We start from the raw sequence: 144,179 nt of genomic DNA, 5'->3' as shown, positions 1-144,179 counted from the left end.
AATTCACATGTCCTTCTAACACATGCCACTCCAGTTAATGTACAAATCCCAAATCCCTCAATGCAAAATGCACTGACCTCCTCGCTAAAGTATCTAATGGCATGAAGCCTGGTTTGCACTTATCTGCTGTCTCTCGCTCCAGAGCAGGAATAATTACAGGGCAGCACTTCTGAGCTAAGAGGCAGAAATATTTCTGGCACTGGAAAACAAGATTTTCCTCACGTCTCATAGAAATCTTATCCTGGTTTGTGTTGGAAGGGACCCTAAAGCTCCTCCAGCTCCAACCCCTGCCACGGGCAGGGACCCCTTCCACTGGAGCAGCTTGCTCCAAGCCCCTGTGTCCAACCTGGCCTTGAACACTGCCAGGGATGGGGCAGCCACAGCTTCTCTGGGCACCCTGTGCCAGCACCTCAGCACCCTCACAGGGAAGAGCTGCTGCCAAAGAGCTCAGCTCAATCTCCCCTCTGGCAGGTTAAAGCCATTCCCCTTGGCCTGTCCCTACACAAGTCTCGTGCTGACTGTTCACATGTTGGGCTGTGTTACAAGGCAGCACATCTCCCTGTGTCCTGCAGGGCAAAGCTCCTTGAGCATCCTCTGAAACCTCTGACAGTCCCACAGCATCCCTTGGAATCTTGCTGCTGAATAAATCTAAAGCTAAATAGACCTTCCTCATCCCTCTGCTTATGGCACTAGCAGCAACCTTTCTGCCAGGGAAGGGCCAGGGTGATGGCAGCTAGGGCTCTATAGAAAGGGCCCGGTACACCTCAGTGTGCACCATTGCTGGTGACCAGCCTTATACTGGAAGGAAAGGCAAGAGCATCCATCTTACTTGTTTTCTTTCCCCACCATTTTTCTGATAGTTCCCTGGAAAAGGGAACATATTCCTGGAAAGTGCCTGGAGAGAACAACTCACAAACTGTTCTTTTGTTCTCTGGCAGCATCACATGAAGCCTGAGTAATACTTGTCCTGTTTCCATCTTAAGGGCAAGAACATGCTGGGTGTTTTCAACAGGAGGCAAACTGCAGCATTATGGCTTTTGTCAGTGGCAGTTTCCATGGTGTTCATGTTCTCTCAGTCTCAGAGTTAGCACAATTTTATTATCTCCAAAGTCACTGCTTAAGTTGGCCACCTTATTAATAAATTAAACCCTGTTAGTTTTGGGGTTTTCTAAACAATTGAATCAGGAGGATTCTGCTTTGATAGGAGACGTTTAACTGCAAGAGCTGGGTTTATCATGTGCTTATAGAAAGTGTGATCAGCTGAAATGCCTTGTCTGGAGAGTTAAGGTCCTCTCTGCCCTGTACAGCCAGAGTCCAGCTTCCTGATGGGAAAAGATGCCTTGGATGGCCCCATTCAGAATGAGCTCTAGTTAGCCTGGCTATTGTTTGAAAGAGCTATTACAAATGCATGCTTATGTATTGGAGCAACAGGATAGCAAAGAGTAAATGGGATGAGGGCTGCCTCCAGCCCATCTGCATTTTGGAGGATTCAATTGCTCCAGTCAGCTTCCTAGAGGTTAAGCCATGGAGCCAGAACAATGTGAAGGATCCGCAGGGATTGAGGTTGCTGCTTTCTTTCTAATGACTTTCCTGGCACTGAACTCTGCTTCCTTCCCGTCAGAGCCCACAGGCTGCTCCTGTAGCCTCCTGCACTAAGAGATCCTTGCTTTAGAGGGCACTTACTGCAGGATGCAACCCCACAGTCACCAGGCCACTGAAACACATCAGCATTTGCTTGTGCAGAGACAGAAGGGTCAAGCCTGTGGTGCAAATCTCCTTGTCTGGGGTTTTGGGAGGGAGATTCTGCTCTGAGACTGCTTGCCAAGCCCAAATGTCCTGCAGTCATGATACTGCCTCAGAAAGCACGAGATGTAGGAAGTCATAGAGCTGGGGTTATTATTATTGTGGTTTTTCTTCTAGGATGTAATTCTTCAGAGAGCACATATTCAGGGTTTAGTCTGAGCTCTTCAGGGAAGCACAGAAGACACTGAGATAGATCCCCTTGTAATCGCCTGCCTCCAGGAGCTGCAGCTCCACTGAGTACTGAGCATCAGAAGAGCTGGCAAATCATGGAGGTTCAGGACTGGCTTGTGCATCTGTGGTGGGGGATACGTTCACTGCTGTGACAAGGAAGCAATGCTGGTGTTGTGCAAGGATATTCTGTGTGGCTCCCAGTGCACGCTTTCAAAAGCAGCAGCAGAAACCTGTGGCAGAAATAGAGAGAACAGGGACCCAAGGGGTCCGTTTGGGCACCTCTGGGGCTTTGGGTACTCAGGGCAAATGGAGCAGGGAGGGAGCTGGGCTGTGAGCTTGGATTGAGGAGCCAAAAGTCAGCCCAAGTGACATCTCTAAAGCCAGCCTGAATTTGCAAAGAGCCAATGTCTATGAAACCTCTACGATGCCTCATTATGGAAAATGATTCCCTTTTGAATCTAGGCTGAAGTAGTCTGGCTCTGTGATGGGATGCTGCTGGGTAGCAATGGCTGTGCCTGTGTTCCTGCTTGGTTTCTGCAATGCTGAGATGAAAATGAGTCTGTTTCTTGGCCTGGGACTAAACAGAACAAGTGATTTAATTCCTGTTCTGGCCTCAGCAGTTCCCCTGTGGATTCATTAACATATTTGCCTTTTCAGTGTTTATAACCTTGTGCTGAGGACAGCAGACTTTGCCATGGGCCTGCCTTTGTCCTCTTCTATTGCTGCAAGCGCTGCCAGTCCTGGACATGGCACAAAACATAGTTTTTTCTGCAAGAGATTAAATGTGTCTCTTTTATATTGGTAGATGCCACCAACCAACTGGCCTATAAATAGAACTTTAATGCCTAAAAAAGGTGATAATCACCTTTATACTTGCTTAATAGCATTTTTTTAAAGCGAATTACCAAGGTCATATATTTCCTTCTTCGCCTACAGTAATGGGTTCTCCCTGCTGTATTTTATTACCTATTGTAAATTCATTCAAGCAGTATGTTTGCTTTCAGCGAGGTGCCTTCAGTTACTTTTTCTGTGCGGGATAAATTGAGATACATTCCGCCTGTGCCTGCCTTCTTGCTAATGGCATCTATCTTTGCCCCTGAAAAGTTGCAGCTGGAGTTGAACAGGGCTTGAGAAATGATAACATCAGAGGGCAGCAAGTTACAGATCACCAGCGCGCAGTCAGGCGGCGAGCAGAGGGCTCAGCGAAGCAGCCAGGGCTTTAATAGGGAAGTGGAAAACATTGAGAAATGTGAGGCACTCTCTCATGTTTCCACTGATAAAGTAATAAGTACGTTACAAGAAAATGACCTTAGTTATTTACCATGCCGTCGGAAGGTTATAGAGCAGCATATCCCCCCAGGCACCACAGTTTGTCACTGGTTACCACTTTTGCCCTTGGATGTCTATGGATTTATTGCTAGAGCTATAGAAATGTGAATTATGGGGAGGGGGGAGACTTCAAATCAAAGAGATCTCCAGCCCTTTGCTGACAATTCCAAGGCTTAACAAATCTATCTGTTGTGGAGCTCCTGTGAAAGCAGCTTGATTGCAGGCGCTGGTTTCACAGCCATGGGAGTAAGATCATAGAATCCCAGCCTGGTTTGTGTTGGAAGGAACCTCCAAGCTCCTCCAGCTCCAGCCCCTGCCATGGGCAGGGACCCCTTCCACTGGAGCAGCTTGCTCCAAGCCCCTGTGTCCAACCTGGCCTTGAACACTGCCAGGGATGGGGCAGCCACAGCTTCTCTGGGCAACCAGGACATGACTCAAGGCTGGTTGCACTGGGCAGTGGCTCTGGGGAGACCTGCCCCTGGTGATACAATCCCTGTCTTTGCATACCTTGCAGGAAACCCTACCTGGTGCCCCTAGGTAACGCACTTTTATGGGTCCATCAAGCCCTTGGGTTGTGCTTCCAACTTCAGAAACCCCAGAAGCAGTCCACAGTGGGGTCCTGCGGCTGTGTTGGGATGGATGTTGGCAGATAGCCCATCACACCCACCCTCACTGCAAAGCAGTGTCTGCTGTGGCTCATGGGAGCAGCAGCTCAAATACAGAGCTCATATGGGTAGAAAAGTAGTAATTATTCAGGCCCCCAGCTATGGGGCTGCCTGTGGCCCTGGGACAGGTCATTGGCACTCGATACCCCAGCCAGTGCTCCTGCAGCAGTGCAGAGCATCAGCACCAAAACTGTTCTCTCCTGCTCACTGTCGTTGTTCTCTCCTCACCAGCATGGTGGTTTATTTAAATGTGTTTAAATATGCCCTGCTCTTTTTGGGTTTGATTACTGGGGGTTTTAAATAGACAAGGGGGTGATTTTCTCATTCCAAGGGAGAAATGTCACCTTTTAGTTCACGGTTTGCTCTCAGTGCCAGGTTACCAAACACAGGTAACGAACTGTGCAGTCTTTTAGCAAGGGCAACGGAAGCCTGGCAGGGCTGCTGCTCCCAGGGAGGCAAACCTCTCTTGTTGGAACAAATGCATGAGGCAAGGGAAGGGAAACCTTCCGGAAGCTTCCGCACCTCTTATGGCACAGTGGTTCAGAACATCCCCTTGGGGATACCTGTGGGCATGGCTGCAATTCCCATTCAAACCTGACTCCTCCCGAGGCCAAGCAGTGTGTTAAAGCAGACGGCGTTCCCAGCTCCCTCCATGAGGGCTCACAATCCATTTTGCTTTGCAAATCTCTCTTTCTTCTTTACAGTGCTGATGGAAGGGCAGGTCTGCATGCTAGAGGGGACCAGAGCACTTGTGGAAGGAGATGCCTGGGCTCTGCTGGGCTGTCCCTGTTGGATAACCATGCTAAAACCTTGTGGGTTTATTCTGTCCACACATGCTGCTGAAGAGCGAAGAGCATTTCCTTGGGAGGTTTTAGCATTCTGTGAGTAAAATCAATTGATTTTTAGATCATGGGCTGAGATTTGAAAGCCAGTTGGGATAGATTTTTGTTTAACTTCCCTATTTAAATAGCTCATGCTGTTTGAATACTTATACTTGCCTTTTTATCAGCTCGCTAATGTTAGTGACTTTTATGTCTGTATCTCATGCCATAAGCAGCTGGCATGTAGGGCTATCAGGAAGCGTTAGCCAACATCTGGTGTAGAAAGAGTCGACGTGAGGGGTTCCCAACCCAAGCAGGGCACAAAGACCTCAGCTCATCAGGAGCCACTGGGACATTTTGCCATTCTTGCCAGCCCTTCCCACTGCTGATCCCTCTTGCATTCGGTGTCTTTTGGGCTTTCAAGAGCACCAGGGTCACTGCTGTGCTGTTGTTATCTTGCAGTAACCCTACTACTGCTGCAGCAGCTGAGCTGGGAAGGGCAAAGTCACCTCTGATACTTGCAAAGCCAATTAGGTCTCGGTGAGCACTAAACTCACATTTCTCCAAGCCATTTTGTTTTATTGATCAGACACATTTTTGTTTCCAGATTGCTCCCTCTTGGGAACCATCCAGGTTTCCTAGTGCGAAGGACTGTGTAAAATGTAATGATTCAGCACTCCCAGTGTGGCCATCTGTGGATTTTGTTAACCTTGCAAGCTACATTTGAGATGCAAGACAGGGCTTGAAGAGCACCACCATATGTATCCGATGCTCTTCTGAAAGAGGTCTCCAATTTGCATTTCCCTCTTGTCCTCTTTAAAATCAAAACGCATCCTTCACCTCCCTCTTGGTTAAATCCTAGGGTTATTCCTGGAGGGGAGATTTCCAGCATGTCCCAGAGTTCAGCAGCCCAGACAGTGCCTGGACTCGCTCTCCTCCCCAGGATCTCTATCGGCTGGTCCCCAGGGACAATGGGTCTCAGCTCACTGAGGAGGCATTTGGGATGAGAAGCTGGAGCTCATCCTCGCGCACAGAAAGCACAGCACAGCTATGTGCTGTCACTGCTGCTTTACCAGCCCTGTGAGTGCTGGCTCCAAGCACACACAGACATTGCTTGGAGACTCCAGCATGAGCAAAACAACTTTGCTGGCAATTTAATGCCTTTTTGCCCAGGAAAGATATATTCTTTTTGCCTCAACCGAATGAGACGCTTAAGATCCCAAGGAAGGAAATACAGTGATTCTAGATCAATAGAGAGAAATATACGGTAAATGCTTTAGTATGTTCTGCAATAAAAAGAACCCTCATGCCTTATAAATCCAGGCGCTTAGCTTATCATGTGCATGCAGTCAGCCCTCCAGTATCCACAAGCGGCTCAGCCCGGAGCTGAGCAGGGCTGAAGCTGCATTTGTATGTGTTTCTTTCACTTGGTGAGATATGTTGGACAGAGAATGACTCTGAGAAGAGCCACTGTCATTGCCCTGGACCTGGGTATAGCGTGGGATGCGGGGCAGAGAAAGCTGCACTGGCTCTGTGTGGATCTGGCTTATGCTTAAAACCAGTTCAGCCATTCTCATTACACTAGGTAACACATTAATCCCTCTTACGCTGCTGATGACACACAGGTTGCCTGCATATAGGGAGCAGCAACAAAGACACAGGGGTGCAGAGTGATGGTTGGAGCATCTTCGTGTGAGGGATCTACATAAATATCTGCAGAGGCGAGAGGACTGAGCTATCTGCAGTTATTCTCTTAACCAAGCTGTGCTTCGAGGCTTGCAGGTTTTCCTTGCTGTTTAGCCAAATAATGCTACAGTCCAGTGAAATCTGGCTGATGGAAACCCATGCTGTCACACAGGGACAGGGCCAGGCACAGGGAGGAAAAGCGATCAGACTACACCACTTCCCTGCACACATAGGCTGGCTGTGAGCATCTCTGGGTGTACGAGGTGAGAATGGTGGCCTGCAAAGTGAAACAAGTGCCTTGCGTTTGGTGTGAGATGTATTTGAGATACTATGTCTTGTAAATCACAGATCCATGGGGACTGGATGTTTAGTTGAGTGGGAAATGGTGAATTACTTCACTTTCCAAGTGCTTTATTCACAGGCCAAGGAGGAGCTGATCCACACAGATTCCTGAGTTCACTTGCCTGATGCTCCCATTCCTCCTTCCAGCAGTTTTTAGTTTCTTTTGAGAAACAACGCTTCCAGGTAAGGCAGCAGATAACAGAACATGAATCAGGGGAGGCTTTCTGCTGAATCCATCACATTGCCATGTTTCCAGTTCACCTCCTTGCCTCAGATTCCCTTTGTTCCCACTCCATCCTCCCACCACACTCCCTGTTTGTTCTTTTTCCTCTTGACTGCCCACTTTCACACTCGTTTTGACTTCCAGTCTTTTAATGCTATATCTGTTCCTTATATTTACTGGAGTTTGACATTCTGTTCCTTGAGTCACCACTGAGGACGGAGTTTGAAGTAGATCAAAACACCCAAACTGGTTCTTCCAGCTCCCTAAAACTGGTTTGAATTGGTGCCGTTTTCCCTTAACAAACCTTTGTGGATCCTTTCCTCCACACACTCCCCCAAAAGACGATGAAGTAAACACATGTATTTATTGCACATGGTGGTTGTATGTGGGAAGGGAGGGGACCCACAACTGCGCTCTTATTCCCTCTGTGTTGGTGCTGAGCTAACACACCACACCGAGCCTGAACCGTGCCCTTCCCCAGAAGGCTGCTCTAATCCTTTTTCTTTTTTCCCCATTGATGTAACTTTCTAACAGGGAGGAAATCCAGTGGTAGCAAACCCAGTACCCATCCGCAGTTACAGCCTTCCTCGGGAAACGCTGCACGGCAGCAGCACTGAACCCTCAGCACATCTCCGGTCAAAGCATACTTCTCCACACCTTTTCTTCCATCACAGACCTATAGAACCCCAGCCTGGTTTGGGTTGAAGGGACCTCAAAGCTGCTCCAGCTCCAACCCCTGCCATGGGCAGGGACACCTTCCACTAGAGCAGCTTACTCCAAGCCCCTGTGTCCAACGTGGCCTTGAACACTGCCAGGGATGGGGCAGCCACAGCTTCGTGATTTATTGGACTTGTTTTCTCTAATACAGCAGGAATAATGTTGGTGCTTAGGGGAATGCACGCTCCCAAACCAGCTGAATTCTCCATGCAGCTTCACTTTAGCAGTTAATCACCTTCAGAAATAGTTTTTAAGCCTCTATATTCTCCTAAGAACATCAGTCTTTGAATAACTTTGTGCTGCGGTGGTGTGAGATTAGATTAGCAAGGATTTCTGTTGTGGTGTCATCGTAATTTTCATTAGCACAGTGAATGATGACAGCTTGTTCTCTGCTCCAGTTGATGTGATTACTCCTCTGAAACCCTGGCACATCTCACTAGCACCTGACATCTGCGAGAGAAAGGTGGGAGCCAAAGCAAGTTGCTGCATGATGCACATTGCTGGGCTTATTTTCTCCAGCAGCTGCTGCAGTCAAGGGTAACGGTCAGCAGAGCTAATGCGATTCCTGCAATGATAAAACAAATGGCTTTTGTGTCTAGTGATGGAAAAATACCATCAAACGCTCTGCTGTGCTGAATTAGCAGCACACCCCTATTTACATTAAAGGTAATGTGGCAGAAGCAGGTGGCTGAGCTGCAGAATTCAAAGGAACAGCAAGCGTGCACCAAGCGTGCACATGTACATCGAACTGAAGGCTGTATCAGAACAGAAACCATTGCTGTAGCTTGTTAAATGGGAGAGCCTTCTACCAGCAGGGATGATGTCCTGTTCCGCAGCATTCAGCCTCTCGGCAGTGTGTTCCTGCGCAGACATAGATATCCCAACAGTCGTCACTGGGGATGAGTCTGCTCGCAGGGATCCCGGTCCCTGCGGGGTCAGCACGCCCCACGCACTGCCAGCGCTCCGAGGGGCCGACAGGAAAACCTGATCTGCGCTTCCTCCGTTAAGCTTCTGTTTCCAGCCCTGACAATTATGCTGGGTGACATCGGGCAGCCAGGCTCCATAAAGCAGTGTAGACAAGGCTGCCAGATCAAAGCCGTGGCAGAATGATCTGCCCTGACACTGAGGACACCACTGCTTGGGTGAGAATGAGCCCTGACGCAGCCAGGGACGTGTACGAAGGCCCCCAACACAAGAGGGACGTGGAGCTGCTGGAGCGAGGCCAGAGGAGGCCATGGGGATGCTGCGAGGGCTGGAGCAGCTCTGCTCTGGAGCCAGGCTGAGAGAGCTGGGCTGGGGCAGCCTGGAGAAGAGAAGGCTCCTGAAGGGGAGACCTGAGAGCAGCTCCAGTGCCTGAAGGGGCTGCAGGAAAGCTGGGACAAGAGGGGCTTGGGACAAGGGATGGAGGGACAGGCCAAGGGGAATGGCATTAACCTGCCCGAGGGGAGACTGAGATGAGCTCTTAGGCAGAAACTCTTCCCTGTGAGGGTGCTGAGGCGCTGGCACAGGGTGCCCAGAGCATCAACAGTCTTCTGCTTCCAATAGCTGCTGTGATGGTTACCCAGCAGAGGAGGCAGGGAATAGCATTATCCAGCTAATTCTGGTACAGACAGCTCTGGGCTCAGCTAAGAGCAGACAGCTTTTTGGATTCTCTATCCTTGAGTTACCAAGAAATCTCCTATAAATGGTGGGCAAAGGGCAACAGGAGAAGCTGGGCAGCTTTACCGTGTTACAGGGAAAGTCTGTGTCCAAATGCAGAGTCTAAGGGAAACAGGAAGAATGTAGATGTTATCAAGGAGCTTGGCAACAGAAGCCTATTAGCACCTCACGGAGCCAATACAACACCTGACAAAGTGTAGGAGAGGAGATAAACTGGAAAGGAAGCCTTGTTAGTACACTGCCAAAACCCAGGGTAATGGAAAAAGCCTCGTACGTGGAGCCACATGCGATGAATGTGGCAAGAGAAATCATTAAATGCAAGCCTGCAGACAAGAGGAGACAAGAAAAGATGCGCACAGTGTGAAAGGAGCAGGGGGCTGACAGCACCCCAGCGAGCCAGCAGAAACAAGCTGTGTCCACTGCATTGCCTTCAGGTGCAGACCCGGCCCCAGAGCTGAGGAGGAGCCGCAGGGGGGTCCCTGCAGGGAGTCTGGGTGACTTACCTGGGAATGGGTGACCTCCACACCCCATAATGCAGCTCTATCACAGCCGTCCTATGCCAAAGCCCATTGTAAAGCAGAGAGAGCAGCTCAGAATTGCAGGCGGCTGCAGGGAGCAAAGGCAGACGTGAATTCACAGAGAAACCAAAGGGAAAAGAACCTCAGAAACCACATTTTTTAAGACATTTGTTTTTTTAACCTAATACACCAGTCACCTTAAATCCTTGAGTGCCACAGCTCCAAACATCCCCTCCTCCTTCCGCCAGCTTCATGTGCCGAGCATGACATCCCATGGTATGGAGCATCCCTTAGGTCAGTGCTGGCTGTGCCCCCTCCAACTCCTGGTGCACCCCAGCCGAGTGAGGAGCAGAAAAGGCCTTGGCTCTGTGTAAGTGCTGCTCAGCAATCACTGTTACAGGGATGTGAGTGTAACATCCACACTGCAGCCATAACATCCCTGTACCATCTACACTGCTCCCAGCACAAACCCAGAGCACAGCCCCATACCAGATCCTGTGAAGAAAATGAGCTCTACCCCAGCCAAAACCACCCGTGGCTGGGGTAGGTCTCTGAAAACAAGTTTTGTTGGGGCTTGCAATGCAAAGGACTCTTCCCACAAGGTTATTTAATGCAAGTCCCATGACAACTCTTAACACTGCAAGCTGCTGGCCTGGTTTCTGATAAGAAATGCTCGGGTTTATTTGCAGGCTACCATTAAAGAGAAGCTTTGCATCACATTAGTGAACTAATATTGCTGAGAAGGATGTGACCAGAATAGCTATTTATGGCCATAAATGATTTATACGGAGCCCACCTCCACCCGTCCCCTGTGCTGCCTCGGCTTCATGAATGTTTAAGGTAATGTCTGCTCTCATCACTCGTTCAAGACCAAACACAAGCACACGGCAGCATGTGATGGGCAGTTGCTGTTCAACACACAGCACAGCAGCAAGCAGCGAAGGGATGCAGAACAGGTCTGTATGTGAAAAGGTGATGCCTTCGAGGCTGCTCTGGGGTTGTGGGTTGTGTCACTCTCACCCACAAGCCTTTGCTTGGAAAGTGAATGCAGTATTGGAGCCCTGTTGCTGCCTTTCCTCATTCCGGTACAGGAATGCTTGCTGGGGCAGGTCAGTGCTGGTGGTGCCATCAAACATAAAGGGAACCTGTTTGGCTCAGCCTCTGGTGGGAGATTCACTGCCCCAGAGGGTGAGTGCAAGGGCTGAGCCTTTCAAACCCCAGGGGCTGCATCGGGGTTTGTCCCAGAGCATATATATTTGCTATATATATAATACATGTATTTGTGCATATAATATATATTATATATATATAAATAATACACTTATATAGAAGCAAATCCATTTCCCATACATAAAGCAAATTCTGCACAGCTGTGTGTCTGTGTTCTTCTCATTGCAACCTCTTGGGCGTACTCCTGGCCCATGGTGGGGCTGTCAAAACCACAGTAACCCGTCCCCGGAGCCCGCAGGGTTTGTGCTGTACGGCTGCTGGGAGCCGCACGCGGCGCAGGAGGGACGGGGGCTCTGGGGTTATTAATAGCACCTGCCTTTTGCCGTGCAGCTCCCTGGCAGAGCACCGCCCATGCAAAAGCAGTCTCCATCGTGCACAGCCTGGGTGACGCACTGGGAATAATGCAGCCTGCGAAATCAGAACCGGCTCGAGGCGACGGGGCCGTCACAGGGCGCTGTGTCCTGCCACAGCCTCCCTCCCTCCCTCCCTCTGCCTGCCTTACCCAGCCATCTCCATGGCCCTGCTCCCTCCTTGGCCATGGGGATTCAGGCAGAGCTGCATGGAAATGGCTCTGGGCTAAGTTTCCAGCTCACCTTCCCCGTGCCAGTGAAAGGGAGGGGGATGAGGAGCTTCAGGAGAGGCTGAGCAAGGCATGCTGAGATTTCGGGGCCTCTCCCCATCGCTCAGCAGTGCCTGGGCAGCAGCAGCAAAGCTGGGCACTGCAGAGCCCTGGCTGTGCTCCAGCTCAGCCCCTCCTGGCACCCTGTGCCATGCAGCAAGGGAGAGCTGGTGCCAAAGCAAATGCATTAGCACAGTGCTCTGGCAGCTTGTTCTCTCCATTGCAACTGAGATGTTTGAAAAATATCCCCGGTTTTGTTCACCAGAACGTTGGGAACCTGGGGGAGCATCTCATGGGGAATAATGACAGGCTAAATGTTCCTTCCATTACAGCTGCATCAGTGTGATTACAGAAGGTGGTCACAGTGCAAGGGGAATTTTCTGTCCTCTCTCAGTTCTCCATGACTGGAGACATTAATCCACAAACAAATCCATCCCTCCTTCCAAAAATCTTACATCTTTCACTCTCCTTCCCTGCTGCAGCCTGCGAGCCCTCAGCTTGCCTCCAATGACTTTTAAAACATCATCAGATGGTAGCCAGGGAGTGTTAATACGCAGGGATGTGTCCTCTGTGCATAGGTTTCCCAACACAGGGGCTGCCTTCCTCACTACATACACACCAACTACATACTGAAATCCTTGCCTGTAAGATGGTGCCATGGTATTGTCAAGGCAGAGCAGCTGTTGAGCACTGCTCTGTGCAGTCGTGCACTGTGCTTCACGTCCCTAAAGCAGCTGGAAATGGGCAGAGGGCCTTCCCCTTTCAGAGAAGGGAGAAAAAGAGCCTTTAAGTGTGAAGGAAAGAAAGACGAGGAGTGGCCAAGGGCAAACGGTGCCCAGGGAAATAATCACCCAAACTTAGGAGACAAGAACCTTGCAGGAAACAGAAAACTGAGCTTGGATAATTTTCCAACTGCTGAAATAGAGCAAGTTCCACACCTGGACCTGGTGTCATTAAATTGAAGGTTTGAGTCACATTGACATCTCACTGCCTAAGCCCAGCCCTCTCTACCCAGAGCAGGAAGCCTGTCCCTTTGCAGTGCTATCCCACTGCAGACATTCCCATCAAGTATCTCCAAGTTGCCCACACAGGATTTACTGCTGCCCTTTTGAATCCAACTCTGATTTCTGAAGCCACAGTACCTCATGCCCTGAAACCCTGGAGGTAAAGCAAGCATCATCTGCCTGCACAGAACTAACACATCTTGGAAATGCGGCTGCTCCAGCTCTTCAGTCCCACTGAGATGATGGCCTGGAAATGATGCCCTGTGGCAGTGCTGGGCAATGAGGAACAGACCCAGAGCACCAGGCTGCAACAGGGCAGTTGGCTGTTAAATGGTGCAGCACGTAATTGTCTCCATCATTTCTGACAGCTCATAAAGTTTGTGGCCAGGAGGCCAAAAACTCAAACCCAATACACAGAGTTAGTCACCCTCAGTCCATATTTAGGTACCTACCTACATTGCCCACTTTCCAGCTGGGACAGACTGGATTTTAGTTGCAAGGAACTGAGATTAAGCTTAGCAGGATGCCCACACATTTCAGCATCCCACACACTTATACCCATGATTGTTACAACACAGGGACTGGTCTGTAATTAGTACAGGCATTGCCAGAGCTGTCTTTGTATTACTTATGAGTCATGCTGCTAAAATACTCTTTGTTCATTATTCAAGTCCTTTTCATTCCAGTGCCAGCCATTACCACGTTGCAGGCTGTGCAGGACTCCGCCAGGCTTGTCAAAGCCAAGTGCTTTCTGATAGAGATCATCATATTTAATCTGACAAAGAGTTAGTTTACAAGAGGGGGAGATCAAAAAGGTTCATCTCTGCACAAAAGAAGAAAGAACTTACGCAGCTCAAAGGAAGGGGTTTTCTCCTTGTTGCTTCTCCAAGCACACACCCACAGTTAGGAGAACCCCTTTCAAACACGGCTTAAATTGTTCTATTGGTTAATTCAATATTTGCATTTCAATACCTTTCTAGTTAACTCGTGAGGAAAGAGGCTCATGAAAGCCTCAAATTGAACATGACACTGTAAATCTTTAATATAACATATGGATATGCTGATTTCAGCAGGAAGAGAGTTAATTCTCTTCCTCGCAGCTGTACAGTGCTGTGTTTTGGGTTCAGTCTGAGAATAAAGCTGGTAACACACTGATGTTTTGGTTGTTGCTCAGTAGCACTTACCCTAACGAAGGACTGGTCAGTCTCCTGGTTTTATTCCTCTCTCTCTGTTCCTGTTCTTCTCTTCTTCTCCTTCTCTTCTCCCTTTCTTATTCTCCTCCTCCTTTTCGTCTTCTTCATAATAGTAACAACAACAACAAGAAGTTATTGAACTGCTGTTATCTCAACCCATGGCTTTTACCTTTACCACCCCACCGAGGCGGGGTGAGGAGTTGCTGATTGGGGTTAAGCCACAGCTATAGAACAGAAAGGGGAAGATGTAGCTGAAATGTATTATGACAAGCAAATAAAAGCAATATCAGAAAATACCTTTGGGTAGATTCTCTTCTAGGCCACTAGTATTGACTAAGATTTACCTTTTTATTTACTACATTATTAAATCACTGGGTTGGAAAGTCCTTGGGTTATTTCAAACCACTGTCTCATTGATTTCTTACTCCTAAAACATCCTCAATATAAGATTGTCATTCAAGTTGATGACGATCTCTTGATTCCCCTTGGCAGTGGGCTGTCTACATGTTCTTGCTGTTGAAGAGGAACACTGAGAGATTAATTCTGGCCCCAAGATCAGGTCTGGGAGGAAATGAGCAGGGCAAAAGAAAAAGAAATCTGACATCATCAGGAAAGTTCCTATAAAACCCCACAGCCTTCAGGGAGTGCCTTGGCTTGCTGATTCCCAGCTTGCACAGAGCCAGCGGGATGCAGGGAACATCCTGCTTGGAGGCTGCCTTAAAGGCAGCACCTTCTGGTGCTTTAGAGTGCAGCCACTATTTCTCACCGCCAGAACGCAAGCTGCAGACAGAGATGCCTCCCCTGAGCCCAGTATTTCATGGGAACGGTGGTTTTCCATTCAGTTAATGTCTCAATCTCACCGTGCTCAGCATTTCTAAAATGTTTTAAAGTTTTCCTTGATTATCGCTGTTATTTTCAGGTTTAGCTATATTTCCTAGAGAATTCTTCATGGAATTCATTGCTTTATGTTTGGGGAAATGCACTCTCAAACATGTCTGCTTCTGAAGTTGAAAGAGCAGCTCCAGTGTGCTTCTGACATTCCTTGATTCCCTTTCCAATGAGCATTCAACCTTGGCACTGCAAACAGAAACCTCTGCGCTTCCCTGTTTAGCACATCTAACTGGTCAATGTCTCTAACTTCATTCTTCTGCTCTATTTTCTACCCCTTTTTACGCCTTGCTCGTTTACTCAGTGTTTCTCTTTAGCCTTTGGAAACCTGCTGGATCCATGCTTCAAAGAGCATCCCTTCTCTTTCCCACATGTGCACCAGAGCTCGAGCATTTTTCCTGAGCCATGCAAGCACTGAAGAAGGGAAAAACCCAACCCTGATACCTGTTGGTGCAGCACCAGACCAGTGTAACAAGATTACTGATGCTGCTGAAGCCCGAGACAGACTGAAATGTGTTACCTGGGTCAGAGGAAGTCAAACTGCAGTCCAGAATCATCTTTGAATTATTCAGTTTAGCAATCTAATTATTTCCCAGTTGGAAGGAACGTGGCAGAAGTGCAGCACAGAATGCAATCAAGAAGACAGAAAGAAAACTTCCAAAGCATTAATCTCAAAATTAAAATTAAATTTCTATTTTTAAGCTGAATCAATCTTTTCCCCCCCCCACCCCATGTCATCTGTCTTCTTCCATTCAGTAAGTCCCTGGGTGCATCCCTTTCTGACAGCACAAAAGCTCGGCACTAGAATGTACTTAGTGCCTTTCAGGAGAAACCAGACTCAGTGGCAAGCATCACAGACCTGGAAAAACACATCCACATCTGTAATGGCACCAGCTCCTTCTCCCAGATCCAAACCCAGCGCAGTGCCTTGCCAGGGAGCTGAAAAGGCTGGGCCCTGTGCTGCACAGGAACACATGCACGTGGATGACTTGCCCATGCTGGAAGACCCCAAATTCACATCACAAAGGCTGCCAGATTGAGCATCAAGGGTCATGATCCCCATTTTGCTCCCATGCACAGAGAGGGCCTCCTCACGCTGGGAAGGCACCGCTGCACCAGCACAAGAAGGGACAGGGACAAAGCAGCCGGGTGGGAGCCAGGAATGTGCTGGTTTTCCTCAATTGTTCTCTGCCTTTTGCAAGTGCTTTTGACAGGTACCACAAGCACGCAGGTTAAAGACCCAGTGGTCACTTTAGGGCATCATTTCGGCTGAGCAAAGAGAAGTAGGTAACCCAAAGGCTCAGCAGCAGGTAAGATCCCAGCTGCTATTCCCAAATCATGGCTAAAGGAGTTTACAATAATGGAAAATAATAACAAACTACTTTTGAGAGCCAGAATAAGCTCCCCTATAGCACTAACAGACAAGAAATGGTAAATGCCTTCATTAACTCATCTTGCTACAGAAGAAATAGGGTTTCAGAGGGAATTCAGAAATCATTGCTTCCACATGAAATATGTGTGCACTTAATTTGTTGCATTAAACCATGGCTCTGAATGCTGAGGAGCTCTGTGTTAGCCAGATGATGAAAAGGCATCTGCCTTAACTGCTTTTTTCCCCCTTTAACTAGTAAAATATTTCCATTTCAGTGCTGAGATGAAAAGCAAAGTGGAGAAAATCATGGAAGAAATGAAGTGCCCTGTTTTCTAACCAAGGTCTTAGTGTAAAAGAGCTGATATTGCCAGAGTCAGGACAAAAGAAAATGATGGGGAATTATTCTACAAAGCTTGTTGCAATGAACAGATACAGAAAGAGCATTTTTGAGGAGCATATAGCACACAAGTGGGATTTCAAAACAACATAAGGCACTCACAGATACAGACATACATCTCTTTCATTACCCAGACTGTCAGACTTGTCTTGAATCTAAAAACAAACACTGAAATGGGAGGATGCACAGACTTGGGAAACATGGGTCTGGTTTCCAAAGTTTTCCAGGGATTCAGAAGAAGGCAACTGGGAACTGCAGCCTCAGTATTGTGCCCAGCATTGGCTCTGCACATGGGGAGCATCTGCCCCACTGAAACTCCCTCCAGAAACACGCATGCAGGGGGGACAGTGAGGTCAGTCTGAGCTTGCTCAGTTACTTCTGGTGCAGCACAGGAGACATTAAGGACCCTGAGCCTTGCTTTATGCAGTGTCTCAGACACTGGGTTCTGACCTTGCTCGTTTCATGTAGACGTGCCTTTTAAAGTGAATTCTGACTAAAATGTTGTTAAAGACTTTTCCCAACTGCTCCTTCCTTCTTCCCCCTCCACACGCTCACTTTGGAGTCCATTATGCCCAACACCTTACTGCATATAAAAATACATTATTGAATTCAAAGTGAAATCAGAAGGGTTTTAATTGCTCAGAGCCTTGGGAGTCCCCAGCCCCATCTGCAGCAGGAATGCATTCAGAGATTCAGCTGCTGGATTAATCCCATGGCTCAATGGATGGATCCGAGGTTCAAATTGAAGAGGCTTGGAATAACCAAGTTACTGAGCCCACGGATCCCTCCGCTCAGTGGTGTCTGCAGGGGCTCTCCCCACAGATATTCACCTGCAGGGGCTTTATTGCAGTCCTCTTCCCTGCATTCAGTGCAGTGCTCAGTGCCCGATCGCCCCACTGCTGTTGCACTGGGTGCGAGGGACCTGCAGCCCCAAATTAACAGCAATAACTTAATTACTGTGCCAAGGCTTTGAGAGCTGAGAAATGGATGACTGCAGAGTATTGCTTTATCTTGCAGCATTCTGGCAGTGTTGTAGGCACAGCAAGGGCACCATTCCCAACAGCGAGTGGAAGGGGCAACTGCTATCCACTATTTACTCTGCATGGTTAACACAATATTTGGGGCTCAGTCACACAGTAGCAAGCTCTCTTGGCACTGCAGATATTGTTTAGATCTCCTCCCTGGTGCACTTAACACATGGAGCTGGAGAACCAGCCCTCACAAATGCTCACGTATTAAAGACATAACATAAAGGAGCAGTGAAAACGAATGTGAGGGAGCCCTGACTGAATCCCCTGCTCCTTTGGGCGAGTTTCCAAAGCCTTTCCCTGCCTTGCAGCACTTCATCTTACTGGGAGATGGTGTCTCAGTGAGGCGCTTTGTGCTGTGCTCCAGAGGAGAGAACTCTGTCCCCACAGGAAACTGGCAAGCAATATCAGACAGAGTAGGTGTGCGGATTTGTAGCTTCATTATCTGCTTTAGCAACTAGAGGTATCACAGGGAGGAGTTATGGAAGGAGATGAAGGTATGTCTATAAATGCCAAAAATAAGCAGAAAGCCGCATTTGTCAGAACTTTTGCTGTGATTAGCTAAATGCTGTTAAAAACAGGATCCTGAGCATGCTATTTATCATTTCCAAACGCCACCCTGGCCGTCTCCTGCTTAGCTGCCACCTCGGAGCAGCCTGGATTTTCTCAGGCAGGAGAAATCAGAACATGCCAATTCATTTACCAGGGTGCTACAGGCTTTGCTGCGATCAAATTGCATCTGCCCATCAGAGCTTCTTGAGTTACAGGAGCACAGGGTAGTGCTAGGGAAGGGAGTATGTCCCTAGGGAAAAGTTAGAGAAGCGATTGTGTTGGAAGCAGCCGAGCAGCACGGATAATGAGAGTCCTCCTTAAATATCAGCGGGCTGAGCAGGGACTCTCAGCCCATTGCTGGTGCAGCTCAGCCACCTCTTGCCATTTAGACGTCATCACGACGGTCCCTGTAAGTTTCTAATTGAAAAAATAATGAGGGGCACACAGAAATCCATCACTGGCCTGTACTGGGAAAGCAGCTGGAAAAAATATAATAAGGACCTTTACAGTGTCAAAGGGATATTTCTGACATGGTAATGACTAGTGGGAAGGGTTTATGTTTGTCTCTGTTCTGCTGCCAGCCTAATCAGATCAGCACACTAATAGAGCGTATTTCCCTCTAGCTGGGTTTGAACTTGCACATGTGTTGTCCCCACTCGGCTTCAGGAGAGGGATGGCAGCGGTTTTTAGGTCCAAATCCTAACCAAGGTCCACAGAGACGTGTGGATGGGGTGGGCTCGCTGCTGAGCCCTTGTCTCACCCACCTCTGTAAGCTCTGCCTACGCAGAGAGGAGCTACTGCAGGTCCCTGGGCAGAGGAGCTCTACCCTGGGCATGGCCCTGGTGAAATGGGGCATCTGTGTGACCCATTCCGCCCCCCTCGCTGGCCCTGGGCTGCACCAGTCCCCCTTGGGCACCCTCCAGCCATGCCCACATGGCTTAAATTGGAAATCCCAGCAGAGCTGATGTGTTTATCTTATTTCGTTTCCCTAAACCACTGCAAACACTGGCTTCATCAAGTACCTTTTGCCAGCCTAATGAAACACGGTTATCATTTGGGAAGGAAAGGCAGATGCACTGCAGATGAAGCCGTCCAGGGAAGCACTGGTGACAGCACTGCAGATGCACTTAGGTGCAATCAATTTATGATAACAATGCTTAGCAAAGGAGCATATGTGCCAACCTCCCTGCTTGGGTTTCATTACTGCATCTCCCGACACCTTTAATCCCCACCAGGGCTGGCTATGAGTATCGCCTGTGGCCAGGCTGATGGGCTGGAGCTGGAGGAGCTTTAAGGTCCCTTCCAACCCAAACCAGGCTGGGGCTCTATGCTGCCTTGGCCTGATTTTCTAGAACACTTGCCTGCCCATAGCTCCTGTTACAGCGGGGGCTGCAGTGTGATGGACACCAAGAGGCTATTCCACGTACTGCTTCATGGCATCGCTTCGTTAAGTGGCTCAGTGTTGTGCTGGTGACTTACAGCCTTTAGGCTCATTGGGAGTTCAGTTTGAGAGGGCAGCTCAAGAGGCCACATCCCACTTCGGGGGCTCTCCCTAGTGAGGCTTTCCAAGCCAGCAGCTCCCTCCCCGTCAGGGTGCAGTGCCTCCCTGTGCTTCATGTCCTGTTCTCCCAAACCTTTCCATGAGTCTGCTCACAGAGCCCAGGGTGCCCCACACACACTGGGACCTGCAGCACATTCTGCTTCCATCACCCAGGGGTTTCCTAACACAGGTCCCTTTGAATGCTTCCCCTCTTCCCACACTTGCTAGCCTGACCGAGCCCTCCAGTATATATTCATTGCACCTAACCACCAGGCTCCAACACCTGGGTGAAAACTGCAGCTGATGCCTGGAAGCTGGGAATCACCAACGCCATTAAGGGGATTTCAGGTGCTTCATCATCACTTCTGAAGATGAAGCTGAGCTGCCTATTTAGATGTGCAATATTGTGGGGCCACACATAGTGTAGGTATTGTCAGGGGGCACCCTATGGTAACTACCCCTACAATGTCACATTCATGAAGTCAAAGAGGATTTTGCCTTCTGTGATGTCTTACACTAGTCCTAAGCAGAGGAAGAAGGAGAATAAAAGCCCATTTTGCACATCAGCAGCTATTAGGCTGTGTCTGGTCACATCCCATCAGGTGACAGAATGCAAACCAATGTAAGCAGATCAAATGTGACACAAGCGTCATGTTGCATCAGGTTTTAAAGGCATTGGCAGCCTTTACACCACAAAGGAAACATAACAAGTCCAACCATCATACCTGTAGGCCTTCAAGGTCAAGCAGTGCAGCCGCCCACCCCAATCCACGTGTTCATATTTGAGTGGCACATTTCTAGCTTATGAAATGACCGGTTTTACTCTCTGTTATGCTCCTATTGCTTCCCAAAAGGCACAGAGACAGGATCATAGAGTCATAGACTCATTAGTGTTGGAAAGGACCTTAAGATCACCCAGTTCCAACCCCCCTGCCATGGGCAGGGACACCTCACACTAAACCATCTCACCCAAGGTTTCATCCAACCTGGCCTTGAACCCTGCCAGGGATGGAGCATTCACAACCTCCCTGGTCAACCCATTCCAGTGCCTCACCACCCTTACAGGAAAGAATTTCCTCCTTATACCCAACCTAAACTTCCCCTGTTTCAGTTTGAACCCATTACCCCTTGTCCTGTCACTACAGTCCCTAATGGAGAGTCCCTCCCCAGCATCCCTATAGGCCCCCTTCCCTGACACAGCACACACCAGCATGGAATTCATCTACTGAAAAATGGGGAAAACATAGAGCCTCTCTCAAAAAACTACAACAAAACCCACCCAAATCAACAGCAACCCTTCTATTGATGCAAACAGGAAGCAGAGGAAGGTCTCCATGTCTCAGTAAATACTTACTGTACAACTGATTTCCCACTAAAAGGAAAAGCATATGGGTCTTGTATTCAGGGGGGGGAAGAAACAGAGCAGTTCTGTGTAACAGAGTACACAGATTACAGAGGAAGCAGCACTGAGTATCAAGTGCTAATCCCACGTTTGATTTCTTTGCAGTGATTTCCTCATTTTTCACCCACAATGAAGTTGTCACACTCAGGAAAGAGGAAGCCTGATGTTTGCACCAGCAGCAGCACCATGACCCATTGTATGGGCTAGAGCTGGCAGAGAAAACATGGAACATGGGCACCACAGGACACACAAGGCACTGCTCCCCCCCTTATCCAGCTTCTGGAGCAGGAAACAGCTCAGGGTCCTTTGGAGCTCCCTTACCTGTGGCCACAGCAGTCATTTCAGAGCCACCATACGCAGGAGGTAGAAAGAAGCCAGACAAGAGTTCCCCCTCCCACAGCTGCATCTTATCCCAAGTGCTTCCAGCAGCCTGGGGGTATTTATCCTGCCGCGGCTTAGCAGGGTTCTGCCTTTACAGCAGGTCATTGGTGTGAGGTTGGAAACACTTGTGCCACACTAAAAGGACAAGGCCCCGGTAATGCACTCAGTCAATGAGTTTTGTTACAAGCAGAACTTGAATCAGAACTGCAGCCTGACAAAGGGAAGAAGGCAGCACATGGGCAGTATCAGCATTCACCTGCTCAGCAGCACCCACCTGCCCGCTGCAGCACCACCCGGAGGTGGGATTTTGTTCCCTGTGAATGCATCACCTGGACGATTTATCTTCCATGTACTTAATATCCTCCCATGATGTTATGTGCACACCAGGAAAGTTTTCCTTTCCTGGTTTGCATGTCAGGGTGAAACAGAAAGGATGGGTATCCCCGCAGGCGCAGGGATGCTGAGCAGGGAGCTGAACGTGCTTGTCAGAGGTGGCAGGAATGAAAAGGACACTGCTCCAGGACACGTGGTTCTCTATAAGCTCTCAGTAACCTCCTCCTTGGCTTTGTGTCTACCCTTTAATAATGCTTCAGAAGAGGAGCCGTGTTTAACACCCCTCGGCACGCAGACCCTGCTCTGCCACACCACCCATTTTGCTGTGACTCTTCCCTTTCTCCTTGGTGAGAGCAAAGGCTCATCTCTTGCTTCCTTTTATTCCCCAAAGGCTCTAATAGCTCCGCTCCTCAGCCAGTGCTGGAGGAAGAGAGCTCATGCAGGGAGATGCTGGGGACAGAGGAGCAGCAGGATAATTGTTGAAGTCGTGTTCAACTTAGATTTCCAGTATATTAAAAGGGTACCTGTGCTCTTCTCCAGGCTCCCACAGTGGCTGCTGTCAAGGACAGGCTGCACAGAGGAGAGACCCACATGGCTGAGGCCAGTGCTGCCTTTTGTACAGACACTGCAATAAAGGGCAGGAGAACAAACCAGGCACTCTCTCTGAAATGAAAACATATCGTTTTGATCCTTCAGATCGTTGCTCATTGTGTGCCTGCAGGTGGACCAAAGCAAAGGTATTAATTCAGTAATGAATCCAGCAGTTTAGCAGTAGACTAAGACTCAAATTGCAAAATGATTCATCTTGGAACCTGTTTATAAGTGAAAAACAGGTATCTCGAGGCTGGCAATCCTTTAGAAGCACCACGGTGACAGATTCTGCCTGATAGGTTTGATGTTGATGCTGAGCATTGCAGACTCCATCTTCTTAGCAGGTACATTTCTACATCTAGAGCTGCACTGAGGGCAGCATCCCCCTGCCCCGTCATGGCAACCATGTGGTGCAGCTTGAGGTGTTACTCAGAGTCACTAGCGCTTGAAAGAACAAAGTTAACTGACAAGTGTTCACTCATGGTGCGTCTCAGGGGAATTGCACCATTGATACGTTCTCAACCCAGCAGATCTGGGACCATCAAGAGCCTCTGACACACAGGGGAATGCACACAAGTGAACAGGGACACGTGCGATGGCATTGCCTTCATTGTGGTGGGGGAAACAAGCCACCCCGGCACTGATGCTACACAGCTCCTCACCACCCTCACAGGGAAGAACTGCGGCCTTATACCTAACCCTGTTTCAGTTTGAACCCATCACCCCTTGTCCTACTGTACAGTCCCTGATGAAGAAGGAGTCCCTCTCCAGCATCCTTGTAACCCCTTCAGACACTGGAGCTGCTCTGAGGCCTCCCCACAGCTTCTCTTCCCCGGGCTGAGCAGCCCCAATGTTCTCAGCCTGGCTCCATACGGGAGGTGCTCCAGCCCCTGATCGTCCCCGTGGCTCCTCTGGCCTTGCTCCAGTTGAAAGTTTATTCTCACTTTTTAAAATGAAGAATGCCCAAATCATTTCAGTTGATGATTCGCCTGCCCTGCGAATCACAGAACGGTTTGGGTTGGAAAGGACCTGAAGATCACCCAGTTCCAGCCCCCTGCCATGGGCACGGACACCTCACACTAGACCGTGTTGTGCCAAACCGAATTCTTTGGCCCGGTTTCTAAGGATAAATCCCCTCCTGAAAGCTGAGCACAGCCGCAGCAATCCACACTGCCCGGCCGGCTGAAACAAGGCGTCAGCACGGGAGTACACCGAGCCCACAGCCGTGGGGATGCAAATGAAGCTGCCGTATAATTCTTATGGGGTTGGTTTATCTTTGCCAAGGCTATTCTGCAGTTCTGAGGTCAGAGCTGACATGGCCCCGAGCCAAAGGAATTGACTGCGCTGAGATCAGGTGATATTAGAAGTGACAACAGAACCTCACTGGGAAAAAATAGGAGCATTCCATAACGTATGAAGCAGGGATGAGCCGTTGTTTAAAGTACAGTTGCTGGAATGCTGGGGTTCACTGTGATGCTGACAAATGGATGCAAGAAAAAAGAGAGAAAAAGGAATTCTGTGTAACAAACATTCTTTCAAAAAATTATGACCAGATCTCTATGAACAAACTTTTAAGGCTGGATTATATAGAATGAGCTCACTGGGTACCATATATTAACTGCTGGTTGCCTGCAGTCACACACATCATTTCCCTTTGCCTCTCCTTTCTGTTCAGGCTGCAAATCAGGGAGTGTGACCTCATGCCCACGCCATAAATCAGTGGTAGTTGTGCTGCTGAGCTGCTGCACTTAAATCAAGCCCCATGTGTATCAATGAATATGAAATCATGTGGCAGCTCAGCGCCGTGATGCTGACGGGGCTCTGAGGAGCCTGGAGCAGGAGCACTGTACCCTGGTAGCAATTGCATCCTGGCAAGGCTCGGTTTGCTTCAGCTCGTGCAGATCAGGGCTCTTTAATCCCTCCTGGTGATGTATTTACGTGCTGCTTTTCAGGGGAGGTCGTGGCACAGACAGGACACACAATCAGCCTTTCTACAAGGCCTTGATTTTGCAAACTCCTTGCTCAGCGAGACCCTGGCGCGAGGTCCGGCTGCACTAAACCGGGGATGAAAGGAGCATCTCAGGGAAGAGCCCTTTGCTGCCACATCCCCACATCTCGCTGAGCAGAGCAAAGCTGCCGCAGCACAAGCCCAGGCTGCCCAAGAGCAGACATCCCCATTCTCCCAGCACAGCACTCGCTTCAGGCACAGTAACACACACAGTGCTCGAGCCTGGAAGGAGGCTGGAGGGATCGGGATTTACAGGTGGAACTGGACCCCTGCAAGCACCTCAAACACCAGGTTTCCTGGTGGAACCGTTTACCTCTTTCTGAAGATGTAAAGGCACAAACCAAGCTCTGTCAGTGTGGACAGTGAAGCATCCTCTGCTGCAGTGTCCCCATCTCTGCACCCGGGCACACGGCAGGACGGGGCACAGGCTGTGCTCCACCACACTGAGAGCAAGCTGTGATTGACTTGCGCTCAGCCTCGTCTCTCAGAAGGGATTCTTGTGTTGAAAGTACACAAAGACATTTAGTAAACCTCAGATATCTGAATCATAGAATAGTTAGGGTTGGAAAGGACCTTAAGATCATCCAGTTCCAACCCCCCCGCCATGGGCAGGGACACCTCACACTAAACCATGGCACCCAAGGCTTCGTCCAACCTGGTCTTGAACCCTGCCAGGGATGGAGCATTCACAACTTCCCTGGGCAACACATTCCAGTGCCTCACCACCCTAACAGGAAAGGATTTCCTCCTTATATCCAATCTAAAACCTGAAGACTAAAAACTTTGCAACTCCACCATTGTGCTTTGCTGGAGGAGGGCAAAGAAGGAACTTCTGTTCTATTCGATTCAGCAAACGATATTTGTACCTTTCAAAGAGAAATAGTCAATCGTATTCAGATGGGTTAAAACTGTGCTGGAAGTTCTTGTCTAGATTTATCACTTTAAGCAAAAATAGGTTAAAAGTCTTCCTTAAGGACAACAAAATAAAACAGCTTGGAAGGAAAGCAGATGGAACTGTTGTTCTATCAAGCAGCAAAGATCCGTTCACACTTTGAAAGAAAGAAAATACCCAACTTATTCGCAGTCTTTCTTCCACAAGAAAGAGAGGGTTTTGTCTCCAGCTGTAGAGCCGAGAGCTGTTTGCAGTCCATCAGAGAGGAGCTCTGTGCAGACCTGCTCAGCCACACAATCAGTTTCTGAGAGCAGCAGGCTCCTGTGAGGCTGTGTTTGCTCCATTTTTCCCTGGGTGAGAGATTCTGCCTTAATAGTGGTTTTACCAGTACAAGTTACGCACGTACTGATGTGTCAGGGTCTCTTCTGTGGGTTTCTTTGACACGCAAGAGCTCAATAGTGGAAACAGTGGTGCGTGTGCCATGGTCACCTGCTGTGGGCATTAGAAGACAAAGCTGAGACGAGAGAGAAAATAGATATTAGAGAGTCCTGCACAGGTGGATGAGCCAGTAGACAATCTGCAGGACTGTGCTCAATTTGGATCAAGATAGCTGCTGTCAGTGCTTTAAATGGCAAGATTTGGTAAGGGTGCTGGGAAGCGTACTTCCTATGCTGCCCATGATCCTGTCTGAATTCAGCTGATAGCAGCACCAGTGCTTGATGGAAGACATCAGCAGCAGTCCTCAGGTCTTGCATTTCCTCCAGCCAGAGCTACTCATCACATTTGGTGCGTGGTGAAGCAGAGGGAAGCAGTGCTGGCAGTAGGGGGACAGTGTGGCAAGGCACATGAAGAGCCCCAAAGCATGGAGATGCTCCTCAGCAACATCCATTTTCTTCTTCTTCTCATGTCTCAGGGGCCTGCAGCCCTCCCGGGTCCCAGCATGCAGTGAGACTGCATAAGAATCATTTGTAGAGGGATTTGCACTGGGAGCATAACTACGACAGAGAGCCTGAGGGAAGAGGTTTTTGTGCATCAAGGTGATCCGGGATGTGATTTTTCTTCTCTGTCCTTGTTGGAGTGAAGATACAGCAACTGCTTCTATCAGTGGGGAAGAAAACCATGGCAACAGAAACTTAGTTCATCCTTTAATTTATTGCCATCAAGATATTTGCCAAGTGCCAGCTCCCTGGGAAAAATGCATTTTTCATCAGTGCTACAAAGAAATTAGCATCAGAAGAATTAATGCACTTAATAACTGTCAAGGAACACCGAGAAATGTGCCTCAGACATGAAGACAACTGCAGTTATGAGCCCCTTCATCCTATAGCACACATCAGCTAACCGGATAAATGTCACTGCAGGTTTGAGTCATGATTTGGTGTCATTTTACATGTAAGTGAAGCGAGGGTTCTCTTTATGTGGCTAACGCTGGAAGCGGCACAATGAATAAAGGGCACAAGCGCTTGTTTGTGTTGCAGATCACTCAGCCTTAAACCTGGGAGAAAGTGGAGGCATTTCCCAAGTCATAAGCAAACACGGCTGGTTTGTCCCCTGAGGAGAAGGGGTGTGGACCCCCTTTAGCCACACAGCCTTGGGACTTAGGCCACCTGCTTCTCCTCAATGCTCCTCTTTTAACTAAGCAAGGAGCCCTGAAGCCATTGGCATTGCCATGAAGGGTCTCCCAGTCAGGAGAGCTCTCATGCAGCACACGAGCCACCCTGCTGCTATTTGACAAGTGCCAAAGCAGCAGCATGGAACGTCCATGGGGGTCTACAGGAGATCCGGGAGCTGGTCTGCAGGGGCTCCCGAACCTGCTCTGTTGCTCCGTTCCCTGGCTGAGCTCCAAGGTTATCCTCTGCTATGCCACACTCCCAGCAGCACAACTCCTCATCGCTTTGGTACCTCCCCTCCCTCCATAGCACAGCCCGTTAATGTGAAGTGACAGAAAACAAGCAACCAGCTGCTTCTTCAGCCTTTACATCCCTGTCTTGAGAGTGCATGTCTTGGTTTTGGGCCAGGGACAAAACCAAGTAACTCTTTTCTCCAACACTAACGCCAAATCACAGCTAATGCATTAAATACACAGCACAAGGGCTTCAAATACAAGATGACTACAGGTAGAATCATCATGTTTTTGTGACTATTTTTGAAGGAGTGTCAGCTCTGCTTTTTCTTCCTGATGTTTTTAATACACTGCATCACCTACAGATAGCAACCCCTCCTGCCAGCCACGTCCTGCGGGAACGAGCCTTGGGTCTGCTTTCAGCACCTACAGAGACTTTAGGAAACCTGCATTGTGATGGGACTGTTTTCCTACCTGGAGCAAGAGCTCGTCCATCCCTTTCTAGAGGATGGTGGGGTCAGATGTCTCCTGATCTGAAGCCAGATTTCCTCTTCCAAGTTACTAAACACCATTCGCTTGCACGGAAGGCTGCATTTCTGACATTCATTCTGGGTATTAATCTGTAAGCTGGTACCAAACTGACCACTTTATTCAGCCTCCTGCTTTTACCAGGGAACATTATTTAGTGCCACATACAAACCAGCATCTTTTCTATGAGAAAAATAGCAACTGATTCATTGTTCAGCTGATGGGAGGAATTACCTCCACCACTGTGTGATTCATCTCGATACATCCCACGCCTGGAATCATGAAGGAATAATTTAAAGTCAACTGAATGCATTGGCAAGCTCTAAACTAACTGCAGTGGCTGGGCATTGCCATGGGCTGCTGGGGAAAGCCTGTTTGGTACACACTGCTGAGGGATGGTTGCAGAGTAGCAGTACCGCAAAGATGAAAGCATCCTTAAGGACATGGATGCTGCTCCCTCAGGCAGGGTTCAGTGTGGAAAACCAGCCCCCAAGGGAGAAGGGAGAAAAAGCAGCAAGTGAGAGAAAAGGAATACAGTTTTTATTGTAGGCAATGCAAGATCTGTGCAGGGAGAGTGCCAAACATTGAACTGTTCCATGTACTGATGAGACAGGACAGGGCATGGCAGAGCACCCTGAAATAGCACAAAGCCAAAGACAAACAGAGGACGGGTAACTGAAAGAAAAGCATGCAAGCCAGAAGCAAATATGGGTGAAAGAGAGTTAGAAAAGCAACACCACAAAGCAGATACTCCAGGACCCAGTAACACTGAAAGGTAAGGGTAGTGAGAAGAGCAGCCAGGAATATGACTCAAAGATCAGAAGGACTCGGGTCCCTGATGGGCTGGGGTCACAGGGGTAACTTTATAGACAAATTGTGGGTATTTATCTGCCACAGAGCACTGTTGCTTTCAGGATCCTGCTATGGCCTGGACAAAGGGCTGCATGAGACAATAAGAGTGTCTATTGTTCCCATGGCACGGGCTTAGCATGGGTTTTATAACACTGTTCAGCACAGGCTGGAAAGCATGCCGTGGTGCCAAGGGGAAGCTGCCAGGGCAGCCCTATGGGATGACCCAGCTTAGAGATTCACTAAGTGAATACTCAGAAATGCTGTAATTGCTGTCTGGGATGCAGTATTGCAATAGAAGGGTTTTAATGGACATTTAAGAGCAGCGCTGACCTTTAAACACACGTTCTGAGGCTGCACCAGATGATTTTACACCAATTATTTATTAGCATTATAAGTAAATGAGTTATTATCATTCATGAATTCTGTAACAATCAATTTGTTTCTCTGCCCAGAGCCTTCAAGTGCCTATTCCACAATTTCTTAGAGATGTAACCATAGGAACTAAGTGGTTGCCAACATAAACCTTCATAATTAATGATGATGAGCTTTCAACCCATGGAGCGAGGCTGAAATGTATATAGAGACAATGAGACGCACCTCCTGGGCCGTGGGACCCTGAAGGCGGCGGTACGTGGGCTGACTGTATGTGACACTCAAGTACTGCCTGAGTGAGTACTTTGGCTCAGCTGTGCATGTTTGGAACTCTCACACAAAGCAGCGTGCTGTGAAACGGAAGCCCAAGGAGGCGGATTTTCTGCCCTGGAAAGCAGAGATCCCTCTGAGCTGTGATAAAGAGCAAAGGCAGCGCCCTGCCCCACTCCTGAGCATCACAGAGGAATGGGAAATGGAAGCAGAGAGCGGCCACAACCGCCTCCAGGGACTGCGCCAAGTCCCTGTCCCAGGGCAGCTGCAGCACTGAGGGGTCGTGCTGGGGGAGGCAGCTTGGAGCAGCCCCCAGGACTGGACCCAGCTCTCCTCCTGCCCCAGAGGAGGTGCTTACCTCTAGATAGCTCCTGTGGGGTCAGACACACAAAGACAGCCAAACAGCTCCTGTGGGGATCCCTCCTGCCCCTTTCACACAGGGATGAATATTTCCACTGCACTGCCATCTGAAGAGATTTGGTTTTAATCCTAAGCATGCGGTGCTGGGGGATCCACAGCCCCGCTGCAGATGATCATCCTCAAGTGGGTGTGTGGTTTCCAAGCAATAACGTGGCTTTTCCTAAGAAACTCTACAGAGACACCAACACTGCATCCCTGGAGGTGATAATTCTATATGCTTCTATACCAGGCCATCAAAGAGCTCTTTTGCTCTTTCTTGCCTATGACTGGGAAGGCACAAGGCCTTCCTACATAGGAAGTTGTTCAGTAACCCCACAAGTCAGGCTGGCAAACTGCTTTCTTGCCAAGGAGAGTATGTTCACTAGAAGTGAGGTGGGGTGAAGTCAGATTGAGCCTGGTACTATGGGTCCAGCAAGCTCAGCTGTGGCCTCTTCTAACGTGCATTTAAAAGTGCAGCCCAACCAAGGTGCACTGTCTGCTTGCAGACTGGCTCCGCAGGCACAAGCAACCCATCAGGTCTGGTGGAAGGTGTCCCTGCCCATGGCAGGGCATTGGAACTGGATGAGCTTTAAGGTCCCTTCCAACCCAAACCATTCTATGAATTCCAGTGTGTCCAGCTCCATGTTTCACCCTTTCTTGGTGACCTTTGAGGACTGTAAGATCTCTATTTTCTCCTTCATATTCCAGCAGGAATAACCTGGAGGAATAATAATTTGGCCATATATATTTCTATCCTATCAAATTATACTCTAAACAAATGCCTCTGGGTGCAAGAAACCACATTAAAATGTATGCAAACAAAGTTAACAAATGTCAGCTAGAGTCCCAAATACAAACTGTGCTGCTCAGCCCCCAGGCTGGAAATCTGAATAAACAGATGTTCTTTGCACTGTGCCTTGAAGGTGAATTTAACCTTCGTTAGACAAACAAGGGACACCGATGTTGTTTTCTAAACAGGAAGGGTTGATGGCATGTATAATCAAGGCTTGACATATTTTAGGTTAAAGATTTTAGCAAAAAAAGAGAAGTGACAGTATTTCTAGGAAAGGAGAGGCAGACAGGCAGTGCAGAACACATCAATACATCTAGAGGTCAGAGGCATCCACTGAGAGACACCATCTCCCTGCTTCCATACCCACTTTCTTTGCAGTTCAGGGCCACATCAGTAGGAGGGATGATCTCAAAGCCCCCTTGAAGGAACGGCTCCTCCTTAGCACCGTGTCCCCAACAGGTTTCCAGGGTCATTCAGAGCAAGTTTTACTCTTTCACTTACCACCGAGTTAAGGTTTGGGACCTGGACATGAGTCATTCCACCAGAGATAAACCTTGTCACAAGTACTTTTACACATAAGAAGCATTTCAAAAGCCAGACCCATGCCCATGATGCGAATATCATAGCACGATAGAATCCCAGCCTGGTTTGTGTTGGAGGGACCTTAAAGCTCCTCCAGTTCCAAACCCCTGCAATGAGCAGGGACACCTTCTACTAGAGCAGCTTGCTCCAAGCGCCTTCCAACCTGGCCTTGAACACTGATTCCATGTTGTTTCCAGAATTCATGTGCAGAGACAATGCCTTGTAAACTGTCTGCAATAAGACACCTTGCATTAGGAAAGTACAGAGCTATGACTGTCGATTGTCTGATTAAATTCCAGGCTAGGCTTGCTGTAATTTGATTTACTGATGGGCTCTGAGTGAATCACAAACATCTTGAAATAAGAGCCTTGTACGACAACTGTGCACAACGGCACAGAAAATAAAGGCCTTTCCCATGCCAACTGGAAATAAATCCACAGTTATTTAAACAAAGGTATGAATTATTTATGGCACTTCAACAGCACAAAGATGCTGATGCAGACACTATTATAACAGAGGATATAAAGGCAGAAACTAAATATGTGACTTCACCGCCAATAGTTCTGGAGCATGACTAAAGATGCAGTACCTGGTTCACTTCAGCAGACCTTTCCCCAGCACACAGTGGACAGGAGTTCTATGCTTTAGTCATGGAATCAACTGGACTTCATCACTGTCTTCGTACCAGATCGTTTTCATCCTACAGAGGAATCTCTGCTAACGTTATTCTATGGAGAAAGTATCTGTAGAATAAATCCAGGCAGATATGCCCATTCCCATCATAAGCTTCACAACAGTTTCAATGCCTCCCGCTGAAGAAGTCAGCATCTTGCAAGATGGAAAAAAACAAACCCAAGTTGAAAACAATCATAAAATACAAATTCCACAGCCCTTTCCAATGGGAACAAAGCGAGGGCAATTATTCCTTTCAAAGCACAGCTTCCACTGCTCTGTTTTGAGTTGTGCTTAAATAGGGACTGAATTCATCATCTCCTCATTTCAACATCTGAAGTAGTCTAAATACAGGGCATTAGATCTGGATCAGAAATCTCTGCAAAAACACTCGTTGATCTTTTGTGCAAATTAGAGCTAACTCCATTCTGTACATGGAGCCCTCTGCTCTTCCCAAATGATCTGGAGCAGGAGATATTTCTGCTAAATGGTGGCATTTTGGCTGCCTTAAGTGAAAGGCTGATGTGAGGTGTAGTTAAATACTGGTTAAAATCAGGAGCTAGGCTTGGGTGGATTCGAAACAGAATCCATGGCAAAGGGTGTGAGCTGCACTGCCCTGCTTCAGAGCTCCACTGCTAGAGCTGTATTATTTCAATTATAAGCTGCCCTGCAGCTATTAATAAAAGGACTAAAATTACAACCTGGAGATGTTGCACTTGCTGCACCCGTAGCATTAATGATGGTTTCATCCCCTCTGTAACAGGGCACAACTTAAGCAATATCCTCTAAAACACAACTGGACTCTGTACTTATAAGAGAGGGACTTGGCGCTGGGGTGGCCCCACCATGGTGGAGCTGCCACACTGGAGCACAGCAGCTCAGCATCGTTGCCAGAGGAACTCCTAATGGACTGCACTTGTGGAAGAGGCATCAAAATGTCCCCAAATGAGCACATTATTGCTTTTTTAATGTGCTGACAGTCTGCCCCCAGGTAAACCTCTCACACACTAATAGTTTTTCTTGGCCAACATCACGAATACAGATTTAGTGTCTTTGCTAAATAAGAGGAACATTTACAATAGCTGCTGGCGAGAAAATTAACCAAGTGAACTCTTCAATTTGTCTGTCCCTGTCTGTCTCCCTCATTAATTTTTTATGGAAATCAAAGACTAATTCTGTCTCTCTGCTTGTAATCGCATTCAAAACATGCTCATGACTCAGTAATCTGCTTATGAACATTGCCGTTCTCCGCAGTCACTCTGCAGACTCCCACACTCGGGCGGGCTGAATGCTCACACAGCTTGCAGTTGCCAACACAGTGTTTTTTATCTTGCTGGTTTTGTCATTTCAGACTCTCCCCTCCGTTCTGGCAGCTGACGGCATGAGCAGGAAACCCAGCAAGCCAAAGTCAGGAGCCACAAGAAGCCATTTGCCAGACTGCAACCCCCCGGTGAGCAGTTTCTGATGGCTTTATTCAGAACCTAAAATCGCTGCTGGTGCCTCAGCAAAACAAGCCCAGCCTGAAAGGGCAGGTGTGAACCCCCACACTTGTAACCTCAGTGAGGGGAAATCTGACCCAGATCCAGTATTTTGGCTCGAGCAAATGCAGGCAGCATGGCTCCTCCGTGCACAGAGCGCACTATGAATGAGGTTTAACCGTAAAATTAAACTAGTTGCCAAGATATTGAATTCCTGGGCTGTGTTCAGCATCATAATTCCCTGCTTTGTAGAGCAGGGCCATCCAGACATTATTCCTCATTGTGCCCCAGTCAGAAAGCCCCTGTGGAGGAACCGGGAGCAGGAATCACAGCACCTTCCCACCAGCTATGGGAATAGAAAGCGGCCGAGGTGAACCCACATTTAATGGCAATACCAAATAGAAGAGAGCAGCTTTACTGATTTTGTGCATCACCAGTATATATGCTTTTCCACATTCAAAACATGGACCCAAATCAACTATCCTGCACCATGCAAATGCTCTGTGGACAGCGCCAAGACACTGTTAGGAGAGGTTGTAGCAAAACGGTTTGAACACCTCTGCCGAAAGCCTTGCTCTGTACACAGCAAATGTACATGTATGTATTGCACAGAGCTCTGGTAATGTATTCGAATGTTCGCTCATGCTTCCTGCAATCACAGTCCCCAGAGCATAATATTTTGGAATAAGCTAATTTGTCATATTATCTAAAGAAAACAAGCACAATCTTCCCATCTCCACTCACACAGCAGCGCATAAAACCAGACAGGATTTCGTTATTCCTAAAGAATGAGCCCTACACTGCCTAAAAATAAGCTTTGAGAAGCACATAAAAATAAACACCACAAACATGAACGAGAGAGAATTCTAAATGAGACATTTATTAGATCCAGGAAGGCAAAAGAATAATGAAGCCACGTGTGCCCTCTCTTCGGAACTGATTCTGTTCAATCTGACATGTTCGTTTTCCTGTGCTTACAGCAAGGCAGAAACTTGCTGAAGAGCTGTGCTGGTGGGGCTGCGCAAGCGGGTCAGAATGACATGTTTCTGCAGCTGAATCACAGCAGGTTTAACAACTACCTCCTGGAGACAGGGTAAGGACCAAAACCACACCACTGCCAGCTAAGCAAAACCTCTCCTGCAAGTTCCTGCGCAGAGCGCGCTGTGCTTCTGCTCATTTACCCCATGCCTTTGCTCCGTTTTGCATTCCCATATTCATCTAGAGCATGCTCATTTTCAACTTCAAAACTGGGTCAGCACACCCAGAAAATTCACGCCAAATTGCAGCTCCTGAGCACAGACAGGCAGAGTTGTCAAAATATTCTCATCACTGAGTAAATCTGTGCTTCCAGCAAAACCAACAGCCCGGAAAACACAAGTGCCCTGCAAGCTATCAATTAGCCCTCGCATCAGGGTAAGCGTGTGTCAAGAGGAAATGACTCCCATTTTACCTGAAGAAATTCAGCTCTGCTTTGACTTAGCCAAAAGGTCAGCTTAGGAAAGACTCCACGTGCCTGCAGAAAGGGTATGCTCTTGCTGGGCTGTTTGGTAAGATCCTATCCCCTCAGCGGGGTATGATTTAATCTGAGCATCTTCTGCAATTTCAAAGATTTCCCATTTCCCATCAAGATGAAACAAAAATGCTCTCCGGACATGTTTGTTTCCACAAAACCCACAAGGTCTCCCCAGAGCAGCCCAAAGCTTCATGACTAGGGCAGCGATTTGGGTGCTGGACTTCCCCCACCATGCCCTGGTCTCAATCAGATGTAGTGGGATGATAAAGCAGCTCTTCCAGACCTTGTGCAATTGCCTGCCCAAGGCTATTTGCAATTTAGAGGAAAAGCCTGTTTTTCAGGGAATGGGTATTTTCCAACAGAAATACACCTCCAGACATCATATTGCATAAAGTGCTGGGAGTAGCATGAGCTCTGCTCTTTCTGCAGTCATCCAAATGAGAGCACCTACCACAGACTGCTCCAGCCCACCCCAAAGGGCTCCACTTTCAGGTAGGGTCCCTGCTCAGAGTGCGCTCCTCACCCGGGACACATGCCCAGTTAACAAAAGCTCTGCGATGCTGGTACAACTCACAGATCCACTGCTCTTCAACGAAACCAGTTCTTCCCAACTGGAGGAGCCCACCTCCCCCCAAATACCTGGGAGAGACCAGTGTATTTTTCCCCTTGCTTACAGCCTTCTGCTCCCATGAGCCCTTTGCTTCAGAATAACAAGGTGAACCAACCCCCTGAGCTATAACCTCACTAAAGCTGCAGGAAGAAGGCAGTGTTTTAAGCTTTTGAAGTGTCTTTAATTTGCAATAGCTCAAATTGGACTTTCTGTCTTTTTTAAGCTTCTCTTACTGCCTCTAATTAAGGAATTCATTGTATTTGGCTGACACACAGAGATGTATTCCATAAAACTGCATCAGAACCACATTTTTTCATGAGGAAAACTGACATCTGCTGGGGTTTCTTTCTGACCCTTGGAACAGATCTAAAGCAAGAAAACAGGGGGAGCACCATTATCTGGGTTATGCTCACCAACCGTGCTTCTCAGCTCCATATCAGACGCAGAGCAAGATGGCAATAAGCAGGTCAGCTTTTCCCTTCCTGTAGGTACTCACACAGTGTATGTGTAGTGTTGAAGTCTACTTAGAGCACACGAATCTAATAGTGGGTGACTCAGATGCAGTGATTACATCTTTATCTGCTTCTCTTTTTGCACCTGGAAGCCAGAAGCAAATGAACCTTTTCTGCACAGCGTTTCCCAGCCAGATGAGACAAGAGAAATCAAACCCCACCTCCCTTCACTTCCAATCCAAGGAGCTCTCAAGGTTTCCGGTCCTACGAGGAGACTGAACTCACAGACCTGGAATTTGCTCACATGGATTTTCCCACACCAGTGCTATTGGGTGTCATTGGCTGTACATGGCTCCCAGCCCCAGCCCTGCCTGGCTGGTCTCCAAACAGCTCTGCAACACGCTTTGGGCTGAATGTCATGGGGTAACTGCCTTAGACTCCAAGGGGATTTAATGAACAGGAAAATAACCCTTTGGAAACAGCTCGTGGTTTTCAGGCTGCTGGATAGGGGGAACGTAAATGAAATGCTGAAGATCAGCTGATTTAAAGAAGAAAAAGGTGGAATGGATAAACTCATCCCTAACAAGGTACATTTTCTAATCAGACACATACCCCCTCCCATTTCAGTACTGCTGATAGAGCACTACATCCCTTGGTATGGCACACAGGATGGATGGGTCGGAAGAGTTCAGTTCTGAACTTGTACAAAAGATGATGCTGTGTCTATTTTCCAGTTCTTGCCTGTGTTAAACTCCCCATATTGAGATATGCAACATTTACCAGCATACACATTTGACATTTCCTGCTTTAACTGAATGAACGCCCATTCCCTTCCTGCTCTGAACTGTTCCAGAGCCTGTTAACAAGGGAAAACAGAGCTGGCCAGGAAAGTAAATTACTTTTTGAAGATGACCACAGTGGTGCAGACACAGTTCTGAGTAAATGGATTGAGGAAGGGACGGGAATTGCAAATGATATGTTTAACAGTACAAATTGACTTTGCATTACAAATTGGGCTTGTGTTATTCAAAGGCATCAGTTTGTCTCGTGTTAATAGTCACTAGTTAATTCAAGTAGTAGTTAATATTCAGTCAGAGTTAGTAGTGAATGCAATAAAAACGAAAATAAATACTATTATTTATATAAATATTATTTCAAATTATTGTTTAATACAAACATTAGATAATGAAAGTCAATAATAGCTGATGGTTAATTCAAGTTACCTGTTTCATGCTTAAGGGACCTGTGTCCCTGGCACCACAAACCCCTACTCTCTCTCCTGCTTTTTCTTTAGCCCCTTCCACAGCAGCAGAGCACGAAGGAGATGGGTTCAGAGGTGTGAGAGCCCCTTCCCATAGGCAGCGGGATGCACGGGGAGGCTCTGCCTGGCTTGTGGCACCTCCGCTACCTCCAGCAATGCCCATTTCCAGGACTGAACCTCCTCAATTTGCCCAGCAAACACCTTTCTGCTGGAGCCCACAGTTTTGGGTACAGCACTGTGGATGCAGAGCTCCCCTCCTGCTGCCCCATGACCAGGGCCAGAGCACCCAGAGGTGCCTCCCCAGGGCTTGGGTCCCTGCTGGGAGGCAGGTTCCCCCTGCATGCCCATCATCTGCCTATTAAACCTATTGGTTCCATCATCAGTTTCTCCTGCAAGGGCTGGGCACTGACAGGGAGAGGGAAGAAAACACCAAACCATTCCTCCTCTGAAAGGATAAAGGCCAATAAAGAATGGATATTGGCAGGCTGGCATGAATCACCAGAGGGCCTGACATTCTGAAACGTCCAGGCTTTGCCAGCATGCCTGACTGCTCCATGAACACTGAATAACATGACCCAAACACAACAGAAATCACTTGTGTCTGCAGAAATGATGGCAATCCATTCTGCAGTTCATTCAGCCAGCTCTGATCACCGCTTTTGCTTCAGCTGAGAAAAGGCATTAATCTGCCTAATTTTCCTCTTTGTAATTCAGATCAGACAGTCTCCATTTACTAAACGTGATTGATATATTCATTAATTGCACAACATTCATTCCTGACACTAGTTCCGAGCACACAGACTGGAAATAAGTCACTGGGAACCTCTATATGTGGAAGATAAATTATGGATGGTTCAGGGTTATTTTTGAGCTCAGTACCGGAGGAGGATTGAAAGATTGTTTAACCTTGTCCAGTCCAGTTCTTCCCCATCTTACACCTTCAACAGCTGTAAGATATCACTGCAGTTGCATGGCCAAGCACAAAGGCCTGTTTAAACAAATGTACTGCTTCTGGCAGAAAAATTCCCCTCCCCATGTGGTCCATGCTCTTCTGGCCTTATTCCAGTAAGCACAAGAACTCTTTTCTTTCTCTCTTTGAAACAATGATAGCCAGCAAGTGGAACAAGAATGTTTGCAGTACTGAATGCTTGCTTGCTTGTTGAGAGAGAGCATTGGAAGAACTAGATAGCACATAACAGGGGAGAACCTCACTGGGAAGAGGCAGCACAGGCAGCAGCAGAGCCAGGCTCACAAGGAAGCAACACTTGTTCTTTACTAACCCTCACAGACAGCCAGGACAGGCTGCGGTTGAGATGCACCCTGATTAATGGAAGATTGTTCCCTAAAGCTGATGAATCACTCATCGGGAAACCTGAAGCACATCCAGTTCCATCCCAACAGGAGGACCTTTAGTAGCCGCTCAATAAGCTTTATTACAGTATCTCCTGCAAGTTTTATGCACACAATCAAAGCTCCAACACCAAGTTCTGCCCATTTTAAACACCTCCACAAAGCAATGCAACGACCTTCACCAAAAAAAGTTAATAAAGGCCAACAATAATCTCCACGTCAGCAAGGCACATATATTAACCATATGCAAATTGCACTGATAAACCTGAAAGGAGCAGGTGGCATCCAGCACTGCACATAGCACTACACACAGTGCCACTGGAGATACTGGGACCAGGGACATCAAACACCCTGACTGCCAGTCCTGCAAGACAAGACATCGGGTAGACATGCATCTCAAGTGGGGAAACTAAATGCAAATGTGCTCATAGGCCCCTTTTTGGCAATGAACGGATCGAAAAGGTAATTCAAATGTCACTTAATTTTTATGGCTTCAACAGCCAAACAAATGCCCTTTCCCAGGATTGGTTAAAACTTCTCTAATGGCAGACAATTAGGAAAGGCATTTAATAAATCAGTGCCAGCCCCTGCCTGCCGGGGGCTGACTGACACCTCCACACAGGTCCTTGCAGGCTGCCCTGCGGATAGATGGAGCTGGGAGCTGTCAGGGGGCACAGGAAGGGCTGTCCCGACGAGGACAGCATCGCAGGTACAGCAGCTCTCTGCTCAACAGCCTCAATGATAGGGAAGCCCAGCAAAGTCCTCCCTTTCACTTAACCCAGAGTGATCATATAAAGGTGTACAGATAATCCCACAGCTCCTTCACAGAAAGAATGTTTGCTGTATCACTGTATTTGCTGGCTGTCTGCCACTAGCAAAGGACCTGTACTCAAATGTCTTCATGGCATTTAACACATTGTGCATCTAGTTGCAGCATTTGGCTGTTTCTCTTTGCACTGCATTACAAGCTCACCGACAGAGCAACAAGATCTGCTTCTTTTGTAAGTATTGATAAAACTGAAAATAATACTGTCATTGCATTATTAACCCCTTCTTCATCCCTGCTCCTTCTCCTGTGCTGTGAGGATGCAGACATCCAACGGAGGAGGTGTTTGAGATGGAGACAGCTTACCTTCAGCACATTGCTTTGACCAGGACCGTGGGCTGAGACCACAAAAGGGATAAATTTCAACATCATCACATCAAACCACAGATCAGACTTAACCTGCTTTATCTGTGTATACCCAGCCATGCCAGAAGGAGTGTGTTACCACCTCGCAGACCCACCAAGGATCATCCCAGGACTAAGCTGCTCTGCCTGCATTCATACCAGCACAGAATCATAAAATCAGTCACAGACTGGTTTGGGTTGGAAGGGACCTGGAAGCTCATCCAGTTCCAAGCCCTTTCAAAGAGCAGGGACACCTTCCACTAGAGCAGCTTGCTCCAAGCCCCATCCAACCTGGCATTAGAAGAGGATGTTGCTCATGCATTTCTGGTCCTACATGTTGTCACGTGCAATCCTGCAGGAGCCCATAGGACTTCACCAGTTGGAGCAAGGCAAGCAAGGCATTGTCTCTCCTTTCTCTGCAACCACCCACCCCATCCCACCCCATGGTGAGATTGCCCAAGGCAGTTTCTATCTCCGTGCACTTGATGGCATCAGCAGATCTCTACAGCTGGATGCTGCCAGCTTATGCTGAGGTCAGGTGCTGCAGAAACAACCCAGCAGCAATAAGCCTGGGCTTTAGATAAACAATTTCTCATCCTGCCTCTAATTCCAGCCCTTGCTCCACTTAAAGCTGTGTGAGAGGTGACACTGTGGAGTCACAGATGAGAGCAGTGGCTCCAGAGGCCACACTGCCTGCGATTGCAGCACAGCCACAAATGATGTGCTGCTAGTCTGGTCCTATAATTACATTTCAGACCTGAGTTGCCTGTCAAGGCGAAGTCTGCTTTCCTGATGGTGCTAATTTTCTCTTCCTTTCATACTGAAAAAAAAAAATACAAATAGGATGAGAGAGCCTTTTCTTTGCATCTAGGCTGCAGAATTTTAACCTCCAAACTAGGTCAGCTCAGAGAAGGAACATTTAAATTTAATCTGGTACAGTGATTAATAAAGCTGTTATATTGTAAATGATTAAATGTGGAGGGTTTACCAGAATTATCAACCGCTTGGCACAAAGGGTTCCTAGATGATGCTAAGGAAAAGCAGCCAGGATGCAGAGGATGGCAAAGAAAAGAGCCTGGCAGAAGCCCATCAGTCTGAAGCTTTGCTATTTGGGGCCTCTTATCACTCCCTGGGATTTGAAATTATGCCATCCCATGAATTTAAGAAATTCATCACTTTCCACATCACATATAATCCTAATGAGCAACATCAGAGATAGGCCATGGCTGAGGGAAGCCTTGTAGACTCCACATTAAGTGCAGCAGGGTTCCTATCTCCTGTTGCTAACTTACATCTTTTTAAAAGTAAGCAGGAAGTGTAGCATCCAGCCCTTGAACATCAACAAAATTGGGAACAAAACCTTCTCCCTCCCTCTCTTCCTAACATTCCCGGTGCCTGAAGACACAACCCCTCAGAGTCAGCAGTTTTGGGGTTGCTTGTAAGCAAAGTCCTGTCATAGAATCACAGAGTCTCAGACTGATTTAGGTTGGCAAAGACCTTAAGAGCATCCAGTCCCAACCCCTGCCACGGGCAGGGACACCTTCCACTGGAGCAGCTTGCTCCAAGCCCCTGTGTCCAGCCTGCCCTTGAACACTGCCAGGGATGGGGCAGCCACAGCTTCTCTGGGCACCCTGTGCCAGCGCCTCAACACCCTCACAGGGAAGAGCTTCTGCCTAAGATGTAACCTAAATCTCCCCTGTGTAAGTCTGAACCCATCACCCCTTGTCCTGTCTTCATTTTGGCGAGGGAGCAGTAAGCCTCAAGCAAAAGACCACTGGAGGTATTTCAGCAGGGCTGCGGCAAGAGGCTGCCCATCAGAGGAGCAGCGAGCTGCACCGCTGTGCCCAGGCCAGGAGAACCCTTGCAGCAGCAGTGTTCCATAGCCCTGCGTGCATGCCGCAGGGTTTGCTGCCTTCTCCCACTCTCTCTGCTGGCTCTCCTCATTGCCTCAGCGTGTCAGAGATGCTGGAACAAGTGTGCTGAAAAGAGCCTGGAGCTCAGGCTGGCTTCCTGCAAAGCGCACGCCTCCATCAGCTTCAACGGGAAAAGGAGCTGACCTTTAAATATCACATTGCATTAGACTTGGAATAACTTTGAGCTCTTTTTGCATAATGATTTTCAAGTATATTAATTACATACAGCAATCCATGGAGTTTCTGTGTTAGTTCACTGCCTTCTTTCCCCAGACTGATTGCAAATGATCTCCTCCACATCTGGTGGTGCCTGGAGTATGGATGCTCTTCAGATGCTGTCCTCACCTCTTGCCAAGGAGCGGGGGATGTTTTACACCTTGCAGTCAGGGATTTTTGCTACCTTTGTAGATATGTTCTGCAAAGTCTTCAGGTGTTTTTAGGACTAAAATTAAGCCTCTTTCATTTGTGTTTAATTAGTTTTTATTTGCTTGACATTTCATTTTTATTATTTTTAAGCAGGCTGAGGTTCTTGGCATTAAAAGCACATGTAAACTAATCCAACTGAAAGACTATCTTCACAAAGGACTTCTTTCATCACGCCACTAGGAATATTTTCCTGGGGAAAGCAACCACTTTCATTACCTTGGTACAACTGACACCATGCAAAGCAATAGCAGGAGGGGAGAAAGGACCTGCCGAGAATGTGTAGACACTAAATCAGACACACTCTGCTGCTGATAGAGCTCCTCCAGGCAACAGAAGGTAGTGGGGTGACTGCAGAGTATCTATTTTGTTGGAAAGAAAGCACTGTGGCCTTTCAATATCTAAAGGGGCTCCAGGAAAGCTGGAGAGGGGCTTTGGAGAAGGGTCTGTAGGGGCAGGCCAAGGGGAATGGCTTTAACCTGCCCGAGGGGAGACTGAGATGAGCTCTTAGGCAGAAGCTCTTCCCTGTGAGGGTGCTGAGGCGCTGGCACAGGGTGCCCAGAGAAGCTGTGGCTGCCCCATCCCTGGCAGTGTTCAAGGCCAGGTTGGACACAGGGGCTTGGAGCAAGCTGCTCCAGTGGAAGGGGTCCCTGCCCGTGGCAGGGGCTGGGGCTGGAGGAGCTTTGAGGTCCCTTCCAACCCAAACCAGGCTGGGGTTCTGTGATTTATTTCCCAAGTGTTTTAGTGATTTATTTCCCTGATTTTAGCCTGGCTCCCCAAGGGATCAGAGGAGAAAAGAATCTCTGTGCTTCTCCACCTGGGTGATCCCATGCTCCTTCTCCCTCCCTCCCCATTTTGGTCACATTTGGGAAAGGACCCGGTGTGACTGAGGTGTGAAGCCTCTTCTGCCTGGGTGGACATCAGTGGCCACACAGGAGCGGGAAGGTGAGCCTGTGCTTCGCCAGGGCTCCCTTGAGAGGACAGCTTTCACTGCAGCACCCCCTCTCCAGTGACCCCATCAGCCTGAGCATGAATCACCCAGATGGATAAAACAAACAAGCAAATTAATCAACATGAAGTGTAAGCCTGAGGGGAGCGCAGCATCTACTGCTTTGGAGAATGCTACACGTATATAGAAACACATCTGAGAAGCAAAGGAAGAGTTTAGGAGAAACATCGCATATCATAAAGAATTGGAATCAATGAATACACTGGGCATTATCCCGACCCCAGCCTCCTGAAGTGCCCTTAGGAGAGCCAAGGAAAACAGGGTTTTGCATTTACAGATCATTTCAGCCCCCAGTGATCTCCCTATCCATTTCAAAGAACTCGTAATTCAGCAAAGAGCGGAATCCTGGCCCTCAGTGCTTAGGAAACGTTCTTGCAATGGCCCGGTTGGTATATAGATTACATTGCTTCTTTTTAAATATTTCAACACAGTCTTTGGCTAATGGAGTATTTAATTAAAGAGAAATCAACATTAGTTTTCAATTTATGGAATGCCCTTACCCGGATGGGATGATCCTCGCTGTCTTTGCGCATTTATCACTTGTACCAGACACGGAGGATATAAATAACACCAGGCTCAGACTGGCAGCACCCAGGCACCCTTCAGCGCTTCAGGATGCTCTGCTGAAAGCACAGTGTCTCTGCAACGCCATCCTCCAGAGCAGGCAGCTTCTTCTCAGGGAAATTAAAACCCACTGGGAGATGAGCAATGGGGGTACTGTTGTCATTATTCAGCTTTCTAGACAATGTGGCCTATTTGCATGATAATAAAGTCAACATGCTGCTTCCTGGGAATAGAAAACAATGTTTAATAAGCATCAGGTTTGCAAACACCCCATTTATTCCCCTTTTTAAAGTTAATTTTTGTTTCCATTTCCCATAATCTGATGGAGCCAAAGTGAAAACTGCAATTTGCCAATTCCAGCCCCTACTGAAAAGTTATATTCCAGTCTGCACGGATGTGGCATAGAGACGGTCAAACACATCACTGCAGACAAACAGGCTCTTTGGAACCTTTCTTGCCAACACCTCCACTTGAAATCAAACCAAGGGAGCAAACCAACTTTTCCACTGCCTGACAATAACGTCAGACCTCATGAAACCCAGTCGAGAGAGCACAGAGGTCAGGGATGTCCCCTTGCCAGCACAGCCCCTGGGGTGGGAGTTGGAGCTGAGCTCTTGAGAGTAAAGATGAGGTTTTGAAAACCAGCTTTGGGCATGAGAGAAGACTGAGGTTGATTTGCCACAAAGAGGTTGTCTGGGCCACTGGTGGGATCTGAATGAAGACACATGCTTAAACAGTGGCTTTCAGAACGTGACAAAGCTGACACAGAGAAGGGACGTCCATGGTTTGAGATCCGTTCCAACATGGACCATAGGAAGGAGTCTGAGACCTCCAGAGCTTCATCCCTCTCCTGGTGTCTCAGACACTGGTGACACTGGTCAAAGTGGAGAATCACACAGGGTCAAGGCAGAGACCTCCACCTAACAGACAGAGCTGTTTGCTCTGGGGATGCTCACCAAATGATGGAGCAGGAACCTCTCCCAAGGCACCCTTAAGCTTTGGGCATGCCACTTAATGGTGCCACCATCACATGTTGAGGGCTGTCACCCGCCCCGTCATTCACACCATGACATTTCTAACTTGGTCACTGTGAGGTGTGTTTGTTCACCCATCTGCCAGCTGCATGGCCCAGGCGTCTGCAAATCATCTGGAGTCTGTGCCAGCAATTCCAACTAATTCTTCCTATGCAGCACCTTGGTATTGTCAGCATTGACTTTCAAAGCTTGCAGTGCAGTGTTAACCAGGAGCTGCACTTTCTAAGGGATTTGTGCTGGCTGCTTTCCTTCTCCTCTTTATTTCTCTCGCCTCAGACAGACCTTTGGGAGAGAATGCCTCAGCACAGAAACACTTTGTTTGGGTGCCAACTCCTCCTCGCAGCGGGGTGTAGCCAGAAGGCTCGAATCCCTCTGCCAGAAAAACTCGTTGCTTTTCAGTAGCTCTCAAGCTCCAGCATCCCTCTGGCAGCCAAAGGCAGGAAAAAGCAACCTCACTCCCACCCCAAAGCACTTCATTTCCCCCCTCCACTGCAGGCTTCTATTCCACAAGGCACATCCCAGCTCAGAGGCGTTGCTCTGGTCCAGCTCTCTCCCCACAGTGTCTCCACACAAGCTGCCTCCAATCTGCTGCTGTGGCTCCAAATGTAGCTTTCAAAATCAAGAGGAAAGCCAAGGCACGGAGGGGGGGTGAGCAGCCCGGCTCCTGCAGCACAGCCAGCGTGCCTGGTCCTCAGCACCGCCCCGGGGGACACGGCTCCCCCGTGCCCCTGCCTCGCTGCCCCCTCGGAGCAGGTCTGGCATCCAGAAACAGAAGAGACTTGCTGTTTGCACCTCCTCTGGAGAGCTCTCGAGCTGCTCTGGGCGCAGCGCTCACTCAGGAGCTGGCAGGGCAGCCGAGCCACCGCTTTGGAGGCAATCGGCGGCGGAGGCGATGCTAGAAAAGGAACAGAGCTCCTGTAAGAGCAGATCCCGCCTGGGCAAATGCTGCTCTCAGCAGCGGCACAGAGAGAACCAGGACAAGAAGCTTCTGCCTCCCGGGAGGGGTGGGAAGAGCAGGGGCTGCGCCACGCACTGCGCCCCACGGGCATCGCTCAGACGTGGAGGTGACATCTCACACAACAACCGCCCCCCCGAGCATCCCGCAGGTTCTTCCCTCCTCAGACAGGAAGCAGAGCATTTGCCTTTCTTTTCTGCTTTTTTCCCTTGCCGTTTCTTGCCTGGTTCCCTTTCCCCAGCAAGGAAGCTAATCCGTAACAGCAGTGCATGACATGAGAGGGTTTTACTGCTTGCACCATGGACCATTTCCAGTCATGGCCCTCTCCATCTTTCTTGTCGGCCCCTTTAGGCACCGGGAGCTGCTCTAAGGTCTCCTGCCAAACAAGCCCAGCTCTATAGTCATCCGTTTTACTCATTCTTTCACATTATTCTTAATGAACGTCTACACAGATGTTGAAAGACAAGGAAAAGTATAAGAAAAGAGATCAGTTAAACCTGCAGGAAAGACTGGGTGTGGGGTTGGTGACCCAAGAAGGGCCCAAGGGGAGAAGCTGAGCCCCAGCAATCTCCCCTAGTCGGGTCCCACAGCCCTCCAAGCCCACAGCCACCACAGCCACTGCCTGCAGAGCTGGAGCCAGCGCTGCAGCCTCCTCACAGGTCGTAGTCAAACTGCAGCTGTTTTCTCCTGGAAACAGTGCCACGAGGTTTTCAATGAACACATCCCCCCGGGAAGGGACAGGGCAGGGAAGAGAAATGGCTCCTGCAGGATAAACATGAACCCCCCCAGGCATGGGGACTGGCCAGGCCTTCTTGCACTTGCCACAGACTCACTGAGTAACCTCGTGCCGTTCTTCTTTGCTTTCCTCATTTTCTGCTTTCATGACAAAAATCCCTGAAGGAAGAAGGGAGGGGAGTTTGGAGCTGGTAGAACACTGATGTGCAGCAGCTCCATCCTGCTCCATCCTCAAGTTTGCTCCCATCCCTGCCTCACCTGACAGCTTCTAGCTGTTGTTACTCTCAGCAGGCACAGGACAGAACCTCCCTCCCCTGCCCAAACCCCTGACTTCTGAACATCTCCCTAACAAGCTGAGAAAAGAAACCTCAACACATCACACACAGCCCTGATGGGGGCCATGCTGGGAGAGCGCCCTGCAAACGCCGCGTTTCTCCTCATCAAGTTTGGTAGCGATGCGTTTGCAGCAAAACTATATCAGGCCCCAGGAAAGCACTAACACTGCTTCAGTCACTGGGGCTCAAGCATCCACCCGTGCAGGGCCAACAGCGCCGAGAAATGGAGCATGCTGCACCATATTGCGGGCAAGAATGCCCAGCTCTGAGGCGCAGCGATGCAAACCAGCAATTTGCCTTGCTAAAGAGATCTGGAGATCGCACTCAGCAGAAACACCAGAGGACAGAAGTCATCTGAAGACCCTTTCTTTCCCCTTGCAGCACGTGGCCCTGGGGAACCTGATGGCACCGCATCCATGCAGCACCAGTAGTCACTTGGCGGCTTGTGAAACTGATGGCGGCTGCAGCCCACCAAGCTCTGGACCCTGTCTGGCATGTTTTGGTTCTGGAGATCTACCCCCCCCCCATTCCCAGGCCCCCACATTTAGCAGATATACCCTAAATCCTCATTGGCAATTAGGGTTTGCACAGTGTTTCCTGTCTCAGATGTCTCTGGGAGCCAGGAGTGCCTTGGCAGGGAGTTTAGGGGGGCTTTGCCTCTGCTTCATGCCCTCTTTGAGCTTATCCAGGAAAGATCTGGTGTTTGCTTCAATCCTTCCCTCAGCACTCTGGGAGCTGAGGGAATCTCGTGCCAGGTTTGCACCGGGCTCTGCCAGCATCTACTGGTGGTGAAGATTGTAAAAGCCACACTTTCTTCTCTCATCTCCATTTCTCTGCTGGCAAAATACAGAGCAGGGATGTGCAGCACCAGCAGGACCTACATTTGCCAACAGACCTTCTTTTGCTTGTGAAACCAGCTTTGAAGCCATGCTTGTGCTCTGCTGCAGCGGCCAAACTCCTCAGCACAGCCCAAGGTGAATGTCCAGGTCCTGGTCTGCAGCCTCTGGTGGTCCCTGCTCTGTGCTTCCCTACCCGTGCTGATGGGGAGAACTGGCCTCAGGTGGCTGATTTCTCACCTCACCTACTCCACTTTGCAGCCTGTGCCAGCTAAATCTGCACTGCTTGCAGGTCTGAGAGCAACGGTATTACCCAGCAAACCCCAACAGGACCCCATCAATACAACCCAAAACACATCATCTTCTCTAAGAAAGGCTCCGACATGAAGATGTATTTGTATTTTAGTAGTAGCAGCAAGGACAATTTTAATCAGCTTTGAACAATTCAGTTTCTCCCCTAACCCCTGATTAATGAGCATGAAATAGCACCTACCTTATACCTACTCCCCCACACCTAAGTATGTTAAACAGCCTTTTGATTCTCTCCAGCTTTCTGAGTGTGTGTCAAGCTTCAGTTGAATCCAATTTGTGCTACGAGCAACTGGAGTTATCCTGCATTTGTCACTGTTGGCATTACATTTCTCTTAACCGTAATGAGGTGACACTGAATTATAGAGCTCTTGATCCTGTTTAAACACTGTGATCATCCGGGAGTTAGGACTCTGCAGGAATGTTAAGGCAGTGAAGCTGTACATCTGCCCAGATGAGAAGGCAGTCGTGTTTCCAAGGAATTTCTGACCAGGTAAATTCAGTCACAGGTTAAACCAGAAATGGCGCTCCTGCACTGCCCCTGCAGGCAGGCAGGTGTCTTCTGAGGGGCATGCTAAACCCCAAATAAATCTCAGCTATCAGCAGGAGCAAGACAGCTCTATGGGAAACGGCTTTGGTCCAGAGGCCCTCAGGTCTAGTGAAGCCAAGCACTGAAGGTGGCTACAGGCTCCTCCCCGACAAGCTGAAGGTGTAGGGTGAAGCCTTGCTAAACCCCATAGATGGATACCCTTAACTCCAATGCCAACTGATTCCTCCCATCCTTCTCCTCCTACCTTGCGGCAGCCTTGGCATGCTCATCCCTTCTCTGGTCTTCAACCCTCCTTTTCCTGGCACACATGAAGGGCCAGGCACTTGGCTTGGACCATGCAGCCAGAACATCCTATCTACCAAAACAAATGCAAGATGTCTCCAGCGTGATTGCAGCCTGGGCTTACCTTGGTGTGCCCACTAAAGGGCTCTTGGCAAATTCCCATCCTCTGCTGTGCTGTCCTGCAGAGGTGGCAACGTGCAGACACCGGGTCCACGTGAGCCAACAGGATCAGGAGCGCTGTATTTTGGCATCCAGATGTAGACGTGTTCCAGGGTAGAGACAGAATGGAGCATTCTGAGGGCACCTCTGGCCATAAGCACAGCACGTGCTGCACATCAAACATGCACACGAATGGATGGGGCTGTTATTACCCTTTGTGCCAAGAAGGAAACCTGTGCTGTCTCCTTAACCTAGAGGGGAAGGCAAATATTCATGATAAAGCATCATCAAAACCCCTGCTAAATATTTTAATCAACTCAGTCTTCATATGAAACAGAAGTAATTTTCCCCTCTCAGGGCCGCATGGATGGGTGCACACCGGCTGCCTGATGCAGCAGCAATCATCTGTTTAGGCTGCTTTAGCTTCATGGCTAAAATTCAGCGCTTTGACTTCCTGTGCTTAGGAAAGAAATTGTTCTACATTTTTTAAACCTTGAAATAGAGAGAAGCTCGTAACAGCAACAAAGAAGCGGGGGGAAAGCATTCAGTGCAAACCACAGCCTAGGGTAATCCAGAGGAAGTTTAGGAATGTTTCCTCTCATATTGCCCATTTCTTTCACTCATTTAAAATCTCTCTTTGAAGATCCCCACAGTCCCTCCTAAACCTTTGTGTTCTCTACATGATGGCTGTATTATTCCCTATCCAGATCATTAAAGCGGGCGCTGAGCAGCATGGTACCTAGGGCAGTAGGTGCTGGCTGCCAACCTTTGCCATGATGAAAACCAGCTATTCCACCCAACTTAGCTCCTTTGCTTGCCATTGCCTTCTGAATTGCATCTAAGCTGCACTTTTACTGCTCTCATTTAGTTTTGTTTGATCTGTGCTTGTATTTTCTAGTATTTACTGTGCGCTCATGAACTGTGTCAGCTCTTCCTTAAAAGCATTAATCTCTCTGTTAATCTAACTCAAGGGGGTTTTGTTCTCATCTACCTTCCTACTCCCCTTCCACTGCCAAGCAAACAAGAAGAGTGAGCAGGACCCTGCCCCCCTTTAAATGATTTCAACAGCAGAGAGCCTGGAAACAGACAATCAATCCAAATACAACCTGCAGGACACGTCATTTTCATCACCTTTCAGGCAAACCCCATTTCATTCTTCCCGGTAAATTTGACCTATTGAATCCATGAAACTAGTTGAGCAGTGGAGATAGATGAGAGAGGGAATGCAGAAATAACAGGGAAAGTGTGTTTTCAGACAGGATACAAAGAAGACATGAAATATCCCATAGCTCTGGGCTGCTTTCAGAGGTGCTGGGTACAGCGAAGCCATCTCAGCCTGACCCCTGTCTGTATCAGGGCTGAGATGACTGAAATGCTGCAGAAGTAGTCTTATAGGGGTATCCCTATTCCCCAGTGCAAGGCACCAACTCGCACATTTATCTTGGCTGTTCCTGAGTGGAAAGGCCAGCATGGAAAATGGGCTACTTGTCTAAGGAGAGCGTTCCCCGTTCCTCTGAAAGACACTCATCAGCCTTTATGTTTTACTTACCAGGATGGTGAAAAATTCCACTGCGGAATCACAGCTGCTGACAGCCTGAAATGAGCTTCAACAGCCACGGGCAATTAGCAGCCTTCATGTTCATTACCAGGTTCATCATTTGTCATATGACCTGGGTTTTAATTCTCTCTTTGTGAGTGAATCTGCGTACAGATAAAAAACGCAATGAAAACTGAGAAGAAATCCAACCCAGCAACAACAAAATGCTACAGGCTGCATTGACAATAACCAGAAACGGGGCTTTTACACCCCCCTTTCTTTGTCTACAAAGTGCTCACCAACTTTCATCATCTTGCCCTGCTGGGGCTTGGAAGAATGAGGATGTCACAGGATATATTCCAATTACATCCACCAGAGCTCACGTTTGCTTTACCATTACTGCTAATTCAAATTTGCACTATTATAAAACACATACTGGAATAGTAACTTAGCCTGGAAAGGATTTCTGGGGTTCTCTAGTCCATCCCCTGCTCAAAGCAGGGCAAAATTCAGAGCAGTTTCTCAGGGTCACACACTCAAAGAACATTCCCATTAGAAACCCTGTTTTGGGCTGTATTCAGACGGCCATGGACAAGTTTCAGATCTGCAGATGTATTCCCAGTCCAAGCAGATTTTCCACCTCACGGCCATGTTCTCAGCAAGCCTCAGTACAGGTTGGCTGATGGAGCAGGGGGAAACACGAGACTGCCACCAGCTGAGATGCTTTTGGCAGAGATGGGAAAAATACAGCCCTGAAATGGGTCTTGCCACAGAGCCTTCCCCACAGGCAGGGACCCCTTCCACTAGAGCAGCTTGCTCCAAGCCCCTGTGTCCAACCTGCCCTTGAACACTGCCAGGGATGGGGCAGCCACAGCTTCTCTGGGCACCCTGTGCCAGCGCCTCAGCACCCTCACAGGAAAGAGCTTCTGCCTGAGAGCTCATCTCAGTCTCCCCTGTGTAAGTCTGAACCCATCACCCCTTGCCCTCTCCCTACGGGCCTTGATGAAGAGTCCCTGCAATCCCCTGCCTGGAAAAGGACCTTTTTTGGCACCTGCATGGCAATTTCCAAAACGCACAAAAACCCAAAATACCCAAAGCAAAGCCAAGCCCTTGGTTTCCTTCAGATGGAAAAAAAAACAACCAACCCCAGAACATTGGAAAAATCACTTTTTCCTGATTTCTTTCCCATTTCCTTTGTATTCATCTCCACCAATGTCCCCAGAGTCAGTTTTCCCTCTTGAGTTTTGCAGCAGTCCCAATCCCCACCACCAGCAGCCAGCCTGGCAGTCCATGAAGGAGGTGAGACTGAGCAAACTGAGCAAAAAAGCACATTTAGGGCTGTGCCTAAATCTGGATGTTTCCCTGGCAACGTGGAGAACTTGGTACATCTCATGACTTGTGCACAGATTTCCTTCTGCAGCATCAGCCCAGGGACCTGCAGGGAACTGGCTGGAAACAGCAATTTCTCCAGGCACTGAACAGCATCTGGGGGCACACAGCCTCCTGCAATGGCTTGTGTCCTACAGAAGGGCAACCAAAGGCCATTACACTTGTCATGCTCCTCATGCCAGCACACAGCAATGCCATAAAGTGAAGAAAACAAAGCAGCAAAGCACAGCTTTAATTCATTTCCACTTGAAAGAAAATACCATTGTTTGCCTTTGAGGATTTGGAAAACATCAAGAAATGGGGCTTTTGGGAGAGCACAGCCTATGAGAAACACAAACCCCAGATCCTAAAACTGCACAAATGGAAAACTCCAGCATGTCCTCGCTAGGAAATACTCCCCAGTTCCCTCTGCACAGCTGGGAGTGCAACACCATCTCCTGCCCCTTACATCTCAGTGTGAGACCAGCTAAAGAGAGGCCTCCACCTTTAGTGATGAGCCCTGTCCTCCCAGGCGGCAGTGGCACAGGCAGTGGTGGTAAATGGGTATTTGGAGTCAGCGCTCGCAAGGGAAATGCAAGCGCTGAAACCAAATTAATGAGAAACCAGAAGAACTGACACGATGATGTACGAGAAATTAGCAAAAAGGAATCCAAAAGAAGCTCCTTGGCTGCTCCCACTGAAGATGTTTCAACATATTGTTCTCCAATACAATTCACATTATCAGCTGGCAGAACAATTATCTAACTAAGAGATTAAACCATGATTAAAGCCTAAACAATCTGCTGCACAAACACCTCCTCAGCCTTGCCTGAGCAGAATTTCAATTCCCCGCATTCTTAGTGCTTCACCCATGGGTTTTGCTGGTGCTCAGGGGAGCAGGGTGCCCAGCAGCACCTCTTCCCCTCTCACACGGATCACCATCCATCCCAGCATCAGCAGGAGGACCAGCACTTTGGCTGCATTTCTTTGGCCTGGCCCAGTCCATCATGCAGTCAGCCCATCTGCGTTTCAGGTTCCCATCTATAAGCAGCTTATTTCTCCCCCAGTGCAAAACCCAGGCAAGCCTAAAACCACATCAGCATGTACCCAAGACACAGACTGAAACACAATAGGGCACTCCAGGTATTTTCCTTCGAGATGCTGCAAAATTCCCCACCAATGCCATTAGAAATACGTGCATTTAGCAGACTGAAATGAATGTAAAGAGCACAGAAATTCCATTTTTGGATAAACAGCCTTGTGCCCCAGCAAAACCCTGTCAGGGCCATGCAGGGCACCCGGCTTGGTATCACAGCTGAAACGACGCAAGGATGTCACCACAGACGAGGTGGCATCATTCTTCCCATGGGGAGGCTGCAACATCCCCTGTGTCCAGCAAACAGCCCGCATGGCAGCTCTCTGCATTGTCTTGGAAAGGACTGATGCATTCGAACAGGAGACGCTTTCCTGCCCAGCCAGCCCCTGGAGCAGAGCAGAGTTTTATAACCCTGTGTAATGAAAGAGCATCCTAATGAGTGATGGCAGAAGGAGACGAGAGCCAGTGCTCCTCCTTGCCACACGCCAGCCGTCCCCGGTGAGGCAGGCGCGGCTGACCTTTGGGTGGACAACAGGAGAATGAGCCCATCCGTTTGCCTGCTGCAGACGAGAGAATGCAGGAAATCAGGAGGTTTATAGCAGTGAAATGTCAATGTGCCAACAGGCACTGGTGGCTTTCCACAGGACTCAACACCACTTTCACAGCCAGAAAACATCACTGCCTTGTGGCAAGAGGCGCAGGCCTTCCAATGGCTCTATTTAAGGACCTGTGCAGCCACCCATCACCATGCTCATCATCGCCTTACCTGCTGCCACACACCCATAGGCAAAAAGCAAGGGTAATCCATTGCTGAGGGCAATGAGAGATGCAAGCCCAACCTGGGCTTACTACAGCTGACTTGGAAACAGCTCAGAAAATGCTGAAGTGTTCATTACCAACCCACTGCTGTGCCATGGGTGCAGCAGCTGAAAACAGAGATTAACCTGACAGTCTGCATTCTGATTTATGGCATAGAAATGGCAGGATCTTTGCTTGTTGGGCTTGATAAATAGTTATGCAGCTTGACTTTGTAATTAAATGGTGACGACTATTTATTATATGACTATAAATTGTTTGGGTAACTGGCTATAGTAGGGAGGGATCTGAGAGCAAAGGCCAAGCAAAACAAAACCTAATAAAAATCTGGGGGTTTTACCAGAAAATCAATAGTAATTTCGGCACGCCAGGGGTCACAGCTCTATCTGGGAAGGATTGATCATCTCACAGGAACATTTGGCTGGCTTTTTCTGTTTTCCTGGAATCACCTTCTTTTGGAGAACTGGCACCAAACCGTTAATACATGCTGATTTCTAAACGTTGGCCTTGGCAAATCCCCCATGTAAGTGCAGATCAGGCAAGGGATGGGGAATATACATCTAAACAAACCTGTCCATAAGCCTGCTGGGAGAGGGGAAACACCCCACCACGACATGCCGCATATCCACATGTAGCAATCAAAGCAGCCTGTAATACCCATTTCCCCATATGGGAATTCAATGCCAGGTAATAAAAATCAATGCATCATAGAGGAGGATCTACAGGGCAATTATAGACCTGATTTTGTACCACTGGTGCAAGAAATAACCTGTTAACTTACAGCAATGTGAGGAGACTTTCATGTCCATTGGATGCCAGAAAACTGCAAGGAAAAACTACAGCTGAAGGGAGCTAACTATGGAAAATCCTGTATAACGTAATGCTGGATGCAGAACTGGGGATAGCTCCCACACTTTTCTGCATTACAGATGTACATATTCATTTAGCTGGATATCCCAGAACAGCAAAGAGAAATCTGAGCATAAAAAGATTTCATTTCTGTAAAGAAAAGCAGAAACATGTTAGGAATGCCTCTGCTTCCTTCAGCACACCCACACTCATAGGCAGCGATCTTCGCCCATGAGGACCACGTCTTGACAGATACAACAGGTTCAACGTAATCTCTTATTTATGTGCAAAAGTAAACAGAAAGAGCTGGGGAAATCTTACATCTTCTGCAATATTAGCTGTGCAAGTCTAAGGAGTGAGGTTTACATGCTCTCGGCTCATTTAGTGTTTGCCAGGACCACTGAAACCATCACCACACCTAGAGCCTGGAAGCTCTCATTTATGGGAAGTGTTTTGAAAGCAAAGCAGCTCCGAGCACTCACCTCTCCCTGGAACCCACTTCTTGAGTCTGGCTGATATTTGCTATTAGAAATGGTGCCTGCCACCTGCTTGAGAGCTCTCCCACCTCTGCCCTTTGCTGCCAGCCGCTGCAATTCAGTAGAGAGGAGCCCGCAGCCAGACGAGGGCTTTTTCTTGGGTTCGTTCTGCTGAGAGCTGCTCATGTTCCCTCTGCTCAGGGTGCCAATGGCAATATCCTTTTGCAGCTTGACAAAGCAGTGATTAAATCCAAGTCTGCAATCTAAAGTCAGCCCTCGGCAGCCCCAGCCAGGGCCTGCCTGCACCAAGGCACCACGCACGGGGAGGGATGGGGAAGGCGCAGGCAGGGAGCCCAGCAGCACCTCCCACCCCCTTGGTGGGATTAACGTGTTCCTGTACCAAACCCATCCAAGGGTCTCACTCCCCATGGGCCCTGAACCAGCAACGTTTTGCAGCACAGCCTCAGCTCCCCTGCTCGGCCCCATGCCTTGCCCTGCTTTTGACAGAATCCTGCCTGATCTGTATTGCAGCAGAGGAGCTCCAGCCATGCCCAAGCGGTTTTCCCAGCTCACCCTCAGCAGGGAGGTGTTGGAGATCTAAAGGGGCTGGCAGCGAGGCAGCATCCCCTATAGGGGATGGGGGAAGGAATACATTTGCCAGCTGAACCTGTTCAGGGATGGGCAGAGGATGCTGCGCCCAAGGCAGATGCGGAGATACAAGGACTCAGAGGAATGTTAATTTCCGAGCAGGCAGAGGCAGAACCTGCTGCTGTGGAGACAGTGATTATCTCTGCATGAAAAGGGGGGTCTGGGGCTTGTGAACGTCTGGAACACAGCTCAGCAGCCTCTCCAGACACACCACCCATGGCAAATGGGCTGCCAAGAACCCCAGCGCATGTTGCAGCACAGCCCTGGGTGCCGAGCGCGCCCCGACCCCTTGGGTGCTCTCTGCACTGCTGGTCTTGCACCGGGATGTACATGAAAGCAAATCCACGCACAGCAAATACCTTTCCCAGGCCACGGTGCTCAAACCCCAGACCTGCTGCTCACCGTCTCCCCGAGGTGTTACTGCTATAACAAAATTAAGCAGTAATTTGCTTCTGTGGGAGAAGCGAGCTGCATTTTATTGCACCATCAGAAAGCATTGACTTGCGCAAAGATGAAAGAGCACCAGCGAACCAGAATGGGAGCTGGGGCTTCTCCAGCGGGTGTGATTCCTCTGGCAGGACCTGGCGAGACAGCAGAGACTGCACTATGCAGGCCAGATTCCTTCACTAATGCATCCCATCCAAAGGCAGGTTTATGAACTTCTATATGTTTTGAGGAGATTCCTACATCCACACTTGCATTATTGTGCATCCTTCTCCTCTTTACAAGCTGAATAGTGCCAATTAAGTTCAAAAAGCTGTGCAAGCTGGATCCATGGGTCTTCAAAATGGTCAGGTTTGGAAAGATGCCTTGCTTTAAACGTATTTGCTTTGCCCCTGTGCACAGAGCTGAAGGTGACTCCGCTTTGCAGCATATTCCAGCTGCTGCTACAATAGGAGCTCCTGAGCAAGATGTGTGTGTAGGTACTTCCTTTCCTCCCAGGCCCTGTTTCACGCTCCTGACACATTCCAAGTCACGTTTGTGCATGCCTGAAGTCCCAAGGAGGGATTTTTCAGCACAAGCTTTGCAAGCTTTGCCCTTCACCACTTGCTGCAGAGGTCTGAAGGAATACCTGCAAGGCAGGATTCCAAGGAAAGTGGATGTAGAAACTCCGGGCTCTCAGCCTGCCAACTGGCAAAGCAGCAGGGAAGGGTCATACCTCTTGGCAGGAGTTCTATGAAACACTTCATTTTCAATGAATGGGCACCTTCAGAGGAGAGGGTGCTTCACCAGAGCATCCCCTTTGGCTCTAATGTGAAGGTACCCCACAACAGCCCCAATTGCAACAAATCCCCCAGTGAAACGTGCTCAGCTAGCAGGGCTGTCTGCCTGAAAGGTTATAGGAGGACCTGTACCAACACCAGCAAAGACGAGGTGACGTTAACATTTGGATTAGAGCTAATCCTCTGGAAATAATCATTTATTCAATCAACAAAACAAGATCAGTTCCATTAACCTTGAAAGATCTACAGCAGCCACTCGCCAAGCTTCCCATGCACACACGATGAGCTTTAGCACCGGCAGTTCCCAGAATCTGTTTCCTCACTCTATTTTTACCATGAAACAGTGAAAAATATCCTCAGGCCTTTTCACTGCTTTGCTTCCATGGAATGAAATAAATGGGAGCCAATTTTCATCTCGTGCTCATGTTTATCACAGGCTTAACTTCAGCAAAGTGGCTGTTGTTCATGTAAACACAAGCGGGGCAGCACCAGGGATTGAAGCCCGTGCACCCCAGGTTTTCAGGTACCCAGGAGACCTTCCCAAACCTGGGCATCACCAGGTATCTCCGCACAGAAACCAGCATGGGTTTTGAACTCCTTCTGCCCCAAAACCCACCCTGGACACAGGACTCACTGTGTTCTCAGCATGTGCTATTCCACACTGAACCAAACCCCTGCAAGATGAGAGCCTCTGCAGCAATCTCAAGCTCAGCAAGGCCGCTCCTGGAGCGTGGCCATTCCTAGCACTGGAGCTCTCAGTGACCACCCAATAGAGAAGATGGATGTAACCCATCTTCGTGTGAGCAGCATACACAGCACTAGAGCAGCTTGCTCCAAGCCCCTGTGTCCAACCTGCCCTTGAACACTGCCAGGGATGGGGCAGCCACAGCTTCTCTGGGCACCCTGTGCCAGCGCCTCAGCACCCTCACAGGGAAGAGCTTCTGCCTAAGAGCTCATCTCAGTCTCCCCTCGGGCAGGTTAAAACCATTCCCCTTGGCCTGTCCCTCCATCCCTTGTCCCAAGCCCCTCTCCAGCTTTCCTGCAGCCCCTTCAGGCACTGGAGCTGCTCTCAGGTCCCCCCTTCAGGAGCCTTCTCTTCTCCAGGCTGCCCCAGCCCAGCTCTCTCAGCCTGGCTCCAGAGCAGAGCTGCTCCAGCCCTCAAGGAATACACCCACAGCAGAAATTGCCAAGCAAGAATGGTTCAAGCAGAGCCGGTGACCAGCTGAAGGCAGCAGGAGCTGCGGTGTGCCGCTGCAGCCACCCTTCAGCCACACACAACTGCAACAAGTCACCCTCGCTCATACCCCTGCAAGGCAATGGCAGTTAACCACCACCTACGAAGAGGCACTGGAATGGTTTCCTGGGGAGCTGGAACTACCTGGAAAGAGTCACCAAATCCAGCTGCAGAGATGAGTTTGAGTGCTGTACCTGGTACCCAGGGAGAGCAGGGTCCCGAAGGGTGCTTTCCATGACTGGTGCATGGTGATATACAAGAGCTGCCTGCAAACACAGAGAAGAAAAGGAGATGTCGTGTGCTGGCCAAGACTTGGCCATGGCACTCACATGTCCAGGCACAAACCAAATCCTGAGGCATGGATCCACAGAGTGACAGGAGCTGAGCAGAGCTGGGTTTTGGCGCTGAAGTCCAAGCCCAAAGGTCAGCTCTTGGATGCTCAATCCAGCTGTGCCTGAAGCCAAGGGAAGGTTCATTCCGAAGTGCTAAGGAGCAAAGGCTCCTGCTGCTCATATTTATGAACACAGCATTAATGTTTCTGAAAGGTTCATTCCGGGAGCTCCAGAGAACAGCAACAGCAGAAGAAAGCAGCGTGAAGAAGAGAAAGGGGAGGCTGAGTCAATAACAGGGTCTTTATCAGCCACATATTTAACAACTGCATCTTTCCGTGCCGTCTCTAAAAGCAATCTCCCTGCTTTGCTGTCTCTGCAGTTGTGAAACACCTTTACTCTGCAGTCCTCTAGGAAAATAATTAAACTTAATAGAATCCACCCACATTCTAAATGCCGAAATGGAAAGTACTTATATTTAATAGAAACTACAGCTTCTAAATGATTATGCTGTTGAATTTGCATTCTCTTTGCTATTTCAACTGGGGCTTTATTAGAACAGCATTGTTGGCTGCGGTGTTTATCTTTTACCACCATTGTCATGATAAGGAAAACATGGAAAGCAGATGAAAACCAGGGAAAATGTAAAAAGACAGCGCAGGCAGAGGAGGCTGAATATTTGTGTTTAGGGAAAAACACCTCAGATCTCTGCAAAGCTCAAATCCCCATTCACCCTCCCTGCGAGCTTCCAGGAAGAGAAAAGAAGATGTGGGATGTTGCTGTCTCATTTCCATGCCAATTAAACATCCTTTTGCTTCATCAAAGAGGAGCAGGCAGCCAGGAGGTGAAACCTCAGCCCTCCAGTGAGCTGTGCCCATTGGCACCAGTGGAAGAAGCTGCTCTTAGTCTTCCTCCATCCTCAGACAGTGGGACCAAAGAGTCCCATTTCTTCCTGTGCTCTCTCCGCTCAGGACTCGCTGAGCTCTGTGGGTTGGACCCGGTGCCAGATGTCTGTGTTTCTCCAGTTCAGATCCCCAGCCAGGAGATTACACACGTCTGCACTCAGAGCATCGTCCTGGGTCTGCATTAATGAACCCATCACAGACATCAACAGGTTGTAACGCTGCACCCAGCGCACCCAGAGCATCTGCAGGGGTGGATCAGAGCGGGTGAGCCAGGCCCAGGCGGGTGCTCAGAGCCCCCCTGAACCCACAGCCCCGCTCCAGCCCCTCCAGGCTCAGCCATGGGGAGCTGGAGGATAAACTGGTGGGAAAGGCTGAACAGAAAAGGCAACTTGGTCATAACCCCAGTAACCACCCTCTGAGCTGGCACCAAAGGGGTGAATGATTACACAGGGTGACAATGATGCTCTGCAAACAGAGCTGCAGCCTCAGCATCCACGTTCCCCTTTGCTACCGGCTCAGTGCCATTCCCCAGATGATTTTGGAGAAGCTCCCCAGCACATTCCTTCTCCCCGCCCCAGTGCAGATGCACCTCTGCCTGCTTCCAACAGCACAGCACCATTGCACCCTGTGCACTGCTGTGGAGCTGCTCCGTGAGGGATATGGAGGAGGCAACTTGCCTGGAAATCAGCGCAGTTCAGTGCTACAATGAACTCTGTTTCTGATGAGTACAGGCTTACTGGGAGAACAACGTGGCCATGGATGAGGTTTTAGGAGAAGGGAGAGGTTTGGTTCGGTGAACTGATGCTTTTGAGAACATCAGCCTTTTGCTCACTGCAGTCATGAGTTTGGACAGATCCCCATCAAAAAGCAAACTCTGATCCAGAACAACACTCACCAGACCTGGAGCAGAGCTGAGGAGAGCAAAATGCCTCTGTCCTGGGGTTCCTGCGCTGCGATACACACAAACCATTGCAGACAGCATAATTCAGTTAGTAATTCAGATAGCATCGTTAATAGCAACTGTTTTAATTAACCCTTGTCCAACAACACTGAGCAAAGGACTGCAATAACAGCACATCAAGGTTCATGCAGATTAAGATGCTCAAGATCTGCTCAAGCAGGTTGGCATCATCCTGGCAGGACATCCAAAGAGAAGAGGGTAACTGGAACATTTACGCAGAGACACATGAGCTTGCAACTATTAAATGCAAACCTAGCAAAGAGCTTACTAGAAGGGGCACGAGGTTCAGATCAGAATTACTGCCAACTGAGAACATCCCTTCAATGGTTTCTCTGTGCCTGCTGAATGTCAGACTTCAGCCCTTCTCTAAATATATTCCATGTCACCTTGGCAGAAATACTAGAAAGAAGAAAAGAGCTTCAGTACTTGAGGTCTTTCTTGTGCAAGGGCTGCTCCACCTCCACCCCCTTCTTAGATCTGCTACAAAAAGTGGGTCTGCTGAGGGGCTTTGCAAAGCAAAACTTCTTCAGATGCTGATACATGCCCTGGTCTGTGCTTGGTGCCGAGAGGAAACAAGGAGACTTCCCCCTTGAAGTCTTCCTTTGAGCAGGTCGGTTCATCTGACCAGAGGCAGGCTGGCTACTCAGGAGCAGGTTTTGTAGGGGATTGTAATGGCAGAGAAAACTCAAATACCCCATTTCAATGTATTTAACTGACTTGCAGTTATCCAGTGTAATTCATCCCTGGGATGGGACAGGGCACAGAGACACGTGTGCAGTGCCTGCAATGGAACCAGTCAGCACCAGCAACTGAACTGGGGCCCCAGCCCTGTCAGAGCACAAACCCTGGAGAAATGCAGAAGGGTTCAGCTCCTCATTGTGGTTCCTTTCCATCATTCCAGCATGTGATGGGAACACCACAGGCAGCCCACAGGGTGTGCATGGCCAGGTCAGGTCCTACAGCCCATCTCTGACCTTAGGCGATGCACCAAATCACTCCACTGGTGTGGATAGGTGACGTGAGCGAGGGGTTGCCACACGTGGCGGTGATGTCTGGAAGGTACCTTTGACGCAGAGGGGGTTTTCAATGCAAAAAGACCACGTCCCATTGCACACCATTGCTGCTGTCCCTCACCAGGTCCTCGGCTCATGGCTGCATCCACCAGGCTGCGGCCGTACTTGCTCAGGAGTTTGTGTCCCCTTCAAGGTGAGCTCTTCCTTCAGGTTTAATGTGACCGCGCGGGCATGTTTCTGTGCTCAGAGTCAAGTGAAGCTGATTTCCCATGGCAGTGTGCCAGCGCAGGAAACCGATGCACAAGCTCATCATTATCCATGCATAATGCAGAAATTATTTGCATACAGTAAACAGGCCATCATCCTGATGAAGTGTCAAATGAGATAAAGTGCTAATGAAAGGAGAATAGACAAGAGCAGATCATGAGACCGAGAGAAAGCGGGGGTGGAAAAACCGTATCCTCCAATGAACTTTCCAAGTCTCTCCAGACTCTTGTGCATGGCAAGAGATGGGCAAACCACCTTGAAGCCCAGCCCCAGGAGCCATCCCCTCTCCCACATCCATGTGCAGGACAGTGCAAATACCCCCAGGAGCAAAGATCCATTTCCAGTCCAGCCCAGGGTTTACCTGGGTAGAAATCAGCTCTTTCCAACCAAACCAGAAGCTGGTTCTTCCAAGAGCTGGTAATTCAAGAGACCCATCATTGTTAGAGGTGAAGTGCTGCATTATGAAAGGCTTCCCCACTGCCTCAGGAGGGCACCGAACCTCTTTGTGTGTATTATGTATGGTGGGATTATTTTAACCGTTCATTTCACCCACATCATTTCACTTCCCAGCCTCGCTCAAGTCTCTTTCGCTCCTACCCTCTGTCTATGAGAGAGACAGAGTCCCCACCTCCAGCAACTGCAGAAGTAATACCCTGTGTTACCAAGAGTGCCCGTTAGCAACATGTTATTCACTGAAGAATAAAGGGAGAAGAGGAGTCAGACTCCGATACCCCAGCACTGGATTCATTCACGTTTTACAGGGAGTGTCACATCCAGGGGAGAAACCCAGCTCTTGCTGAAAGCATGCTATTGGCAAGGGAAAACAAGCAAAGCTTTTTGCCGACAGGAAATGCTTCCCTTTGCAGTGCCCAGGTTCATCACTATTACCTTCAAAGGTGAAGAGTCCAAAAACGGGCTTTTAGCTTTCGAGAGTCAGAAGAAATGTGCCTCATTTGTAATGTGGTTTTATGTAGGTGAACATGTCTGCCAAAGCCTAGGTCTAAGTAGTTTCAATATTCACCTTAAGATAAGCCTCAGAGAAAACAGTGACAATCTCTGTGAGAATGATGTTCTTTAGGGCAATTTTTCAAGGTTTCATTTTAAAACCTTATTTTTTAAATCCTTATTGCTAACGAACCCTTTGGCAGAGCAAGGAACAGTGCAAAACCAAAACAGGCAGCACAATTCCTGTCCTGATTCACAGGGTATGACCCTGTTGCTTTGCACACATTACGACTGGCATAAAATGAAATAGGACTGAGAAGGTATTACACCCTGTAGTACCTCCTGCTAGACTGAACGAAGGCCAAGCAGGGTCTTTCAGGCTCACAGCGCCTGTTGGAGTGGTTTATCATTGATTAGGTGTCATAAAAGGCCTGACTTTGCTATCTGCTTCCATTGAAGTGGAAATCAGTGGTATCTGCCCCGACTTGCAATGGATTTATGATACTTCCACCACGCTGAAAGCACAGCTATTATTAACGGCGGGGCAGACGACATCGTCACTAAATACAGGTACCAAAACAGTCATTATCTTTTGATTATATTAGGGTTTGCTCATTTCTGCTCTCACATCAAGAGCAGCAAGGCTGCGTTCAGAGGACAAGGAGAGACGGGCTTGCTTTGTGTGCATTCCTGTCCCTTTGCTTCCTTTTGGAGCAGATAACGCTGCCTCACCACAAAACCTGCTTACAATCAAGGCTTTGGCCTCGCTTTCTCCTCGGTTTGGTTTTTGGGGGTAGCTTTTCCCCATGAATGACTGCCAGGGGGAGCTGAGACTGGGGGAGAAATGCCTCTGCTGCAGTAGCGGGGAGCTGGCGACCGGCACAGCTCGCTCCTTCCCCCTGCTTTATGCATGATAAAAAGGCTCTTTCCTGGTGAAAATGAGGAGAGAGGAGGAGGGAGACAAAGTCTGGAGAAGGCAGGAGCGCTCTGTGCTGTAAGAAGAGATTTCAGCACATCAGAATGAAAGACAGGAGCTTTCCAAGTGCATCGCTTCCAGAGAATTACATGGGATGTGGGTGGCTTCAAGGCTACAGCTCCCGCTCTGCCACAGACAGGTTTCAAGGTCAGAGGCTAATTTTATCCTGTGGTATCACACTTTGTTGTGAAGCTGCTGAGGCATGCCTGAACGCCTGCTTCCCAAAGGGAGCCGTGCCTCCCTTTCCTTCCCTCCCTGTTTTCCTGAAGCTGCTGGCAGCATGGGAACAGGGCAATTTGGGATCACTCGGGGACGGCCACACGTTGTCCCTGTGAAGTGTGTGTGGGACATGGTCACAGCCACAAGCACCACTGCCGGCTGTCGGGATGGGGTAAACAGGGAGGAATGGAAGCAGAAATCTCTGTGGTGGACACAAGCTATGGAGGATGCCATCTCTTAGTCCCAGTTGCCCCACAGAAGCCTCGGCGTGAAACTCAACCACTTCAGTGTAAGGACTAGAAGTGCAAGGCAAGGACATAACAATAGCAGTGATTTTGTGCTCATGAATTCAGGAGCTGCTCTCCAATGAGCTTGGCATCACCCAGGGAGGAGCACTGAGATGAAATGGGATTTCAGGCAAACTTAACCAAAAGAAGAAAGCAAAGAGAAAGCAAATTGAACGCCACCAAGACAGACCTTGAGGAAGCTGATGCAGATAAACACGGTCTGATGTCTGTTCCTCATAGAGGAAAATGGGATATGACAGGACCACAGGGCTGGCTGGTTGTGGCCTCTGAAAACTGGTCCATCAGGGTGACCGGGGTGAGCTCCCGAGAGCAGGGCAGGCAGGGATCTTCACGTACGTGGCTCCTGCCTTGCAGCAAGCACGTGAGAAAACGACTTTCTGCATTCCCTGCCATTCAATCATTCCTTAATATCCACCAATTCCCTCTAATTTCCCTCGTGGCATCCACAAAGCATCCCAAGGAGACACAAGGAGCCCTGTGAAAGAAACCCAGGTAATGTTTTGCGGTGCTTAGAAGGCTTTGTCTGATTCTCTGAAGCATCTCCTGAAATAAATCCTGCTGTTGTTAGTGTTGTTTCCAACACAGCTTGGACAATTCCTTGGGAGTTACTGGTCCTGTCAGCCCTCAGAACAAGAACAACAAAAAAACCCACCCAAACACAACGCTCTCTTGATTCTGGGAGACTTAGTGAACACCAGCAGAGAGATGGGCGAGGGGCCTGTGTTCACACACATTACGGATAGACCCAGCTGAAAAGAAACAATCGATAATCCCCTTTGCTCGCACAGGAATCACTGCTATCAGCTGGGAGAGCTGTGTGGAGCAATTAGAAAAGGAAAAAGGAAGAAAAGGAAGCAACGTCCCCCTTTGTTACTTCTGTAGACCACAGGCACGCACCAGTGACGAGCACAGTTTGGTTTTCCTTCATTTAGCTCCCAAACACAAACCTACAGATCCCCGGGCTGCGCAGAAGGTGCCGAGAGCTGAACACAGCCCTGCAGCCCAGAGCTGCTGCTCTGCCACTGTCAGCCAGCGTCAGGGTCTGCTGTCACCACCGCCTTCCAAGGGCTGAACAGGGACATGGACCCTGCAGGGTGCTCCCTCCGCAGTGAAAGGCACTGAGCATCCCTGAGCGCCCCGTGCTCGCAGCCTGCACACGCACGGCTTTATCTATGCCCTGCCAGCCCCGTCCCTCCTGCAGCTTACCGGCAGCAATATCCAAGTGATCTCCCGGTGACAAGCTCAGAGACAGGTTTTTTCCCTGCCTAAGCAAGATCAGCGCCAATTCCACCCACCACAATATCGACCGGCGCTGGGATGGGGTCACGCCTGGAGCGGGGAGACAACAGAGAGCTGCAGATTGGAAAAGACAAATTAAGTCTCCATTGACAGCTGTGGGCCGTGGCACAAAGGCAGCTTTTCCCCCTGCGCGGGGCTTTGCGGGGCTCTGCGCACTGCAGAGAGCAGCAACGCACGGCAACAAGGACCCCTGGGCAAAGGCAGAGCCGGGCAGGAAGCTGTTGCCTCTGCAGCGGGCTGGAGGAGGAGCAGGGGTTGCTGCGGAGCACCGGGGGTGCTGAGAGCTGTGCAGCCCCCTCGCCCTTCAGCACCACGGGCCGCATTGATGAGCTCGGGGTTTTGGCTCTAATGGAGCCACCAGCACCCCAGGGCAGAGACCCGCTGAGAGCACTGAAGCATCTCAGCAACCAGAAACCACAGATTCTCCTCTGAAACATCCTGCTAAAGCAAACCCTTCACTAGCTTTCCATTTATCATCTGCACCGAATCTTGTACTTAGCTGCATTAAAATCAGCTTACCCCACACCAGTCCAACGCTGACTGCAATTATGCTGCTGATGGTTATAAACTCTCCAGGAAAGGGACACAAGGTGAGAGCCTCTCCTATAAATCCTTTTACCCCAATCAACCAAGCTTGTGAGCTTACTATAGAGAAAACAACCAGAAAACCAGTATGAGGTTTGCCTGACAAGGTTGCCTTGTCCTCCTTTAGTTTTACTGGTTATGAAGCAGGATTTAAATAAAGATGCCTGCAAGGTCCCTTGCAGACGGCAGAAGTGGCAAGGCAAGAGCTGTAACTGAAAAACCACCAGCAGGCTCACCACTTACTGCCTCAGCGCTGCAAAGGAAAAGCAAGCAGGGTGCGTGTGTGTGCCGGATGCTGGGGGTGCCCGTTTCCCAGTGGGACATTCCTTGGCCATGGATGGCCACGTCCCGTATGAGTTGCTCAGGAAAGCTCCAAACTGCTCCGCTGTTTCCAGGAGCAAAGCCAGGGGATAGATGTCACTGTGCCTGCTAGTAAATCCCCAGTCACGTTTCTTTAATGCCTTTGGAGCTGGCTCATGAGGATTAGCAGGGGAAGGGCACTTACACTGGGAGGGAGCCTTTTGCATCCCCCTGACAAGTGACCAGGCCCGGCCCAGGGTTTCCCTCACCCTGAGGTGAGGGCATGCAGAAAACCCGCACTCCCAGAAGCGCTCCCCATGGATCCGGGTTGGACCCATTCTCATTACATCCTTTCCCACTATTGTTCTCCCCCAGATTCCCAGGCTCGTGCAGGACCAGCAGGGCACGCTGCAGGGCAGGCTCATGATGCATGCGTTTGCAAGGAGCTCTATTTGTAAGCCATAAGCATAAGGTCAGACCTGCATCCTCCAGGCCTCCTTCCTAAAGCATCCAATCCTCAGCAGCAGCATGGAAAGCTGAGGAATGAGGAGCACCTTGCCAAGCTTTTCAGCAGAGGCTGAGAGCAGCCTGCCTGGCTCAGAAGGGACACAGAAGCACCCAAAGAAGTGGCTGGGATTTGGCTGCAGGCTCCTGCATCCCTGCTTTTTGCACCCAAATCCGACCCACACATTGCACAGCAGGGGGAGGGTGGGAAGCCAGCCCCAGGAAAGGGGCATCGTGTGGAAGGTAACAGGGTACAGGCAGCATCCACCCAGGAGCCGTTCTAGAACCATCCCACAGCGCAGATAAACGCCAAGGGAGAGCATTTCCCTTTAATGGCCCCTTCATTTCTCCTTCATTGCATCTGAAGTATGTAATAAAAGGAAAAACATTTGAAGCCATAAACAGCCACAGAGAAGCAGCTTGGCATCTCCTGAAACATTGCAGGGCTGGACCCATGGAGCTTCAGGAGGCGACAGGGTGTGGGTACAAAGGAATGGTATCAATGGGCCTGTTCCAGGGGAAACCTCATCATCCTTTGGGATCTCCATCTGAATGAAAACCCCACCCTGGCTGCTCCTCATCATTTGTTCTGCTCCAGAACGCTTGCCTGCAGGATCCACGGTCATCAGCAGGGACCACAGCCCTACCTGGGGAAGTGGAGCTGGTGGAGAGACACGGGTGCCTGCAGTGGGACAGGTCCCAGGGGTGTACCAAGAGGAGATGATCGACAAGGAGTCAAACCAGTGAAATTCCACCTCCATGAACAGATATAATGCAATAACATCAGAGCATCCCTACCTGAGCTGCACCGCTCTGGCAGAACCTGTATCGGAAACAGCAAGGAACCCCACACTGTGTGTGGGATGCTACAGAGCCCATCGAGGGCGTCAGGACTCCTGCCCCACGCAGTGCCTGGAGCGGAGCTGCAGGATGGGAGCACTCTGCTGCAGATGCCACAGCACTGCTAAGGCTCCGCGGGACCAGAAAACTCCAGAAGGGAAAGGTTTCAGATGAGGGTCTCAGTTTCAGGAAGGGCCAGTGCTGAGCCCAGTGGCTGCTTGAAGAACCTCATGTATAGCAAAGCCAGGGTAAGCAATCTCTCTGCCTGTACACGTGGGGCATGGCTGTGGGGGGGACAAACCTGCTCTCTCCAGCCCCAGCAGAGGCACGTTCTGCACGGATCATACACGCTGCAGAGCTATAAAAGGCTTCAATTTGGGGGGAAGAACCCAGCCTGGCTGTGCTGTGCTAATGAGCAGTCACTATGTGAAGATGCCAGCATCAAAGTCAAGGGGGAGGGATCCTGGAACGGGGTGTCAGGGAGAAACACGATTGAGCTCCCTTTGGCAGGAGGGTGTCTCACAGTATGGCCTGAGAACCACCTAAATGAAACCAGTTACCAGCAGGGCAACGAGGAAGCGGCCGAGCCGGAGATGGAGCAGCTCCAAGCCAGAGGTTCTGACCCCTTGGCTCAGCTCTGCCTCCAGCAGGGAAGATGTCCACCGGCTGCATCCAGCACACTGAGCACAGGGCTTGGGTCGGGGCGGACCCGGTGCGGTCAGGTCTGATCTTCTCCCTGCTTTCAGCTCCTCACCTGGTCTGTGCAGGCCCTCGCTGTCACATCTTCCTCTTCCAGCAACAGGGAGATCTCTGTTACCCAAAGCTCCTTCTGCCTCCTACCCTTACACCAGCAGCCAGGGAAACCGGCAGCAAGGCCAAGCGGAGCTGCAGTCCCTGACCTGGTGCTCAGGTGCTGGGGACAGGCTCCAGCTCCTGCCCAAGCAAAGCAGGCAGGGAGGGAAGGCAGGAGCAGGAGAGCCCTGCCTGGGGTCATGGAGGCAGCAGAAGCAGTGGGAAGGGGCTGAGGAGGAGGTGGGCACCTCCGGCAGGGATGTGGGTTACAGACAGGGCTTTCTGGGAGAGCCCATCCACCTGGGTTAATCCTGCTGACTTCTGTTGCTAAAAGAGCTTCAGACACCCAAGAAGAGAGCAAACAACACAATTAGCAAGAAAATTACCCATTGCAACAAGAAGAGCGGATAGGGGAGAGGTAACTCACTGAGATGCATCCACAGGGAAGTCTCCCGTTGGAGCAGGCAACATGAACAGCTTCTCAGCAGCTCATTCCATCTGCATGAGTCAGAGTGGGCTTGAAAGCAGGGAAAAAAGGTGAAAGTTCACCCAATCCTAATGGGCACCAAACATCTGAGCAGCCTCAGGACTGGTGCCATGGCTACAGTGACATAAACTACGCTGGTTACCTATAAGGTGTAGAGGAAGATGTTAAATAGCATCTACTGCTGCTTTTATTTAGCTGTATGCTGTGGAATAATGCCAAAGTAGGGAAAAAAGAAACGAAACAAAACCAAAGCCAACCCAAAAGACCCATTGCCACCCTCCAAGTGTCAGTAACCAAGGACATGAGGGAGTTTAACAATGCTATTTAGTGTAGATATGCATTGTGCTGTTGGTTGTCCAGGCAGCAACACCTCATTGAACCAAACTGATTCACTCCACATATCTAATTGGGAGGCACAATCTCAAGGCTGTGATATAATCACTCACTCCGTGTCAGGCTTTCATATGACACAGCGCTGATGACTCTCACTTATGCATGGCAAGAGGAAACGCCAGGGCTGGAATTGCAGCTTCCCTTTCCAGCAGATGTTAGTGCTTATGACAGCCTCGACTTTTGTGTCAGAAATTCACTGATCCTACTGCTGCACGCACATATCCCACACCAAATCCACCCCAAAGCATTACCCAGTCAGCCCTTGGCAGCACCAGCTCGGCGATGCCAGCCAGCCAAAACAGAACAACTTGGATCATCTCCTTTGCTAATTATGCTCCAGAAGAAGATGTAAAGAGGCTCCAATAGGATTATTATGCATGAGTTCATGTTTGTGCACAAATCACCGATTACCTGTAATGCTCTTCTCACAGAAATAACATTGGAACTGTAGAGCTGACATTTTGGGCTGAAGACTATGACTTCATTTTGCCTTTCAGAGAAATTACCCTTACGTTTATGCTCTTATTAACCCATGACCCTGAAAATGGCTGATGATCATCCTGGTCTGGTGGCTGGAAGCAGTCCTTGATCCAGATGGCTCAGGGCAGAAGCAATAGGGCTCTGAACCGAATCCTTAACAAAGTGGTCTGGAATACCACCCCCAAAGGCGTACAGGCACGAGTGTCCCTATTTTGCCCAGGAGAAAAGCTGTCTCTGGAGGATGAACACATAGGATCTCTTTCCTTTTCGGATTCAAACCCATCTCAGGCAAAATGGGAATGCTAAAAGGGATGGAACTTCTGAAGGTGTTTGTCCAGCAGCATCCCCAGCTCGCCCCAAGCTCACGATGTTCCTGCAGAGCCATGCAGGGAGGACAAAGAAACAGGGCTCCTGCAAGCAGCACCTCCACCTCCTGGATAAACAGAGCTCTGGATGCATAAAGCCGTGCCCTCTCCTTGGGCTTCATCACGATGTGCTCATTGTGCTTATTGCTTTGCAATGTCATTCCCTTTCCAAAGCCCTCCCTCCCCAGCATCTCTGGCTCCCCCCGTGCCTGTTTGGCCTTTTCTGTTGCAAAGTGTGAGGCAGTGACTGCACTCAATCTCCCAGTGCCTTGGCACTTCTTTAACAGTGCATAATCCGATCAGGACACACTTCTTTGTTAATTAACCGTATTAGTATTTGGCTACTATTTTCTTCTGGATTGCTAGATACAGGAACGCCTTTGTAACCCCATGGCACACTGCAAATGGCTTTAATTTGTGCCTGCCAAGCCCCAGCCACTGTTTGACACTAGGAAGACTACAATGCTGGGAAGAGATTGCTGGTTTTCTGCAGTCTCTTCCAGCAGAGCTGGAAGGAAGCAAGATGAGAGCAACACAGGACAGGTACATGACCAGCTCGTGCTGCCGATGGCTTCGTTGGAGCAGAGCAGTGGTCACCAGGCTCCTCCCCTCGGCTGGCTTTGTACACGTGCAGGAAGCCTCACCTAACAGCCATGAGATGTGTAAATCCCTAAATAACCTCCATGTCTCCTCAGAACAGTCCTCAAGCGCTGTCAGGTTCACCAACCCACAGTGATGCTGAGAGCCTTTGCTTAGGAAGTGGGGTAAGAGCACCTTGTCCCAGCTCGTCTCCTGCTCTGCATGAAAGTGCATCCGGACCCTAAACGTGCTGCTTGCCAATGGCAGCAGCATCCATGTTCTCCTTGACTGTGACATTCACAGCCTTTAACTACAGGTAGTTTAGAATGATATTAATGTCTCCTGTATTATGTAAGGCAGATTAGAGCTCATTTAATCTTGCTCATCCATCATTTATTTAACTTTGCACACTGTCATTCAAAGCAAGTATGTGAAAATCAAAGCTCCATTAAACCTCTCCAATTACCTGTTGTTCTGGATAACTGTTATTACTGGATGCAATAGCTTTTAATGACCGAAATAGAAGACTGCAAAAATAAAAGTATGATTGCTAACCTTGGAGCATCCCCACATCCTCCTTTTTAAGCAGCTCAGGCCTTAATCCTACAACTTATAAATAAATGATTATTAAAAAGACCAGGAAAACCTGTATAAACAGGCAACTGAGCAATGTCTCCCATCACTGCTTTTGCCTTTTTAAGCAGGTAGGTCTTTCTTCCATGCAGCAAACAGAACGGCTTTGATGTTTCATGTGATGCTGTCACTCAGTGAAAGGCAACTTGGAGTTCAGCACATTCAGCCCGCATGGAGGGTCCAACCTCACAGCTTCTGCTCTCCCACTTAGGGATGTTTTAGAGTGAAGAGTATTAATACAGCTTGAAAACTATGTTCTGAAGAGACACAACTGGGGTGACTCAGTCTTAATCACTTTGTAATTAGATGTGGGTTTAGTAACTTCAAAGTAAGGGGAAATATTGATCTATTTCCATACCATTCTTACTCTATGTCATGCTTGTAAAAACTTCAAAGTGTTTAAAAACCCAGTCTGATTTCATACATCATTAGTTATGGAACTGATGCTTCCAAACAGGAGCCGGAGACAATAGAACCCACTGCCTGCATTTGACAAGGAGCAAAAGGAGGCAGCAAGAAGCAGCTGCTAACCAGAAATCACCTCCCTGCTTTCCAGAGTGGGAAAAAACCTTGGGATGAGACAAACCGCACGGGCTGGACATCTTCAGGCTTCCTGCTTGTGCCAGGAGTTAGAAAGGAAATCGGATGGATTGAAACCGAGGAAATGGTCGGAGGTAGGAGGTGAGACTCGGAAACACACCTGAAACTTGGAGGTGTTCTGCTTCTAAGAGAAGATGCTCCCAGCCCAGCTCTCTGGAGGCCAAGGGTGCCTGGTACAGCACCACACAAGTAACTAATGACAAGGCAAAATTGTAAGGCTATGAAACTTCACGGTGCTTAAACACAGGCATCAGCTTAACCCAGGCAGTGTTAACCCAGGCCTGCTCCTTAACATGGAACCCCAGCCTGGTTTGGGTTGAAGGGACCTTACAGCTCCTCCAGCTCCAGCCCCTGCCATGGGCAGGGACACCTTCCACTAGAGCAGCTTGCTCCAAGCCCCATCCAGCCTGGTTCGTTATGAGTTACCCTTCCCTTTCCTAGCACTGGCCAACCCCACACCACCCAAATAGCCCCAGCCGCTCTCCCACGGACAGCAGTGCCTGCCCAGCAGAGCCGACCACCACCTCAGCAGTCTCTGGTGCAAAATCAATGCAAACTCCTGTGAAGGTCTATGTTTTCCTGTTGTCCCTCCATCACAATGCAATGAAGGAAACCAAACCTTGAAAAGATGCACAGATGAGATCAGATGAGTTACAGGCAATATGAACAAGAAATAGGTGGGTATTGACTAACCTTCTTGCTTAAAGTAATTACTGCAGGCTGCAGCAGGGAGCTGCAGTGTCCCAAATTCCTCCAGCCATATCTCATTGGCCTCCAGCCTGCAAGAACCTTTTCAATCACACGATGCTATAAAGGCCTATTTGGTTTCATAATGGTGATGAATCTGTCTTCTGACAAACGCTATTTGCTTGCTATGAGAAGGCCCAGCTCAGACAGTGTCTGCTTTATCCATACATTCGTTAGTGGTGTGTTAATCACTCTATTGCTTTATCAATGTTCCCGTATTGGGCAATTACCTCCACCTGAAGAACACTTGCTAATTGTCCCTGCCTGGGAGGCTGGGCATCCGTGATAAATCTCATTAGAACAGCGTTGCAGTGGCTCTGTCAGAACGCAATAATCGGCTCTGTAACAGCTGTAACAGGAGCAAACCAGTTCAAAATGCTGTGCTCTCAAGCGTGGGACATCGCGCCCCAGACCATGGCACACCTTTCCTCACGAGAAAGCTTCCTGCTGGGTGGGGGGATGCACTCGTCCTCAGTTATCCAGAGGGCAGCACTCGGTGCGGTCTGCCTGCCCGGAGGTGGAGACGCTGGGAAGCAGCCGCAGGAAGCAGCTCCCTGGGGATCGCCTGCAGGCCGTGCTGAAATGGGGCTTCCCGGAGCAAGGATGGCTGTTATGGCGATGCTGGTCACAGTGGCCATTGCGGATCCTGGTCCACAAAGCAGCTCTGATGGTCACAGAACACAGCAAGCTCAGGATCAAGGCAATCGCTGTCTTACAGAGGGAGACATAACATGAAACCTGTATAAAACTGCACTCGGTACCAGGCTTCTGTTTATTTTCCTTTACTTTCCTTCCCCTTCCTTCTTTCCTTCCCTTTCCTTTCTTCTCCTTTCCCTTTCCTTTCCTCTCTTCTCTCCTCTCCATTTCCTTCCCCTTCCCTTCCTTCTCACCTCCTCTCCTCTGTATTTTAACCTCCCCACACTCAGCCCGGCATCCAGAGAGGGGTGATGGTACCCGAGGTCCTCATCCAGCTGAGGAGCAGAGAGCTCTGGAAGGGTCTTGCTGCTCTGCTCTGCCCCAGGCCCCCGGGGAGGGCAGCCAGGAGGAACGTGCTTCATCTCCTGAAGAACGAAGGCCTGGGGAAAAGGAATGTAATCAGGGGTGCAATTTGCTTCTAATTCAGAAACTTTTGAGCTCTGCTGCTGTGAAATTGGTTATAATGAAGCAATTCCTACCCGTGCGCCGAAGAGGGCGGACGTGGGGGCCAGGAGCAACTCGAAAGCCACTCCAACAGAGTCATGGCTCTTGAAGAGCCATCAGCGCTGCTGCTCAAGTGCCTTCAGGGCATGTGAGGTACCATCCATCCATCCGTCCCTGCTGCGCTGAGCCAGGAGACCCAGATGGCGTTGGAGCTCCTCTCCTGGGGGACTTGGAGCGTGAGATGCTCCCGTTTGCCTCCCAGGAAAACCTCACATCTCGCTAATTAAGCAGTGGAGGGAAATGGGGTTTATAAACCTTTAACAGGGTGAAGCTCTGCCTGCGAGGCCTCTGCCCCACAGGGGGCACCAGCAAAGGCTCAGCTGGTGCAAAGGGTTTAGTCCACAGGGAGGGGACAGCAACTGCTGCACTGAGCTCAGTGCTCACCCTCACGAGCTACCAATTACAGCAACAACCTGCATTCATGGTAATGCTCTCCCGCTTACGCCACAGTCACTGCGCTTTCACACCCCACTTACCTGACGGTGGCCACCGAGACAAACGGTGGCTTAATATTAGAGCAGTAGCATCTCTGTACCCCCACGGACCCCAGACTGGAGAAGCAAAGCTCAAGCTGGAGCTCACTGAAGCCCAGATGCCGCACAAGGGATGCAGGGGAGCGTGGACCAGTGCTTGGCTGAGAGGAGGTGATGGCTTTGCATCGAAAGCACAGATTCACAGAATGGTTTGGGTTGGAGGGACCTTAAAGCTCATCCAGTGCTGAGGCGCTGGCACAGGGTGCCCAGAGAAGCTGTGCCTGCCCCATCCCTGGCAGTGTTCAAGGCCAGGTTGGACACAGGGGCTTGGAGCAAGATGCTCCAGTGGAAGGGGTCCCTGCCCATGGCAGGGGTTGGAGCTGGAGCAGCTTTAAGGTCCCTTCCAACCCAAACCAGGCTGGGGTTCTGTGATGCTCAGTCCAGGACATGCCTTGAACCCACCTACTTCTGGCAGCAGCTTCAGCTGCTCCCAGCCTGAACAGTCCTGGGAACACCAAGGAGGAGCCAGAGCAAATCATCAAGTTTCTAATAATGCTAATTATACTATATAATACTAATTGCAACAATACAAATACTATGACAATAATAATAATAAAGACATCATAAGGACCAGCACACTTCTGTCCCGCTGGGTGGGGGCAGTGCCTCAGCATTTGCCAGACACTCGATACCATTTTGCTGTGTTACTGCAGAGCATCACCCAGGAGGCGGGCTGCAGCACTCCGAAAGCCTTTCGACGGGTTGATATTTAATTTAAGAATCTAATCTAATTCCTTAGTAGCCTTTCCCTTCTGTTAAATTAACACTTAATTCCTGCCTTGCTGTTTGAATGAATCCGTATCTGTGGTCAGCCAGAGAAAATGAAATTGGAAACTACCATTCTGGGGGTGTTGTGCTGCATGCAAGTAATGAGCACTGTGGGTTTTTACACCATTTTGAACGCATTAATTCCCTTTAATACCACTTCTTGTTGTGTGTGACAACCTCATCGCAACCTGGGGTCGAGGTTCACAACCACGGCACACGCAGACACCAGGGGCAACCAGAGGGCTCAGCTCCGCTCCCAGTTCCAGCCTGTCTGCTGCATGCCCTCCTGAGCATCACCAGCACACAGAGCGATGTCCCAGGCCATCCACACCCTCCAAAACATGATCCGGGAGCTGGTGCCATGGCAGAGGGGCAGCAGCCAAGGGCAGATGTGACAGATGTGCCTTTGGAGTGATACAAAGGAACCTTTTCTGCACATCTTCCCCTCTTGCTGAGCGCTCCCTCACTCCCACCACTGGGTTCCTCATTCCTTCACTTCTTTAGGGCTCCCGCACATCCTGCATTGTGCAGCCAGGCTCGACCTTCCCCACCGCTGCTGAGCAGGGTCCTCTCCCAGCACAGGCAGCCCTGCCCCTGCTTGCACCAGCCCTCACCAGCTCCACTCTTCTCATCCTCCGAGCCAAACCCTATGAGCTGATGGATGAGTGACCACTGCACTGCTCCCCTGCAGACCCCACAGCCATTGCCTGCCCTGGTGGCTTGCTGGGATGTGCTCATTTTGGTGTGTACCCATTCCAACCCAAACCCATCCCATGAACTCTCTTGCTCGCTCATAGGTGTTATGCACTGGGATGAGTGCTGGCAGCTGGAACCCCCCCGGCCCCATGCACTGGATTTCATTGCAGCATCTTCCCCCAGGACAGCGGCCTCAGAGGGCAAAGCTTTTCCTCCCCAGCTGTGATCCTGAGCTCCCATCCTGTGGGCAATGCGCTCCAGGGCTCCAGTGGTCCCTTTGCTGCAGGTGGGCAGCACTTGCCCTTGCTCCACATTTGCAACCAGCCCTCAGGGACCATCGCGATGAAGGAGGGTGAGATGGGCTCAGTTTGCTCACCAAGGCACCGAGTTCTGCTCCTGCGCTCCCCAAACGAACAAGGCAGCTTTAATGCGGGGAAGGCAGCTTTAATCCTGCTGGAGGAGAAAACCCAGCAGGAGTTCATTTAGCGCAGCTGGGCAGAGCCCTGTATGTCAGCTCTCAGGCCATCGGTGAGAGCAGCTCCAGGTGGGAATTAACCCATTTGGCAGTTACTGCTAAGGCTCTGGGTATAAGTATTTCAAAGGAAGCATTTGAATCCTTGTTCCTGGTCTTCCCGAGAGATCTCAGCCTCCAGGCAGGCTCCTTTCTACAACGGCAGCTTCAGACCTTCTCTAAGGTAGGAGGGATCCCGAGCTCCAGGGGTCCCAGGCCATCAGATTCATCGGGTACCCCAGGACCATCGGTCTCAAGGGGCTTTCTACACACACAGAAACACACCTTTTGTTCTATCGCCCTCCCTCCACTGGTGCAGCTGAAGCACATTTTCCTTTATGCCAAGCCTTTATCCCTGAACAACACTGTCCTGAGAGAGGATGGAGGAGGACTGTGGAGAGGTTTGTCTATCATAAAGTCACAGCAGGCTTTCGCCACCATAACCCACCAGTAGTGTGCCCAGAGACATTAAATGACGTAAGAGTCTGAAGTGGTCCATTAAATACCATTTCAAAGTGATACTCACCCAGCTTGGGACGAGGGCTGGATTTGCAAAAAGCCTGTATATTAGCGAGCAATATTCAGTGCAACCACACATCCTCTTGGTGACCTCGTTAATCTATCCCCTTGCTAAAAATCCTCTTGGCTTGTCTCTGGCAATACAGTAACTCTCATCAGCAAGTCGTGGTTCTTCTTATCTAATACAACAGCACAGACAAATAGACATGGAAAATACATCAAAGGCACTAAAGGGTGGCTCTGTGCCTGAGCAGTAAACCCAGTCAAAGCAATGAGCTATTTTATGGTGAGAATATAACAGGGAAAACCCAAAACCACCGCATGCAAGAGCTACCAATGGGACGGGGCTTCGAGCAAGCTGCTCTAGTGGAAGGTGTCCCTGTTTGTGGGAGGGGTTGGAGCTGGATGAGCTTTAAGGTCCCTTCCAACACAAACCACTCCATGATTCTACGGTCCTGCACAGCTTTCTAAGGGAAGGGGAACCACGGAACAGACCCCTGCAGGTGATCAGGTCTTCAATGGGAATGAGGAACTTCACAGAACCGCAGTCTTCCTCCCAGCATTCTTGTCCTGTTTCAAACACAGCAAAAGGGAAATGCTGTTCCAGGTGTCTCAAGTCACTCAGAGCTGGTTTCTTTGCATGGATACCGGCCTGGCCTAAGCAGGTGGTTTATGGAAACAAGCACTTTTGGCAAGTGCTGCTTTTTATCCAAATGCTTTTATTTAGGTACCATCACTGCAGAATTCACTCATTCAGGAGCTATGGAAAAAAAGGCAGCTGCTTCTCATCCTGACATTGCTGGCTCCAGGTACTATGACAGGTTTACTGTTCAGGGAACAGCCTGAAAATGGAGGTGGAATATCTGCTATAGCACCTCTACAGCTGTGGATGCAGAGACGGAAAGGGTTTCTTACACTATGGTTAAAGATGTTAATGAGCATCAAGTCATTTCACACTGCATCACAGCAGAAAACACTTTGCAGGTTTGGGCCAATCTCTGATGTTTGCTTTTCACTCCTGCCGGGGAGGTGTTAACTAACAACGCTGTGAACACTTCAATCCAGGGGAGCATGCAAGACAAAACCTCAAAGGCGAATTTGACTGAAGCACTGCATTTAATGCACTCTGCTGTGCCCTACACTGATGACAAAAAGACATCCCAAAATCATTCTTCCACTTTAACAGATAATGAACCACTGAAAGAAACCTGCATCGTGGCCAAATGCCACCTCCTGGGCTATCCTCAGGGCTCAGACACAGAACTTTGATGGTTTTGGTTGGAAGGGACCTTAAAACTCATCCAGTTCCAACCTTCCACTACAGCAGGTTGCTCCAAGCCCCGTCCAACACTGCCACGGATGGGGCATTCATAACTTCCCTGGGCAACATCCTGCCTTCTAACCATCTCATAATGGTTAGGTGGTTAGAACCCACCCCAAGCTTCTTCTGAACGAGGAACACCAGTGAAAACACCCACTATTCCTTAGGGAACAGCGGAGCTCCTCTTCCCCAGCATACAAACAGCAGCTTACAGCTACATTATCCAACAGGAGCTGCAACTACTTCAACTACTTTTTGGTTTAATTAATACACCAGGAATGGGTTTCAGGGGATTTAAACTCAAGTAGGCTTCAAAATCTTACCTCTGAGCTGGAAAAAAATGTATTAGTAGCACAGGACACCTCGATGACTGAGACAGGGTGAAACGACAGAGCAACATTTCCCATCTGGGGCTTGGCACAGCATCAGAAGAGCATTCTCAAGGTGACAATTCATATTGCCTGGGATGCTTTAGGAGTATCCCTGTGATCACATCTGCAGTGGTTTCCCAGCAAACCAACCTCCCCACCCAGATATAATGCACATCCTGGGGCCAACGAGGCAGAGGAATCAAACCCAGTGCTCTAATGATGTAGCTCAGACCGAATAGCTGCAGTTAAAAGTTTTATTGAACAAAAGAAGGTAAAACGTGGTAGTCCAAGTCCACTGAGCAAAAGCAGCTCCTGCTGAAGCTGCACCTTGTGCTAAATAACCTTATTAACGGAGACTATACAGAGAACACGTTATGCAAGTTATCTCAACAGCAAAGGAGAAAAGGTAGATTCAATTCAATCCGATGGAACAATTTGGTCAAATTCAGTGGCTTAAGTTAATGTTTCTAGCCCTTATCTACCTATATTCAGTACAGGCATACAGCAGAATATACAACTGCACTGAATTCCCATTAGTTAACAGTGTGCTCCCATGCAAGCGGAAGCCAAGTCCTGAAAAAAATCCAAATTAAAAACCCCAAACATCTTAAATACCTTTTGTTTGAAGCATCATTCAACCGGCTCTGGAAAAACACTTGATGTATGCTATAAAACCCCCCCAGCCTCTGCAAGGTCTGCCCCTGTGTAGTGCCAATAGTTTAAATTCACTTTCTCTCTCCCCCCTGCCTCAGAAACTTCATGCGCTGAAAGCACCCACAGCTCAGGTGGGGAAACAGATATGTCAGGATGACTCTCTGAAGAGAGGGAGGTAGCTCAGGCCCCTTGGCAACCCCCTGTCGCAGTTCACATCAATGTGGGCCTACCTCCCCTTGTCACCTGTGGTCAAAACGGGAAGGAAAAAGGAATCAACTCTGAAATTTGGTGAAAGAACGTGGTCAATGCAAATTTAACTCGTTGGGCTTCCAAATGTCAGCTAGAAGGTACCTCACACCCAATACACAACATTAATAACGTACCTAGTGCATACATTTTATAGACAGTATCTTCTCATTTGTTAAACATTTGGCTCAGGTAAGTACACGGGGGTTTGGAACCACTTGACAAACATTCTAGGCCAAACAAACAGCACAAATAATGTCAGAGTCTTTTTGCTTTCCAGTAACCATACGAAATGCTGTAGGCTAAGCCTAACAGAAACTACTGAGGAGAAGGAACAGACTCCATGATGCAGTGCAGAGGGGTTACTACATCGTAAGTCAAGGGATGTTCTAAGGTGCTGACAGAGGAGACTCTCTGGACGGTGACCCTGTATTGTCCTCCGGGGGGAACACGGTGAGAGTGCAGGCTCGGATGCCGCCGAGGGACTCCGGAAGGTCAAACACTTTGTGCCACTCATCCTTTTCTGGATCGTATTTCTGAACGATTTCCACCATGCACCGATTATTCCAAGAATATCCTCCAACAACATAGATCTTATTTTCAAAGACAGCAACCCCAACATCACTTTGCCCACGCAACATGGCAGCAATTGGAGTCCACTGGTCTAGAGTCGGGGAGTAATATTCACAGCTTAGAACATCATCATAATCACTGGTGCCTCGAAAGTGATTCCCACCAATGACGTACAGCTTGTCTCCTACAGTACACATGCAGTGCAGACCTCTGACTGTGGTCATCGGAGCTTTTTGAGTCCATTTGTCTGTGTCAGGGTCAAAACACATAAGTTCCTTTTGGAAAGTATCGTGGGTAATTCCACCTGGAGAAATAAAACACATGTTAGAGTATAACTCACCCTCATAAGCTCAGTTCTTAGAGGCCATCCCTTAACATGGGATGAACATACATAGTTCTGGATCTCTGCAGAGATCACTGGCAGAGCGCTCAAACCTCCTTTCAAAACTGAGCAGACAGCAGGTTCTCTGAACACCTATTGCTGCAGTTTGGGAGAGGCTGGAATGAAACTATAACCTCAGTGACATTGGGACCAAGCATATTACAAATGTAAGACCAGAGCAAGTATAGACATCATTCACGTGTTGAGATTAAGATGAGAGCTCCCCCTTTTCCATTAGCTCAATGAAAGCAGATTTTCTTCTTTAAAGTATTAATATTACCAACGCTTCCCAAAACGTTTCAAAGTGCATGTGTTCAATGGTTATCACTATGTGAATGTCCATGCGTGGTGTTGCCACAGAAAAATGTATTCTGACAGTTAAAGGGAATAATTATTTTGGAATTCGGAGCTGTCATTTACCATGTAAATGCATAATATTAATCTAAACCAACTTCCTCTGACTCTGCAGTCTATCTGCTGCTTGACTGCCTTCATATGAAATTGCAGCACTGCTCATAGCACAGCAAACCTACTGCAACCAGAGACTAATTTTCACTGTCTCCCACTGAAAGAGAAGTCAGGTAAGTACTTGTTCCAGAGGGATAATGTGATCATAGGAATTACTTACCTGAAATATACATTAATCCCCCATACACAGTTCCAGCATGCCCATAGTGGGGTTCGTTCATCTTCGCGACGTAGCTCCATTCATTCATTCTGGGATTATAACATTCCACAGTGGCTGTTTAAAAGAGATGAGAATATAATGCTGTTGAAGCTGGCCTGGCAGTTTGGATTCAAGTGCAGTGGCAGTAATATATTCACGAACACAGGAAGCATCAATGAGAAACACTGTTCAGCTGAGAGAGCGCCAAGGGAATTATTGAGCATTATGTCGAGACATGATACAGGGAAAGCTCAAGCTTTGTCCTAGAGGAGCAAAAAGGAAGACAAAACCCTCTTGCATCTTTGCCTTCCACTTGCCTCATTCCCATTCCCACTTAGCACAGGACCTGCCCTGCGGGACAGCAGTGGGAATGGCAGCGGAGCTGGGGGAGCTCAGCTTTTGAACCCTTGCCTCGGGTACAAGCAGTGTCTGCCGCACAGAGAGGGAACGAACGTCAAACCTACCACCAAGGGGATCAGTTCATCCGGTAACCGTAACAAACCCAGGTCCTCAGCAGCATCCCACCCAGGCCAGGTTTCCTCCTTGGTATCACGCACGGAAATGCCCTCCAAGGGGGCAGCCACCACTGACCTCCCATTGTCCTACATTCCCTCAGCAACACAGAGCCCATATATGCAAGTCACCAATTCAAGCTCCCACATTCAGTCAAGGAGATCAGTCCTTCACTAAACACTTCTCCTACAGTCCAGCCTCCTTGTCACCACGTTTCCCACCTCAGCCATTTGAAATGAGCCTGGAGCTGCCCTTCACCTGACACACACCTACAGGGAGAGCCAAGTCTGCACAAGGAAAGGTATGAAAAGGCATTCAAGCATTCTTCTAGAATGAAGATGTTTAAAGTCAGGCTTGACTTGGAATATTTCGGTGGTTTTCCCACTTGATAACCTGCAGACTTTGCTCCCCACCAAGGACCTGCACAGCCACAAAGCCAGTGAATGCTGGGGACAACCTCTTGCCCAAATAAAGGTATAGGCACAAAGAACTGATCCCATAAATGACACCTAAAATTAAAACCATGAGTTGTATTTGTGTGCTGCCATCTCGACACCACATGCAGAATCTGCCCAAAATAAACCTTTCTTGAACAAATTATTCACCCACTGCAATATTCTTTTCAGAAAAGGAAAGCTCCTTTCTACTCTGCTCTATTTAACAGGCAGAAGAAAACAAAGATGGGCAGAAATTCCAAGGACAGAGAAAACCAGATTTGATGTGCAAGTAATTATAGGTGTCCCAGCTCTCCCCTGGGAGCAGACCCTGCTGACCTGCTGCTTGCTGCACCCAAATCATCATTCTGTCTGCCTGCACCAAAACAAAGGCATCTTCTGGCCCACAGTGCTTCCAGCCAGGCGCTGAAGTGAGGAGCTTCCATGTCTGATACACTGTGAGTTCAGGAAGAGCAGAGTATGTGAAAAGCAATGGCAAAGCCAGCCACAACCAGATCAACAGGATGTTAATACTGGACAACCACTCAGCTCACTCTGCACTACAGATTGCATTTAAGAGAGAAACCCCAGGCAAAGATCACTTTAGCAAGAGAAGATTAACACACGCAGATGCTGGTACACACTGCTGCCATCACTATCATCACATCATAAAGACTTCAGTTGTCTGAGAGAGGATGACATTGAGTCCAAGATCCCTCACTGTCTGATATGGCTTCAACACTCCCTTGAACACTGCCAGTACACCTGAAGCACAGTCTGACAAAACTGTCTGACACAATCCTGTTTGACAGTATTTCAGACAAACCACCCCAACTCCAACCTCAAATCTACCCCACAGCACAGCACTGGTCACTCAAGCTGATAAAAGCCTCCTGTTTTCTTTGGTTGTTCATAGAGCCATCTCCCTGTTCCCTTGCAAGGTCATTCCATTGCTGCTTGGACAACATCTCCCTCCACACTGAAAAGGAAACAAGCATTTAAAATTCCAGCTGTTAAAGGTGCCCACCAATTGCAGAGAGTCACGAGGAAGGTCTATACATCATGTGCAGACAGAGCACAGCTCACAGGCACAAAGGAACTGTCACTAGACTGAACCTAAGTGTATGTCCTGTGTGGCAGGAGACTGCTGGATTCATCCTCCCAACAAGCATGAATGACTCAAATCAGCTTTATTTATGTTTGACAGTGAAACACCTGATCTGTTCATTACCATAACCCAGGGAGGACAGCCCTCATCTTAACAGACTAAAGCAACCTCAAAAAGACACAAAGCTTTGGCAGTCCCAAGGGATGCTCAGCCTGCACTCATTTTATAGTACCAGCTGTGATGCTATTTGAGGAGAACAACGATATTTAGCACTTCTCTGTCAGTAGCTTCTAATGTGTCTTGAGGTTTCTTACAGCAGCACTTAGCAACTATGTGTGATGTCCCAAAGCCAAGGTCTTCATTTTGGTCTATTCTTTCTATAATGCAGCTTGCTTCTGTAGAACTCAAAACCAATTTGATTAAATTAAACAGAATCCTGAGTAATTCTGTTCTTAACACAGCAAGGAGCCACTTCAAAATAAGGGATAATCCAGTTCCAACCCCCGGCCATGGGCAGGGACACCTTCCAATAGAGCCGGTTGCTCCAAGCCCCACCACAACTCAGTTCATCTCCAAGATCCATTCACCACAGAGCGACGTGCACCACACGTGTGCACATCCACTCCTCTTTACCAATGAGCCCAAAGTTCCCCAGTGGCACGTGCTGTTCAAACAGCAGCCGTTATTGCCACCAAAGCACATCCTGCTGAGGTGGAAAGGGGTATTTACAAGGTTCTCAGAAGTTTAAAGACATGAACACGCTTTTGGGAAGGCTGCAGAGAGGGTCTCAACAAAGTGAAATCATCATTGCAGAAAATGGCAGGAGAAAAGGAAAGAAAGAAATTCATTTTAGTAACTTTAACCCATTGTCCCTTTTCCATAAGGGCTGATCTTCCGGAAAGCTGAATTCAGGTTTGGGGAATTTTTCTTCTCTAACAAGAGATTGAAATTAGTTTGAACCCAAGGGCAACTTCTTTAATACCTGTCCAACACATATCTGACCTTCTCTTCTCTGCAAAGCTTGAGAGTTTCTCTCATCTGAAGAGAAGGGGAAGTTGAAGCTGGATTTCATCCTTCGGCTGTCAAGGTTTATGAAAGAAACATGAAAATGCAAAGTGACTTGCTTCACAATTAACAGGAAAACAGAAGCAGCCCCAAATCAAAGCATCAGACAGCTACAACATGTAGCATTTATAGAGTGCTCTTCCCCCCAGAATGATCCAGTGACGTTCCTCAGGGCTGTGGAAAGCACTGCAGCATTTTAATGGGCTTTTTACAGCAGAGTTTCAGACAGGTGATAGATTTTGTATTTTAATTAAAGCTGCAGAAGAGCTGAGGTCAGCAGAATGACACTGCTTCATCTCACTGAAGAAGAGCACTGCACTTGGAGCCGGCTGCACACACAGCACTGCCTCAGGGACACTCTTATTTCATATTCATTTGGTCAGACTTGAAACTTTTTCACAGACACTCTAATAATCCTGCTCTGTTTCACTGGTGCAGGACACAGGGGCAGCAATCTGGTTATCTGCCATCAATTCATACCATTAGCAAATAGCTTGATGAAGGCAGGTTTTCTGATGCTCAAGATAAAGATCAAGACACATCAGTTTGTACATTTGGTATCCTGTTTGCTGTGAGGATGTAAAGTGACATGCAAGAAAAACCTCAGGATCTGCATCACAACATGGCTGTGTAGAGAAAACAAGTTGCTGCAACACAGTTTCCCTTGGTTTTTGGAAACAGGAGGCATTTTTAAACATCCCATTTCATCAAACATTAGAATGGATTTTCAACTCCTAGCAAACCCAGCCCAGTTTGCGTAGTGGAAGCAATGCACTATGTTTCCTAAGACAGACTGTGATATGATCATGAAACAAAGTGCATGTGTGAATGACTGAGACGGATTCATTAAAATAGTCACAGATGCTGCAGCATAGATTAGGTTCTGTGTTGTTTCTATTAAACACATTTCCCATTGCACTTGAAGATCTCCATGTGTTTCTAACAAATACATCTCAGCAGCAAGAGCTGCTTGCCACAAAGACTTGACAAGACACAGTTAAGTATTGGGCTGAAAGCAGCAAACAAAGTAACATTACATCTGCTTTAGATATAATATTATGCTAAAATCCAAAGCAAGATGACTGCAACATTTCCATTTTAAAGCACAAATTTACAACTGATTGTACACTCCGAGAGCTGACTGCAAATGTAACCCACTATGGCTCTGGAAAACGCCGTGCATTAACATAGACCATCCTCTGTAGACTTCTGTTACGTTACAAGTTACCATCTACTTATTCTTTGTTTCCAACCACATTATTTTCCCAAAATCAATGTTTTGGGGTATTTTTTTGTCAAGTAAAACAAATCATCATTTGCAAGGGGGAAAGGAGGCAGCAGGACAGGGTCACATCAACAACTACGTAGTCTCAAAATCACAGGGAAGGTATTTTCAGTAATTAAGAAGCACAGAATGTCAGGAGAGCCGAGCCTCAGGGATCTGTGACTGACATGAATCACCCAGTCACCAGCCTTCCAAAATGACTACTCCAGAAAAGCTGCACCCTTCACCCACCAGTGAGTTTCAGTCAGGAAGTCAGGATTCGCTCAGGACTGAAACAAGTGGGTTTGGTTTCTTAGCTGAAGTCATGATGGGTTTTGTATGCGTTTGCTGTACACACACTTACACATGCAGCCACAGCCTTACTGCATGTTTGATGCTAAAGGTGAAGACACTGGATATTACGCATCAATACACAAGGTACACGTATCTGGAATTTTTGTTGTGGAAGCCCTCCTGAAATTAACACTAACAGTATCCAGGCACATTTCTCTCTGTATTTGCAGTATTTCCAGACAGAAGGTGCCCAGCAGCACCTTCCACTCGTGTCCTCTCCACCCATTCTCGGGGCAGCATAGCATTTCCATGCCAAAGAAGCAAGGGCAGAAGCCATGCTTCGGGAGCAGCACTCACCTAGCTCACCCGCTGCGTTGCGACCACCAACTGCATACAAATGTCCTTTGAGGGCACTTAGGTGGAAGAAGGTGCGCTTCTCATTTAAAGATGCCACTTGCATCCACTTGTTGTAGCGAGGATCAAATCTGAAGACCGTGTCAACCGCCGTCTTCCCTTTTGTGTCGTAATTGCTCTGTCCCCCAACCACGTAAAGGAAGTTTCCGATCACGGCGATGCCATGCTGGTACCTTGGTGCATCCATGGGAGCCAAGGACTTCCATTCGTGGGCCTTCTCGTCATACATCCGGAGCTCCTTGCTGACAACCAGCTGCTGCCTTAGCACCCCCCCCAAGGTCACCAGGTGAGTGCTGTCCGACCGAATGGCAGTTCTCTCTGACTGCATCACCGGCTGCATGTACGGCATCATTTGGTAATTGCTGGCTTCCAAAAGCAAGTTTACACAGGTATTGTCAGTCCTCATGAAGTCCACTGTCTGAACATAGTTAATAAGATCCTGGGGAGTCATCAGTGGAAACCTGATGTTCTTCATCAGCTTCGCAGCGTACTCCATCCGGGGCTCCTCATACCGCAGCCAGCGACAAGCTGCCTTGAAGAGCTCGAGTTCAGTGCAGTGCTTAAGGCTATTACTTGAAAGCACAAAGGCAAGACGTTCAAAGGGGAGTTTCACAAATTCACCAGTACTTAATAACGCCGGGAAGTTCTTCAGGATGAAGTTATTAACATATTTATCCACTTCCGTGAGGTTGTATGTGTTGGCAATGCGCCCAACCTCCACACAGTTTTCCAAGGAAACCTATCAAGTAAACAGACAGAGGAATCAAAACACTTCCTTAATTCGGTGTCTCAATGACAATGTAGAATGTAATGAATACTATAGAATCAGCAGCATTTCAACGCTTCACAGTGCTCAAGGTGACTTACACATGAGCAAATAAACGTTCAATGTGATGTGGCAATATTCATGGCTGCAAGGGGAGACCCAACCTACTCCTTCTTTTGAAGGAAGAAATGAGGCAAGTAAAAAATAGCTGATCTATGTTGTGTCAAATGCATTATACAGTGCTGGTACAAAGCAATTATACAGCACTTCATCTTTGAAAAGCTCTGCAAGCATCTTTGAGACAGACACATGGAAAATACAGTTAAAGGAGAACTGATCAGCCCAAGGTTACACAGAATAAAGGAAAAGTAGGTCTTGCCATGGGACATTTTCTAACGTTATTAAAAATGCATTGTCATAATGCAGCCAAAGACGCATTTCAGACAACCTATTTACAGCGTTTAATCCCATGAATACATTCCTTAGAAATGACCAAAATTAGATTTTTAGTAAATCAAGATGGTGCTCTTACAGAACATGCTCAACATTCAATACATGTCAAAGTTCAGACGAAGGCAGTGATTTTATAGAGCAGTTGTAAATAGCATTATTATTTTTAAATACTCAACCTAGGAGGATTTCCCCTAGAAATACCCAGCACATGAACCACTTCAGCTGTATGGCTCACCCCCCATTTAATTCAACACCTGGGTGACCATCTCTTGGTGACCATCTCTTTCACGCTATTGCGGCATCTACCTTTCTTACATCTTCAGCTCCTAAATTTCTAACGTCACTCGGGCCCTAAGGCTGAGGGAGGAAATCAACTGCAGGAAAGGGATATAACTTTAAGCAGGTCTCCCCTGTAGCCAACCAAGTGATTTCAGCCAGCTTGATGGTACATATGCAGGGCAAGTCCACTTTCAAATGCTTCTTGCTGATTATTGCAGACTTTTAGCATTCAATCCTTATTCTAACCCAAGTCCCATTTACAGATGTGTTTTCTAGCCTCTGTGCACATCAATCTTCCTCAAGGTCAATGACTTCCACAATTTTGTGATTCTCATTATATCTGCAATGCCCAAAGAATTTAAGCTTCCAAATCTCATGGTTATTTTTAAAAAGATTATAACGATTGAGGACTATGACCTGACTGCAGCCTAAGGATGCACAAACCTTCAAGTGACCTTCTGGGCATGACAGAGATTACAAGATTTAAATACTGTATAACTCAATCTGATCACTGCCCTTTAATACTACACAACTTCAGGGTCTAATGAGTATGGGAACAGGAGATTTTCTTTAATTCACTAGAAACTGATTTGCATTAGGCCATCCGAGGTCTTCGCTCACACATCCCAAAATGCCTTTAGAAAGTCAAAGGTTCAAATCGTATTCTTCATCTCCAGGAACAGCAATCCTGTAATCAGGTCCTATCTATAATGAACGTGTGCAGACTGCCAGGAGTTCTTATTACAAAAATATGTGTGCAAGATACAGATGGAAATCATTTTTGTATTGCAAGACAGACCATATTGTTTATATCAAAATACGATGACATCAGCCAGCAGTGACCTATAAAACATTCACTGATGCTGAAGAAGCTTTTTTTACTTTAACTGTTTGAGTCTTCGTCAACCTCATTTCTGTACATTTCAGTTTAGGATTTTTAATTTAGAGTCACAGAACGGTTTGGGTTGAAGGGACCTTAAAGCTCATCCAGCTTCAACAACCCCTGCTACAGGCACGGACATCTTCCACTAGAGCAGCTTGCTCCGAACCTGGCCAACCTGGCCTTGGTCCACAGTATTCAGGTTGCAGTGAGGCACTTAGACCTACTGCAGGACACATGCCTGTTATGAAGTGCCCAAGCACACACCTAGTTGCTGTATTATCCTCATCATGTTATACTGTAAATCTATGCAATGGAACGCAATCCTGGAATACTTACATTTGAGAAATGTACTGACATTTTATACACAGTCGATGACTGAAGAACACGGTATCAGCAGTTTCCAATCACCCCTAATTCTTAGAAAATTCACTTTATATTGCCTTAATTAAGCCACTGGAATTGTACCACACTCAGGGTTGTTATTTCCATACTATGACTGCAAGTACTCCATTGTGCACTTTGGCTCACTAACAAATGCCAGCACTCACCTCCAATCAAGGTACCATATCAAGTATCTTCTTAAATGTTACTTTCCTTGGCAAAAGTACTATTACTAATTTCACTGTGCTCTAACATAACAATCAATGTACCAGGCTAAATGATATTGCAAAGACTTCATAGTCATAACAACATATACCCTAGAGATTCAAGTCCTGAGCCAAGAAATCATCCTTCATAATGAAATGCAATAGTTACTTTGACTTAAATATTCAAAATTGGGCAGCATTCAAGTACAATAATGCTACTTAAACACTTAAATACTTCAGTTACTCAAGTGTCAATTTAAAAACCAATAAACAAAAAACCCAACAGTTTGCCTATGCTTTGGTACCTGTGAGAGGCACAGAATGGTTCTCTATGGAAATCAGTCAATCCAGAGCTCATCGACAACCAGAAGGAAGCACTGCTTCTGGAAATCCCACTGAGGTGAATGGGAGGAGTGGAAATGTAAGCCTGGCTGTAGAGCGAATCCAGGAACTATAGATCCTTGCACAGGATGACCTAAATGCTGCAACTGGTCAAACAGCTCAGCAGCTTCAGGAGAAATGAAGGATTTTACATGAACCCGATTTGATTTGGGCTTTGCTAAGCAGAGTTGCTCAGTCACACTGCTCACTGGAACTGCTCACTACAGAGCAGAAGTCGAAGTTCTAGAAAACACTAATAAGCTTTCACAAAAGGACAGGTGAAGGCCAGCACAGCGTTACTGCAGCCTGAGAACCCAAGTGCAAAAGCCAAAGGATTTCCGTGAGAAAGCAGATGACTTCATTCACTGCAATTTGAAGGCATCAATTCCTAAGCTCTGCTAAAACTTCACTGCCTACACCATGCTGCATAACTGGCCACAGAGCAAAATGAGAACCTTGGAGGACTGCAATAAATGACAGGCACAGAAAATCAAGCCCTCGAGACCATTGAGGTGTCTGTTTCAGTGACTGTTAGACACTGGAGCACTTCAGATGGTGCTTCAGGGGGGCTAAGTTTAATAGAGCTTGCATTTCCTTGAAATCCTCAATTCTTCTGTGGGCTCCCTTAGAGGAAGTCCAGAAATAACAACACAGAAACTTGACCAGCATCAGTCGTACCCTCACATCAGAAAAGGCGAGTTGCTGGTGGCTGGCAGAGCCTTGACGCTGCATCCCACACTCCCACAAAACTGAGACCATTTTGCTCCACCCTCCTTCACCAAGTTCCTGGGGCAAGACAGGACTCCCAAATATTGACTCCAAATATTAGCCAATTTGCCAGTTATCATAGAAAGGTTTTTTGCTGGGAAGAGACCTTTAAACTCATCCAGTTCCAACTCCCTGCCACAGGCAGGGACATCTTCCATTAGACCAGGTTGTCCCAAGCCCCATCAATGATCACAGCAATGGGCTATTTGACAATAGGGGTGCAAATGCAGAACACATAAAAGATCACTTACAAATCAACTACAACATACACCATTCTCTGAAGGTCTCGCTATGGTTTACACAAATTAAGCTGTTACCTTAAGCTTATGTTTTCCTTTGTAAATATTTCCAATCTCCTCTTCTGAAGTAACACAGTTATATGATGTTTGACATAAACTGACTTCTATAATCTCTTTAATAATGGACTCCCAAGACAATTAAGCATGTGTCTGAGAATGGTCATGTCAGCTCTTGGATGCTAATGTCAGCAGAAATAAGCTCAAGACTCACTCTGAAAACTCATTTAAATTACAGAAATGCTTCAAAAATGGCACGAAACCAGTAGAACAGGGAATAATCTTTGTCCAACTCAGACATGGTAATTAAAATGACAAAGACCCAACCATTTGCTCACCAACTCTTGTTCCTGTTCCAACAAATTCAAAAGCACGGTCAAAAATTCTTTATACGAGGATGCTGAGAACACAAGCACGCTCACAGCACAAACTTGGCTTCGTACTTCCTCTACACTTATACAGTGGATGAGATTGTGTCCCCTCAGACACTGGTATAAATCAAAGTATTTCAGAGAGAATCCATAAAATTAAGAGAATGATCTTAATGATCCTTCCAATACACAGCGTCAAAATCAGACGCTTCTTACTTGAACCAAACCAGTGACTGAGTCAGCATCAGAAGATCAAGAAGCTTCAGAACACAAGGCTTTCTTAAGCAATGAAAAAAAAATATCCCAAATCACACTATTTAAGAGGAAAGAAGCTCTTTCCCCAAGAAAGCAAAATCAAGCAGGAGCTGCCCTACCCAGTGAAGAGAAGGGGCAACACAATGTCCCTGGGGCTCATTCACTCCAGGGGAAGGCTGCTCCAAAGCCCCAGTTCAAAACACCACTGAGACGCTATTCCAAGCTGGCACTTATGCAGATGCATCTTCTGGCAAGGGAAAAGTACACTAACACAGAAGCAGCAACAGGAATACCTGCTGCTTTATTTCTCATTACAGATTAGCAGAAAGCTGAATTCCAAATATTATAATTCACATTGAACTCACCAGTTTCCCTGTTCCAGGGAAGGTAAGATTCCCAGTGAGATATATAAGCAATTAACATCTGCAAACCTCCAGGAAGCATTAGCAATAACGCCAGTGTTTTCTCTAGGCAGAAGTGCTTTGACAGCAGAGCAGAGCTCTTACATAAAGTCATACAACCACTTGGGTTGGAAAAGACCTTTAAGCTCATCCAGTCCAACCCCTCCCCAGCACTGCCAAGGCTGCAACTAACCCATGGCACTGAGGGCCTCGGCTCCACGGTGTGTGAACACTTGCAGGGATGGTGACTCCCTGCCTCACAATCCCTATAATAAATAAAAATGAACAGGGCAACTCTAAACCATAGACTGGACTACACTGGAACTACACAAAACAGCTTTGCAGGGCAAGCTTTTTATTCGCTCCTATTGCGCAAAAGCAATCATGTTATGTACGTATTATTCCTTTAACTACCCGTTATGGGTAGAGGGGAGGAGGAGAGGATTGCTACTTTGCGGCTATCCCCTGCTTACAAAAGCACTTATTTTGGTGATTGTGAAACAGTATTTCCCAGTAGGCATTCAAAGGCATTTTTAGTTCTAGCAAAATATGGCAATCAACATAAAACCCTTACAGATCCTTCTCTCATATAACCAACGTTTCTGTATCATCCCTATAGAGGATACATCATTCTAAAGGACCGTAAGCAAGCTCACTGGTTTACAAAGAAGATGTAAAGATCATCACAGAGACCATTACAATTGAGGGCTTCATTCCTCAAAGCAAAAAGATTTCAAGAAGTGCATTAACAGGGAGCAACAGCACCTGACTCTCCTATTATTTTTATTGTTGTTTAGTTTAACTCACTGAGTAGCTTTCTTATGGAAGGATCTGAAGTGTGAGGGCATCTCCTAACGAATCTCGGAGCTGTGAGGATCACCACTGCAATCACACAGAGGAATTAGAAGAATTTTAATGTGATATAATTTATATCAAACTCAAACTGTAAATGCTACTCAGGAGAAAAGCTACAAAGCAAGCCTGTCCTCTGTGAATCCAAATGGTGAATTACGACAAGTTTTAGATTTCACTTGAACTGTTAAAAACCATACTGAGGCTTTAATCATTATAAGTGTGAAACAAGGCATAATTCTTACCCCAGAGATAAGAAACACTTTACAGAAGTCCAAAACAGGTAAAATCTGCAAAAAACTGGCAGCTTCCAGGGTGTCCTGAAGGTTGTCCATGTTAAGGGAAAGTTTTGCAGTATAAATGAAATCAATGATCTTCTTTAGGCCTATTTTATTCACACCATGAAGCTTAATGCACATTAAATCCTGTTCCTTCATTCCTCCTGAAAAAGACATGGAGGTAGTAGGTTGATCTGATCATTTTGATTGAGTTCATCAACTTAGATAAAATCCAAATAGAACTTTCAAGTTCAATTTAGAAGCCCAGATGCCACCCAACCACACAGAGCTGCCTGCAGTCCTGGACCGATTCACACAACTCTTAACACGTCTCAGAGCCACTGCTGGGACAAATCAGGGGGAGCAGCATGTGGTACTTCAACAAAAACCCCACCTGTGAACATGGCCTTGAAGTAGTCACTGGCAGAAGCCATCATTGCTCTGTGGACTGGGAACACTTCATCGCCATCCCCCGGGACAAGTGTCACATCACAAAGCAAACCTTCCACCCGCAGCTGGTCAAAACCCTGCAAGAAGAGCACAATGCAAAGATCCACTTGATCTGGGAGGAGAGTAGGAATCTCCTTTGTCTCCCTTATGGAAATACTTTGTCACCTTACAACCATAATCTCCAATATATTCAATAATTAATTATTCATTGGAAAACAAGCAATGGTTTGAGTTGGAAGGGACCTTAAAGCTCCTCCAGCTCCAACCCCTGCCACGGGCAGGGACCCCTTCCACTGGAGCAGCTTGCTCCAAGCCCCTGTGTCCAACCTGGCCTTGAACACTGCCAGGGATGGGGCAGCCACAGCTTCTCTGGGCACCCTGTGCCAGCGCCTCAGCACCCTCACAAGGAAGAGCTTCTTCCTTATATCTAACCTGAACTTTCCTTGTTTCAGTTTAAACCCATCACCCCTTGTCCTAAATAAAAATATAAAGTAGAATAATTGTTATTATTTACTAGACGTGGCTGAGGAATGCAAAGCACACCGGGCAGCTTCATTCTCCAAGCTGCTGGTAAAAGTGAGCCCTTTAATTCCAGGAGAAGTTCCAGGACATGCCTCCCTGTGGGCATTGCCAGCACTGCCTAATGTCCATTGTTTTGTGAGGCTTTTTAGGAATTACTGGTCTATTGAGAGGAGCAGCCCAAATTCTGCTGCAGATCCACAGTGACACAAGAGTATTTACATACCTGTAATACCACAGAACTGTGAGTGTTGCTGGTGAAAAACCGCGTGGTCCCTGTCTTCGAAGACTGCAGATGGGCAGAGACGCCCATATCGCTGCTGCCAAGAGACACTTTCATATGAGGATCCTCCTCTTCCACCAGAGATCTGAGGAGATCAGAACAAAGAAGCCTTAAGCCCAAACTCATTGTCATTCAGTGCTCTTGCGTACTAAACCCACAGTCTTCTGGATTGGACTTGGTGATCTTAAAGGTCTTTTCCAACCTAGCTGATTCCCTGAAGCATACATAACAGCACAAGTCAAACATCGGCAGATGATGGACTCAGTCCATAGTGGTCCCCCCTTCAGCTGATCTAGGAAAGTGAAGTATTAACAGCATTAAATTAGCATTAACAGCTAATTAAATTAGCTGAAATGATATCTACCCCATGCACATCGTTTCATTCCTACGTGCGCTTCCACTATTGTAGGATTCTTGCAGGGCCTTCATCCAGAAAAATCCCAGATTGCCAAGGAAAGCTAAAAGATTGAAAGTCTCGTTGTAATATCAAAGTTCAGTAATTTCACTCTCAATGGCTTGTGTTATCTTGCTCAAGTATGAACATAATATATATATCAGAGTTTTGAGCTGTAACTCTCAGCTAACCCACAACAACTCCTTCCTTAGGACATCCAGTATCCTGCTCCTGCAGGCAACCACTTCAGCATTTTTAAGTTAAAACGTGTTAGTGTGAAGTCAACACTTCTGGTTTTCATGCCAAGCAATTCCTGCCCCCATCTAGATGGGAAGGGCTAATTTTAGGTAGAACTGTTCTGGAATTGCTGCGCTATTTTTAGCCTTCCATTTTAATCTTGAGATGCAAATGAGATTTGTATAAAGAGATCTGCATATGAGAGTCCAGCTCCCCTACGCTGCCACTATTATAAATAGTGATCATCTCCAGAAATATTAACGACAACCACTTCCCGTGACTGCTGTGATCTAATGCACTGTTAGCACTGCACTGTGGTATAATGCACATACACACAAACATTAGCAAACAGAAGCTGCTCATCCACAGACGAGGGCAGCTTCGTTACTCAGAAAGACTCCACATTTCACAAAGGATTCACGGCACTTTGATACAATTGCTGTATCAGATTGTCAAGATTTAAACGTGCACGTTCAGACACTGGCCTCCAAGGCGGTTTCAGAGATCACTGTCAATAAGTGGCAGGAATGTGCTAAAACTCCCCCCAGCCCATTTGCTTAAGGACAAATTGGGGATTTGAGGATGAAAAGTAAATTTCATATTTCCAAGACCCAAATCGGTTCTGTTTCCAGAGAAAACACAGCCCCCCGCCCCCTTCTTTGGGAATATGGACTACACAGAGCAGCTTCTGAAACCCACGTTCCCCTGAGAGCACTGATGTGCCTCGTTCAAACCCACAAGGACATAAGGTCAGCTACGTAATGTGCTCAGAACAAATTCACCATCCAACAGCACACACGGGTTTCAGGCAGGGAGATTTTATGCACACAGACATAACAGACTGCAGGAACGAGGGAACATCCAAAGAGCTCTGACTTTGAACGCAGCAACCCCGTGCTCACACATCTGAAAGGAATTCACAAATGTGGGTGTACTGCAGCATGCAAGAACCATGTCCTTTTGGAAACAGAATTATCTACTTTAGAAAGCAAATCCATAGTGTAATTGAAATACTGTTATACAGGCTGCACCTGAGCTCTCCAAACTACCTTTGGCATCCCACAAACGCAGCCGAGGATGGAGCCCTGCAGCAAAGCAGTTGCTGGCTCTGTTCCCTTTGTTCTGGGGTGGTTTGGGGCTTTTCGTTGTTTATTTGTTTTAGTTTTAATCCAATCACATCAAGGGAAGAGCCTGACATAACTTCAAAGGATACCCAGGCTCTAAATCTGTACGTGTCTTTCTGAGAAGAAACAGAAGATAACATGGGAAGACTTGGAAGTGTGGGTGGGAAGGAAGCACAGCTCCAACTAGCCTGGACCTGACTGTGTGCTCCTGAAATGTCAGGTCAGATCACCATTACACCGAGGGGCTTTTCAAACACTGTTTCTGAACTCAGAAGTAAACAGAAGATGTACACGTAGGTTAAAACCATTGGGAAAATAACCATACAAGTAAACCGACCCCCTCGCTGTTTGGAGTGGGGGTTTTACCATGCTTGCCCATGCCCCACGCTACTTCAGCTCCTGACAGCCAGCAGACTTCCTAACCTGTACAAAGCCCTTCACCAGGATCCATCTGGTCCAAGAACAGCAGTGAGAATGGAAGTGTTGTACTGAACAGGCCACATTGCACAAAACCTCCCAAGCTTTGTCCTCAGTGGTCCTCTACAGCACCAGAGAGTACCACAGATTTCAAAGGACTCGCAGTACTTGTCAGCACACCCTTGACATGTTAGGTGTGGCTACAACATGGCACTTCTCTGCCTCATTTTCAGTCCATCCCAGGCAGTTGTCTTATGCCCACAGCACACACGTCAGCTCAGCAGCTCCCATCTTGATGCTCTCCTGCAGAAGAGATTACCACAGAATCCCAGACGGGTTTGGGTTGGAAGGGACCTTAAAGCTCATCCAGTTCCAGCCCCCTGCCACAGGCAGGGACACCTTCCACTGGAGCAGGTTGATCATAGCCTTACAGCTTCCCCATTTGGGAAGGCCAAGCACCGTTTTCCATCAAGGGCATTAATCGCACTAAGAGCTGGCGAGAGCGCACTGATCCTGCGATCCAGCCTTGGGATGCTCACCAGGAGTGACCAGCAGTGACCAGTTTGTCAGAGGCTTTGTTCCTCTTTCAGCATTTATCTTCACACAAGCAGAGGACCCATCTTTGTAAGACACAGTGAAAACCCAGCAGCTCCTCCACACCATGTTGGTACCAGACACAAAGCAAAGGCAACACCCGAGCACTGCATCGCACACAAGAAAAACCCAGAGCTCTGTATTCCAGGAGGATGCCAGTGAGCAACTTGAGAACACACAGATTGACCTGAGTATCTACAGGACTTGTGTCGTTCACTGCTTCCAGTTCTGCAACTATCTCTGCAGGTTGCCTGAAGTGAAGTGTGGAGAAACTGCAGCATGTACCCAGCAGGAGAGCCACTACCCCAGTGACTGGGATGGGACATGAGACCCTGAGCTCAGACCCAGGATGTCAATCCAGCTCCCTCTACCCTTCACTGAAGGCTTCCCCCATCTCTTGTGGAACTGCTATCTGTACCTTCCTGCAAAGGCTGTTGGAAGTATTGGAACCTTCTAGCAAGTACTGACAAATATTTGTTAACTGGCTGGAGTCACAATGGGATGCAAAGACAAACTGCTTTCTAAAGCACTAAGCAAATACTAACCTGTTAAAACGGTCCATATGCACCCAGGTGACCCATGAGGAGCAGGGGGCTCTGGAAACTAAGACAAGTTTTTCCTCTCAACTAGAAGATTCAAATTATGTTGTTGCCATTTTGGATGGAGTTCAGTGGATGAAGGGAATAAAACAGTGTTCAGTGATGATGTTTTCTTCAGAAGTAGCTGAACTCATTCTGATGCAACAGGAACAAGGTGACTGTGAATATTATTAGGAGTTGGTTCATTTACATGGGGAAAGCATTGATCTGTTTGTCAGAGCATAACGCAGCCTTTGAAAGCAAAGGAAGGAGATCAGCCTACAGCTAGGGCTATTTCAGAGTGCGTGTTCTCTGATTTATTTAAAACCCACAGACTTTACATAACTCAGTAAAAGCCTGCCAAAGCCATATTGGCTACACAGTGAATTCTTCATTGGGTGAAGCTCAATAGCTTGTTTTTGAAAGGATTATAACCTTATTTTCTCTGTCAAATTACTGTTCAATGAACCATGACTGCAAGTGCTCTGGTCACTGGTAAACAGCATCTTCAGCAATCACGCCTGGCATGTGCCACTACCCTGGAATTTGTCAGCAAACAAAGAACCACATTTCAAGTGTGTATGAAGATATTCTTATTACAGACAAATCTTTCCTATTTTAGGCTTTATCAAAAATGCTGGTGCATTACAGGGCTTTCCTATACACACAGCTATGCATGGATTTTGGTAATGAACCTACTAATGAGAAGGCCAGTGAAATACGATGAAACTTCTATTTACTATTAGATATAGAGTAATTCTTTACTTTGCATGCATAATCTGCAAAGAAGCACCGTACTATGCTTAGTCTGCCAAAAAAATAATGAAAGTATTGATTATTTTTACAGTCCTCTCATTAGGAACAGATGTTAAGCTTGGTGAGTAATGAATTTAGGAATTCCCCAACAAATTACACAGCCACCCAGGAACTCAATAAGCATAACTGATGGAGCGGTACTGCATAGAAGAAAATCTCATAGTGCTTATATTAAGAAATTTAGATAGTAATATAATGTAGATGAACAAATTACACAATCCCAGTATTTCACATAGCTTTCATTCCAAAGCTTCTACCTATACAATTGATGGAAATCCTTATTATCACAGTCACAGAATCCCAGTTTGGGTTGGGAGCCAACCTGTGCCAGTGCTACAGCACCCTCACAGGGACAAGCTTCTGCCAAAGAGCTCATCTCCAAGCCATTCCCTCTTGTCCTGTCACTACGTGCCCTTGTAAAAAGCGTTTCTATTTACATTTTCAGCCTCTAGTTCATCCGTTAAAAACTGCCTTTAAACTCTTCAGGAAACCCAGTGACACCTGAGGCTGCTCGCATAACACTAGTGCTCATAAGAAAAGAAAAGCACGACTGCTCTTCCTGACCCTTTGTGTGTATCCCATGGTGATTCAGCTCCTGCCTTCTAGTGATGCTCTTGTCTTCATCCTCCTTAGGGGTCTCCAGCAGCAGCCTGTGCCAGGACCTGGACGTCCCCAGAGCAAGGACTATTTTTTTGGTGAACATGTTGCTTGGTCTGTTTAGGGAGGAGTTGACTTGATCGGAATAAAAATGATCTTTTGTCTGTGTGCTCTCTTTCAGCTGGAGTCACACATCCACTTTAAAATGTGAACTTGCATTCCCTATAGAAACTTTTCCTGTGATTTTTTTTTACACGGAACCATTAACAAACTATGGATTTGGGTAGTTTTCTTGGTTACTGTTACCAGAAGGGAATGAAGTTACAAGCTCCTGTTAAAAAAGGTAACTTCATTTTCAGAGGGTGCTGAGGCGCTGGCACAGGGTGCCCAGAGAAGCTGTGGCTGCCCCATCCCTGGCAGTGTTCAAGGCCAGGTTGGACACAGGGGCTTGGAGCAAGCTGCTCTAATGGAAGGTGTCCCTGCCTATGGCAGGGGCTGGAGCTGGAGGAGCTTTAAGGTCCCTTCCAACCCAAACCAGGCTGTGGCTCTGTGACACAGAACCTTGTTCAACCACAGCCAAGCTCAAGGGAACCTACTTAAGCTATTCTAGAAGCCAAGTTCTCAAGACTAGTGCGAAACTGCCAAGCTTTTAACCTTTCTTTTCACTCTGTTATTAACACAGCCAAGCACTTCAGCCACAACCACCTTGACAAAAAGTGTCTGCCCAAGCATGCAAACCCACGATGCCATGAATGCAGCTAGAAACACGTAAATTGAAGGTACAACACAGAAATGAGCCTATTCCCAGCATCACTTGACTTTCTGTATCACTCCCTAACAAGGCCACACTGTGATCGAAGGCAGCACAAAAACCAAGTCCCACAAAGCCGGCAGTGGAGGACTGCGCAACATCACCAGCTGTTTCAGAGGACTTCCCAAGGGTGAGCACCCAGGAAACACTCTCCTCAAAACTCCTTCTTTAACAACTAGCAGAGGTCTCAAGCTGTTTGCAGCATAATTACAGCCTGCTGGTTAATTCAAATTTGTTTTCCCCAGAAACAAAGCAATATTTGGCTCAGTCACTGCTATAAAGCTTTTGTTCCTAACAGTATTTGGTCTCTCTGGGAGCCTTAGTCTCACATCCACATTTCTCTGGTTGACAAAGGGTTTACATTCACTGAGCCGTTTGTAGCTCAACTTTGCAGACTCAGATTAATAATGCTAAATTAGAAACAGTTCTCTAATGACTTGTTGCCAAAGTTGGTGTTAGTCTATTGATTCCTACGATCCAAACCAGGAAAAGCAAAGCTAAGCCACATGCTCTGTAGCCTCTACAAAAGAGGCTCCTTCATTACCTTGACACTCAGAAAGGTAAAATCCAGCAGTCTTTGGGGGGTTCCCCAGGTCAGGCTGGACTGACACTGCACATCCCACTCTCTGCCCTTCATAGTCAGTCTTTGGCGTTCAGAAGGCAAGTCATCATTTTAGCTTAATACTGCTGGTGCCTCACAGAACAGTTCAGAACACTCTGAATGCACCAGTGGATCACATTCTACCTGATGGGTCTTTACAGCTGACAAACTGGCAAAGCTGACACTGACAGAACAGGTTGAAGAACTAATCCATGACAGCTCAATGAAGTTGCTTTAGCATGTCATGACATGAAGTCAATATCACAACACTGTGCTACGTAAGAGAAGGTAATTCTCAGGGGCTGTGAGCCCCAGCATCCCCTCTGAAAGGCTGCCCAGAGAAATCACCAGCACTGGGAGGCTTCACAATAATGAGTTTGGGTTTTCCCTTGGTTTTGCCAGTTTATTACTGCAGTGGAATTTCTCTTTGAATAACATACTGAAATACCTATTATTTGAAAAGCAAAAGTCACATCAATAGGCACAAATGAGAATCATATATACAAAATCACTGGGATTAAAAGCAGCCTCCTATTTATAAGATACAAGCCTCTTCTATTCCCCACCTACCCACTGATCTGGTTTTGTGCACTGTCAGTTGATAGAATAGCTGGGGTGACCTGCACATTGATATGAACATGTTGAAATCTGCAACATCTAGGAAGTAACTGCTTAAAATGGGAATGCTGCTGAAGACAGGAGAGTCTGGGCTGGGGTCAAATGCTCAGCAGCCCAACAGAAGGGGTGATTGACTAAAAATGACCAGTGAAGACAGCAGAAGCACAGAGGGTGGTCCCACAGAAAAGCACTAATAGGGGTGGTCTGATGAATCCTGCGTACACACCTCCTCCCATTTAAGTGCACATCATTGTACAGCATAAATTCAAAGAGCTCATTGTGGAGCAAATCAGAGATTTGCACGAAGACACAAAGGCATTAACCTATATAACCTATCTAAGCAGTTAATGCTAACACTGATTACTCCAGAGTATTAAGAATTCCTTCTACTTTTCTGCACAGCAACTGATTTCCCACTGCCAGGCAGTTCCCATTAGACAAATTTCACAAACACAGTTCAGGACAGTGTTACAAACCCTTTGATAGCAGGACTGGAATATTGCATTTGTCTCCTAATGTTATTTATGACAACACATGCAAAGGATAGTTTCCACTGAAAATATCCACACGCTATTCCATGTTAAAGGAGAGAAGGCACAGACTTTACAGACAGATTATTCTGCATGAAGGATTTTACTTCTTTTTAACTGAGGCATGCTGGAGGCATGCAGAGGAGCTTTGAAAATAGCATTTTTGCAAGCAGTGTTTTTGCACTATGGAGCTCTTCGCAGATGTCCATCACTGCACTTTAATCTCCAGAGGTCCCACAAACATCATTTCCATCCTTGTCAACAGAAGATGCGCTCAGCTTTGGAAAACCACACAGATGACACTGCTGCTGTGAATAACAAAGAATTCTCTTTGGTCTGAAGAGTGTGAGGTGATGTGACCCATGCACAGTAATTGAGATGCCTAAACAATAACTGGGACCCATAGACAGTAATTAAGAAGGAGGTGTTCCTTCACACCTCCAAGCTGTGTACACAGCCAAATGCCGATCCGTTCCTCACCCTCTCTCAAGCAGGGTGTCTGCTCTCTACCTCTGCTCTTGCCAGGCACCGGGGTTTTTGTTTTAAACACGTGGCTCTCAATACACAGCTATGATGCCAAGGAATAGTACTTCTGCAGCCGGGTATTATTAGTCCTGGCTTTGAGCAGCCTGCTCTAGTGGAAGGTGTCCCTGCCTGTGGCACGGGGTTGGAACTGCATGAGCTTTAAGGTCCCTTCCAACCCAAAGCACTCTGTGATTGTATGATTCTATCACCTAGGTCTGTCCCCACATGGCTGACACAACCACAAATACGATTTCACTAGCAGAGCATAAACTTGCTGTAACAGCTTTCACACTCATTTTGACAAGAGGAATACAGCTTAGCTTCTAAACCCCAATGCCGCACATGTCATGAAACCCACTGGAAAGCAGATTGACAAAGGCACATACAGCACATTCCCAACTTGTGCACTGAGCCAGGTTGCATTACACCTACACATGCTGGTTACACGCCAGTGCTTCAGTCCTAACATGATCTCATTTTGCCTATGCAATGTCACAATCTCCCATCAACTTGGGGAGAAAGCTCAAGATGCTCTGGACCAGTTCTCCCAGAAGCCAGGGTACACCTGTTCCATCAGAGGAACCCTTTGCCCTCCATCTAATATTAAGAGTTACCTCCTGCAGCCAGGATATCCCAAAGTTATCCCTAAAAAGTAACTGGAGGTGAAAAAAACCACCAGCCAAGAGGCAGCGATTCACTGCTGCTCCTTCCCACTGCCAGGAAGGCAAAACCAGACCCAGCAACAGCAGCACTAACAGAACCACATCCTCACTGCAAAGTCATCAGCTCGGCTGCAGCAGGTCCCTCCTTTCACATCCTACCTGGTCACAGGTTTCCTGCAGCAAAAACTCTCTAGGACCAGCTCTTTGAACACCTTCCTCACCTCGGGAACTACCACAAACCCCCTCCCAGCTGCACAGCCCGAGGACAGTTACCTGCTCTCCAGTGGTACTTTGTACCTGATTCATCCCAGCAGCCAAACGTGTCTGGAACCACCAGTCTCAGCCTTTCCATACAGGGAAACTAAGGCAGAGCTCAGGTGTTGGCTACATGCACCAAACGAAACACTAATCAAACCTGTGTGTCCTGGCAAGCAGTTTAAACTCCAGGTAAGGCACTTGTAAATCATAAGCAGGACGAAGCTTGTGAAGTTCAGTGGAACTTTACTAGAAAAACATGAAAAATTGGAATTTCAATGTAGGTACCTCCCAAACCCCCAACCCTTTAAGACCTCCCTGTGTTACGTTTAAAATTATACTACAAATCTATTCTACAAGGTTAAGATGTCAATTATTAAAGTGATTGAAAGCTCAGTTCTACCTTTCTGTATCCTAGATCCAATGTACCAAGTACAGAGGTGTTCATCTGTGAATTCAGGAGTTTTATGGTCATTTATTTCACATCAATACACATCCTGTTTCACACGCCACTTATTCCTGAATCTTTCACCTAAAACATAAGCTTTTTGCCAGTGTTCAGAGTACTACTTCGGAAAGAAAAGTCATGAATATGAATGTGAAAAGCATCGGATCACATAAAACAATAGCAAATTTACCGTGATCTCTGCAATGAAGATAATTAATTCCATCACCTGCTTTACTGGTCAACCTAAATTAGATGGGGTAGGTTTAGTCCATATATATCCTTCCTAATCAAATAGGTGCCATTTTGTAATGTTCCTCATTCTTTATAATAAAGCGTATGAATGATTTTCATGTTAGCTTTCAGAGTCCTGCTAATGTCTGGGTTGCGTGCCAGGGAAGAAATGTCTCCATACGCACTGGGATGCATGGACTCCTCCTAAAAAGGTTCTTTGGGCTGCTGATCACATATTTCTGATGCTCCAGATAAGCACAGCATCATAGAGTTCAGTGTGATCATTAAACCTGTCCCCACGCTTCGAACACACCGAGATAATCAGCTACATGATCCCGATCAGAAAAGCCAGAGCACACACAGTGCTGGATGAGCGATTTAAAGCAACACAAAAGCAGTGCTCAGTGTCAGCAGCAGACAGAGCAGACCAGGCTCCTTCTGACCTTTCTTGCATTTAGTAAGTATAGTTTAAAAGCCAAAAGCGTAATGTACAACACTGAAGACACTGCTTCCCTGAAACAGGTTTAAAAGCCTCACAACTCCCATCACGACGCTTCCTTTGTATTTAGCCAATATTTTGTAAAAACTCAGGGTAAGGAGCAGTTTACTGGAAATGGCTCATCTTCTGGCAGCCTTAAGCATCCGTGATGCATTCAGTGAGAGGAAGACTCATCCCAAACAGGTTAGCTGTCAAAGCCCAGCCCTTCCCAGCGAGGACAAGAGGGACCCCGCAGCCGCATCAAGCTGTTCCAGCCCCACTTCTCATCCAGGCGATGCACAGCAGCAGCCAAACACCACGATATGCAGAGGACCCCTAAAACCCCCTTTTTACAGCCAAGCCCTTGCAGGAGCTGAAGCAAAAACCTATCTGCAAGATGACAATACAAGCTTAAAAGTACTAAGTAGGTATTGGGCTGGAATATTATCGGAAAGTAATAGTCTTTATAGTGATTTCCGGATCAGGAAATCATCTACACAGCTATTTGTGCATTTTAGAGCAATTCTGCCTCATTTTGAAAGGGCTGCTTTCTTAAGGAAAGGCAGAAGCAATTTAACACCCTATTGCTTAGTTTGATAGCACAGAGGGGAAAAAAGCCACCTGTATGTGCTAACCCAGAGCTGGCAGCAGCAAAAGGTGAACAAAAGCTCCACCAAGGTTTGGCAAGACAAAGGCACATTGTTTCTGGGTGTATTAAAATGCTCTGTAAATGCTGTGAAGCTACTTTACACGGACAAACTGCAGCACCAGAAGTACTTAGATCTGGATGACTGGTACTTGTGGTTTAAGCTTTTATTGTAACTTTGTCACAAGACATTCAAGCTGTATTAAGGCTAAGGCTTTCCAGACTAAAAGACGACGAAAGCAGGTGATTTCCTCCATACAAGACCTGACACGAACAGAAGTGCAGTACAATACGGCAGGTGATTTCATGTTGAATTTCCAAGTGCAATAGTCAGGAGGAGGAAACGTTAGCACATACACCAGAATGAAAGCCTGCTTCAGAGCTTTCCTTGTCAATTCAAGATCTACAGATTAACAGCAACACGAACTTTTCAAATGAACATATATCATATTATTACAAATATAGCTTAATCTGCACAATTTCTCTCTGTTTCAACAAAGAGGGAAAGACTTAACACAACATCCACCATGAAACATCCAGGATAAAGTCTAGGGGGGGTCTACACAGAAAACAAGGTAAGATTCCGAGTGCCAATGCCATTTAACACATAACAGGGTATTTTGCCACAGGGTAGTCTCACAAAAGCAATCCCACCTTATTATCCTCATTTCTCTCACTTACATGTATGCTGGAGAAAGTGGCGATGACCTGGATGTTTTAAGCACAGGAACTGGGAATTTCCAGATAGCAGGAGAGCTCGTTTTCCATTTCAATGGCATGTTGTCACCACGGTACTACAATAACAGCAAACAGCGTTTCCATAACAGGCTACCAACTAGGACTTCCATTCCACACACACACCACTGACACAGCAGTGCCTGCTGCTAGGAACAAGGAGCTGCTTCTGCCAGTGCCCTTAAACCGGTGCTCCCGAGCTGTAAAGCAAGGCTGCCAGCCATCTCCTTTTAAATCCTGCTGTCCCCTAAAGCGATGTGATGATTCTATCCTTCAACTCCACAATAGTGCCACCTCGTCAGGGAAGCGCTGACTGCAGTAGATGCTTAACCCCCCCCCAGACAGATGGACTGCACTGTGCACACCAGCACAATGCAGCTTTGGTTCAGAAAAGCAGCTAATTTTCACAGAGCTGTGTCGGATGCTATTGTTCTACCTGAACAGGGACACTGCAGCAGTGCACTCTATTCTCTTCCTATTAACCTCCTTTCTGACCAATGGAAGCAGGAAAAGAAAAAATGGGTTTCATATGAAAACGAAACAACATACCTACTCAGAATACACTTGTCATCCTCTGAACATTCTTCTTTTGAGCTGCAACAATACAAATGGGATATAAATCTCAGCATAGCCTTAGGCCACGGCTAAGAGAAATCAGAGACTAAATTCAGCAGCCTGTTTTCCTCCTGTGCAAGCTCTGACCAAACAATACGAGAATGCCATTATGGAAAAAGCCCATTGCGAAAATCAGTCCTTCTAATCCATAGCTAGGAAGACAAAATAAAGCCCAAATCACTGCAGGTTTCTGCATGCTCTTCTAACAGCTTCTGCTTCAGGATGCTCTCATTTTCCTATTCCCACTTCCAAGGAGGATGAGCAAAATCTCATGCATTTTACAACACGCTATGGGAACACAAATACCACTGTCTCCTGCAGCAGAGAAGCAGAGAGGAGCACGCTGTTATCGCAGGCTTTGGAGGGATGCTATCAACAGCCTCATGCTCAACATCCCCCCCAGCAGCTCAGACATCGCCTGGAGAACTGACGAAGTCGATGGGCACACCGGTGGCCGTCAGGGACCACCCCACACCTCCACGCTCTGCCTGGGGACCTCCCGGGGCTGGTGACTGCAGGGAGCATGGGAGGGAACACTGTGCATAGGCAGAGCAGGTTTTTAGGGAGAAGGCGGCAGAGCTTCAACTGCGCTGACTCCTTCAGAGGGGCAAAACCGAAACAAGCCACTTTCAATGCACTGCCACAGAAGACAACTCAACACGAGGGTGTTTAATCTTGAGATGTCAGAACAGCCTCTGTACAGCTCAGGGATTCTTCTGCTCATGAGGACGGCTCAATCCTCTCACAAAAAAAGCCAACACCCTGCCACACTGCTCCGCAATAAAGGACAGAACCAGGCGCAGGATTCCTACAAACTGGAACATTTAATGGCATTTAATAGCACTCCGACCAGGTTTTGTAATGGTGAAACCTACGCAGTTCAGTTTATTTTGGAGATGAAATCACCAGGGAATAATTGCTGCTTCTGATCATTATTACTGCAAACGTTTGCCCAAAATAGTTTTGGGCAGTGGATGCTGTTACCATAACCACAGGCGAGGAGCTGCAGTAACGCAGGGTGGTGGGAGCCGAGGACTGATTCAAACCCAGATGCACTCTGACAAACAGCTCAGGAGCACTCTCCCACTCCTCTGAAGCTCCAAATTACACAGGAGCAGCATTAATGCAGGCAACAAATTCCACACAAACTGCTCCAGGAAAGCAGAGCAGACTTTTGCTGTGCAGGACAACAGAGTTTATACGCTATAAACACCACCCTATATGCTATAAACACCACCCTATATGCTATAAACACCACCCTATATGCTATAAACACCACCCTATATGCTATAAACACCATCCTAAAGAAAGCAAGTATGTGGGTTTAGGCCAAAGAAGTGTTACTTTCAGTAAAAGAATTCCTGCATACATATGCAAACAGCCATGCCTGTCTGCACACCCTGTAAATATTACCTGCACAGTCTCATATATACACACATATATATACACATATAAAACACCAGACTGTTAGACCTTGCCTTCTCTGCACTGAAGGAAGCGCAGGCTGCAACAAATTTAACCCAAAGTGAAATCTGAAAGAGATGTCAGACAGCAGCTACTATAAGCACAAAGAAAACCATCACTGCTTTAAATTCATACATTCAATCTTGCTGTTGCATCTGCCATCATACAGAAGACGTCTTTAAATCTAAACAGCAAATGCTGTTACTGCCTACTGAATCCAATGCATTCAAATGGGAACTGCTCTTACAGTCTGCACCTCCTGCTCTGCTGACCCCAAGGAGCTGATGACACAGTTCATTTACTGACAGCAGCATTGCCAATATAAAACAATGAGGCTTAGGGCAATCAATGGGCCACTTTTCCAAAAGAGGCTCTTGAGCAGTAACCTAAAAACCAGCTAAAGACACAGAGCCATTCCCAAGCACTGACTGGTATTGAAGTCAGTAAGTGCACACCCACAAATCAGTTACTTCTCACTTCTGACCCCAACAAGATGATTCATCCCATGGGGCAACAACACTCCTCAAACACCTACTCTCCTTTGGGGGCTACTGTTCCCATTCATTTTTCCATTTAGCTCACAAGCAACCTAACTAAAACCTTTACGGAAAACACAGCAACAGTAAGCGGCTGAAATCCATGAATCCCAAACCCAGCCCAGCTTCACCTCCTCATCGTGTCCCACACACTCCGCTTGACAAAAGAGCCACTGTGCAGGATGCAGAACTGAAGGAAGCAGCAATGCCAGGTACTCTAGAAATGCTTTTCACTTGCAGAAGAAGCACCACATGAACAGTGAGTCACCTATCTCATACACAAAGAGGAAAACAAGAAATCAAATTCCATTCTTTTCCTGACAACCACAACTGGCTCGTGTATTCCCAGGGAAAACACCAGTGAGATGGGTTCTACGCTTTACATAAATATCCCTAAAACCACAGAAAACCGCAGTATATTATTCTGCTATTTTAATTCAGACCCCAAAACAACAGTTTAATTACACATTTTAAAACAGAGGGGAAAAAACAGCTATCTCCTGGAGCACGCTGCACCCATCCAACAGACATCTCTGTTCTCCTATCACATTCCTATTCATGTTCCTTTGCATTCATCCCCAGACCGAGTTCCAACTCATGGTGGTTTCAGTCCTTACACTGGTAAAAACTAAGCTGGAAAATAACTGCTCAGTGAAGTGATCTGCTGTGGTTAAAAGATTTGCTGTTCACCGCTACCTAGCTGCTCCCCTCTCTGCTTTTATCCATCTACTGAGGATCAAAGGAACTGAAATGTTAGGTGGAAACAGGGTGATGCCATATGGAAATGTGCTCAAGTCTGGCAAACCCTTTCTAGCGTGAACCGAAAAGCCTCCTGCACTTCCAGAACCCCAGGCTTCCTTCAGCTGTACAGGAGGAAACACCTTCAAAGTTACAGGGACGGTGTGAGTTACGCCTCCTATTTCCCCTAGACATACAGACAACAGAAAGGTCTAACCCACAGAATCCCAGACTGGTTTGTGCTGGAAGGAACCTTTTAAGGTTTAGCTCATCCAGTTTTAGCTTTAGCTCCTCCAGCTCCAACCCCTGCCATGGGCAGGGACCCCTTCCACTAGAGCAGCTTGCTCCAAGCCCCTGTGTCCAACCTGCCCTTGAGCACTGCCAGGGATGGGGCAGCCACAGCTTCTCTGGACACCCTGTGCCAGCGCCTCAGCACCCTCACAGGGAAGAGCTTCTGCCTAAGAGCTCATCTCAGTCTCCCCTCGGGCAGGTTAAAGCCATTCCCCTTGTCCCGTCCCTTCATCCCTTGTCCCAAGCCCCTCTCCAGGTTTCCTGCAGCCCCTTTAGGCACTGGAGCTGCTCTCAGGTCTCCCCTTCAGGAGCCTTCTCTTCTCCAGGCTGCCCCAGCCCAGCTCTCTCAGCCTGGCTCCAGAGCAGAGCTGCTCCAGCCCTCGCAGCAGGTCCATAGCCCTTTATTATAAACCTTTGTTACATAAAGGTTCAAACATCTGACACACAACAAAAACTGAAGTTCAGTGCTTTAAGAAATACCCATGTAGCATCTTCCACAGGTCCCGCGAGACCTCACCACTGCTGATCCCTTTTACCAGCACCACTGCACACTCAGGGGCGTTCTCAACATCTTCACAGTGCTGTCCGCACTGCTGTACACAGGCATCACTTCACTCTGGAAAACCATCCTTCAGAAATACGGAACTAAGGGAAAATTAACACTGGGCAAAGCTCTGAGGAGGACCTGTGGAGGTGGGATGAGGGGCTCGGCTCAGGGACAGCCACCAGGGAAGGCAGCAAAGAACTGAAAGGGATCCTGCAAATAGCACTGGACTGCTCTGCAAGCCAGTCCCATCACTCACTTGTGCTGCTCTAGTGAATCCCAGCAGGCCCACGATACAACACCAACAGCGGTAAGGGCTTGTCCCAGTGCAAAGTCCTCGGAAACAGTAAAAATCCAAGTTGTAATTCAGGTCTTTGCCTGCCAGAGAGAGCTGAAGGAACGACAAAAACCCCCTTTGTCTCCTTGCTTCACACGTCTGGGGTCTGTCCCACACCAATTCATTTAACTATTCAAACCAGATAAGCGGTTGATGCAAGAACAAACCCGGCTATGTCTGACACAGAGCACCACCACCTCACCCCACACAGGGGCAGCCCTGCCCCAGCACCCCGCTAAGACCAGTCATGCCCAATACACTGGCTCTTATGAGTACCCCTAGAAATAAATATACCTTAAAAGAAGACTTATTTCTAAGTACTTTTTGATCTTCACCACCATGGAGATGACTGCCCCACAGACAGGCTTCTCCAAGAAGGAAAGCATCCCATGAGATGGTATCTAAAAACCTTATTACATCAACTTGTCATTAAATACTTGGCAACACTGCACAAAGGTCAAGTTTCCAGACTGCTAGAACAAAACAGATCCTATGCTGAAAACAGCACTTAAATGCTTATTGGTGGGTTTTGCACACTGTTTCCATTGACTGCTTCTAACCCTTAACACTGGCACACCTATAAGCGGTTACAACTATAAAACTATACATTATCATGTTGATAATTTATACTTGCATAGCACCAGATAACAAGAAGAGCTCGTATCAGGCAGGAACTAGTCTTATTCTGCAAACTGGTTAAGCAAAATACATGTTCATGGGAAACTAGGATGATGTGAAACAGCTCAGGGAACAATTCCACTGCACACAGGAAGGACCCCTTCCTTCCATCCTGCACTTCAGTCAAACTACTTCCAACTTCATAAGCTTTATAGATATAAAAGCCAGCACAAAACCCAGAGTTTACACATTTCGATCAATAACCATGAGCGTACCTTTAAAAGGCTCCCTTAAACGTTAAGGGCTAAAGTGATCCAACTTTTCTTCGACCAAAATTTGACCAACAGCTTTAAAATCAGCCTAGCAGCATCCTGCCTAGTTCTTGCACTCAAAATGCTCTTAGGAAAATCAGTGATGCCACCTTCTGGCATTCATCAGAACTGCTGCACAAAACTAATACTGGTTTTCCCAAATTCCCATTTTTAATGGGGAAAACAAAAAGAGCACAACCAGAAAACTCAATTTTTATCGGACACTGGTGCAAAACGCGACCTTTTTTAAGCTTCAATATAAAACCATGCCTAAATGTCAAGCTTCCACCAGCAATTTCTCAAGCAGAAAAAGATCATCAGTGAAGGAAGAAAGGTGGCACAGAATTAGGTATGAAACAACATTAATGACCTATGATGCTAACTGACTCCAGATGTGCCAACTCTGATGCTCCACTGCCCCTCAAAGACAAACACTTGGTGACTCCCCAACCCTCACCCACCAAGCTGGTATTTCTGGCTATAATTTTCCACTTTGAGCTATACAAGTTTAATTACATGAATCTAAAATGGAATTAGTGAGTTTGGGGTGTAGGTATCAGACAAGCCTGCTCCCTGCTCAGGTACTATGTACATAAGCAGCAGAACCAACATAAGGCACAGCTGAAGCATAAGGACATCTATGTACATCCCCCCACTTGCCCATCACATCTTCCCCACAAGGCTCTGCATATTCCTTCAGCTCCCTGCAGTGTATGTTCCATTGTATAATCATTGTCCGCCTCTCCAAACAAAGCAGCACTTCTGTTAAGCAAAGCTTTGCTCTAACGTGTTGGCACAATGAAGGGGTTTTACTCCTTCTTAGGTTCAGCAGTTCGGTTTCTGAGATGCTGTGATTACCATTTTGCTGCACACACATCACAGACCATGACTTTGAGCACAACCACCACCAGCAGACATGCAGCAGAACCACTGCACTTGCCTGAACACCAGAAATAACTAACATAGCACCAAAGTTGCACAATAATACTTCAGAAAAGTCATTATGGCAAACTCAGACCAGGCCTAACGTAACTGACCTAAGTCTTGCTGCATATTGCACCAAGTGTGGCCTGGAAAATGCAGTGCTATAATCCCACATAATGAAGGGTTAAAGTAACCAAATGTACAAAACAATAAAGTCAAGCACTGGCATCAGTCATGCCTGAGCTGCTCCTTTATTTAGAGCCATTTATAATTGCCACCAAAGAGACCTTTGCAGCTTAAGCAAAGCATTTCTTCACTCACTTGGAACACCGACTCTACATTTTGACCCTCGAAGAGACAGCCGTGTTGGGGTACAGTGGTTCAGAGGCACTCTCAGATTAACCCAGTACACTTGTAATGCTGAAATCCTTGAGGGCTTTGGATAGCACATACTAGAAACATGGAAATGAGACAAAACTAATTGGGGGGGGCACCTAGGAAGTCCTATGAAAAGTTCTTTCCCTGAACTACAGACCCCAGATAGCTTCCTGCAAGCAGAAAGCAGCTGCTGGGGACATTCTTTCTTTAAACATGACAACATTTGCTGGGTCCTGAAATGTGCTGTCAGGGATACAGGGGGGCCAGTGGCAATGCTCGATTTCAACCCAAAATGCTGCTTTGGTAGAAAGATCTCTTTGAAGACAACTGGGCATGTTCTAAACAGTTACATTCATTAAACAGGTAGGAAGTTGTTCAGGATCCTCAGCCATCATATCAAACACCTCAATGTAACATACCCACACCTAGTATTTGCAGACAAGGAGCCTATTTCTGATTATCTGTTATCAGCAACGCAGAGCAGTGCCCAAGGCACAGTGTAACTGAGCTTTTCCTTCAGAGCTGTAATCTGCTGAAAGCAGACAGAATGCAAAGGGCAGGAACCTAATTAAAAGTATTGAGCCTCAGCTCTCTGCTGTTGAATGCACACAGCATGCACTCAAGGGGGACTGCTTTCAAGCACTGCATTGTGTTCAGGGGTTGAACGCGCCCAAGAGGGAATCTCTTTAAGCTGCCAGAGGGGAGACCGAGATGAGCTCTTAGGCAGAAGCTCTTCCCTGTGAGGGTGCTGAGGCGCTGGCACAGGGTGCCCAGAGAAGCTGTGGCTGCCCCATCCCTGGCAGTGTTCAAGGCCAGGTTGGACACAGGGGCTTGGAGCAAGCTGCTCTAGTGGAAGGGGTCCCTGCCTGTGGCAGGGGTTGGAGCTGGAGGAGCTTCAAGGTCCCTTCCACCATAAACCAGTCTGGATTCTCTAAATTCTTTGTAACAGCAAATTCCAGTAATACGATTCAGTTCATTTACTCTCTTTCTTCCTCCCAAGTTCTGCATTGTAAATGGTCTTACAAGCGAGTACATTAACTGCCCAGACAACAAGGCCTTTCCTGTTCTTAAGCAGCACTCCTCATTCCTCCTAAGCCATGCATAGCAGAGAGGTGGCTTATGCTGCCTTCAGCTCCAGCCACATCACGTAATTACTCCTCACCCACCACCGCCTGTGCCACTGTGGAAGAGCAGCAATGACAAGGATTTCCGGCTGACAATGACAGCCCTGTGACGTCCTGGCAAAGCCCCTGAGCAAAACCCCGGATGGATACTCTGTGCTTCATGGGCCCAGCTCTAATTACGTGAGAACACAACTGAACACAGTCGCACTGGTGCTCTAATTACTGAGGAGACAAAGCAAGAGAGCAAACTGGAGCCCAGGCAACAGCCAAAGATGCTGCTCTAGCCAGGAGAGATCAGCTTTGCAGGCTCATCTGCTTCAGTTCTCATGTGCCACTTTACTCCCACATTGCTCTGACTCACCCAAGTCATGTCAATCCACGTCTAAGCAACTGCAGCTTCAGCTTGTCTATCCTTGTCCAGCCGGGGTACCACAGAACCTGCTGACCTGTTGATACATGACCTCTGTGCTCTTTGGGACAACAGAAGCAAACCGAGACCTTACGAAAGGTCAATAGATTCACTTCAAATTAAGCCTGCTTTCAGGTCCTTGGCTGATCCACCTCCACCTCCTTGGCTGTCAGCTTTGATTCCACTCGCCTCCATCAGGTGAGCTGGAGCAGCAGAATGAAACCAGAAGTCTGGAATTTGGAACAGGGCACTTACATGCTGAAAACGTCTGGAATCCAATGTGACAGAGCGGGATGTGGTAACACAGCTTGGGAAGACGCAAAGAGATTAGCTCAGGTTTCAGAAATGCCATAGGAAGGTCAGGCATAAATATACAGAGAGCATCGTCACAAGGCAGAGCAGCAGCAGCTACAGCTGGGGGGTTTCTGTGACAGACACACTTCTAGTGCAAATACAACCCAGCAGCTCTCATTCTCACAGCACAACAGCAAGCCTGAAGCACAGCCCATAAACCACACCAATTCCAAATGCAAAACCTACTGAGCTCCCCACACAGTGAAACCAGCAAACTGGGTGTCCTGTTCTTCCAGCACAGCCTCCACCACTGCACAATTATCTAAGATAGGCCTGATTTTGCATCCAGGTGAACTAAAACCTGACAGACAAACACATCCCAGCTGCTCAAGGACAAGGGAGCCATCAGAAACATGTTCCCAAGCTGCACACACCTCCAGCATGGAAAACTGGAACACGCAAGCGGGGTTGTGGCTTGGTTGGGGTTTGTAACACAAGGTTTTTGGTGTTCAGGCATGGGGATTTCTTCCCCTTCAAGTAAGGCACAAATACACACATCCTGCAGTCATTTGGAGTTTTCTGTTCATTGGTTTCCAACTGTAGGAAGTACTGAATGATTTAGCACCCACAAAGGTACACTTCCCTTTCCACAGCTCGCTGGCTTCTTTCCTTAGCAGCAAACTGAAATAAACCCGATCTGAGGCACCACCAGCAAGCTTTATGGGTTTTCTCCTTCCCTTTATGATTAAAGAATGTGATTCTTCCCCAGTTGACTAGACGGGAGGACACTGATTATAGATGAACATTAGCATCACAAGTATTGTCTGGGAGTAAGGGATTTAGAGACAGCAAGATGAAAACTTGTACTTCCAGAGTACTTATTTAGACGCTCAGCTGCTGGCTAAGGCAGATTCAACTGCCTATTCAAGTGAATCCTTTTTGAAACAATAGCAGTGAAGTCCTGGAGTGTTCTGTGCGTTATCAGTTTCAGAACCATGCCAGTCTGTACCCACAGGGATATGCCCAATTGAAATACATGGTCACAACAGATAAATTACTTGCAGAAAAACAAATCCCATAGCCCCTCAAAGGCAGAATGCTATACATACTCAGTAGATTAGATTTAAGACTCTAAAGCACATTACCATAAGCATAAAGTCACTTTGAATAAAGCCTCTCTTGAACTTGATGCACTGAAGCAAACCCCAAAGCGAGCAGGGAAACAGGCACTTGTGACATTGCAGCCACCACCTGACACCAAGGGAACAGCTACAGCCAACACAGGAGACAGATACAGAACTCAAAGGGGAAGAGTCAGCATAAGGCAACATTGCACTGCCAACAACATGGCCCCGTGTTGTCTCTGGTTTAGAGAGCTGGGTGATAAAGGGTTGACATCTTATGCAGAGTACCTGTTTTTGCTGACAACCCTATTTTGTCTGATCCTGGGAGAACATTCCAGGGTCAACCTTCCCAACAAGTGCTCCCCAGGGAGCTGCGCAGGGGTTGGAATTCAATGAGCTTTAAGGTCCCTTCCAACAAAAACCAGTCTGGGAATCTGTGATAATGTTTTGGTTTACCTCTGTACACCAGTATTGCTCATCAGGTCAGTGTTTAAACAACATCATCTAAGGAGAGCTTCTGTCAGCCCAACACGGAGCTTACTTCTCACAGCACTAAGAGCAGAGCATCTTTAAGTTCCAAAGACTAAAAGATCTAAACTTGTCACAGAGTGAGTCGTGCACACGGATGGAGTAACAAAGAGATCTGCTTCATAAGGAAGTGCATCAATTTCTTCAATGTGTTGGTTTGGGTTTAGTTTCACTTTACCTAACACAAAGCCCCCTCCCTGCAGAAGGCAGTGCCCAGAGCCTCTCAGCAAGAGCCAGGAGCTGACAGTGCCCAGGTCAGAGTTATAAGCACAAGTTGTTAATGAACTTCACAATTAGAAGCAGCAGTTGTTACGGCAGCACGTTGCTCCTGCAATCCCTGTGCGAAAAGTTGATTCTCTCTGATCAAAAGCCACCAAAACTGAACATGACAAGAACTGAGCACTCTGCAGCACCACCACAGCAGAGGCTCAGGCCTGTCCCATCCAGCTGCAAACACCCTGTGCAACATCTGTTGAGCCAGGGCTGCTTAGGAGCTAGCATTACAGAGGGCACCACAGAACCAGAGAAATACTGCCCACAGTTTTCTCTTTGAAAAGACTACAACAATGTTCCTCCCTGCATCACAGAACCCAATGTACTCTGTGCAAAGCTGTTCTGTTTTGGGTCCTTGAAGCAAACACAAGCGCTCATCATTAAAACCAGAAAGCTGTGTGAAACTGTCCAAACTCTAACATTTCAGGAAGCTTTCTTACTAAAAACCCAACAGCCCTCATGCTGTGCTCAGGAGCTGGTTAACATCCAGCAGCAGATACATGCAGGATCACTCCAGAGCTCCTGCAATGCCCTTTACCAGCACTGTAATTCAGGTGAGCCACATGCACTGAGAAGGAAGAAGACTGCGTTACAGAACAGGACCCACTACCCTGATCTTTGTAACACTAATCCAGATTTAAACTCGGTGCAAGTTAATTCTTGCTTTATGTAAACCATTCTACAGCAGCTCTAGCTTGTGCAATAGAGAGCACCATCAACATGACACAAACATCTGGCTTGGGAAAAACACACTCTAATATGCAGGCTGAAGCTGGCAATGGAAATCATTCCCAATGTGTGGAGTGTAAAGCTCCAAGAGATCAAGTGCTTTGTCCTCATCACAGAATCCCAGCCTGGTTTGGATTGGAAGGGACCTTAAAGCTCACCCAGTTCCAACCCCTTGCCATGGGCAGGGACACCTTCCACTAGAGCAGCTTGCTCCAAGCCCCTGTGTCCAACCTGCCCTTGAACACTGCCAGGGATGGGGCAGCCACAGCTTCTCTGGGCACCCTCTGCCAGCACCTCAGCATCTTCATCATCCTAGAACACATCCCATAATGGTCCAGGACACGTGCACCAAATCAGAACACAAAGTGTTTCACTGCAGAACCACAGCAACCTTTAGTAAGACAATGAGCAGAGAGCAGAATAAACCTCTAGAGCCACCACAGGGGGAGAGAACCACCTTTAGCCAGTCTGAGTGCAACCAAACCTATCATCTCAAAACCATTCTGCAACTTCAACCTCTGCAGAACATTTGCAGGAACACAGCCGTGCTTCTGTGCTCCAGAGCTAAAGCAGGATTACTTCATGGCCTAAGTACCCCAGGATCTGTGCCTGACGGAGCTTGGCTCCCAAGTCAATCCCTGCTTTGGCAGTTTCAGGCTTCCCAACTGAACTCAAAGAGCAACAGGTCTGACAATAAAAGACTCGCTATTGCATTTCAAAGTGAACATATATGAAACTTGACGTAACTAACATCTAAAACCAGCCCCGTCTGCTCATACACCACGTGACATGTAGGACAATACCTCATCCACATCCGCAGGTCAGGGCACTGGGCAAGGCCAGCTTCAACCCACGGTCCTGAGAGAGCCAGGCAGCACAAAGCAGAGCTTCTGCAACACTAAGATGTTGTAGCAAAACACTGCTGTAAATGAAATATTACTTTGAACAGCAAGTCAGCCGATCACTGCCTGGATTTGCACAATGAACCAAATGTGAATTCTCACACATTTACAGCAAGATGGATCAAAACCTGATGCAGGTTATCAGATGGCCAAAAAACTTCTCATCAATTTGATGTGTTCTTAGAATGTTTGAGTCCTTACAGAACTACCACATCTTCAGTGCTCTGAGGACTTCCATGTCACCTGCATGTGCCACCCTTCATCAAGCCTAAGTCATCTGTGGCTACAACTCCAGCATATTCCAGCTCATTCATCACCACCTATACTAAATACACTCACACAGGTGAAACAGACTTCACTGAGAAAAGGTTGGTTAGATAAGCACTGCATGTAAAAAAACCCAGCCCATAGAAGCAATCCAGCAGTGGAACACCTGTATTGTCTCCAGGAATACAACAGGATGTGCAACATTTGGATCCCACCTTCTCACTAGCAGAGAGAAAACCCCGGTATGAAACCAGCTGCTGACCGACAGCTCTTTTCAGAGGACCAAGCTTTATGTCAGGGAAAGCAAACAGAACATATTAGCCCATTCAGAAGGAAAATGAATAGCTGAGATACAGAGTGTCCCTCTGGTGTTCAGCTTGTCACATACACCCTTCATGTGCTGATTACCCAGGACACAGCTCAAGTGCCCATTGCTATGGTACAAATTAGACTCACTCAGACTTGGGCAGATGTCAAGTAGAACAAGGCACCCTCATTCAGCCTGTCGGGAAGAAAACGGCACAGGGAACGGGTGTGCATCCCTGCTCTGGGCCAAGGACTTGATTTCCACAATTCTAAGTTCAATATTATCCAACATACTTAGGGATTCACGTTGTTTGAAGTTTATGAATGCAGGAGACAATACTATTAAATGGGAAAAGTTTCATTGTACATTCTCACTTCATTAGCAAAGCCACTTTTTAACTACGTAGACTAAGTTGCAGTACGTATTTTAAGCTCTTTAAATCTTCTGCATGAGTATTCAAAAGGTAAACCATTCTTCCACTTTATCCAGAAACACTACACAAGCAGAAGTTCACAGTAATAACCATGATAAGAACAGCAACAGATAACAACAATTTCACCCCATAAACTGTATATAACTGTATAAATACCTTTCACAGAAACAGATATTACAGCACAGAGGTTAAAGCCAAGGTTATGATCATGTACAAGTGAGAAATCAGTCCCTGCACGTCCACCAAGGAGTATACTCCATTCACTTCCCAAACTACCCATATTCACCCTTGCAAAAGCCCCAAGAGAACTCATGAAACCAGGCAGGCATTACCTGTTACTGCAGCTCCTAATGCTGACACAGAAGAGCCTTAATGTAGGCAAATCCAGAAGCACTCTTCAGAGGGTGTCACTGGCCATAAGCCTTATCTGCTTCCTTAAGCGTCAGAGCACAACCTGCCCCAGCCATATGCTGAAGCCTGTGAAGAGCTGACTGCTGTGCAACCGAAAGGTCCTTAGCAGCAGCCATCTGTACAACCCCAATGCCAGCCCCACAAGATAAGGGGGGGGTCTATTTTTCAGAGCCTGTTCTGAAAATTACCACATAGAGTTAACATCTGTAAATACACTCAAAGGAATCTGTTCTGTCTGATCAGTAACTGTGGCATCACTATGGAAATATTTCAGGTATGAGGGTGATACTTGGAACATTTATACCTAAACTCTATTTCTTGTTAAAAATAAGTAATTAAGAAGGAGATCAATCAAGTTCTAATCTTATGAAGCTGATAATCACAGAATCCTGGAATGGTTTGGGTTGGAAGGCACCTTAAAGTTCATCCAGGTCCAACCCCTGCCGTGGGCAGGGACACCTTCCCCTAGAGCAGCTTGCTCCAAGCCCCTGTGTCCAACCTGGCCTTGAACACTGCCAGGGATGGGGCAGTAACAAAGATACCTTATTAAAAGAACACAAATAAAAGGAAGTTATTGCTCACCTGGAACTTCTTCCAAGCTCTGCAGAGCAACACTCAGCCAGCACATAAACACATACCCATCTAACACACTGGAGCTGTCTAAAGTACAGTAAACTTCTGCAAGCCTGCACAGATCAGGCCACACAACCTCTACTTCCTTCCTCCCCCCTTACACCTTCTAGAAAGCTACAGCAAGAGCTTGAAGAACTTTTTTTCTGGGCTATTAAAAAGCTCCTTTGTCCTAAGGAAGCAGCTTAGGAATTTGAAACAAAAGCAACTGAAGCAAATCAAGCCTTTGGTCCCATCCCCTCACTGCTAACTGCAGATATCTCTGCTGGTGAGTCTGGACCATTTAAGCACAGACTCTTATGAGAACAGTGTCATCCACAAAGGAAGCAGCCCCCTGAGCAAGTCCTGCCTGACTTACTGCCAAAACAAGCCTTTCTCAGGAACAGACCAGAGGAGCTGCAGAAGAAAGCTCTGCCCAGGAGATGATGCCAGGATTCTGCTTGAGCCCTGACCAGAATCTCAAAACAAGTAGAACAATGCATGCCATGACCAGAGAATCCACTAATGCACTGCTCTGCTCACTCACAAAAGGTATCACAGAACCTAATTTAATACAAATATGAATCATTATTCCTAGAAGTTACATTATCAAATAATATTCCCCATTATCGCTGCTACTCAGCCAATGGTGGCAATGTCTTCCTGCACTTCAGCCACCGGACAGTGATCTCCAGGTCAGAGCACATCAAATGGACACTGTCTCCTGGCTAAGTCAGCTGGATCAGCACAAGGATTTCTCCTGCTGCTTCATAAAGAAGCCAGCACCTGGCCAGGACACAGTTAGGAAGAAATCCTCCCACAGCCTTCCTGAACTGGCAAGCAGAGCCTGGAGGGAGCCAAAGGAAAGAGGAATACAAGCCAATATTGTCTGGAAGCAGATTTTCTTCTTGAAAAGGAAGACAAACTACCAGCCCCTATTTGCACATGCAGAACCTCATCCCACAATGAGGAAATTCATCATTGTGGATGATTTTTGTAAGTACTTACTAAATCACAAAACCATCTCTACGCAAAGGGCTCCAGGAAGAGGAAAGCCTAAAAACCACTTAAACCCCTTCTCCTTAGAGCTAGGTCACAAAAAAGGCAAACTCCATGTTAAAGACCCAAACCGGTTCCTACCTAGCAGTTTAAGCAGTTGTTAACTAACCAATTCATAGTCTATTATAAAAAAGTCTATTTTTCAATTAAAAACATCATCATTTTCATGGTGTAGGATTAATACCACAAATGCAAACTAAAATCAGAAGTGGAAGAGCCCAAGGTAATAGCAGTTCTTTAACTAGAGCTCTTCAGTGCCAAGAAAAGCACTTTGAAAAGCTGCCCACAAAGGCACCATTATCCTGGATAATGAAGCAGTAGCTCCAGAGTATCAAAGCTCATGGTTTAAAAGAAAGCACTTGAGACTGTGCTACTTGTATTATACTTTAAAAATGAAATAAGCATGAAGACTATCATAGAAAATCCTAAAATAACATACTTCTTGAAACCCCAACTGCTCCTGCTCTGTGCCCTGGGACTAACTGCCCCAGAGGAGAGAGCTGGCTGATGATGAGGCTGCAGCACTAGAACCAGCCTATTTATGGAGTCCATCTGACAACTAAGACATTGCATCATCTAATTGTGATCATAAAAATGACCTTGTTTCCACAGAAGTAAATCCTTTAAGTACTTCTTTAGCTACAGTTATGTTCTGCCATAGAGGTTCTTCCTTTCCTGCAGTATTTTGGGAATGCAGTTTAAGTGTGTGCTCCCAGAATAACTTTGTGTTCCAGTGGACAGGAAAGCTGCTATTGAGTGCTATTTCCATCTCTTTTAGAGTAAATGTATCAGACTTCCAATCAAAATTAAACAAAGACAAGAAAGTGCCAGTAACCTGCTACGTAGAACAGGCAGCACCTTTAACTTACAGAGGAGTAACAAGTTATTTCTGCAAGTAACAAGTCAACCCTAGTACAGGTTCCCCATCTACCCAATGTCAGGGGGTTTACTGTGTCTAGAACATGTTGAGCAGTCAACAGCAAAAATCACTCCAGCATCACAGTTAATCAGTTCTGAAGCCATTCACATTCTGGTGCTCTGCCTTCCAGCTCTTCCTGGAAACCACAGACAAAGCTGACTGTCGAAATAAAGGGCTTCATATTTACAGCTTTCTAGACCCAAATGAAACCGTTGGACAAGTTGCACAGTTATTCTAAGTTAGGGGGAAAAAACAATGGTCATTCCCACACAGGCATTTTGGGCTTTTTAGAAAGCCCCCCATCAGATACTCACAAAGTGTCTCTCCACATCATCTCTGGTACGTGGAAATACCTCCTCTGCTCCTCATGCACCTGCGGTCAAACAGAAAAGAACTGAAGCAGAGTCGCAGCCAGCCCGACACAGCCTCTGCCTCTCAGCCCCCATGGATCCTCTCCAAAGGAACCAAGATCCATTCTAAGCATTGACACACAACATGGCTTTTCCCCCTCTTCGCTGTGGCCAGTAAAATGACAAGAGATAAAGGAGCACAGAAGAAAGGAAACTGCTTGTGTGCATGTATCCCACTGCTCCAGCTGCGGGATCAGGGCTGAGTTATGAAAAGCAATCAAGGGAACAGGGAGCACATGCCCTAGATTCTTCAAATAATCTCCTGGTTTAACCCAGTTGCTCCTGAGCCTGCCTATCCCATAGACAGTTCACTGAAATGGAAGCTCTGGCTCATTCAAGCCACCTTTACAGCTCATTATTTACGTGCAAGATGTAACAACATTCATCTGTGCAGAAGAGGCCAGATTGTTAATGAGTTCCAGTTTCAAGATCTAATGGAATTGATAAAAAAAACCTTGTTCCCCTTTTTTGTGCCTCAAGAGTGTGATATCCCACAACCATTACCCAAACCAAATGACTACAGACTATATCCTAGTTTGTGAACTTGTACTTCCACTTACGGGACAGTGAGAAAGCTGTCATCAGATTGAAATGTCACATCATTAACAGCAAGTGCTGCAAGACACAGAATCATAGAACCCCAGCCTGGTTTGGGTTGGAAGGGACCTTAAAGCTCCTCCAGCTCCAACCCCTGCCACGGGCAGGGACCCCTTCCACTGGAGCAGCTTGCTCCAAGCCCCTGTGTCCAACCTGGCCTTGAACACTGCCAGGGATGGGGCAGCCACAGCTTCTCTGGGCACCCTGTGCCAGCGCCTCAGCACCCTCACAGGGAAGAGCTTCTGCCTAAGAGCTCATCTCAGTCTCCCCTCGGGCAGCTTGAAGCCATTCCCCGTCTTCTTGTCACTAACACTTACTTAGTGTTAGTAGCTCACAGTAAATTTGTGCTGTACCCAGCAAAACCAGACCTGAATTCCCGAACAGATCTGTTTCACTTTCTTCCAGAGGCTGCTGAACACATCAGACCGGCCAAACTATTCACATACAGCCAGGACTACCTCTAACAACTTTAATCCTGCTGCCCAGTTTCAAAACAGAAGCTGCTACACTGAAAACCCTTCTACCTGTGCGTGGCCTCCCTCCCCTGAAGATTGCTCCGGGATGAGGTTTTAGCAGAACAGCTTCTGTTACCTGCTCACGTTACTCTGCTCAGGAGAGCAAGCTGAGCCAGATACCCTGCAAGATGAAAGCCGAATATGTCTTCTTTGGGGGCATTTGTTTAAAACCCACTGCTGGTGAGGCAAAGAAACAGCTTCTCTGGAGCCACGTGGCTGGGCTGCAGTACAAAATCATGAGAAATGCCACAAGCACGCTTGCTTTCTCCTGTCCACAGGAGACCAAAGATTACAAAGATAGCACAGGATGGACAAGCTGATGTGCCCAACAAAGACACGATGGACAAGCTGATGCGCGCAAAGACAGGACAGGATGGACAAGCTGATGGGCCCAAGATAGGACCAGATGGACAAACTGATGTGCCCAAAGATCTGACAGGATGGACAAGCTGATGGGCCCAAAATAGGAAAGGATGGACAAGCTGATGCGCCCAAAGATCTGACAGGATGGACAAGCTGATGCTCTCAAGATAGGAAAGGATGGACAAGCTGATGCGCCCAAAGACAGGACAGGATGGACAAGCTGATGTGCTCAAAGACAGGATAGGATGGACAAGCTGATGTGCTCAAAGACAGGATAGGATGGACAAGCTGATGTGCTCAAAGACAGGATAGGATGGACAAGCTGATGTGCTCAAAGACAGGATAGGATGGACAAGCTGATGTGCCCAAGTTCTACAACTGGCAACTGATGGATTTTCTTCCAATAAAGTACAAAATTCAGCAGCTGCATGAGGAATATTTACCACATCTCCATGCCACCAAAACCCAGACAGTCCAATTCCATGGCAGACAAACTTTTCATCCTCTGAAGAGCTGTGTTAACGGTTAACTTTCACCTTTAACATCCTCCCCATTGATTCTACATGCCCAGTACCCAGATGAGAGACATTCACACCTCTGCTTACAACTGCACAGCTACTTACTACATCCACAGACAGGACACACCTGATCACCAGCACGGACCTGCCTCCCCCTGCCAAGAGCTGGGAGATGGATTTCTCACTGCTCTGCAAGTTCCTCAGGTCCCTGGTTTGTGGTGTTGCTCTTGTTGCTGCTATTACAACACCGGCACAAGGTGCCCAGAGAAGCTGTGGCTGCCCCATCCCTGGCAGTGTTCAAGGCCAGGTTGGACACAGGGGCTTGGAGCAAGCTGCTCTAGTGGAAGGTGTCCCTGCCCGTGGCAGGGGTTGGAGCTGGAGGAGCTTTAAGGTCCCTTCAACCCAAATCAGGGTGGAATTCTACAATAATCTGCCTCTAAATACAGAGAAGTATATGCCTAAAATGGCATTTTTATCTTACAAGTAGGGTGTAGAACAGCCTGCTGTATGCAGTTGTCAGCCTGAACTTTGGACGTGTTTCTGGATGTTAGCATGGCCTCAAGGCTTTTATAACAGGCAGAGTTGCATTGCACAAGAACAGCATTAACATATATCAAATATCACCTGATAATCAATAATTAACAAGGAAAACCATTACTATTCTCCACCCTCAAACTACTTCAACATTTTCAATAAACATCAAGTCCCCACACAAACCAAACCCCTTGTCTTAGACTACACAAGACCCAGTTGAAGCTACCACTTGGCTTCAGTCAACCAAGCTCCTGCACTGTGAAAAACTCCGTGTCATAAAGGAAGTCAATAAACTGCTGAAATACAACTCCAGGTAGCAGAACAGATCTTATCCTAATGGAGATTTAGTGACTGTATTAAGTGAAGAAGTTTTGCCCATGAAAAAGCAATGCTCCCCTGCTCGAACTGCGATTACACCACAGCCTTTGTTAATGTACTTCCAAAATATGCTCAATAAAAATTACTTAGCCTATTTTAGGAGCACAATAAAAATGCTTCAGCGTGTTCATACAGGCTGAGGAGTCTTCAGTAATGTTTCGTGTATAAAACACAAGCTCCTCAGTATAGTATTTCACTCACAGAGCAGGAGAAAGTTCCCTGAGGAAGCCTGAAGCATTAATATGCTGCTTATACACCACACCAAGGAAAACACCTGCAGGTCAGAAGGGACCACAGACAGCAGGGAAAGGCTGAGCCACAGTGGGTGCCCTTGGTGATGCTCTCAACACTGGGAGCTTCCACAATAACGGAACAACAAAACCCAACCTCCTCAGGGGAGGAGCAGACAAGAGCAGCTCCACACACAGCAATCCCAGCCTGGACTAAAGGAGAGGGGTACAGGAGCTGAAGCCAGGTCATGGGGAGCTTTCTCCTCACCCAACCCCAAGTCCTTCTCCTCAGGGTGGCTCCATCCCATCTCCCCCAGCCTGTGTCTGTACTGGGGATTGCCCTGACCCCACTGCAGGACCTTGCACTTGGCTTTATGGAACTACATGAGGTTCAAATGGTCCCACCTCTCCAGCCTGTCCATGTCCAGACTATAACACAAGCATCCTCCATGACACTCCTCTATCAAAGGCACTGTGGGCTTCTGTCTCTGGGCTTATGACCAGATGAAGGGTTTTAATCACGATCTCTCAAGAGCCCTGAAAGTATAGAGTTACAACTCATAGCATACATGGATCACTCCTGGGGAGTGTATGCCACAGATTGAGAGGCATCAACTAAACACTGCTCTGTAAAGGGTTAACAAAAAGCTGAAAACATCACAGCAGGAGGTGAAATCTTGTGAAGCTTCTCAGTAAAATAACAAACACTCCAGTAAACTGACTCTTCCAGTGTTCAGAAGTGACTTCTGGGTAGCCAGCTTACACTACCTAACAATAACAGCAAAGAAGCTCACAACATTAAAGCCCACTTTCCCATTTTCTGCTGTAAAACCTTCTGGTACCCCTCTCCTGTATCACACACCAGAGCATCACCACCTGCTTCACTCAGAAACTAAATCCATGGTATTTCCTTAAGCTACCATTCAAGTATCCATGTGACAAGGCACCTTGGAATCACTTTCCACTGAACTCTGAGCCTTCCCACCTGCTGCTACTTCCATCACCATATCCTTTACCTGCAGGCTTCATCTAAACCACTTCCTTGGGAAAAAAAGATCTACATATGCAAATAGAGGCCTGGGAAAAATGCTTTTGGATCAGGTTAGTCAGCATGATCCCAAACACCCATCACTGTCGGCAAGTTACTGGTTCTGGAGTGCTGTTAGTGGGTGAAGGTGGAAGCTCAGGGAACACCAGGCTGCGGATCAACTCAAAAGGCATCACTTCTCCTTTGCTTTCTAACAGCCATCTTGAGCATACCTTAAGAGGACACAGCCACTGAACTGATAATGCAGGAAACACCAGGTCATGAGCCCAGCATTGCACACAGTGCTCACTGGCTTACAGTGACATGAGAGCTAAGTAAGATGTATTTCACACGTTGGTGATTTAGCTTACTACTTGGTAACATGTGGACATGTTCTAACACTACAGGATTAACAGCCAAGATGAGATTTGGATTTCTAATGCTACTCGTCCTAGAAACGGACATTAAGGACCTCCCAAACACGAGGACCTTGAACACCAGGACAAGAGCAGCCCAGCTCTCCTGGCTCCAGCAACCACCTCAAAAAGAGGGGCCAAAAGCCATACAACTTTTAGATAACCGACTGGCAAGAAACAAAAAGCCCAAGATCGTTCTGGATGTCCTGACTTGTACCAAGAATCATTTCCACCCTTAAAACTCCTCTTCACCACGCTGCACATGCACAGTTATTCTTTGATGTTATATTTGCTCGACTCCACAAGAATCACAAGGATTTGTCAGAGCAAAACGTGCGAGCAGCCAAGTTCCCTCCCTACCTTTCAAAGGGTGAAGGCTGCTAAACAGGATACTTCTAAAGGAATGAATGCACAGGTTGAATTGTCAGCTCAGTCTATCCAGGCTCAGGAAAAGTCAGCTGAAGCTTTAGCTGCATTCTGCTAAGATTTCAAAGCCTCGCAGTCTACAAATACATACATTTACCTTCTCAGCTAATCTGGACAAGCTCCTCAAGAAGCTGAAAGCCATCAGCCTTACAGGATCTCCTTGTGTTCCATACACTAGTGTGTACAAAGAACTGAACAGCTTCCTGGGTCTTTATCAATTGTTCTAACAACTGACCTGAGGCCACACAATTTGCTCCCCAGCAATTAAACAATTACAGTATTTCATCAAAGGAGAGGGCTCAGATTTTCAAGCCATGAACACTGCAAGGCAGGCAGGCAGCCCTGGGTAAAACACTGTTCCATGGAAGAACTCAATGACACACTCAAAGAGCTCTACAAAAGAAAATGCAATCTTTCTCATCTGAACATTTGCATGTTAAGCATTAAACTGCTGTGTAGATACAAGAGTTCCCAAGAGCTGTTCATTTCCAATTGCCTATTTCCAAATCATGCTATTTAACAATACAAAAGACTTCTCATTTCAGTTCTAGCCAAGGCTGACAAACAACATTAACAGCATCTGCTGAACATTTGCACTTTACCAGCACACTACTCACCCCCACAGGCTCTCTTAAGTCATCTATTTTGTACTGGGAAAATTCAGCAGAATAATTTTCAATGCCTCAATTGATGCAAGGATGCCTCCTGCAACATCTGCAAAGGGCTATATAAGGAATACAGAGCATGCACATACAGAAATATTTATGTATCCTTCAAACTAGAAAGTTTCATGCTACCAGCACCTGAGGATATTGTTAAAGGTGGCTGCTTTCTTGATACATGAACCATTTAATCAACATCTACTGAATCCGAAGTTTCATAGAAGGAAATGAAATACAAAAGGTCAGACAAAGACCTACTCAGCCAGGCTTCCTGCCGAACAGCAGCTGATCCAGGAGCAGCAGGAACAGAACAACACTGCACCATAGCAGCCTTCCTCCCTCCAAAGCCTTCCCAGTATTGCTTCCCAAACAGCGCTCCCTCTACTGATGCACTGCCTCTTTCCTGCGTGAAAACCTGGGACCACATCCACAATTCAGCTACACAAATTGTTGCCCAGTTATGTTAATGGAACAGGAACAGTTTCACCGGGGTTTAGCCATCAGAAAACATTATTTGCATACACAAAGCATCTCAACTTTCTTACTGTTCATGGCAGGATCCCAGGGCTATGTTTCGCCATTCCCAAGTGGTCCAGGTTAATTTTGACATCTAGAACAAGGTTCAGGAAAAGAAAAAACATTGTCACACACATTTGCATGCTGTTATTCACTGTAGATGTTATTGTAAAGAACTGCAGGGTACAGCATCTCCCACAGAGTTAACTATTGGCTTCTGCAGTTCTTTGAGCTCCATCTCTGCTGTGAGTGGAAAATCGGATAGCCCCACTTCTTGCCTAGAGGGAAAGTTCACATAACTCACTGCAGAGCTGGGGCACCCTGCTCTTGCCCATGTATAGTGCGGGTTTCAGACCCAATTCTGCAAGACCACAGCTCCAAATAAAAACCAGTTTTAACAACAGTGCAGAAGAAAGAAACTCAGAGCTCATTTCTGCTTTCAGGCTACTCAGTCTGTATCTCAGAAGTAGAGCCACCATTTCATGCAAGTCACTGTATGCATACAAGTCACAGAAGGGACACAAGTCCTAACAAAAGCAACACCTTCATCATGACATTAAGCCAAGCTTTCAGACATTCACCCCCCCCACACTCGCACTGGAAGCCATCGGCCAAGCTTCCAGGCAGGGCACCAGGCACAATGGGCTTGGAACAGCACTGAGCTGCAGGATCTGGCAGGAGACACTGCTCTGCTTTTTAATGCCAGGAAGACAGCATGCCCCATTGACAAGGAAAAAAGCAGGCAGTTACCCCAACACGCAGGGAACGAGTAGCTGCACTGTTACCTGCAATGGCTGTCATGTGTTCAACTGTTCTAACGTAAAGCAGACTGAGGAAACACTGGTGACAACACCATTGCTTCTGCTTCCTCTGCACTTGCACTCCAGAAAGAAGGAAGTTGTTTAGTCTGCAGAAGAGAAGGCTCGGGGGGAGGACCTTATCACACCCCACAGTTACCTAAAGGAAAGCTGTAGTGAGGTGGGCTCAGTCTCTGCTCCCAAGGAACAAGGGATGGGACAAGAGGAAATGGCCTCAAGCTGCACCAGGGCAGTTTAGATGGAGCTGAGGAACAATTCCTGCCCCAGAGGGTGCTCAGGCATTGGAACAGGCTGCCCAAGGCAGGGCTGCAGACACCGTCCCTGCAAGTGTTCACACCCCGTGGAGACGAGGCCTCAGTGCCATGGGGCAGTAATGGCCTTGGCAGTGCTGGGAACAGATGGACTGAAGGAGCTTAAAGGGCTTTTCCGACCTGGTTGATTCTAGGATTCTACAGTTCTATGCTGAAGCATCCCATGTGCTCACGTTCAGGCAGCACCAGCAAACGAGTGTCACTGCTGGAACAACTCAGTGAACAAACTCCTCAGTGTCAAGCCCTTGCCAAACGATAAAGCATCAGTAACAGCAGTATCACACAGGAAACCACAGGTTAACCAACAGTAACAGATAAAAAGCACTATGGGATGTCCAAGCTTCTGAGCCAAAACCGAAAGGAGTTACCTTGAGATTTATGAGGCTATTGCAGCCTATTTCATGAAGCTTTCTTCCTTTTATGCTCCTCCTTGAAATGTGTCAGATTATTTGGCTGTTTGCATATGCCCACCTATGCCTGGAGCCATCAGAAAGACCCATGTTCCAGAATACAAGTATTAAGGTGTCAGGAGTGACACACACAGAAACCTCTTACCCAGGAGCAAACCAGAGACACAAGAAGTTAGGAAGTTGTTTCTGATGGCAAGAAGCCCTCTAAACCCAGGAGGGGGTCCCAGGCTTCCCCGCATCCCCTGGCAGGGCACTGCAGAACCTGCATCCCTGCAGTGCCGGGCAGGCTGCTCCAGTGACGCATGCAGCACCACACTGGAGGGCTTGTGAGAGGCTCTGGGTGATGGAAACCTCACACAATGTCAGGCTTGTTCCACACATCTGGGATGGCCCTGACACAGTGAAGTCAGTACAAAGACAGCGTTTTTTCCTCCAGCCCACTCTTTTTTCCTCCTCCCCCCATTTCTTTTTCCACCATTATTTATCCCTGACTCCCGGTTAGGAGCTGTGAAGTGTTGCCATGCAACCTCTGCTCTGGCACATTCACACTTCCCAGCCAAACCCCCTCCTACTGTTAATTTTCCTAACGAATAAACAACCTGAACTAATAATGGGAGCTGGTGACAACCACAGCCCAGGCTTCTCCATAGGGAAGATAGGCCACTTCCCCAGCAACCCCACAGCACCCGCCAGCACTGCTGGAAGAGCATTAACACAACTGCCATCCCCATAAACCATGTCAAAACCTAACCGCTTCTTTCACTCCACGCCAGCGGATCACTACAGCCTAAGCAGGAAATGCACTCATTCCCTAGGAGGATCATGAACTGGATGCTCTGATTTCACCCATCCTCACAGAAGCCACATTTCTGCCTTTTGAGAAGCATTTTAGGCTGTGACCCTCTGCCCTGGGTTTGGATCTCCTCCTCTAGGAACACCTGTGCCATGAAGAGCTCAGCACCTCCAGCTGTTTGTCCCTGCTCCAGGGCACAAGGCTGCCAGCAGACCTGCTCCCACGGACTTCCTAACCTAGTTACACAGGATCAACTGATACAAAGAATGATTCTTTCGGCTGTTTAAACCATTCCACCTTATTTGGGTTGGCATTGTGCAGAAGAGCTCACATAAGTGTCTAAGCTGCCAGAGGCAAGGTTTACAGCCCCCTTACTGAAACATTTCCTCCTTCTACATACCAGGAATGATGGCCAGCTGCAAAACCAGACAAGAGTCCCTGGCAGCATCCCGAAAGAAACAAGGGCCATTGGCCAACGGTGTCACCCAAGGAATGAATTCTAAGAGGAGGACAAGTCTTGCCTACATCCGCTCAGCCCGTTCCAGGGCAGTCATTTCACCCAGCTCTCAGAGCTCCTCGTGCTGGGACAGCCACACGAGCACCTATGGTCACACTGTGTGCAAGCCTCGGCCCTTGCAGGAAGGCGAGAGATGCTGGTGACATCCATCGTGTTGTCCTAAGGCTACAAGTTCTGCAAGATCAAAATGCCACCACCAGAGGCTTGAGTCAGACTATGTGCTTACTGAGCTGGGCTGTATTACTGCACAAACCCCAGGAAAACAAAAATGTGAAGACTACAGCAGCATAACAGGAGTTGGGAACAGAAACCACCTTTTTCTTCTGTGCACGCCAAGCAGCATCACACCAAGGTCTCAGTCCATGACTGTGGATCTTAAACACCACCAGGTATGCAGATCAGCAAGAAGGACAAAAAACGAAGCTTAAGGAAAACAAAACCTCAGGGTCTCCATCTCCAGGGTCCATTTAGAGCCTGACAGGAAACTCCTCCACATATCCAACCTTCCATTAAGACAAGCTCCTAAACCAGTCCTGAAAAGGATTAGCCTACTTGCAGAGAGAGGAGCCAGGCTCTGCCAGCACACACCACCACCACCAAGGTGGAGGCAATGCCTCTTCCACCAACACCAGGGTAGCTGATACCATGGTTCTCTCACTACTGCTCCCCTCTAAAGTCCCTGTTTGGGCATTAAGAGCAAAACTGCCAGACTCAGGGGGTAAATGTGGTGCCAGGTCTCGGAGGTGCAGAGCCGAGGGAGCACTGCGCAGCAACTCAAGCCACTGAGTAAATGCAGATTCAGGACTGCTGCATTAGATAGATTTACCCTTTGAGTCTTCTGTAGCTCAAGTGTTTAATTCCTAACTTCCACTCTGAATGTGTAAGTTTGCAAAGTCTTTAATTTATATAAAATATCTCATAGGGCACACACCCTGATGGAAATATTTTCATTCCACTGTATAGCAACATGCTTAGGACAGCAAACACAAGAGCCCTGCTTAAATCGCTAGATATAACATCACTGCTAAATTACAAATTCAACATGAAAGAGAACAAAACTGGTTACGTTCTGTTCCTGTTAAAAGCCTCCCACATAAACAGGCAATAAAATATAGTTGTTAAGAGGCAGCAATACAACCACGTATGTGTTTTTTAACTTGGAGTTGCTACTACTTCAAATGTTACCCACTAGCCGTGAGCAGAAAGATGATAAGGGAGGGGGATAAGCTATTAATACAAGTCTTCTACAACTCTGGCACCACCTTATATAGCTGTAGCACAAAAAGGCTTTAAATAACAGATGTGCATGCTTTCATGTAAAGATTTTACACTGAAGCTACTCAAGTCAAGCACTGAGCAGCCAAAAGTATTCAAGGTAGAATAGCAACCGATTTTTCCTGCATGGCTTCCTTCAAGAGCCAGGTATCATCTGCTGTTCTGCACAGGTGAAAAGTCATGCTTTCATGTAAAGATTTTACTGAAAGCATGAACAGGCACAGGTGAAAAGCATCTCTTTAAAAGCATCTGGAAACTTGGGAGCGCTGCCCTGGTCCTGCTGCGTTGCATTCAACACATCACAGAATCACAGAATGGTTTGAGTTGGAAGGGACCTTAAAGCTCACCCAGCTCCAACCCTGCCACGGGCAGGGACACCTTCCACTGGAGCAGCTTGCTCCAAAAGCCCCTGTGTCCAACCTGGCCTCGAACACTGCCAGGGATGGGGCAGCCACAGCTTCTCTGGGCACCCTGTGCCAGCACCTCAGCACCCTCACAGGGAAGAGCTTCTGCCTAAGAGCTCATCTCAATCTCCTCTGTTAAGTTTAAAGCCATCGCCCCTTATCTATCACTACAGTCACATCCTAGACCTGCTGAGAGAAGCAGTCCTGCTTTCCCTCCACTCACCTCCAGCCACGGCATTCCTGCTCCTACCTGCGTGAGCAACAGCAAGGTGTAGCCACAGGGTGAGTTGCAGCCTGATCTGAACATTACTGAGTGGGTTAGTTTCCCATGAGATAAGAGCATGAAAGAAATCACCCGGCAATCACAGCAGCTCTGCCAAGGGAGCTGAGGAGGAGATCAGGTACCAGGCAGGACCACCCAGAGATGCAGCAGATGAGGTTCCTGCAGCACCAAATTGCCTCCAGAGCCTCTGGCATCAGATTCTGCCCTCCAAGTGTGAATCTTCTGCTTCATTTTCCATCTATACCAGGTTATGAAGAAGTTTCAAATTTAAAAGAAATTCTTTCCATTTATTTCTTACAGAATTGTTTGAACACATAGAAAATGTGCTACAAGAATGTGTAACAGAAATAGAGCTTCAGCTTCAGAGAGCTGGGGTTTGTGCCACTCCAGTAACAACCTGCTGGGTATTTCAGATCATCATCTTAACAGAGTGCTGAGTATTCCACATTAGCATTATCAGATAAGGTCAGTATTCAAAAGAATCAAATTCCCATGATGGTAAATGAACTGCACGTGGAACAGATTCAACTTGAAACTAGCACAGACCACTCGCATGGAGATCCCAAAAGCAGGCAGGAAGCAGGAACTGGGTCAAAACTCACGTGTTTCTCCTTGCTTTCTTCAACCTACAGGAGTCTCTAATCACCACCACCCATACACCTCAAATTGTGATCTGTTCTTTTCAGGACATGGATCCTCACCTTCCTCGTAACAACAGTTTGCACAGGACCAGATGCAGGTGTAACTGAGCTGGTTTACAACTTATCACGGTTTTCATTTGTTGTGTCACTAAATCCCGGTCTGCAATTTCTGAAGGATACAGATCGTTAAATCTGCCCCTTTGTGGTTGTTCTCCTCACCAAGAACAAAGGAAACAAAGCTCTCCCTCGCTTCCCTGCAAAGATGGAAATTCACATTCAGAACACACGGAGATGCTGAGCACTGCAATACCTGTTAAAGCAGTTAAAGAACTCAGAGCCAGCGCAGGCTCTCAAACCGTCCCCTCCCTGGTTTAACCACGCAACCTCCGCAGCACATTCCCATACGCTTTAGTGGTTTTCCTCTCACAAGGTGAAACAGCTTAGGCAGGACCTCTGTCCTAAAGCAGCTTATACCTCCCACCTCCAGGCAAGCGGACTCAGAGAGGCAGGACAAGCAAGTACACAACCAGCAAGCAGGAGCTGCAGGTGTCTGACATGGCGGGTAATAGTCCTGCTGCTGACAACTGGTTCCATTGCTGGGCTCAGCCACATGCACAAAACATTGGCGGTTTAGGGATGGGATCCAGAGGGACCCGGACAGGTTGGAGAGGTGGGACTGTGTATGCTGGGCTGCACCCCCAGAGTGTGAGCAGCAGCTCGGGGGGGGATTCTCCTCCTCTGCTGCTTTCTGGGGAGATCCCCCCTGCAGTCCTGATCCAGCTCTGGGGCAGCAGCACAAGAGGGATGTGGCAGGGGGTTGGGACTGGATGAACTTTAAAGTCCCTTCCAACCTAAACCAGGCTGTGATTCCATGTACATCACTGGCTGGGCACCCCCAGAGCTGGTGCCCATGGAAAGGAACAGCACAATGCATGACCTGACAGGGCACTGGGTAAAGCTGATGCTCTTGAAGATTGAAATGGGAAAAGGTTTTAAGTTTTCCCCCAGATCTCAGCAACTACACTCTGGGGCAAAAGCTCCAAGAACTTCTTTGAAAGCAAAACTTCCGTTCATGATGCATTTTCATTACGACTTTCACCTGTACCAGCAGATATTTCATATGAAAGAAACCAAGCAGAACAGTGTTGGCATTGCCAAACATCTCTCACATTTCGCAACTATAACACACCACCAAGCAGCTGCATCAGTCACAAAGAAGAAGACAGAACAAAAGCCTCAAGAAATCATATGACCAGAGCCATTAGTATTTACAAGGAAGCACTGTTCCCACAAAGGAAACCAAATGACAGATTCCCCACAGCTAGCTGAAAGCAAAACCGTTGAGAATACACATCAGTAACTGGTGCTCTCTTCAGAAGATGAGTACACCTGATTCACTCCAAAAGAGCTGCTCGAAGCACGCATGGAAGTCATCAAATCCATTGTAGGAGATGGGAAATTGCTTGAATTCCCTTACTGCTGGTATTCTGAAGCACACTGGCTGATGAAAGGAGTCAGGCTTACACTTGCAAGTTCCCCTTGCGTTCCAGCAGATCCCTTCCTACCTCAGCAGCCAAAAGGTATCTTCAAGCAACCCCCTTCTGAAACGCTCCTGTCACCAGTTCCAGGTCACACACACCAATTCCCTGTATCCCAGTGCACTTACAGCTTGTTTCCTCCTCGGGTCCTGCCCACACAGGACTCAGGCTATCCACACACTGTGTCCTCAACCCGAAACCAGCAGGCTCCTCAATCACCCTGAATGCCCATTGAACACATGCCTTATCTTCCAGAGACTACAGCCTAACACGGCTTCATTACTTCCTAGTTTTTCCAAGACACTTTGCTTCGGGAGAGCAAATACACCAAAAGAAATTTCCTCCACACTGTTGCGTTTGAGTTCTCCATAAAGCTCTGATTTCCCAACTTTAAGAAACCTTTTGCATCACCAAGAGTTAAAAACATGAAGATGTTTTCCCTCCAGTGCTCTGACAACACAAGACACTGGGAATACAAAAATCTGAGGGCAGAGAACCTGGAAAGGAAAGCAGAACGCATGCTGCCCCATGCAGTAATGATCTTACCTCCCACTCACACTGGCATCCACACACACTGCACCAGATCTGTGATAGAGGCATCCACCCCTGTGAACCCAGGCCACCAAAGTCAACTTTCATAAGCTGTAAGAGTCACTGGCAAAGTGTTTTACTATGGAGAGTGAAACAGCCAAACAGTGAGCACTTTGAGGCTGAGAGCTCTTAAATCCCAGACTGGTTTGCGTTGAAGGGACCTTAAAGCTCACCCAGCTCCAACCCCTGCCACAGGCAAGGACACCTTCCACTAGAGCAGCTTGCTCCAAGCCCCTGTGTCCAACCTGCCCTTGAACACTGCCAGGGATGGGGCAGCCACAGCTTCTCTGGGCACCCTGTGCCAGCGCTTAAGAGCTCACCTCAGTCTCCCCTCTGGCAGGTTAAAGCCATTCCCCTTGGCCTGTTCCTACAGGCCCTTATCCAAAGCCCCTCTTCAGCTTTCCTGGAGCCCCTTTAGGCACTGGAAAGCCACAGTGCATGCTTTGCTATAGGTCATTTTCTGCCACAGTAAGTTTTGCCAGCATGGACAGAACAACTAAAAGAGTAGACACAAAAAGCAGGTTTTACACATCACAGGTGCCTCAGCAGTGGGACAACCATGCAAAAGCAGAGCATTTTTGACAGCTTTGCTTGTGATGCTTCTGGAAGTGATACAGTAGAGCTCACAGAAACTCTCCCTGCAGTACACATTGAACATTCAGAGTCCTAGTGTGGACTAATTAACCCTTCCTAATAGCGGGACCACACTAGGAACACACAGCCCTTGAGGTACTTTGAATTCAGACAGCAGAGGTAATGCCTTTAGATCCAGACATCCCGGGCTTCATCACCACTGCCAAGGAAACACAGACAAGTACTATGTTATACTGAGATACACTACCAGTTTGTTGATTTGGGGGTTATTTTAAAGGGCTCCAACATTTTCTGAGCTTCTTGCAAACCAAAAAAAAAAAAGAAAACCCACACATTTAGGGTTACTGGAATTCCAGGGGCAAGCAAGGCTTCACTTTGTATGCTCAACCCCATGTGCTTCTCTCCAGCTCATGTGCCAGAACAAGAGCTCTGTTCGCAGCAGCTTCATTTCACCTCCCCTCTGAGCCCCCTTAGAGCTCACTGAAGGATCCATCACCAACCTCACACGCTGCCTCTGCAGCGCTATGAGCCGAACACACTCCCTTCTCTGTGCAAGCCAAACCCTGACAGGCTGGTTGACATGATCCCTGTGCCCATCATCCCGCCACGGACATGCTCTGCTCTTACTGTGGGAACACGCTGGGTCAGGGAGTCTGTGCATGGCCCTGTTTTCTGGCTGGGCAGGTTCAGCGATCTGCTTCATTCCCAGCATCACCAGAACATGTGCCAGGGGTACCACAAAGCACACAAGTCCCCGAGCCACTATCACTGCTGCAGAGTAGGTACAGGTGAGCCGCAGCCTCAGGTGACTTCGGCTCAGTAAATCTTCCACACAAGAGCAGAAGAAACCTTTTCAAATGATAATAAATAACAGCTGGCTGAGGCAAAGCCACCTGAATTCATGCCGGAGCCCTGGTGCCAAGCCAAGGCTCACTAGAACTCTTGGCGCTTTGAAGCAGAGCAGCATGCTAATTCATGCTGGGAGCTCACTGTAATGGGTCTGAACTCCAGATGGGAAGGAAAATGTTTAGAAGCACGATCCCAGCCCCACAGGGACCACAGAGGTACAGTCAGGGTGGCATTTCACTCCAGCTACTACCCACACTTACGACAGCTTTTTACTATCACCTCTCTGCAGCCGGTTCTGGTATTAAAGCAGACTGCAGAACAGGCTTTGCATGGAAGCACAGCAGGGGGAAGAGTGCCCTGAAGGTTCTTCATTAGCATTATCTCTGTCTGCAGCTCACTGGGGAAAGAACAAGGAAACTCCTCCGTGGCGTTCTATTCAAACGCATGAGCCACAGTTAAAGGAGAGACATTTCTAAAGCAGACTTCACAGCAGGGCCAAGCCAGCATCAGTTTCATTGACACTGCGAACACCCGAGCTAAAGAGCCCTTTGCCACACGGAACTGCAAGCGATGCTCCCCGCAGCTCCTGAACGGCAGCCAGGACCCGAGCCACGGCTCCCGAGTTAACACCGCGCTTCTCATAGGCACAAAGTCCCGAGCAGCGAGTCCCGAGTAAAACACAGCTTGGCCTAAATCTGATGCGAACAGGGAGAGGAGGAAACCATCAAGTTAATGACACCCTGCGTTGCATCCCTGTTTCTAATGGCTGCATCTCAGAGCTAAGCCCCTAAACTCCAGACCTCGACCGGGCCAACAGCGAAGGGGAACAATGAACACCGGCAGCAGACGGGGCCGCGGGACGGAGAACGCGGCTGCCGGGCTCCGGGACAATGCCTGGAACCTGGGAGCTGGAGGCGCTTCTCCGCGGCACAAAGCCCGCTCCGGAGCACGCCGGGACCCGCGGCCCTGCCCGCGCTCACCCCACCCCGGTTCTCCCCCTCACTAACCGGGTACCCCCTCGGCAGCCCCCGGCCGCACAGGCCCCGCCGGACACAACGGTCCCCGGCCCCACCGTGCCCTCGAACCGCGGCACGGCCGGAGGGTGCCCCTCGCCCCGCTCTCACCTGCGGGCTGCGGCCGCCCGGCCCCGCCGCGGGCCCCGCTCCGGACCGTCCCCAAAGTCCCGAGCGCGGCCGCACGCCCGGTACCGCCCCCCGGCACCGCGCGTCACCGGCAGCGCCAACATGGCGGGCACGCCGTGCGCATGCGCACGTGGCCAAGCGACGCGCGGAGAGAAGAGGCGGGGAGGGTGGGCGGTGCAGGGGGAGGAGTTAAAGGAAAAGGGGGCGGGGCTATGTGGAAGGGGCGTGGTCTGAGAGAGCTTGCGGCGGGGGATGGATGGATGGATGATGGGTGGAGATGGAGGGATGGATGGATGGATGGATGGATGGATGGATGGATGGATGGATGGATGGATGGATGGATGGATGGATGGATGGATCTATGGATGGATGGATGGATGGATGGATGGATGGATGGATGGATGGATGGATGGATGGATGGATGGATGGATGGATGGATGATGGGTGGATGGGTGGATGGATGATGTAGCTCTCTAACTCCAGCTTGGTTCCAGCCATAGACAGGGCACTTCCGAAGCCCACTGACTACCCTGGTCCCCATTAATGCACAACAGATCCTACAGAGCTGCTGCGCGCAGACAGCCTGTCCGTGGCTGTTCCCACAGGCTGGCATCCCATCCTGAAGGCTACAATGTGCCGACGGAAGCTGCTCGCCCGCCAACCATCTGAAGAGGCTCTGTGAGAGTTACTCCAGCCTCCAAGAGGGAGGAAGGGATCTGAGCAGCAATAAATGATGTTTGCTGAGGCTGGTGATGCCTCATAAAAAGTCTCCTATGGGCAGAGCATGCCCAGGTCCTGTTCTTACTGTTTGCCCATGGTGTGAATTGGAAATGCCCCCTGGGAGGTGACTGAAACAAAAATCCCTAGAGGGAAATTTGGCCTCAACAGTGGAGTGGAGAAGCTGTGGCTGCCCCATCCCTGGCAGTGTTCAAGGCCAGGTTGGACACAGGGGCTTGGAGCAAGCTGCTCTAGTGGAAGGTGTCCCTGCCTGTGGCAGGGGTTGGAGCTGGAGGAGCTTTGAGGTCCCTTCCAACCCAAACCAGTCTGGGGTTCTGTGGTTCTATGAAATTCACTGTCCCAGCAGTGCTCTGCCGCATTGTCCCACTCCATCTCCCCACGTTTCAGGGCAGAGAAATCGGCACCATCCTTCTCCCCAGGCCAGCACAGTAAGATCAGCCCAGCTGAGGTTCACCAAGCCCAGGCCATGGCTACTTGGGCAGAAAACAGCACTAAAAGAGGTAATAAAGCTTCATGAAAGGGGTATTTGAAAAGCCTCTCCTTGCAGAGTCAGTGCCTTTAAACTGTAAGACATCAGAGTTCTTCCCTGTGCTTGGGAGAGGAAATAACTGCCTGGCACATGCTGGCACACATAAGCATTTACATTAGAACTATAACACAGATAGGCCCTGTGTGTGCATCCTGTGTTTCCACCTTGTTTCATCATCCACAGCCATTTCCACAAACGTAAAACTCCAACCTAAAGGCTAATTTTTGTTGGTCCCACTTTTAATGTCTCATTTCTCTTTGCCCTCCATAGATTTTCCCACCATGGACATGATAATTACTGGAGCAGCAGAGAATCACAGGCTCTTTGCCATTCCCTGCAAGGCAAAATCACAGCAGAACAGGGAAGAAGTCAGCTGAAACATCATCTCTCTTCACAGAGAAACATTTCCAGTGGAAATGGAGTATCCCACTGGAAAGGTGCAGTCAGAAGATTAACATATGTAGGAATAGGGAATTATATTGGCCACTGAGCATTAAAATTCATCATGTGTGGGGGTAAAAAAAAAAGGCAGAAAACATTCTAGGTACAATTGATCCGAGCCTTAGGAGCTGGGAAAGACAAATGAAATGTGAAAGGAGTGGAAGGAAAGATGGGAAAGCAGGGAAGGTGCCTCAGGGGGCACAGCGTGTAACTAACGTTCGGGCAGAAAGGAGGCCATCCACTGCAAGCAGAGCGGGAAGTGCCCCAGGGACTTGGAGTGGCTGCAAAATTAAACAGAGCAGCTACATTGACAGTATCTGACCTAAATAAGGCACTTACATCCTTACATTATCCATAGCTTTATAGAGAGTATTATAACCACTAGAAGAGGACCAGAGCATGCTTCTCTGGGCACCCTGTGCCAGCGCCTCAGCATCCTCACAGGGGAGAACTTCTGCCTAAGAGTTTATCTTAATCTCCCCTGTCCAAGTTTTAACCCACTGCCCCTTGTTCTACCACTACAGCCCCTGATGAAAAGACTTCTCCTGCAAGGCCCCACTGCGGTTCTAGTTTGGGTGATAACTGCAGCACCATGCACAGGGTTACTGGTGGCTGCAGATAAACTACCCGTACCTCTGCAGGCTGTGTATTCTCCTGGCTAAACAATTTATCATTGCATGCTTACATGCTTTTCTTCCCTGCTGGCAAATGGCATTAACTCCTCTCTCTTCTGAGTGCAGATCTAGGAGCATGGAAGGATTTAAAGAGGAATTCCCAAACTTCAGTAAAATCACCTTGCTTTTGACTCCTAAAACTGGTGATGCAGGGCTGGCTTATCAGAAAGAGGAAACAGGGAGCGCGACACTTCTCACCCTGCCTGGAAGGCAGCAGGATAAAGAAGATCACTTTCGTTTTCCTTCCCATTCCCACAGGCGGGGATGGACAAGGAACAAATGCCAGCGGAGGAAACGGCTCCAGCCAACACAACCCAACCAGGATGCAGAACGGCCTGTGTCAGACGGACGGCTTATGGACGTAAGTCCCACTGGAGCAACAGGGAGAGCAGTGGCTTTTGATGGGGCAATAGAGCAGTGCACCATGGCACCATCCATATGCCAGCTCGGCACCTGGGAGTTTCTTTCCATATAGAAGAAAGCAATGCCACTTTGTTTCCTTAAAAGCAGCGCTAAGGTTAACAACCCCGTCTGTCTCAATAGATGAGCAGGTTTCACCCTGATACCAACACAAATACAAACTTCTGCCCTGGATTATTTTGACCATCGTGAGAAAAAGCATTGAAAAGCCAGATTTTGCTTGCCTTGTGCAAACACTCCCATTGATTTCTGGAGCACCACTCACGGCAGGGTCCTAGGGTCTGACCAAAGCTGGTTCTGATACAGCCCAGCTACATCCTGGCAGAAGAGCTGCCTCTTACCTCCCCCAGCATCGCACAACTGGTGCGAGCAACTGCGCTCTCTTGTTCACAGTGTGAGCTGGTAACTGGGCTTTCTGCAGCAATCAATAGTTCTTCTACCCGAGCGATCCATCTTTAGGTTCACTCCCAATCAAAGGTCACAAAGAATATCAATTAAATGATTGATTGCTGCCAGGAAACACATTAATAAATCTGTCCCTGAGCAAAAAAAACGGCTCAAAGCTTCCAAAGGGAGCAAATTTAGTAACTGTCAGTGATGTGGAAGTGCTCCATTCATCAGCCAGGCTCACCCAGGAGTAAAGCATCTCAAGTGCCACCCAAGCTACTCCTAAGCCTGGTCAGGGGAACAACGTGGGATTATCCAGTGGATATTTCCAAAAGCATGGCTTCAGGGAGAAGTTCCAAGTCTGTATAGGGCAAAATGTAGTGGTGTCATTGTAGTATTCCTGGAAGCAACGGGGCACGGGTCAGGCTCATGTGCTCTCCTGCCCTGCAGCAGATTTAGGTGCACCTACTGGGGCTGAACAGCGCTGCAGGAGCACAGTGAAGGGCTTCTTTGTGAAGTTATTTCTTCACAGATAAAGAGACCCTTGTGCAATGTGTTTGTAACTGGGTTTACAAGCATCAACGAACCTCATTTAGTTTTGCTTATTATTTCAAGGGATTCTTGCTTGCTTAATGCTCCGCAGTTATCTGTGCTGTAGAAGAGACAAAGCTATTGCTCTGTTCTCAGTCGTAGCTATTTATAGCTTGTAATAACACTTCTCAGGCTACAAGGAACGAAACCAATAGTGTAAAATTAGGACAAAGACACAACCTCTGGGGCCTTTCTGCCCCAAAGCTGTCACTAACATTATCACCTTGCTTTGTTTTCCCTGCTGCACTCCTCCCCTGCAATCTCCCAGGGAGATGCTCTTTAGTTCTCTTGATTTAAGCTTAATTCAAAGCAAGAGGAGCCTGTGTCTTTGGGGGGATCGGTCCCACATCCAGCATGAGACACGCTGACACCCCGCGTGACAATAAACCTTGTAAGAGCTGGGAAATCAGAGGCAGGTTTTGCCACACTGGTCATGTAACACCCAGCTCTGCCTTTGGGTTGGGCTGTCCGAGCCCCCCGGTCCGTGTGAAGGCGCTTGCTGGGGACTGATTCCCAAGGGAGGAAAGGGAAAAGAGGCCCGTGGAAACCCAGCCCCATCTGAGCACCGGGCAGGCACTGATTGTGCCTTTTCAAACGCTTCCTCTTGAAAACCACAGCTTGTCTTTCCAGGAGTTTGTTGAGATACTGCTTGGCTCCCCCAGGATGTTTTTCCCTTAACAATTCCCTAAGGAGAAACTGGCTGACAAAAATAAGTACTCAGTGAGCCTTTGGAAGTCAGATGTGGATGCTCTTCCCCTGATTCTCCACTGCCAAAATAGATGTATTTGTAGCACACAGAGAGCTCCTCCTGCCAGCTTGTATTCAAATGATTTTCGAGTTGTTTCCCCTGCTATTAAGCCCATCTGTGAGAGTTTCACAAACAACATCAGAGGTCCTGCTCCTTCAAAATCATTTGTGTGCTTAAAAGTGACTCATGTACCCAGATGTCCCCCAGTGTGTTAGAGCATTCAGGGCTATTTTTATCCCTCCCTGTTTTCTACAATGATTAAAGCTTTTATCATGTAACCCAGCACTCTGAAACTGCTGCTAGAGCAGGACGAGGCAGCTCAATGCTCATCCCACATTAACCTCTCCCTGCCTGCAGGGAGCTGCTGCCCCAACCCCTCCGGGGAGATGGGGCCATGCTCGGCACAGCCACAGCACCGCCTTCTCTGGGGTTCCTGTTGAGAGGAGACTCCTCGGGATAGGGACGAGCTGCCTGGTGTCCTGCCAGGTCTCCTTGGGCCTGAAGGAAGCCATGGATGTTCCCACCTGCCCTTGCATCGTGCCTGGGGGACACTTGTGCCCAACATCGCGGACCAGCCAACAGTTCTGCAGCTGCCAGATGAGAAAATGACCTCAGCTCCTTCCCTTCCTCCTTTTCCTATGGGTTTTTCTTTCAGAACATAGAATCCCAGCCTGGTTTGGGTTGGAAGGGACCTTAAAGCTCCTCCAGCTCCAACCTCTGCCACTGGCAGGGACCCCTTCCACTGGAGCAGCTTGCTCCAAGCCCCTGTGTCCACCCTGCCCTTGAACACTGCCAGGGATGGGGCAGCCACAGCTTCTCTGGGCACCCTGTGCCAGCGCCTCAGCACCCTCACAGGGAAGAGCTTCTGCCTGAGAGCTCATCTCAGTCTCCCCTCGGGCAGGTTAAAGCCATTCCCCTTGGCCTGTCCCTCCATCCCTTGTCCCAAGCCCCTCTCCAGCTTTCCTGCAGCCCCTTCAGGCACTGGAGCTGCTCTCAGGTCTCCCCTTCAGGAGCCTTCTCTTCTCCAGGCTGCCCCAGCCCAGCTCTCTCAGCCTGGCTCCAGAGCAGAGCTGCTCCAGCCCTCGCAGCAGCTCCGTGGCCTCCTCTACCAGAGGTCCCTCTAGCTCACTCTAACCCAAACCATCCCATGCTTCTCCGGTGCTTCCCAGCACACCATGGCAGGACAGCTGGTCCCACTGCAGTGATGAAAAGTTCTGGCATTCCCCAGTTTACTCTTTAGTTTTTTCCCTTTTTTTCCCATGTAACAAAGGCACGATAAGTGCACAGTGACCTCATCTGGCACAACCACAAACCGAGCTGCTGGCCTCTCCCCAGGCCTCCCCCCAGCACTGCTGGCCTTTGCTGAACAAAGAGCTGCTGGAGCATCCTGCCCTGAGGCCACTCTTGGCTGAAGGCACAAACTGGAGCTTGAGCTTTGCTGGCGGATGGTGCAGCCCAGGGCCCGGTGGCAGCAGGGACGCGCTGGTACTGGCTCCGCAGGACATCTGGGAGAGGGTGCAGGCTCATTTGTACACTGTTATACTATGGGCACATCCTGCTCCATGATTCCTGAAGTGACTCTGTGGAGCTGCCGTTGTCTTTTCCACAGCCAGGTATAATTTGTGGTTTCTTGTTTCTAGTGTTGGCCCACAACAAATAAGCAGCAAAAGTCACATTAGCATTTTCCCTTAACGGCAGCCATGGGAGCC

General features: G+C 47.9%; 1 protein-coding gene across 10 annotated transcripts; it reads right to left on the bottom strand.

Moving 5' to 3' along the window:
• Positions 1-78,547: 78,547 nt before the first annotated feature.
• Positions 78,548-138,058, bottom strand: KLHL13 (kelch like family member 13). 10 transcript variants are annotated; one of them, XM_062612786.1, is made up of 9 exons: positions 137,925-137,944; positions 127,806-127,870; positions 121,499-121,557; positions 93,687-93,828; positions 92,886-93,018; positions 92,459-92,655; positions 85,865-86,660; positions 80,791-80,904; positions 78,548-80,084 (listed from the first exon to the last, which is right to left on the bottom strand). In XM_062612786.1, the coding sequence occupies exons 3-9, from the start codon at positions 121,516-121,518 to the stop codon at positions 79,597-79,599; spliced, it is 1,890 nt and encodes a 629-aa protein (XP_062468770.1). In that variant the 5' UTR covers positions 121,519-121,557; positions 127,806-127,870; positions 137,925-137,944; the 3' UTR covers positions 78,548-79,596. The 10 variants fall into 10 exon arrangements, with proteins under 10 accessions (XP_062468770.1, XP_062468774.1, XP_062468769.1 ...); XM_062612790.1 differs by lacking the exon at positions 137,925-137,944 and adding an exon at positions 97,055-97,243; XM_062612785.1 differs by lacking the exon at positions 121,499-121,557 and having other exon boundaries at positions 137,925-138,057.
• Positions 138,059-144,179: the final 6,121 nt, after the last annotated feature.

This window comes from Pezoporus occidentalis, unplaced genomic scaffold (genome assembly GCF_034315485.1).
Source record: "Pezoporus occidentalis ecotype Australia unplaced genomic scaffold, CSIRO_AGI_Poc_V1 ctg161, whole genome shotgun sequence".
In the NCBI taxonomy this organism is placed as follows: domain Eukaryota; kingdom Metazoa; phylum Chordata; class Aves; order Psittaciformes; family Psittacidae; genus Pezoporus; species Pezoporus occidentalis.
This window is presented reverse-complemented; position numbering and strand designations above follow the sequence as displayed.

What these genes read in the sequence shown, in the direction of transcription:
- KLHL13 (XM_062612781.1), bottom strand. Translation starts at nt 138,046, where the DNA reads ATGTTGGCGCTGCCGGTGACGCGCGGTGCCGGGGGGCGGTACCGGGCG. An exon ending in ACAGTTCTGTGGTATTACAG is followed by an intron (nt 93,019 to 93,686) that starts GTATGTAAATAC and finishes CTCTTCTTGCAG; the next exon opens with GGTTTTGACCAGCTGCGGGT. An exon ending in CAACGCAGCGGGTGAGCTAG is followed by an intron (nt 80,905 to 85,864) that starts GTGAGTGCTGCT and finishes TCTTTTAAACAG; the next exon opens with CCACTGTGGAATGTTATAAT.